This window comes from Pleurodeles waltl, chromosome 8 (assembly GCF_031143425.1).
Source record: "Pleurodeles waltl isolate 20211129_DDA chromosome 8, aPleWal1.hap1.20221129, whole genome shotgun sequence".
Taxonomy (NCBI): domain Eukaryota; kingdom Metazoa; phylum Chordata; class Amphibia; order Caudata; family Salamandridae; genus Pleurodeles; species Pleurodeles waltl.
The window spans coordinates 1,356,365,290-1,356,509,468 of NC_090447.1; the positions used below are offsets into that span (position 1 = coordinate 1,356,365,290).

At 43.4% G+C, this 144,179-nt stretch overlaps 1 protein-coding gene across 1 annotated transcript; it reads left to right on the plus strand.

Annotated features, from left to right (window-relative positions):
• The first annotated feature begins 62,020 nt into the window (after positions 1–62,020).
• LOC138249228 (matrix metalloproteinase-18-like) lies at positions 62,021–102,923 on the plus strand. Its single transcript, XM_069203204.1, has 10 exons — positions 62,021–62,206; positions 65,422–65,657; positions 67,566–67,714; positions 71,992–72,117; positions 74,357–74,518; positions 79,196–79,421; positions 88,016–88,146; positions 88,523–88,682; positions 94,883–94,980; positions 102,739–102,923. Exons 1-10 carry the CDS (start codon positions 62,054–62,056, stop codon positions 102,837–102,839), a joined length of 1,542 nt encoding a protein of 513 aa, XP_069059305.1. The 5' UTR covers positions 62,021–62,053; the 3' UTR covers positions 102,840–102,923.
• Positions 102,924–144,179: the final 41,256 nt, after the last annotated feature.

Sequence of the window (144,179 nt, forward strand, 5' to 3'; positions counted from 1 at the left end):
CCCAAGTGCTGGCATTCGTGTGTGGGGGCTTTGGTGAGGGTGGCTTGTGGGGGGGATGTGTATATGCATTGGGCATGCTTTGGTGATGGGTGTCCATGCTTAGTGGACGCATGCAGGCCTAGGTTTTGGGATGTGTGGGTTGTGATGGTGAGACATTGGCAGGGAATAGGTGTGCTGGGGGTGGGGGTGAGGATGGTGGTGGGGGTGAGGATGAGGGTGGGGGTGAGGATGGGGGTGGGGGTGAGGGTGGGGTTCGAGGATGGGGGTGAGGGTTGGGGTATGATTTGGCATGCAGGTGGGGGGGAAGCAGTAGTGAAGCTTCAACTTACCAGTGTCCATTCCTCCGCCGACTCCTGCGAGGCCGTCAGGATGCAGGATGTTCAAGACTTCCTCCTCCCATGTTGGAAATTGTGGGGGTTGAGGTGGGGGTCCTCCGCCAGTCTTCTGCACGGCGATGTTGTGCCGGGATACCATGGAACGCACCTTCCCCCGTAGGTCGTTCCATCGCTTCCTGATGTCTTCCCGATTTCTGGGGTGCTGTCCCACAGCGTTGACCCTGTCGACAATCCTCTGCCATAGCTCCGTCCTCCGGGCAATGCTGGTGTATTGGACCTGTGTGCCGAAGAGCTGGGGCTCTACCCGAACGATTTCCTCCACCATGACCCTGAGTTCTTCGTCTGAGAAGCGGGGCTGTCTTTGGGGTGCCATGGAGTGGTGTGTATGATGTGTGGGGTGGAGTATGTGTAGTTAAGTGTGTTGAGTGTGGTGGTGTGTGTTGTTTTGTGTGTGGATATTGTGTGGGTGATGGTGTAGTGTGCCTCTGTGTGATGGTATTCTGTGTTCGATGATGTGTCTCTCGGTGCTTCTTTCGGAATTTTTTGTCGTAGGGGTTTGTGGGTGATGTGGGTGTGTGTTTTATATTGTATTGTGTGTGTGGGAGTGGTGTGTGTATGTGTATCAGGTGTGTGGAATTCAAATCGGCCAATGTGGCTGAGTTTTGTTCGTTTGTGTGTATTCTGACCGCGGCGGTGTGTACCGCCAATGGAAAACCGCGTTTGAATGACCGCCGCGTGGATTCGTGGGTCGTAATGGCATGGGCGTATTTCTGTTGGCGTGACGGTGGAGGTTTGGTCACCTCCACTTTTCCGCCGACCGCTGGTCTGGCGGTCTGTTGTGGCTGTCGGATTTTCGGAGGTTTGGCTGCTGCGGGTCAGAATGACCGTGGCGGGTTACCGCGACCGCAGCGGAATTATGGAGGATTTCTGACCGGCGGTAGGCGCCTTTTACCGCCGAGGTCAGAATGACCACCTATGACAGTTGAATGAAAGAAATACGGGAGTAATAAAAGAAGGAAAGATAAATAGGTGATAGACACAAGGAACAAAAAAGGGTTCACAGTAAGAATTATTAGATATTAAAACCCATATTACACCCCATCTACAATTAAAGAGTTCAGAGTATGCTGCAAATTAAACATGATGAAGTTTTCTTTTTTCCTGGCAAAGTTTATTAAAAACCTATTCATAAAACTGAGTCCAAGAACGTTAATAGATGCAGCGGTAAAGATTTTTAGGGTGGGAAATCCTTAATGGGTTGCTGGAGTGGGCAGAAACTAATAACATCTTGAGTGATGTTGACTATGGCTTCAGGGCCAGAAGGTCCACCTCAGATCAATGTCTTAATTATCATCTGATTATTAATAAATACATGGTTGCCTGGTCTGAATCATTGCACTTAGTGTTCATGGACTTGACATCTACGTTCAACAGGGTTAATCGTGTTAAACTTTGGGCTTTATTGTCAAGTATGTGGGTGGATAGAAATATAGTGGCCTTGTTAGAAAATCTCCACTTAGATACCTCTGCTTCGGTGTGTTTCTCACAGAGTACTGCCCGCACCGGGCTTTTTTGTACCAGGAGTGTATCTTGGCTCCATTCCTGTTCACTCTGTAAGTGAACAAGTTGGAGTCTGCTCTTCTTTCAGCTCAGATGGGATGCCCAAGGGTAGGTGGCAGATCCCTCCCAGTTTTGTTATACGCAGATGGTGCAGTCCTTATGGCTCGCATGGCTTGGGGACTGGGCTGACGCTTAGCTAAGTTTGTCTCATTTAGAGAAGACTTGGACTTGACTGTTAATTTTTCAAAATCTTTTATCATGGTTGTGGGCCTGAAGACAACCAGTAAAAAGACCTTTAGCATGTCTAATCACACCTTGGGCAAAGTCTCGGCTTTCCCCTATCTGGAGGTCCTATTTAATGCTATGAAGAACTGGAAGCTGCTAATTGAGGGTAAAAGATCTGATTTTTTTTTTAAACTATGGGGTCGGTATTTAGTTTTGTGAGTAGGCTGGGGTCTTGGTCTCCGAGGGTCTTTTTAAAAATATATCAGGCCAAATGTGTATCCCAGTTACGATATGGAAGTGAAGTCTGGGGGTATGCCAATATAGCCATGATCCAAACTGCAGAGAATCAATTTCTACATTGAGTTGTGCAGGTTTCAGGATGTATTCCCGCATTCTCAGTGTACAGAGTTAGGTCTTGGTTATTTGATTAATACAGTGGCCTTAATCCTCCTCTTGTGCTGGATCAAGGTTTGAACTAAGAAGGATCAGAAGCTGAATCGGCTGATCCTTGCTGATTGTTTGGCTCTTGATCAGGCACATAAAATCCTTTGGATATCATATATAAAGGATGCTTTTGTTGCCATGTGGAGATCAGATATCTTTACTGACTCCAACTCACTATCCTCCTGTAAATTGAAATGTGTTAAAAGATTGTTTTTGGTCTGGGCCCGGTTGGAAATAGAACTGTGTGAGCTCCAGAAATCTTCCATACAGGGACACATGCTCCTACAGACTACTCAGGGCATGCAGCCATACCTAGCACAGGTTCGACATCAGGAAGACAGGTTTCTTTTGGCCAGGTTTAGGTTCAAAACACTCCATCATCTCTTGGCCTCCCTTAGCGGATGGACCTTGCCTAATTGTAGGTTGCCCTGCGGCTGTGATATTAGGTCCCCTCAGGACACCCTACATTTCGTTATGTTTTGTTGTTAATTTAGGAGGCCTAGGAAGCACTTTTTTGTTTGAAGTCTCTGAATTTTAACCATGTTCGGCCTGCCCTGATTTACTTACAGATGCTCCCAAATGAACTTTTTATGCTCACTGTTTTAAGTTTTCTATGAGCTGCACTGATGTCTAGGTGATCAAGACCTGACTAGTTTTCTTGATTTGGTTGGCCTGGGGCCCTTTTTTGTAAATTGATTGTATCCTGTGGAAATTTGTTATCATGATCATTTTATATTTATATGTTTTGTATTCTTTCATGGTTGTTTTTGTCAACTGAATAAAGATTTTATGATGATGAGTCTAAGAACGGAGTATGTTGCGATGTGAAATAGCAGCAGTCAAATAAAATAAAGACCACTTCCAAAGGAATTTACCTCATCTTTGGCAGGGGGCAGGAACTGGTAAAGCTAGAATATGCCTTGTGCTCCCATAAAGAGGTGGTAGAAAGCATCCTGCTTAACAAAGGCAACGCTAATAATAATAAAGTAAAAACAAAAACACTGATACTGAGAGGAGCTACCTTGTGTGCGGATTTGCTCATTGTGAAAGAGAAAAATTCAGTCACTCAAAGCGAAGTTAACCAGAGCTTGAGTTGGTTGACCTATTGCCCCATGCTGTATGCTGTAGTGGGCGGAATCAAAATGTGAATGACACAGCAACAGACAAATGGATTAAGAGATCTAGCTGAAAGCCCCTTTAAGTAAGTAGATTTGGTAAAATCAAAAGGTCTTGGCTAACACCAGACCTAAAACGGAGATAGTCTAAACCAACTTAATTCTACAAGTATCATGAGACTGAGTACCCTCATTGAGGGCTTAACGTCTGGCTTTTTAGTGAATTACACCCTTCTGCTGTCAGGGCGTTTCCATGGTCTCCAGACAGACGTATGACAGGAAGAAAAAAAAAACTCCATTTCCCATTGTGTACTATTACTGAATTTCCTAAGTGCTGCACATAAAGACGCACATCGTATTGCCTCATGTGTAAATGTGTTGCTATTTACCACTCAGAAACACTTAGTAAAACTGCATTTCTAAAAGCAACGGGAGGAACTACGTAGCTTTGCAGCAAGTAACTGATCACAGAGTAAACTAGAATAAATGAAATGATGATGGTAGTTTGAATGGAATCCATGTCAGGAATAAACATATCAAATATACTCCACTCCTTACGTGTGTTGCCTATAATGCTTAACATGCTAAATTCTCCCAAGTCAGCACACACTGCAAAACACAAAATAACCAAAAATAGAGCGAGCTAGATTCCTTTCACTGTTCTACTAACAAAAGGGTATTTATCATAGTAGAACTGCAAAAGTCCACACGAATTGAATGACAGTCACAATCAACCAATGACTAAGAACTTTGATTAATTAGGCTCACAAAAAGCGCTGTCTCTTGTGGCAGAAGGGCTGAATGCGATGCCCTCTTTACTTAACCTCTGCGAGACAGTTAAAGCTGTCTCTGCCAGACCCAAGCATGGATTGCGTTAACTCTGGTTGTCTGTTTCTGACATTCTGAGCATTTTAATAGAGCATAAAAGGTTGTGTTTATATTTTACACCATTTCCTGTAGACATCCATAATAGAGCATAATATGTTGTGTGTATATTTTGCTCCATTTGCTATAGACATCCACAGAAGGGGTGCCAACACCACAGAATATGCAATGATGTCTTAAAAAAACGACGCAAAATTAGCAGATTATTCAAAATATTATGCAACAAAAAGCAATGGTTGTGTGCACAACAGACGCAGAGAAACCCATTTTTTTTTTTTGCACTGTCCACAGTAACAGCTAGAATAAAATAATGCGTATAAAACATCCGATGTTGCATTCAACAGAAAAAAGCTGGATGCTCACGGGTATGGTACAGTTATTGTGCTTCTTCTATTTTTTGCATCCCAGATGTATTTTAAAACTGATCTTGATTTTCAGGTTTATTGATGTATGTCCCTGTGGGTCTCTGAACACACCCTCTTCAATTGGGAAACAATCCTGCAAGCCTACGTCTAATGCAAGTGTATCACCGGGAATCAGTTTAAGATTTAAAACACCAGGCTATACAAAGTGAGCCAAAATGTTTGGATTTTTCATAAAGTTACGGCCATGTTGCAAAAATGCTCTTTAGGGACAGTGTCATGATTTTCACTGTTTTTGATCTTCTGCAGACAAAAAATAATTTCAGTGCATCAGTTGAGACATTTATACTTTCTAGACAACATGTTCACTTCTTTTTGCACCCATTGAACAACTGTACATAGAAACCAAAAGATGGAAGGTCACCAACTAACTTTTTCTGTCTCCGCGAATGTGGTGTCCCACACGTTTATTTTGTAGCCTAATCTAATTAATACATGAAACAATGCATTTTTGATGAAATCTGCAGATTTTGATACAGGTGGTGGATTATATGACAAGTGCACTGAAACCATAATTACCTGGAAAGCACCGTGTTCAGAGAATAGCATAATTTTAGTAGTCATGACAGCAGTGTAGCAAGGATATCATGGGCCCTGATGCACGCAAGGACAATGGCCCCTTTGCCATCTGTTGGGGTAATAAAATGCAGCGATTTTTAGGTTCATTAGGCCCCTCCGAGCTCTGGTCGCCATTGCATTGCATCTGCCTCCCAATGCTAGCTTCGCCCCTGAGAGCAATGTGCGTTAAAATGGCAAAATAGTGTGATAATGACGCCACCGAATTTGCCAAATAATACCACATAACTAGCCCTTTTTTGTGACATACTTTTGCCAGCCCTGTTACATAATTTGTTGGTCGTCCATTGCTGAAATGTTTCCAGTGCTGTCCATTGGAAGGCCCTTCGCAAAAATTAACTGGTCGCCTTTTAATTGCCTATTTCTGCATTTGAGTGTTATACTGCAACTAATGAGGTAAAACCTTTGCCAAGATAGTGTTAACAGTGTGTAAAAAAGATAAAACAATGAAGTAATATTTTCACAAAATATGCCGCATTAATGTGCTTAACTTATCTTTTCTTCCCGCATGACTTAGTCACCCTTACCTATCATTTGGTCCGCACCTGTCGCATAAGTCAGACGGCGCTACTGATTCGCACATTTCTAATTGTCTGTGGTAATAAGGATGTTTGGCCCAAGCCACAGCGCATCGCCAGACGCCAAAGAATCGCTTTGGCGTGTGGGCTCAGTCTATTTCCACTGAACTCAAAACCAACCCGTCAGAAATATTTAACTCGTTGCCCCGAAACAAGCATTACTAATATCGGTCTTTTTTCTGTTAACTTTGAGTGGTCAATTATCGGTCTGATCTCTTGAGATTATCGACATTAACAGTGCTACTGAATCATTCTACAGAAAACCTCAAGGAGCTTACAGTTTTTAAAACAGACTTTCAATGAACAGTCTCCGCCCTCGCAAAACCGACCTCGGAAAAGGACGTAAGCATTTTACCTGCTGCACTTTAATGGGTGAATCAGATTTCAAGTGCGGCTATGAATAACCACTATGTCAGCAGGACTGGTGCTTTATCAGATGGGATATGTTTTCGCTGTTTGCTGTATTGCACCAAGTTTGCATTTCATTAGTAGCATTATATTTAGAATGAAATGATGGTAAGGAGGCAGGTGGGCCTTATAGTCAAACTTTCATCAAAGGTCCCTACCCAGCCCTGAACCTATTTGGTTCCTCCTTCACCCACATCTTTGATCCCATAGAGACCATGGGGTCAGTATGTTTTGCATATATGAGTCTGGTGAATGGCAGTTTCACAATTGAATGTACACAAAGAAGATACTAACAGAATCCTTGTGATTTCCAGACGAAAGTCAACTAACCCGGTGAAGCATTGGTGTGATGGCTGAAACATGCTGACCCAGGGATACAGAAGTTACTAATTTCTTTAGTGCATCCCCGCCTGTTTTTAACTCTGTCAGGGTGCTCTTTGAAAATAAAATTAACCCACAGGATACCCTATACTATTTTAAATCTGTGATCCCACACAATAACCAAAGAGCTCCCTTGGTGACCAGGGTTGAGCTTGTCCACCTACATTAGGTATCTGGACGAGGACTCTAAGATGAAGCATTCCACTTGGAAGCCCAGTGGATGAACATCCTTTAATACCATATGGTGATCCCCTTGGGCTCGTATTGAGAGATAGACTAAGCACTGTAAGGGTTCCCTCCAGTTGTTTTTGTATGCATATCTAGCACTCCTGAATCACCACCTCGTTTGTGTACCTCAGTTAAAGAGCCTAGTGCATCTCAACTCCCACATATTGTTCTTCAAGTCTTCCAAGTCTTTGATTTGCTGCTGAGCGAGAGCCTATATTTCCTTGAAATATACAACCCTTCCAATTTGACATAATTGGAAAGTATCATCAATTCACAGGAACTGCTTTCTTTCCCACAGAATCTCAGTTCCCAATTCTTGTCTGAAAAACATTGGTCCCTAATCTTATTGCTGATAAGATGTTCTTTGTGAAGAACAGAGTGTTGACTCCTTTGCTAGATATGAGTCAAGGCCTAATTGAAGTTTCCAAATGATTTTTTTCCTCTTTGTGCTTTTTGCCTTCTGTTCCACAAGTGCTTGTCCCAGCACATGCTAAATGGATTAGCTAATTTGTAGGGTTTCCCCTTTCCCAGGTTACTAAATTGCTGAATTAGGATTGATAAATCATTAACAGGATTAGAAGCGTTTGTTTCCTACTTTTCAAATTTTCTTATTGCTTTGTGTGTAGCTATTATTGAGTGTCTTGTATTCTTGGTATTAATTCACTTGAACTTCTTTAGGAGGTTTGGGCAACCTATAATGGTTTTGTATCTTTACAGTCTTATTATGGGAATTATCTCTGTCACTCTGAGCATTAATCTGTAATGAACACCTTTGGACTTTATTTCAGCTTGGAGTATTCTTGGTGTGGCTAAATGTGTCATACTGTTATTTTATTTTATTTAAATGATTGTTGGAGTTGTGATGCCCTCGTCTCTTCTCCCTCATGCTGGGTGAAAAGATCCATCAACCCCGTCCAAGAATAATCCAAAGAAGGAATCTGCTACAGCAAATCTGGCAGCAGTGGTCTGGTTTCTTCCTCGAGGGGGAAGACACCAGGGTTAGGCATAATGTTAGAGAGGTAGGATTATTGCCATGCGACCTGCCCATTCAAAATTTGCCCACCCCAAATTCTGTCCCATGGTCTGTTCCGAAGATTGGTGAAGTACCAAGGCCGTTCCTCGCAGAAGTGGATGGCTAAGTATTAGTAGGGTTTCTGCATGCAGTGCCTTAGGCCTAAAGACTGCGCTAAAGTGTGATGTTATGAAGTGTTTTGTGGAGTTTCTGCAATTGTGTGGTTGTGGCACTTGTTGCTAAAAAACGTCTGCAGTTGTTGACAGGTTTGTCTTTGTCTTAGATACCAGGATGACACACAAGTGTAAGAGACACTTGGTGAATTTATTTTCTGCACTGAGGTGCTTTTTATGAGACATCATCGACAGTGCCAATAGTTTCCTTGAGTGAGTGTGGGTTTGGTTGGTATTAAGTGAATATTAAGCGAATCCTGAGTGCACATCGAGGCTCTGCATCAACCAGAGTGAGATTTGCTGGTCAAGTTTAATTTGTTGTGTAATTATGAATGTCATAGTCGGAAAGAATATATCCGTACTACTTTGAAGTGTTTGGTTACCCTATCCAGTAGTAAGCAGATAGGCTGTTTTTTTTTGCTTGCAATATTTTGTATTAGTTTTGTGTGAAAGGTGACTGTGTGAGAGAAACTGTACAGGAGGGTGAATTTGTGCGAGGAGTGAATTTGATGTGATTGTGTGTTGTGCTGGTATTGGTCGCTTAGTGAAAAGCCATAGTGACAATTGGTGTACAGTGTTGTGTCGCTATTGGTTGAGAACATAAAAAAAGGATTGTGGGATTGAAGTTACTTCCTGATTCAAACAAAAAGTTACTGTGAACTAATTGAATTTGATTGAAAATTAAGTTCATTAGAGCACTGAAATGTCATTGAAAGGAGATGTATTTATTCCAGCAAGAGAGGGTATAGAGACTATACCCAAAGGTCCTCCAGGTCATTGTGTTGCATCAGAAAAAGGTTTTCATGTATGTTTGTGTTGCAAAATTACAGAGAAAGAAGGTGCATTAGTATTTACCAGATATGGAACTTTAATATAGGAATTTTTGAGAACCTGATGCGTAGACTTTACAAGATGAAACTGCCCCCGAGACCTGCACAATTTGAAGCAGTTTAGTTGGGAACACATAGCAGATCAGAAACTGAAAAACAAGTATGAGAACAGAATGCAGGGAGCATTAAAGACATTTGAAGAAGCAAGATGGGATGATCAGCAGAAAGCGTGGAGAACAGAGATTATTGAGGGAACTAGATTGTATCCAGCTATTTCTAGAGATGAAGGAGAGAGCATAAACGAAGAGGAAGACAGGGAAAACAGAACAGATGAAAGATACTGACAAGAAAAAGACAGAGACATACAAGAGTGATTCAATGAATTTATAAATCAGATATTGTTAAATCATCCACCTCCATATCATTCTGTAGAAGTAGGAGCCCCAAGTGAAGCTGCATGAGATGTAACCCCTAAGATGCCAACTGCTCCAGTTGCCCAAACCCGAATCAGACGGTGCCAGGTACACCTGTCAATTCAGTAGGACAAATTCCTAGTGTGAATCAACCAGTTCAGAGCTTTAGCACAGTTCAGCCGACCAAAGTTCCAATGTGAATCATATTGTACCAAATTTGAGCTTGAATCAGACAGTACAACTGCCTTATGTGAATCAGCCAGTACAAAATCTTGGCTCAAATCAGTCTGTGCAAAATATTGTCTAAGTCATCCTGTGCACACATTTAGTCCAGATCAGCCCAACCCAAATGCTTAACTGGCTCAAACAGGACAGAGTTCCAGTACTACCGTGTCAGGACTAAGTGTAGGAATAACAATTCCTCAGAACCAAACAAATTATATTGGCCCAGATGCATTAACAGTTCCTATAACCATAGGTCCACTTGTTCCTTTGTATGCTCCAGGTATGTCTGGGAGTAATGTATATTAATTAAATATCACAACTGATCCCGATACCTCAGTTACATCCCATGGTATGACACTAAACAATCTACAGAGATCAGTATATTCAAATAATTCAGCAATGGAGGGAATTCATTCTCTTCCGTAACCATTAACCACAACCCGGATATCAGATCCAGCTTCAATGACAAGTCATACAGGTTTTACTCCTGGTGCGTGGTTCCCTCTGAGATCCTCACCTTATTTTGTGCCCGGATCTGAGCAGATCCCACATGTTAATTGTAGTTCCCCATGAGGAAGAATACCTTTTAATCCACCAGAAAACATGTTTATTGTAAATACCCTGAATCAGCAAATAGCAGGACCATCAAGAGCAGAAGTATTGCAGAATAATCCCACACATTTGGGAGATTTCTCTGCACAACAATTAAATGATTGGCTAAATAATTTGACTCCTGGAGGTGTGACAGGTGTAACAAACTACGATGCGAGAACAGAAGATACCCCAGAGAGAGATAGATCACTGAATGTGTCCAGATTAAAATTGGAATTACATGAAATGATATTGGGAATTTTCGACACTGCCCAATTAGAGACTCACACAGAGGACAAACTGCGGTTTGTCTGCAAAGACATTACCTAACGTGCAGGACAGGCTTATGGATGGTTATCTGAAGTGGCCGAGAATAAAGATGTGGATTTGGGAAAATCAAAGCCCTTAGGATTTTAGTGACAAGGATATATTGAACAAGACCACCTGGAATGAGATTTCAAATTAGGGAATTAATCACGTACATTCATAAGTGGGGAACGATAGATAAGTGGGAAGGTAGATGGGTGAAAAAAAGAGATGAGAAGAAAACAAAACCAAATGTGCCCCCAGCAGGAGCAAATCAAGCTGAACCTAATGTGAAAATGGTTCCTATGAGAGAGATACCAAGTGGAGGGTATGTTCATATACCTTGGCTTAGGAGTGATATTTTGTCATTCACTAAAGATTACCTGAAATTGAGAGAGAATCCAGTGGAATGGTATAAGCAGACACAGAGGTTCACAAAACTTTCAAAATGTCTCTGGGAAGATTTGAATACTTTGTTTAATATTGTGGTTGCAAGTGACTTGTGGACTGAATGCAGGTTTTTGCTCAATGGCCTGAAAGTGAACCTTTAGGAGTTCTGGAAATAGGTGCACCATCCGTAGAGGTGATGAAAAAGTATTGCAAGGTAATTGGCTTTTTGACGACTTTCAAACATTACAGTGGCACTGAAACTATAGGAGCTAAAGATATGGATATTTTTTGTTCAAATTTGTGGAAGGATTGAAACCAGAGATAAGTGAAATGATTCAGCCACATTTGATTTGTTAACAGAACAAACTGGGAGATGGAATCCTGTATTACGCAAAGTATTTCAGTGATGTCTTGGAATGGAAGTAGAAAGGGCTGAAGGAGAAGGATATGCTTATGTAATTAAAAACTGCACAGAAAGCTAGTCAAAAGCGGCAGATGGTGGTGAACACTGGTGGTATGCAAAGAGTACAACAGCAGGGAACTAATGTCTTCCAACCTACAGGTCGAGGACGTGGTGTTAAGGTAGATCAATTTGGTTGTTGTTGACATCCACACTTTGAAGAGAATAAATCCGTGTCATGTGTGCCGAAATTTGGGACATTGGAAGCGAGAGTAATAATCAGATACAAAATAGAAATGGGATGCAGCCACACAGTAATATTCAGGTTAAAAAATAAAGAGTTCAGATGCAAAATGTAAATATTCTCCAAGGACAGCAGATACCCCAAGCTCCAATGGCTCAGCAGTAGACAGTTGTTTCCTGACAGAATTTAAATTAGGTTGCAAATGTAGATTCAAATTTGTTGACAACACAGTATCCCCTGATAAATTTGAGAGATGAGGATCGTTCAAAAAATATTCATTTGGATTGCTCAGCTGATGAAGATTGCATGTTAAATGCTTCCTTAGAAGTAGATCAGTGTGGTCCCTATGTAGATGCTGATGTAATCAGTCACCATGTGTCATTTCTGGGGCCACACACCCCACTGTCAGAACAGCAGAAGTACCGAAATTACCCCTTTCAGGAAGGAGAATTTAGGTTGTAGGAGTCGTAAATAAACAATTGTCCAACTCAGTAACAGAATCTGTCCCCGTAAAGATAGGTTCCTTTGAAGATGAGCATCAGGTCTTAGTGTGCAATTCAAGTCCTGTGAGCTTATTAGGTTGTGATCTGTTGTGTAAGCTAAACTGTTCCTTTAGTTTCACGAATTGCGATCCAGACAAATGATGAAGAAATACCATCTAAAATTGTGGAACAGTACCCAAGTCTCACATTGTACCTAATGTAGACATGGAATGGTTTGCCTGAGGATCTGATAGGCACTGTTTCACCTGAAGTTTGGGACTTCTCAGGAAAAGAGAGAGAACTCATTAAAGGAGTTGAGCCTGTAAAAATAACAGTGATGCCAAAGGCAGTGTATCACAAAATTCCCCCACATAACATGACACCCGAAACAATAGCAGAAATTACTCTCCTGATACATTTTAATTGAAGTGTTAGGAATTAGGTCCCTGGGTCCCAGAGGTACGCACCCTGTCGAAGCAGGAACCACAATCCTAGTCAGGGTAAGGCACAACACAAACTAAATTATCTTATGCTCACCCTCTGGTAGTTTGGGACAGAGCATGAAGGCTTAGCTTAAAAGGCCAGGTGTAAAGTATTGTGCAATAACTCATATAGTAACACAGTGAAAAGAACACAAAAACACACCTCACTAGTTTAGAAAAATAGATCTTTATCTGAAGCAAATAAGAACAAAACTATCAAGATCCAATGTACAAAAGTAGAGTTATCACCGTTAGGGAGATTCAAACAGTCTTATTCCACAGAAATATGTGAATGCGTTGGTTTTAGCACAAAGTACCCGGTGTGCTTCAAAAATTATGATGCAGAGGAAGAGGAGCATTGAAAAACAAAGTGATGTGTTGATGTTTCCAGTGTGGCAGAAGCAGTGCGTCGCTACTCTACACGCAGCCAGGTGGTGCGTTAATTCTTTCCAAGCTGCAAGATGATGCGTCACACAGCCATAGTCCTCACTGCAATGCGGGATTATTTTAATGCCCAGTGGAGGAAATCCAGATGCACTGTGTAGACGATGCAGGCGGTGCAGCAATTTTCCCGCCGCAAGACAGGCGCTGCATCTAATTTGGCAAGCGTTGCATCGATTTGCCGATGCTCAGGATTTCCTTGAAGAGTTGAAGTCTTTGCTAGCACTGAGACTTCAGAAACAAGAGGCAAGCTCAATCCACGCCCTTGGAGAGCACTTTAAGAGTAAGGCAGAGTCCTTCCAGGAGATTCAGGAGCAGCAGGCAGCAGTCCAACAAACAGGAAAGCAGTCCTTCAGAAAAGCAGTCCAGATGAGTCTTTGGGCAGCTGCGCAAAGCTTCCTGACAGAATCCAGTTGCAGGTCCAAAGGTGTCTGGTTTGGTGGGGTCGGAGACCCAGTATATATGCCGAAAGTGCCTTTGAAGTAGGGAAAACTTCAAAGAGTGGTTTTGAAGTGCACAAGTTCCCCTTTCAACCCAGCCCTGTCTGCCAGGAGCCCTATGAGGGGTTATCAGTCCTTTTTGTGAGGGCCAGCCACTGGCCTTTGAAGTGTAAGTGAGAGCCCCACTCCCCTTCCTGCACAGGGAAACCCATCAGTCTGCAGATGAATGTAGATGCAGCTGAGTGTCCTGTGATTATGGCTGTCTGGGTGGAATGCACAAGGGTAGCTGTCAACCAGCACAGACCAGAAGTGGATTGGACATAGGTTGTAAGGCACAGATGGCAGTAAATGCAGGGAAATACCTACTTTCTAAAAGTGGCATTTCTGAAGTAGTAATGTTAAATCCAACTTTACCAGTAAGTAGGATTTCTTACTACTATTCCAACCATATCAAATATGACAAGTCTACTCCACTCAGATCAGAATTTACCACTGAAAAGTATATAAGGGAATTTCCAATGCTGGATTATGAGATGAGCAGATTTCACATTAGTGAAAAACGACTTTGTATTTTTTTCAATAACAGGAAATGTAAAACTTCTAAGTACATGTTCTGCTTATTACCTACCTAGCACCCTGCCCTATGGATTACCAAGGGCCTACCTTATGCCTGGTTTATAGATAGGAAAAGGGGAATTTAAGGCTTGGCAAGTAGTTTGAAATGTCAAGTCAGATCGGCAGTAAAAATGCACACACAGGCCTTGCAATGGCAACCCTGAGACATGGTTAATGGGCCTCATATGTGGGTGGCACAATCAGTGCTACAGGCCCACTAGAAACATTTAAGTTAAAGGCCCTGGACACAACTAGTGCACTTTACTGGGAACGTATAGGTAAATTAAATATGCCAATTGGGTATGAGCCATTTTACCATGTTTAGGGGAGAGTGCACAAGAACTTTAGCACTGGTCAGCAGTGGTAAAGTACACAGAGTCCTAAAACCAGCAATAATGAGATAAAAAAATGGAGGGAGGCAGGCCAAAAGTTGGGGGAAGACCACCATCAGGCTGTCAGGACTAACAAACAGGTTATCCTTAATCTCCTAACCACTGCTCAGAGACAGCCCTCCTGGCAGCAACCGCCGACATCCAATTACTCCTAGACCATGGCCACACCACAGCACTCATACTCCTCAACCTCTCAGCAGCATTCAACACGGTCTCCCACAGCACTCTGTGCACCAGACTCCACGACACAGGAATCTGCAGAGGAGCCCTGGAATGGATCCACTCATTCCTCTCCGGTAGGACCCAGAGGGTCAGACTCCCACTCTACACTTCCAGACCCACATGAGTGAACTGCGGAGTCCTCCAAGGATCCTCACTGAGTCCCACACTGTTCAACATATATATATATGGCCACTCTTGCTGCCATCGTCAGAAGCCACAGTATGAGCATCATGTCATATGCCAATGTCACACAACTCATCATTTCCCTCACCGAAGATCCGGACACAGCCAAAAGGAACTTCCACTCAGGAATGGAAACGTAGCCACTTAGATGAGAGAAAACTGCCCCCAAGCTCAACTCTGCCAAGACTTAGTTCATTATCTTCCGAAACGCCACCTCAGCTTGTGCCGACTCCTGGTGGCCCACATCCCTCAGCGCCCTCCCCTGCACCAACTGAGCACGCACACAACTTAGGAATCATCATCGACTCCTCCCTATCCATGACCCGCCAGGTAAACTCTGTCGCCTCCTCCTGCTGGTGCACACTTCGCAAACTTTGGAAGATACCCAGATGGATCCCAGCAGACTGTCGCAGGACAGTCACCTACGCCGTAGTCACTAGCAGGTTCGACTATGACAATGCCCTCTACACCGGCACCTCAACTAGGAACATCAAATAACTTAAACTCATGCAGAACCCTGCTGCCAGACTCACTCTGGACCTCCCTTGCCGAGAATACATCTCCCAAAACCTGAGGACCCTCCGCTGGCTACCGGCCGAGAAGTGAATCACCTTCAAGCTTCTCACCCACATTTACAAGGCCATACACAACGCAGGACCAGCCTACCTGAACCACCGCGTCTCCTTCAACACCCCCGCCAGATCCCTCTACTCTGCCCAGATGGCCCTGGCCACCCGTCCCTCGCATCCACAAAACTACCACTGGAGGACGATCTTTCATCTACACTGCAGCAAAGAGCTTGAATAACCTCCCCTTGCACCTCAGACAAAGCCCGTCGCTCACCATCTTCAGGAAGAACCTCAAGATGTGGCTCTTCAGATGAGGCCCCTCAGCGCCTTGAGAACCTCACGGGTGAGTAGCTGCGCTTTACAAATATTGATTGATTATGGGACTAAGGAAGCTCAATGGAAAATACTGCATCTGAGGAAAGTTAACAAAATTGTTGTTTCTTCTTGTCCTGTGGGACTGAATCAGCAGTGATTTTATTTCAAATTCCATTTGAAGCAGAATGGTTCACCATGATTGAACTTTGCCAAACATTTTTCTCCCTTCCATTGCATGAGGAGAGCTAGTTTCTCTTCATGTTTCAGTTTGGAAGTCGTGTTTTGGCATGGTGTTGAGTTCCACAATGGTGTATTGAGAGCCCCTCATGTTTTTAACCAGATGTTGAAAAAGAATCTGGAGTCCCTTAAAATGCCCTATCATTGGGTCGTGGTCCAATATACTGACTAAACTATTTATAGCATCAAACACTCAAGAAGCCTGTAGACGAGACACAATTGCCCTTTTGAATCATTTAGGAGAGTATGGACATACCTTTTCCTTATCAAAATCACAATATTGAAAGAAAGAAGTTCTGTATCTAGGTCAGCACATTGAGAACGGTGCAAGGAAGGTGTTGCAAGAAAGAATCTCAGCAATTCTGAAATGACTCTCCCTATCACTTAGAAAGAAGAATATTCCTGGGAATGGTTGGCTACTGGCATCAGTGGATTCCAAACTTTTCCCTTTTGCCCAAGCCCTTACAGATGCTGACAAGCATAGTTTGCTATCCATTGGATGACAACTGCAAACATGCCTTCTCAAAGCTGAGAGAAATTCTCTGTTATGCCCCTACTCTGGGAATGCCTGATTATAACAAATGTTTTTCATTGTACTGCTGTGAGAGGGATGGATGGGCTCTCTAAGTTTCGACTCAGTTGCACAGCGGTGCAAACAACCATGTGGCTTATATTTCTGCCACTCTTGAATCTGTAGCTTCAGCTTTGCCTGGTGGTTTAAAGGCTGTTGCAACCATATGCATCAGCATTGAACAGTGCAAAGGCATTGTTATGGGTCACCTCCTGAACCTTTTTGTACCCTACTCCATGGAAATATTGTTAAGCCGAAGCAAGACCCAACATCTCACCAGTGCACGTTTTACACATTAGGAACAGGTTATCTTCACCCCTCCTAACATCTTGAGGAGATTTAGGCCCAAATTTAAGAAAAAGTGGTGCTATATTACATGCAGCACCACTTTTTTTGTGTCCATTAGCACCCCCCTAATGCCACCATGTGTGCGCCGTATTAAACATACAGCGCACCATGGCGCAGGTTAGGGACAATAGCGTCAAAATTGTTGATGCTATGTAGTACATTGCAGGATTAGCACCAAAAATGTCGGTGCTAATCCTGCAAGGTACATAGGGGCCATTTTAAATTTAAATAATGGTGTGCCCCCTTAAAGTGCCTGCTCTGTGCATGTGTTAAAAATAGCTACTTAAAATGGTGCATTGGAATCTCATAGATTCCACGTGCCATTTTTGAAGTCCCCCTAATGGGGGGACTCCCCTTTGCATACATTATGCCTGGCGCAGGCATAATGTGGTACAAGGGCTTACAAAGTGACGCAGTGCATGCATTGCGCTACTTTGTAAATCTGGTGCAGTGATTTTGGCCTCGTTCAGCCACATTTGCATCATAAAAAATGGCGCTAATGTGCCGCAAGAAGGCGCTAGGCCCTGTCAATTTTGGGCCTTACTGTATTAAATCCTGCAAACGTGTTACCTGCCCCTGTGAGATTAGGCATGGCTGTCTCGACGTTACTAAACTATGCACCAAGCCAAGACCTGACATTCAAGACATTCCTCTTACTGAAAAATTACTATATCATATTTGTTGATGGCTCCTGTTTAAGAGACAAAGATGGTACACTGAGAGCTGGCCATGCAGTTTGCAGAGTCTCAGGTGTGATGGAAGCTTCCCGGCTTTATAGAGTCTTTTCTGCCCAAGTAGCCAAACAAGTTGCTCTTATTACCATGCTGTGTTTCTGAACAGCTGAAAGTGACCATTTTCACTGATTGTCAATATGGCTTTGGTGTCGCTCATGACTTTGGGCAGTTGTGGTCCCAGATAGGCTTTATGACCTCTTCTTGCTCACCAGTTAGGAATGGGGATAAAGTCTATAATTTGGTGAATGGATTACAATTGCCGGAAAAACTGCTGTTGTGAAATGTGCTGCATACCGAAAGTCTACTGATTATGAAACTTTGGGAAATACGTAGGCAGATGAATTGGCAATATATTGCCCCCTACGCTTGACTTCTTTTAACGGATATTGGAACAATGAATCAAGTGATGAGACAAGTCAAAATTTCCTTTTAACTGCTGTTCATTTCATGAAGAAGTGACAGAAGAGGAACAGCAGAGTTGAGTTAGAGCAGGATGTCTCAAAAGCGATGAAGACAATATTTGGGTTTCAAGTAATGGAAGAGCTGTGTTGCCAAATAGTTTGTTACCACCCATGGCTAGACACTATCATGGACAGGCTCATTTAGCTCGTGAGGCAGTGATCAGAACATTTAGACAGACATGCTTTAACCCCAGATTCAGATTGATAGCAGATGAATATAGGGGAATGCACAGTAGTCACACAGAGTGGTCACACTGAGTCACATAGGCAAATTAAGAGGACACTTTAACAGAATGCAGTTAGACTTCACTGAGTTACCTGTGTGCTTTTTCTCTCATTGGGTTGAAGGTTACCCGACCAGAAGAAATTATAGGTGGTCATTTTGACTCTGGCGGTCTTTTGAACATCAGAGTACATGTGGCGGTCCCACCACCAACAGGCTTGCGGTGCAGACCGCCACATTATGACCCTCTGCCAACCCACCACATCTCCACTCATACTGCCACGGCTGTCGGAACCGCCTGGCCGGAGATGATCATCTCCGACCCAACGGTCCACATAAGACCGCCGGCAGTATTAGGAGCCAGCCTTCCATCATGGTTTCCGCGGTGGTAACACTGCCACAAAAACCATTGCGGAAAGGCTACTGGTGACAGGGAATTCCTTCCCTGTCACCAGTAGACGGCTCTCCCACCCCCCCAGGAAGCACTAGACCCCCTGACCCCCCACCCAATTCAGCCACATTGCCCCTCACCCCCCTCCCTGCATACATGCACACAGACACCCACACGCACCACGCTTACACCCATTCATGACACATGCATACATGCATCCACTCACACGCATCCATACACACATTCACAACTACATTCATACACACATTCACAACTATATTCACACACGCATTCAAGCACGCATACTCACACCCATCCAAACACACATACTCACATGAATACACACTTACATGCAGACACACACTCACTTCAACATTCAGACATGCATACAACCACACATTCACACATTCATGCACAAATGCAGACACCACACACTCATACACACACACAACAACCCCCATCCTCCCACCCCCCCTCCCCTGTCGGACGATCACATTACCTGTTCCGAGGAGAAGGTAGTCCAGCAGGGAACAGCAAGGGGTGCTTCTACCGCCAGCAGCTCCCCGCCAGCAGGACACCGCAAGGCCGTGTTATGGCCCATAATATGGCAGGTGGTGTCCTACTGGCAGGGCAGCACCTCTGCTCTCCAGCACGACTACTGCTGGATTTCTACCCAAAGTGTGGCAGAAATCCGGCACTGCCCATGGTATGGTGGGCAGGAGACCACCAGCACTGGCAGTCTCCTGGCACCCGCAGCTTTGTTGGTCTTCATGGAAGACCGCCAAAGTCGTAATCAGGGCCACAGACTTACAGTAGCAAAACTGTTACTCAGCTGATCCCTAGGTTCCGATTCCCAACTTCTCTAGAGTCAGACCGAGGGACACAGTTCAACAGAGTGGTCCTAAAACTACTATATGCTGCACTTCAAGTTGAGCAAAGATTACATTGCAGGTACAGACCTGAGATTCTGGATTGTTAAAGCAAGTTAACAGCACTCTGAAGTCCCGATTTGCAAAAGTATGTGCATCCACCACTTTTGAAAAGACCAGATGCATTGCCTTTTGTTCTGATGAGTATGCACAGCACGCCCGACAGAAAGACTAACTTGTCGCCTCATGAGATTATCATGGGGAGAGCCAGGAGTTTTCCGGCTGTGACTGCAAATTCACTTGTGAACATTACAGATGACCTGGTACTGGATTATTGCAAAGGCCTAGCTGATGTAGTTCATTCTGTGTCTCATCTGGTTTGAGAGGCAGAATCAGCTGGTTCCAGAAAGCTCAGCTGCTGATTGAGAAAAGCTGTACCAGGAGACAATTGGCTAAGTGAGCAAACTGTGCTAGAATTACAAGTCCCCCAACAATTGCTGAAGAAACTGAGGAGTCAAGTCAAAGTGACAGTGATGCTAAGGGTCAAATAACTCAGAGATCAAAATGAAGAAGTGTAACTTGTCAACAATAATCAGCACCTGAATGGACATACTTTGCAGCAAATTAATTGGAGAAGGAGTTTGCAACCTATTGCTTTAACAATTCAAATCCAGTTCAACATTCTTTAGTTTGTGATTGCAGTGGAGCTGAACTTTGAAATTTAATTACCTCTTGATGAGCAAATACACATTTTGGGAGTAATTATTAGTGATTACAAGCTTTACTTTTATTACAGACATTTGAACTTCTATTAGAAGCTTTTTCAACATTTACTCTTGGTTTACTTTCTGGAAGATCAAGGAACTTTTTGTGAATAATCAGAATTTTTGAAAAAGAAACTATTTTTGAAATTTGATTTGCTCAAAAATAAAAAAGGACTGAAAGAGGCAGTTGACATTCTACAGCCAGATTTGCATTTATCCATTGTTGTATTTTTGATTTTTGATTTATTGGTCTGAAATTAGAGAAGTCATGGAATGTAGTGGGAAAAAGAGTAAGCTTAGGTACATATGGAGAAGGTGATGAGATGCCCAGGGGTAGTGAGTGTAATACCAGGCTTCCCAAGGGATTAATTCCCATGTACACAGAGGGGGGTGAAATTTACAAATGGTTGAGTGCACTTGAGAGGGCCCTTGAGATGAGAGGTCCACTGTAAGTATTGTTTTTCACTACTGTGGGAACTGATTCCAATAGCTGGGAGGGATAGGCTCCTGACCCTAAAAGGGATAGCGCTAAATCTTACTCCCACATGAAAAAGATCAGTACAGGGTGAAGTTCAGGAACATTCAGAAGGTACCCACACAGTCCTGGGTGGACTTTGTAGACATCTCAGTGAGGCACTAGTGGACTGGCTTAAAGGTAACCAAGTGAATACTTATGAGGGGTTGTTTAACTTAATTCTTAAGAAGCACATCGTGACTCATTGTCAGCAATATTTAGTGGACTCAAAGTTGTCTGATCCCAGAGAACTTGGGGAGACAGCTGATGAGTGGGCAAGAACCCGGGTTTCTAATCAATACCAGAGAGGTGACCAATAGAAAGGATGGCAGGTACCCTCCCAGGGAAAAGCCAAGGGTAAAGAAGGTCAAAAACAGAAAGACTCCTCAAAAGACTTAAAAAAAACTCCACAAGAGGGAGGAACCCAGTGCCATGCCACTTTAAAAAACAAGGGACATTTGGGGAAGAGTTTTGATCCTGCAAAGGCAGGAATGTTTCATGACCTGATGAAGGCAGGTCTGTGTTTTGACTGTTATCAGCCAGGACTCAAGAGAGGAGATGTTGTCTGCTCAAAGGAGCCCCCCACTGGTGGGCAATCTAATTGCTACAGTAGGTTTGGTGGTGGAGATTGTCCAGAAATAGGGAAGGGATTAACAGAGGCAACCTAAGTGTCCCTGAGTGGGGGTGGAAATTGCAGCCCAGGCTCCCCTCCCTCCCTCCCAGCATGGAGAGGGACAGGCAGGGGCCTCAAACCAGTAGGACAGAGGTTGAAGCTCTGAGAGATACAGGAACCACTGTGACTATGGTGACAGAGAAGCTGGTTTCTCCCGAGCAGATAATACCTGGTGTGTACCATCAGGTAACCTACGCAGACAGCAGAACCAAACTCCATCCCATGGCAATGGTGAGTTTGGAATGGGGACGTATGACAGGCCGTAAGCAAGTAGCTGGGTCTCCTGCACTCCCAGTGGAGTGTCTAATGCGAAATTATCTTGAAGCTTCTGACTGGTCAGAGGTAGAGAGAACGGTCCATGCAAGGATGCTGGATCTCGCTGAGTGGGTTCGTGCAGTGACCAGATCACAGGCTGCTTAGCAGGGAAAGGCTAGACACTTGGAAACTGGAATAATGGGTCAAGCATCTGATGATAAGAGAAAGGGCACTGGGTCTGGTGAGCCAACCCAGAGATCTAGGCGCAGGAATAATCTAACCCTGAGGGTGAGGATCTGACCCGTGAGAGTGAAATTCCACACCTGCAAGGTCTATCTGACTTGGCAGAATTGACAGGAGCTGGTGAACCCATCAGAGAGGAGTTTTGCCGACGACAGAGAGAGTGTCTCACTCTTGAGGGTCTTAGGCAGACTCCCTCTAGACAAGAGGAGGGTGATGTTAGTGGATGTTAGTGGATTCCATAAAATTTAGTGGGATGATGGAGTCCTTTATACTGAGGCCAGGGAGCTCAAAGAGGGAGCCACCAGGAGGTAGGTGGCACCTTAAAAGTAAAGAAAATTCCTTCTCACCTGGGGCCCACGGCATGCCCTTGGCAGGTCACTTGGGTCAGAATAAGACCTAGAACCGGTGGTGAACAATATCTATTGGTCCAGCATGTCTGCCAAAGTGAAGGAGTTCTGTAGCTCCTGTGCAACCTGTCAAGCCAGTGGCAAAACAGGGGGAAAACCAAAGGCTCCCTTGATACCACTGCCAGTGATTGGGACTCCCTTTGACAGGGTGGGGACAGACATTGTTGGTCTCCTAGACCTATCAACCAAATCAGGGAACAGGTACTGTATATCTTGGTGGTAGTGAACCATGCCACAAGGTACCGTGAGGCAATTACCCTGAGAACAGTCACTGCACCTTCAGTGGCTGGGGCCCTACTTGGTGTGCTCACCAGAGTGGGTTTCCCAAAGGAAGTTGTTTCAGATTGTGGTACGAATTTTATGTCCAGCTATCTGAAGGCAGTGCAGGAAGAATGTGGTGTTATCTACAAGTTCATCACCCTATATCATCCCCAGACTAATGGTCTGGTGGAAAGGTTCAATAACCCTCTGCCAGACTCATCCTGGACATTCCCCACTGCAAACACATCTCCAGTCACCTAATAGACCTCCACTGGCTTCCTATCGAGAAAAGGATTAACTTAAAGCTCCTTGTACACACATAAAAGGCCCTCCATGACCTAGGACTCACCTAACTCAACCATTGCATCACCTTCTACTCCCCCACCAGATCTAGCCACCATATCCCGCACACGCAAGACCTCAGCTGGTGGAAGATCCTCACCTTCCTCACCGAAAAGAGCAGGAACACGGTGCCCCTTCACCTCAGGCATTCACCATCATTGCATCAGTTCAGGAAGGACCTTAAAACCTGGCTCTTCAACTGAATCTCAGAGGCCAAACCCCCTCAGCGTCTTGAGACCATTATGGGTAAGTAGCTGTGCTTTATAAACATTGATTTGATTTTGATTTGAATAAGACCCTGAATGGTATGATCAATGGTTTGCCTGACAAGCTCAAGAGGAGATAGAATGTTATCCTACCATGTTTCCTGTTTGCTTACAGGAAGGTGCCACAAAAAAGGGTTGGCTTTGGTCCTTTGAATTGTTGTTTGGGCACCCTGTAAGAGGCCTGTTGTGCCTGGTGAAAGAGTCTTGGGAAAAGCCTCTCAAGGAAGTCAAGGACAATGTGCTGGACTCTGTACTAAGTCTAAGATCTTGCATGGCAGAATGCATGTACAAAGCAAGCAGGAACTTGGAGACCAGCCAAGAACTCATGAAGCTCTGGTATGATCAGAAGACTACTATGTCTGAGTACCAACCAGGACCATTGGTGTGGGTGTTGGAGCTTCTGGCTCCTAGTCCCCCCCAGGACGTTTGAACTGGGCTCTATCCAGCCCTAGAGACAAAGGGTGAAGTTACCTATCTGGTTGACTTTAACCCCTCCAGGAACCTTCACAGGGTCCTGCATGTCAATAGGTTGAAACCCTACCAAGACAGGGCAGACTTGACCATGCTGATAGTCACAGATGAAGGAGGAGAAGAGGAAACTGAGCCACTGCCAGACCTCCTCTCTCACAATGTGCAAGCTGGGTTAGTGGAGGGAGTTGTACTCTCTCCCAAATTGACAGACCAACACCACAGAGACTGCAAGCAGGTGCTGGGGCAATTTACTGGTCTGTTCTCCCTGACCTCTGGACTCACCACTTTGTGTGTCCATGAAATTGCCTCTGTTGACAGTCTACCTACCAAATGTAAGCTGTACTGGCTGTCTGACCAGTAGCTAAGATGCTGGAATTGGGGGTAATTGAACCTTCTTACAGTCCATGGGGCAAATCCAGTGGTGCTGGTAACCCAAACCGAATCCCCAGAGAAAAAAGAAAGGGTTGTGGTTCTGTGTGGACTACTGTGGACTAAATGCAGTCACAAAGACCGATGCTCACCCTAAACTTAGAGCTGATGAGCTCATTGACAGGTTACGGACTACTAAGTAATTGAGTACATTTGATTTGACCCCAGCCTACTGCCAGATTTCACTCAGGGAAGGAGCCAAGGAGATATCAGCATTCTCCACACCAGAGGGACATTACCAATTGTAAGTAATGCTCTTTGACTTGAAGAATGCCCTTGTCATCTCTCAAAGGTTGGGAAACAGGGTCCTGTTCGGGCCGGAGCAGTTCTGTGCAGCTTATCTGGATGATATAGCTGTGTACAGTTCCACCTATGAAGATCTCCTAAACCACCTGAAGGAAGTGCTTCAGGCTCTTCAGCAGGCAGGCCTGACTATTAAGGCCAGTAAGTGTAAAATAGGGCAGAGTTCAGTTGTGTACCTGAGTCACCTTGTAGGTGAAGGCCACGTGCAACCTCTCCAGGCTAAAATCCAAACCATATTGTATTGGACTACTCCTATAACCCAGACACAGGTCAGGGCCTTCCTTGGGCTGACTGGAAATTATAAAAGATTTGCTATGGAACAATTGTGGTTCCCCTTACAGAACTCACTTCTAAAAAGAGGCCAAAAAGAGTCAGTCATGTGGACCCCAGACTGTCAGAAGGCCTTTGACACTCTGAAAGAAGCTATGTGTTCAGCACCAGTGTTACTGTCTCCTGACTATACAAAGGAATTTGTAGTTTAAACAGATGCTTCAGAGCATGGGCAGTGTTGGCACAGGTAAATGAAGAGGGCCTTGATCATTCAGTTTCCTTTATTAGCAGGCGACTATTCCCCAGAGAACAAAGATGGAGTGCCATTGAGAGGGAAGCCTTTGCTGTGGTTTGGTCCCTGAAAAAGCTGAGACCATATCTGTTTGGTACTCACTCTCATGTTCAAACTGATCACAGACCACTCAGATGGCTCATGCAATTGAGGGGGAGGAGATCCTCAATTGCTGATGTGGTCCATTTGCCTTCAGGTATGGACTTCACAGTGGAATATAGACCAGGGTTGGCCCATTATGATGCAGATGGACTTTCTTGGTTTTTCCACTTAGCTGATGAGGACTACCAGGGTGTAGGTTAGTTACCCATCACCTTTCGTTTGGGAGGGGGCAATTTGAGAAAGTCATCCTTTTAGCATGGTCACCCCATGCTTTCTGACTGATGCTGGTGGTAACTGACCCTTACTGTGCCCTTGGCTCTGCTAATCAAACCCAGGGCCAGTGCTCTGAATAAAAGGTTTGTGGTAAAGTAATACAATTATAATTGGCAATGACAGACCACCTATAAGTCCCTAGTATATAATAGGGCAGGGAAGTTTAGAGGCCCAGTAGATTTCTTGCCCTGGAGTGTGCACTTCTGTGTTGCCTACTGTCATTTTTAAAGGCAGCTATGTCTTGCAGACTGTCTTTGAAAAGTAAAATGTATGAAAATTTGACTTTGGAATTAAAAGTGCTTCCAAAGTGATAATCTACCTCTTTTTGACATATAAGCCACCCACATAAGCCAAGGTCTACCTTAGGGGACCCACGGGTGGGTTGCCATGTAACTATAAGCAGGGGTATTATAACATATGTTTTATGTGCTCTGGTGAGAGAAAAACTGCACCTTTCTTTTTTATTGAAGATTCTTTTTCCATAATCATAAGTATTGCTAGGAAGGAGCTAAATGTGTCATTAAAAGACTCAAAAAGATTGGTACTAATAAATCCACCAACTTGCTCAGCCTTAACAGGATTAGCCAGACTGCTTTGATAAGTTGATAAGTGGTCTGCACTGAGCAGAGGTTATCTGATGGGGGTAGGTCTGCAGCTGCAGAGACCAGGCCCGGAAGTGGGCTAGGTAAATCAAAGTGGGCTTTAAAGGAAGCAGGACAGAAAGGAATGCCAGACAGGCCTGCCCTCTCACTCTGTACCCCGCAGATAGATAGCAGGCACAGGAAAGGAATTTGTAGATGTCTAGAGAGGGAGTGTTGAAGGAAATGAGCCACACCAGGAGGTTGGTTTCACCAGGTCATACTCCTCTGGAGGAAAATCATACAGCTTGGATTTTAAAGTGCAATACTTTATGGGACAACAAACTGCCACACTTTGGAGGAAGCTGCCATGGTTTTGGGTGGCACCCTGTAGCTATTGGACAAGGATGCCCTGCTTGTCCTCCCTAGATGATTGAATAAAAGTGGCTGCCCTACTGGAACCCTGTACTGCAAGCCAGAGTACTGCACTATTAAGTACTGCTCCTGTTGCACACTGCAACAATAGCCCTAAAGGCTTTGGTGGTCATTTTGATATTGGAGGTAAAAACGCCTACCGCCATGGTGACGGCTACCAAAAATACCACCACCGCGGCTACCATCCGTCTGCCATACTATGAGCACTGCCAGTCTTCCACCACTAGAAGGGTTTAAATCCGGCAGAGTTCATGGTGGTGGACGATGGTAAGGCGGAGCTGCTACCACCAGCACCGCCACATCAGTAGAACGCCACCAGCGTATTATGACAAATAATACTGCCTGGTGGTGTTCTGCTGGCGGTAGCAGCGCCCCTTCCCGTTCCCCGCCGGAAGACCTCCTTGCTCAAGGTAAGTCAGGCTGTCAACAGGGGAGGGGGTGGAAGGGTGGGGGGTGTTGTGTATGTGTGTCTGAGTGTGTGCATGAATGTGTGAGTGAGTGTATGAATGTGTCTCTGTGTGTTGTGTTGTTTTCCTGGTTGTATGCGTGTGAGTGAATGTGTGTGAGCATGGTGAAGTGAGTGCGTGTCTGCATGTCAGTGTGATTGTGTGTAAGAATGTGTGCGAGCATGTCAGGAAGTATGCGTGTATGCCAGTGGGTGTGATTGGGTGTATGTGTGGTGCGTGTCTGCGGGTGTGTATGTGTATGGAGGGTGTGATGATCGGAGGGGGTGGGAGGTGTGTGTGAGTTTGGATCGGGGTGTATTTGAATGTCAAGGGGTGGGGGTGTGGGTGTATGGAGGGGTGGGGTTTTGGGTGGGGGAGGGGTGGTGGGAGTCAGGTGTGTGTTGGGGTGGTGGGGAAGCCACCTACTGGTGAGAGGGAAATAATTCCCTGTCACCGGTAGGGCCTACTGCCATGGTTTTCCAGGCATTGCTAACGCCACGAAACCCATGGTGGTAGGCAGGCTCATAATGCCGCCGGCGGGTCTGTGCCAGCCGGTGGGCTAAAGATTGACATCTCTGGCCCAGCGGCTGATACCGCCATAGCGGTATGAGTGGAGAAGTGGTGGGTTGGCTGCAGCCAACCTGACATTCTCATAATGTGGCGGTATGTACCGCCAGCCTGTTGGCGGTACTACCACCACATTAACACTCACTGCCAGGGTCATAATGGCCCCCTTTGTCTTGCTTCAAAACTGACTCAGAAGTGGACTCCCTGAAAGCAACAGGTTAGTAGAGCTTGCCTGCACCAACTATCACAAAAGACCCCAGTCTGGAGTGCGCCCAGTGGACTTTTAAGGATGTGGCCAGGTGCATTGTGGGAACTGTAGTCTTAAACTTCCAGGGCTCAGTGCTGCTAGACCCCTAGATTGGTGTTTTGGACACTTTGAACCCTTAAGAGGAACTTCAGGAAGAAGTTCCAGAAGATTGGAGAAGTTTGGAGCAACTTTTGGAAAAAGCTCCACAAGTGGACCAACTTGCATTGTGAGTCAAGCTGACTACTTTCAACTGCAACCTGGCCAGGACTTCAGGTTCATCCCACTGAAAGCTCCAAACTTCAAGGATTTGACCCTGTCCCCCATGGGAAGGCAGTCAAACAATGTTGCATCAAAATCGGCTTGCTGAGTAGGACCGCAAAACATCGAGAGAGAGAAACTTCTAAGTGTGAAGGTAAAATTTTGACTGAGGCCATCCGCCCAGTGTATCCAAGGAGGGCTCCATCACGGTCGGCCTCAAACTTTGGCTTTGTGCTGGTCAAGCATGACCAGATGTCCCCGGTTGGCGCTAATGATCTCTAAGCAATAGAAAGCACTTTTTAATGTAATCTTTGAAAAATCCTAACTCCGGTTCCCTATGCTGGATTTTTGTCATTTTGGTGTCATTTTAATTGGAGTGGGATTTTTATTGTGTTTTGTGTCTTACTTATTTTCTGTACTGGTATATTTAAACACTTTACATACCTGTCTCGTAAATTAAGCCTGCCTGCTCATTGCCAAGCTGCCAGGGGTTGAGCTAAGGGCTAATGTTTTTACCTTGACTGGAACTAGATTAGCTTGGGGCATTATTGCCAGTGTTATGTTTGTACTTACCTCAGCTAATAACCAGCCTCCAACAGCAGTTTGTAGAGAAAGCATGTGTATGTAGACCCAAATAAAAGACTGGGCCAGTTTTCATAGGGGCTAGTGAACATAGATATGTGTTTTTGTTTAAAGGTGCATGGACATTTATGTTAGCTGGACAAGACCCCACCATACCAGGTGTTTATTTCATTTGTGGGAAAAATGCCTATTACAATCTGCCCAAAGGCTGGTATGCTACATTTTATGTAGGAGGAGAATTTCAATGACCCTGTCCGGGAATAGAAGTCAAACACCAGAGTTAAAAGAAGTGCTAGTGCTTCAGAAGCAGTAGGTGATATTTGTGGTGCCATAATTCCATTAGTAGATGTGATTCTGAATGATCACAAGAAAAGGAAGTAATTGACTATTGTAGATAATCTTTCTACAGACACTGCAGGTGCAGTTTTGTAGTAGACACAGAAATGATTGCCATCAGATCAATAACTTTACAGCATCATCTTGCATTTTACTTTCTTCTTGCAAAAGAGGGCAGCGTTTGCAAAATGTTACAAGTTCGGCAGTGCGGCACCTATATTCCTGCTAATAGTAAGGAGCTGAGAACCTATGGCCCTCATTACGACCTTGGTGGTCTGAAGACCGCAAGGGTCGCGGTGGCAGTCTCACTGCTGACGAGTCCACAGTGAATTCTGCCAAATTTCAAGTTTGGAGGTTTGGCCAAAGCCAAACCGCCGATACTCTGCCCGTCCCACCTCTTTTCTGTGGTCTGCCGGGCTGGAGCACCTCCAGCATGGCGGACACCGTAATACCACTAGCGTTATTATGACACGGGAGACCACCAGCATTTGTCTGGCTCCTGCCCTAACACTGCAGACTGGGTTTGCAATTTTGAAAATGCCAATTTGACCTGCAACAACTAACTTTCTCCAGGGTCTAAACATTACTTTTTAACATATATGTCACCCCTTAGTTAGGCCCTAAGACCCTCATTATCACATTGGTGGTAAATCCCACTTACCTCCATGCTGACTGCTGCCAACATACCACCGCCGTGGGGGATATCCGCTTACCACATTATGACACACACATACCAATCCGTCACTATACAGCCACAGACACAACTCCGCCATACCAAAGGTCAGTGATAAACTGGTGGTATCCAAACCCACACCATTACACCAACAGACCAACACCCACAACATTATGACCCACGAATCACCATGGCGGACATTCAACGATGGTAAACCATTGGTGGTACATACTGCAGCGCTCAAAATACACACACTCAAACAAAAAAAAAAACACATGGACAATTCAAACTACACACACCTGACACCCATACACACACCACACCCACACACCCATACCACTATAAAACACACACCCACATTACCCACAACCCTTTCCAAATACAAACCATTTCCAACAGAGAGAGACAGCAAGAGCACCCACACATCAAGAGCCACATACCACCATCACCTATACATCACCCACGTGCCTCACAACACACACCCCAACATATCACCCTACACACCCTCACCCACAATACTCACACAACACCCATGGCACCACAACAACACCCCAGATTCTCTGAGGAGGAGCTGAAGCCCATGGTGAAGGACATCATCTGGGTAGAGCCACACATATTTGGATCACAAGTGCAGCAGATATCCATTGCTAGGAAGATGGAGTTTTGGCGGAGAATCGAGAACAGGGTCAACGCCGTGGGATAGTACTCCAGAACAAGGGATGACATCAGGAAGTGGTGGAACCACCTACAGACGAAGGTATGTTCGTGGCAGCAAGACACCAACTAGCTGTACAGAGGACTGGCGGCGGACCCCCACCTCCTCCCCCAAAACTAACAACATGGGAGGAGCAAGTCCTGGCAATCATGCATCCTGAGGGCCTGGCAGGAGTAGGAGGAGGACTGGACTCTGATAAGTCAACTCTCAACTATTTCTATCACCCCCTACACATACCCTCACCCTCACTCCCATCACTCCACCACCTCCCACACACCTCACCATCACATCTCACCCATCCCAATTCCAAGCCCTGCATGAACCACCAATGCAGGGACACCACTCACAAACCTGCATGGACACCTATCAATAAAGCATGCACACCAGAGGGAAACAGCTAGCCCACCAAATAACAACTCACACAAGGCAAAGCTGCCAGGGCAATAACAACCATAGAGGGCAACCCACCCATGCACAATATGTCACACACAGAAACAATAACACTGCATTTACATCCCCAGAGGTACCCCTGCCAATGTCACTGGAAAAGAGGTGCCAGCAACATCCAGTCCCGCCACAGAAGAGGCCCACAGTGATGACATCAACTCTGGTCGCCTGGATCTGGATGACCAACCTGGCCCATCAGGGACCTCCGGACAGTCGGTTACCCAAGCCCAGTCACACACCACCACAGAGCCTCCCCCCTCAGGAAACACCACCACAGCACCCACCAGCGGGCCCATACCTCTGTCCCCAGGACACGTCCATCAGCAGTGTGTCCAACTCTAAAGGGACCCCAGGGCACGCCACAAACCCAGGACAATCAGGGACCTGGGGTCAGTGGCAGTGGGCACACGGTTCAGGGGACAGAGGCACAGGACAACAGGCAATCTGGAAGGACTGCTGTGCGCCAGGGGGAGGACCGGCCCAGGGAACCAACTCTCCAGGAGGCACTAACTGCGATCCTGGGTGCATACCAACATTCCCAGGATACACTGGGCCAGATCATGGACAAGTTGCAGGAGAACATGTGGCTGCAGGAGGGACAGTACCTGGGGATCAGGGAGGACTTGAAGTCCATTAACACCATCCTGGTCTCCATTGCAGGGGTGCTGGCAACATTATGAGAGAGGCAGTGTCACATCAGCGGCCCCTGCCACTAGCCAGACTACTGAACAGCCCTCCACCTCCGCTTGTGGACAGGAGGCCCCGCCACAGGACCAACAGGCCACCAGAACCCCTCCCCCTGCAGAAGGAGAACCACCCCGCAAATGTTCCCTGCGATCCAGGCAGAAGCCAGAGACTATTGCCAAGACCCCCACCAGGAAATAAGACTCTCCTGAATGTCACCCTTGTGTCCCACTCTGTCACCCTGTCCACCTTGAAGTGCCATTGCTTCCCTTCCTATGCCCCCTTGGACAATGCACCTGTGCTACAAATAGACTGGACTCTACCCTGGACTTTCCTCCATCATCAAACCAGCCCATTGCACTTCCCACTTTTCTTCGGAGTACTGCAATAAACACACTTTGAAAAAATATGTATGGAGTATATCAAATGATTTGAGCATGTATTCGTTTAACAAGGTTTAAACATTGCAATTCAACTGTACAGTAATGTATACATAGTAAAGACCTGTAGTTGGCTGCAGTGAACACATAAGGAGCGATAGTGGGGCACCAATATCTGCAAATAGAGATGCCAAAGGGTACAGTGAGTGGCCATGGAAGTAGGAAGTCACAGCCTGCCAGTGACAATGTCAAACATTAAACTGTCAATTAAATGTGAAGCTACAATGTCTTACCTGTGTGTCAATGGAAGTATTGTCTAATCACTGCAGTTCTATTGTCCTCAGCCTCATCCTCACCCTTCTCATCTTCACCATCCACAGGGTCCAATGCTGCCACACGGCCAGCTCCAGCCTCCTCCTCCTGCAAAAAAGGCACATGGCGTCTCAAGGCAACGTTGTGCAACATACAGCATGCCATGATGATCTGGCAGACCTTCTTGGGTGAGTAGCACAGGGATCCACCTGTTAGATGGAGGCACCGAAACCTCGCCTTCAGGAGGCCAAATATACATTCAATTCTTGTTCGCCCATGTGCCTCATTATAACGTTCCTCTGCCCTTGTCCTGGCATTCCTCACAGGGGTCAGTAGCCATGAGAGGTTGGGGTAACCGGAGTCACCTGCAAATATCGAGGGACAACTGTTAGCCACACACTAACCCTTATGGCCCACACCATACCCATACACCAACATCCACTGGGTGGGAACCAAGGCTCACCTATTAGCCACACCCTGTGCCTCTGGAGTTGGGCCATCACATTTGGGATACTGCTATTCCTCAGGATAAAAGCATCATGCACCAACCCAGGATACTTAGCATTGACATGGGAGATGTACTGGTCCACCAAACACACCATCTGCACATTCATCGAGTGAAAACCTTTTCGATTTCTGAAGACCTATTCATTTCGTCGGGGGTGGACAAATGCTATATGTGTTTCATCAGTAGCCCCAATAATATTGGGGATATGTTCTATTGCATAGAAGTCAGCCTTCACTGTGGCCAAATCCTCCACCTGGGGGAAAAGGATGTAGCTCCACATGTGTTTAATCAGGGCAGAAAACACTGTGGTCAGCACGATTGAAAACATTGGCTGTGGCATTCCTGCTGCCAAGCGCACTGTCACTTGGAAAGAACCAGTTGCACAGATAGGACTTGCACAAGAGTGGTGATCCCAGTGGAGTGACGGCTAGCAGATATCAGGTCAGACTCTACTTGGGCACACAGCTCTGTGATTGTGGGCCTGTCAAGTCTGTAGGTGAGGATAATGGGCCTGTCCTCCTTTGTTGCCAAGTCCACCAGGGGTCTGTACACGGGGATGTGTCCATCTCCTATTCATCTGCAGCGGTTGCAATCTAGGGGGCAAAAGAGTGAGGAGCTGGTTATCATCTGTACATTGTAACCACTACAGTTCAATGCATGATGTGTTTTTTATAATTTATTAGTGGCATATGTCCTGAATGTACAATTGTGAACTGTGACGCATTTAGGATCCATGGCCTGCCCCCCCCTTAAATGGCGTCCACCTGTCCTGTATGGAGGGACAGGTGGAAGTGAGGTAATTCCTCTGATGTTGTGCGCCGTTGCGGGAGGCGGTCGGGAATTGCAGTGCAACTCCTCATTGGTTATCATTGGGCCTTATGCGGTACAGTGGCCAATGGTGACGTACGCCGGTGTTGACGGTATGCAGCGCCGCGGACGTCAACGCCATTTTATATCTGTACACTCACTTGCTACCTGACCTTCAACGGGAGAGGACCTACACTGCATGTGCTGCTGTGACCTGTGTCTGGAACCTACCATGGCTCGTGTAATTGGGGAAAAGGGCCCCAGCCTTCACCTCAGTGGAGTTGAAGAGACTGGTGGATGGGGTCCTACCCCAGTACGGACTGCTGTATGTGCCTCCAGACCACCACTGTAAGCATGATGCATGTGGCATGAATGCATGGGGTGCTGTGTGTGAAGACCTCGTGTTGGGGGGTTGGTGGATGGGCCCTGGACAGAGTCGGAAACGGTGGGAGGACCTGAGACACTGGGCACGGAAGACGGCGGAGGCCCAGCAGGGGATGGCCTCCCAACGAGGAAGGGGTTCGCGTCGAACCCTGACCCGCCTGATGGCCTGCATACTGGCGGTGGCCTGTCCGGAGCTGGATGGGTGCTTGGAGGCATCACAGTAGCCACAAGGGGGTGAGTACAGTGCCCATCATCACTTCTTACTCCTGGTGGGGTGGTATCGGGGTGGGGATGTGGGCGTGTGGGTGCCCCTAGGCCGAGCCTGACATTGCAGAGTAGGTTCCATGTTGGGCAGGGTTCTGATGTGAATTTCCTTCAACCAAGATAGTAGGCATCCACTACGGGCAGGGCTATGTGGGTCCCAGGTATGCTGCAGTTGGCTGTATGTGTCCCTCCCCATGCCATGGAGACTAGCATTACTCCTGATAGTGCATTGCCTAGTGCGTAGGGCTGTTCCCTGTGTGTGAGTGTGTTGTGTACGCCACGTGTATCCTTTGTCTATCCCCCCTTTTTGTTTTGTCACCCTGTCCTTATGTGCATTAGCATCATCTGGCGGAGGAGCACTGGCACCTGTGATGGAGGGAGGTGCATCCCACAGGACCCCGGAGGCAGAGTCCACCGACGCTGAGGGCACCAGTGGGACAGAGGGCGAGGGGAGCACCACGGCGGAGACTGGAGGGGACAGTTCGAACACAGATACCTCCTCCGATGGATGCTCCCTGGTGGTGGCAGACACCTCTGTGCCCACCCAAGCTACAGGTACAGCCGCCACCCCCCATACCAGCACCGCCCTCCCTGCAGCCCCTCAGCAAGTTACCCGTGCCCGCTCACCCAGGAGGGTGAGCCTCTCCTTCGTCCCAGACACCTCAGGCCCTGCCCCAGTGAGCCCAGCGGCCCTGAGTGAGGAGGCTATTGACCTTCTGTGATCCATCTCTGTTGGGCAGTCAACCATTGTGAATGCCATTCAGGGGCTGGCAGCAGATATGTAACAGGCAAATGCATTTCTGGAGGGCATTCACACTGGCTTGGCGGCTCAAAAGAGATCAATCCAGGCAATCCAGAGATCAATCCAGGCTCCACCCTCCCCCTCCAACTTCCTCTACCCAGTCCCATTCCCCTCAACCCCAACCTATCCCAAGCACACAGGCAGACATGATTGTCCACAGGACAACACACAAGAGTGGCACAGGCAAGCACAAGCACCACACATCATCCCATAGGCACTCAAACAAACACCATCCAGATGCAGACATACCAACATCCACTGCCTCCGCTGTGTCCCCCTCCTCCTCCTCTTCCTCCTCCGCCCTCACAGTTGCATCTACACTCACACCTGCATGCACTACACCATCATCTACTAACACCATCACCACCACACCTAGCAGAACACACACCTGACCTGCAGACACCACCCCAACAGCCATGCACACGTCCCCTGTGTCCTCTCCCACTGTGTCTGTGTCCCCCCTCTCAAGGTACACAACCGCAAGCACTCAGACACCCAACAGCCATCCACCTCACAACAGCATCCAGCCCTTGCACCTGCGCCCAAACACACCAGACAGACACCTCCTACAATGACTCCCTCTTCCTCCATTCCCAAACCTTCTCCCTCTTCTCACCCCAATGTCTCTAAGAAGCTTTTCATCCCCACCATTGACCTCTTCCCTACCCCTCCTCCCCCCCATCCTTCATGTCCAGCCAGGGTGTGTAAAACCCAGGCAAGCACCTCAGCCACCCAGTCCATGGGCCCAGTAGTGCACCTAGCAACTCCTGGTGGGAAAGGATCCCGAGCACCAGGCAGCCACACGGAAAGGGTGCCTGCCCCAAGTGCTGCCAAGAAGGGCAAGGTGCCACCCCCAGCTGCTGAAAGGAAGGGAAAGATGCCACCCCCAGCTGCTGAAAGGAAGGGAAAGGTGCCACCCCCATCTGCTGTAAGGAAGGGCAAGGAGGAATACCCAGCTGCTGCCAGGAGGGGGAAGGAGGAATGCCCAGCTACTGCCAGGAAGGGCAAGGGGCCTGCACCAACAGACAGAAAGGACAAGGGGCCTGGTGCTGGGACTCAGTCGGAGCCCACACCACCAACCAAGGTGGTGCAGCCATCCAAGGCTGCAGGGAATGGGCTGAAGCCTCCCCCCACCACCAGCTCCACCAGCAGCACCGCTACCAGCACCACCAGCAGCAGCAGCACCAGTGGGCAGCTGTCCGAGGCTCCAGGGTATGGGCAGGACCCTCCCACACTACCAGCTCCACCAGCAGCACCAGCACCACCAGCACCACCAGCAGCAGCAGCATCACCAGTGGGCAGCCCTCCGAGGCTGCAGGGGGATGGCCTGGAGCCTCCCCCCACTACTACCAGCAGCAGCACTACCACTGCCACACTGAGCAGCTGTCACCACCGGTGGACAGTGTACAGTCCTGTATCCATGGGCTCTTGTGTGGGCTGCCCCTGCAAATCTTGTGGGTATGACACCCAGCTGAGAGACTGTGACCTTGCACTCCCCAAGACCGGCATCACAGGGCACGATGCCCTCTCCAGAACCAGTGGAGAAGCCATCCACTCACCCCATCCTCCCAGGAAGAAGATCACAGGGCACGATACCCCCTCCAGAACAAGTGAAGAAGCCACCCACCAACCCCAGCATCCCCAGGATCAAGAGCACAGGGCATGTTGCTCCCTCCAGAGCATGTGGGCAAGTCACCCACTTGAGAGACTGTGGCCTTGCACTCCCCAGGACCAAGCACAGGGCAAGTTGCCCCCTCTGGGACCAGTGGATTTGTTTCATCTGCCGGCTGTGTTGCCCCCCATTCCCCGTCCCCCTGAGGTGCCTGCCAATTTTTGAACTAATGCCCCTGCAGTGTTCTCTCCGTGTTGTTGCAGGAGACAAGTGGGGCCTGGGACTTTGTAATGTGGCCCTGTGGCCCACGAACATTGAGGACTGGGCAGTGTCCCTTCATTTGTGAATATGTGTATAGTTTTGGATTTGGATGCATGTATTTCTACTATATTTATCTTATTACACTCACTTTGATCTATTGCAGTTGTCCTTGCATTATTCCTTAGGGGTATGGAGTAACTATGTTCTGTTACTGAATCTGCTAGTGTGTAGGGTGTTGGGGGTGGGGGGGGGTTGTGCGTGTGTCTGTCACTCTCTTTTTCCTCCCCCCTTCCCCTGTGTGCTAGGCAGCAGTACTCACTGTGGTCCTCTTCGCTGGCATTGATGTTCGCGGTGGAGCAAGACATAGAAGAGCATTCGGAAGATATCTAGCTTGGGCTCCATGGTGGCGTGGTTCTTCCTAGAGTCTCCACGGGTGAGCTGTTTCTCTTCTGTGCAGTGTTTCTGCCAGACTTTTGATGTCATTGGTACTGCCCCGGAAAAGGTGGCGGATTGATGTGTCATAATACAGTAGGCGGAACATTGACTTCCGCCTGGCTGTAGGCGGCTACCGCTGTGGTGCCTGTCGATTCCGCCCTGACAGTCGGTGTGTTAAAGCGGCTGTCTGTCTGAGCTCTTTCCACCATTGTCATAATTTGACGATATTTACTGCTAGCCTGTTGGCGGTATTACCGCTGCTTTATCACCGACCGCCAGGGTTGTAATGAGGGCCTAAATGTCCTTGGAGCCAGGTGCATGGTATTTAAAAAGTAGGACATATGGAATTTATGTTTCATTACGTCAATTATGTCCTGGCAGTGAAGGATTTCCAGTCTGTTTTTCACTGTGGCAAAGCTGGCCCTACTACAGAGAAGCACTGGGCTACATTATAACACATTAAAGAGTCTGACTTCAGTTTGTGAGACGATATAAACCTGATTCAATGACTCATTTTAATAGTAATTTAAAATCCAATTTAGGGCCAGATGTAGCAAAGGTTTTTACCCATTCTGTGTCTATGGGAAAAAGTGTTCGTACATATGGCCCTTATTAATGTGCAAGCCAGATTTTATATTACTGCTCTGAAAATTGCACTTTTATTTTCCTGCCTTAGCCAAATGTACCTTTCTGTCAGTGTTCAGTGTCACCTAACTGTTGATGGCTTCCGAGTGGTGAGATGTGGATTGCTCCCAGATGGTGGACAAATGGCTTGGGTGTGGGGAGATGTTTTTCCTCTATGTACAGGAAGTGCCAAGCCCGTTCATGAGCTTCACAGGATGCTTACTCTGTCACTGGCAGATGGAGCTCACACCAAGGCCTGCCTCCTCTTTGTCTTGATAGTCACCTTGCCTCCAAACTCAGTGGTAAGGGGAGCTACATCACAACTAGGTTTGGAATGCCCACAAGGGAGGGTTTGTCCATTTTCGTAGCAAGACCTTTTGTTGGGCACAAGGAACTCTGCACCAGGGAAGAAAGACTCTCCTGTGTTCGTTTTAGGTTGAGAAGGGTGCTGACGGACAGTTTACAGTAAACTACAGAGTAAAATCTGCAAAGGTGGGTAGCTTTTACCCCATTGGTTAGGGAGTGGCCAGGAGTTCCTTCCTCCCACAGGCTGGCACTAGGCATAAAAGTGGCACTCGCAGTACCCCCTTCAGAGTACTGCTGGACCAGTGGAAGAGGAAGTGCTACACCTGCTGTTGTCACCTCTGGAGAGAAGCCTAGGGGCTATACTGGCTGCCACTTGTACTGAGAATAAAGATGCAAGAAGCCCATTTTCCTGAAGAGCCCAGCTGGCGAGTTTCAACTGGATATGCTCTGGACCCTGCTAGTGGCTTTTGTCGGAGCCCTGGCCCCCAAGCAATGTTCCTGAGGCCCTGGAACTGTTGCCTGGTTTTAGAATTTACTTCTTCTGCCCACGCTTCAAAATGTGGAAAAACATTTCTGCTGAAGAACCGGCAGGAGACTGGGACCACCATTAAGTGAAGCTTTCAACATTGAATTGCAAGTACGATTTAAGTTGCTGGTCTGCCCCACTAGTTTTTAAGTCTAAACACAGAGGGCTTCGTAATGAGTGATGCCAAGCCGAAACCAATGGACGTTGATTCCTTCCTGTGCATTGATGCCAGATTTTGACCACTCGGGCTTTCCTGGCTTCGTCAATGACCACACAAGGACGCCGCTTTTTAACAACCCACGTCAAGCTCCGACTGGGATCCAGCTTGAAGCTTGCCCCGCCTAAGACTAATCTTCAGCCCCTTTTTTTGCAAAAACAAATTCTAAATCTCTATGCATATTATGCTCGGCCTCCAACCTTACCCCTCATCCGGTCTTACTCAACCAGTTGCCTGCAGTTGCAGCTTTGCTCTTTTTTAGAGCTATTTTTACTTAGGCTTTACAAATTCATATGTCCGATTTCCCTTATAGTATTTTTTGTTGTTTTCGCATGACGTTTTTCATTAAAAAATGTCTTTATTTGTATAAATTGGAATGGGATCAGTATTGTGTTGTATTTCCGACTTTTTTAAAAGTTTGGTACTTCTAAATGCTGTACACATTATCTGAAGTTAAGCCTGTCTGCTCTCTGCCATAGCTGCCAGGGTTTGAGCTTAGGTTTGAATTACTTGAAACCATTATTGGACCTGAACAGAATAGTGCATTTTTTACTTTTGGTGAACTACCATCCACCCCAACTAGTAATCTATTTTGTCAAACGATCACTCAGCACATATAAGCATAAGCAGAATTTACATTTTACAGAGTCCAGTTTTAGAATCAGGCGCACTTTATGTGCAGGTGGACAGCATTAACATTAAAAAAAAAGTATTCCCGATAAATCTAGACTACACAAACCTTTAAAATCAGGCTGGAGAGAAACGTGTAAAAGAGGGTTAAGAAATGATACGCTGGAAGTGAAACAAAGATAAGCACGTTTTGCAAATTAGATCATTGAAGTTAATTAAATCACTGTTACAGTTTCGATTTGAAAAGTGTACCATAATATTTTAGTTAAATATAAGCATTGGGTAGCCTCACCTTATCTCCATTTATCATCTTTGAATGCAATGTTTTGAGGAGATTTTCAGGTTTCTTAACTGGCCGGTTGCAAGAGGGTCCACTGAGCACTCAAAAAGACCCAGCTCTATGTACTAGATTTGTGCTGGAAAGATAACCACACTATGCCTCATTGACTCTTCTGGGAGATATGAGCAAGCAGTCATTACAGCTGGTGTAGGATGAGTTGAAGTTGTGGTACAGTACAAAACAATTATCACAGTTGCAATAAAAAATTAATGTCCAACCAGCGCAGCAGATAGACAAATGTTTATAATAACCCAAGAATGTATACTATATTTTCAGTTAAAATGGCAAGTCAAATCTTATCAAGTATACAATGCAGTATACAACACAGTGCACTATTAAAAAATGATATGAAACACCACAGCGGCAAACCAGGCCCCCTAACTATCCATAATATATCATCAGGGCCTCTAGAGTTATGTGTCAGTTGATACTCAAAATATGTGGTTAGGTCCACTAAATTATGTACTAAGGAAAGGTAAACAGTGTAGTATATTTCATATTTATTATGCACCTGTCTCACTAGGAGGTGCTGTAAGATTCAAGAAATGGGACAGCGTTATATTATATTTGTGATTCTTCTAAACTCTCAGTCCCTGTTTGAAACATCTGCACTTTTGAGTACACTGTCAGTGATGAGAAAATGAATATGATCTAATACCGAAATAAAAGTATGTCAAAGAAGTAATAGTTAGGTCCACACTTTAATCATTCAAGGTTTTAGATTCCTGCTGGAGCTCAAGAGCTAAATGATGGTCAGTGAATTTTGCAAAGGGTCTATCGGCTGGCTCACACTCTCGCTCTTCAAATAGGAGGATGCAAAGCAGTTGTGATTCTCCATAGACAGATGACTAAGTAAATCTTTAACATGGCTTTTCTTTTGCAAAACCTTGTGCAAATCCCTCCAGAATGCCCAGAAAAAAAAGAAGAGTGGAAGGATAATTTATCTTTAGAAGCAATGGCACCAGCCTTAGACTGTGCAGGGTGTGTCCGAAGGCTACCCCTTTGAGAATAACAGATGGATAGACCAATTACTCATCTCACTTCTCAGTGTAATCCTTAATGGTGGCCCTGAAGTGAAGCACCTTACTTTATGAGGGTATCCTCAGGAATAGAGTCCCACATACTTCTGAGAAAAATACAAAAGATAAGATCTTTCATAGCCAAGAGAAACAGTTGCAAAATGTGTCAGATGGCACGCTGTATGACCTCTAAGAGCCAAGAAAGCTGGCCTAGTAAACACAAAAATGTTTATGTGTTAATGAAACAGGAAAAGAAGGACTAAAACATATTGTGAACGTCGTTGTTCGTAAACTGACTGCATTAGGAGGCATTTCAGGTTGCTCTGGCACTGGATGGTATGAAATGGAAACTTTTTTTTGTTTTCAAGTACCGATTGTTAAATCTGATATTCTTGATGTGGTCCAAACATTTTGCCTTTACCCCTCCTGTTTGTTGGATTTGTTTTGTTGGCTTTAGTACTCTCCCCAAAGCATGGTAAAACTGTCCTCCACTTGATTGCCACATTTAATTTACTCATAGGTCCCTAGTTTATGGAACTACCTGTACCCAGAGCCTGTAATTTAGATGCTAACTAGTGGTCCTGCAGCATTCCTTGTGTCACCCACTTAAGTAGTACTTTAAAACATGTCTCAGTCTGCCATTGCAGCCTTTGCCCAGTTTTAAACTGCCATTTTGACCTGGTACAATAAACATTTTGTTAGGCCTAAACCTACCTCTTTAATAGATGTAGGTCACCATAAGGTAGATTCTAAATCCCCCAAGGGCAAGGTGCAATGTATTTAAAGAGTAGGTAATGTGTTCTTAATCATTGCATGTCCACATAGTGAAAAACTCCTACATTTGTTTTAACTACTGTGAGACCTATCTCTGCAAATTGGATATCAATAGGTTACGTTATTACATTTACAAGTGCTAACTTTTGATTTGAAGCTAGTAGGAAATATCATGTTTGTACTCAATGAATCGTGATTTAAAATCATTTTTAATGATGAAGTCAGATTCCAAATACAATTATGAAAGTGCCACTTTTACAAAGTTGTCATTTTCTTGTCCTAATCATTTAGTGTGTGCTATCAGTGTCCGAGTCACATGACTGTGAATAGCTCTGCTGTTGGGGTTTGAGTATTCCTGCTAGACAATGAGACAAAGGATACTGGATGTAGGCAGGATGGTCTTTCCTGCCAAGATGGTTGGAGTGAAGGTTTTCCCTGCCTCACTTACATTTCAAAGCTCTTGCCTGCAATCAAACACAAAGTAACTTGACACTAGTCTTTGTCACCCCAGGAGTCTTGAATCTTTGTAGGGAAGGGAAGAACTTTCCAGAACCAGGTGTGGAGGTAGCCAGGATCCCGCCCACTTCAAGTAGTGGCACCAGTTATAAATATTGGACTGCCAGAACAACTCTTCGGTACACTCCTGCATCTGTGGAAGGCTTCAGAAAGACTGCCTTGACCCCAGGGGACTGCCCTGCTGCTACCAAAGGACTACTTTGCTGCATGATGTCTGCCTTGCCCTCCTGCTTGAAGGCCTGATTTGCTACTTGAAGCAGAATCGGACAATCTACTTTAACCCAGGACCACCAGAAGTGATTCCAAAGTTTGGATGGATGGCCTCCTGTGTAAGCTACAGGAAAACAAAATGCTCCAGAGACCTTGAAACCTACACATGGCCTCTGCTGGAGTGAGTCCTAACCCCCAAGTGGTGCCCTCAAGTCTTAGAGCCTTGGAAGTGGTGTTAGGTGCTGCTCCTTTCTTACCCCAAAAGTTGAGATTTAGAAGAAATTTCAACAAAGCTTGCTAGAAGAAATTACAGAAGACCTTGACCAACCTGCCAGCTGATCCACCCAAGGTTCATCAGCAGTCAGCCTGCCTTCGCTATAAATTCCGCTAAGTTCTTCTCTGCAGCAGCAAATCCTGTTCAGTGGGACCTCTCAGCAACTCATACGGCCTTGTGAAGCCCTTTTCAGCTATGGCTTGCAGCTTGAAGCTTCATCCCTTGACGATCATGACGCCTCCTTGGACACAACCTGCTGCTTTGCCCTACTAAACTGTACCATCTTCTGGAATTTTATTCTGAATGTTTTCTAAGTCCAAAGGGAAGCCGAGACCAAGCCCAATCCACTCCTTGTATCCAACCCATGATTAATTGCAGTCTGCCTTCACTTAAGACTTTCTCTGGTCCCAGATGAACAGATACTCATGGTTGCCATTTTGACCTTTTAGGTGCAAGATTTCATTAAAAGCTTTAAAAATTAATAACTCCAGTTCTACTTATTGGATTTATTTAGTTTTGGTGTCATTTTATGTATTAAAATGTTCTCTATCGTTATAAAATGGTTGTACTGTGTTTCCACTTTATTAAGGTTTGTGTGCTGCATAAATACTTTACACATTACTTCTAAATTAAGCCTGACTGGCAGATGGTTTAGTAGAGGTTAATTTTGAGACTTTTTGTGGTTCACCTTGGCAACGATTGTGGTTGTTGCTTGAGTAGGGTTTTACTACCCTCAACCAATGGCCACATTTTTTACATGAATAAAGAATTAAAATTCAAAATAATATTAAGGAAAAATATTTCTATCATGTTTAGTTCAATCATGCTACTACATTGGTTTGGATTACTGTGCCAGGTGTGCAGCAGCAGCCACTAGTAATGTCTTCAATCTATGGCAGAAGCAAACGTCCAAATAATACTGAAGGAGCAGAGTTGCTGGTCAAAGGTTTTTAAGCAATACATTTGAAAAAGTAATATTATCTCTATCAGTATGAATTTCTTCATTGAAAAATGACTAATACAAAAATGTTCAGGTAGTTGCTCTCTTTTCTAGTGAATTCTCAAAAGGAATGTGTTATATACAGAGAGTGCTAACAGCTGGATCACTGTACTCTTGAGACCTGGGCAAGCCACAGAGGACATAAAGAAAGCACAGCTCTATATCTCTATTCAAGAAGGGTGAGGTAATCAGGTTTTCCTGGAACCAAAGCATGTATAAGTGACAATGACTGCAGTTGTCAGATTGGTATGTTGTTGTAAGAAAGTGACTAGTAAAGATTGGTGTGCAAGATCATTAAGTTTCTTTAGAAAGTGTTAGACCTGAAAGCCATAAGATGGTCTTTCCCCCAACCTTTTGCCTCCTTCACTTTTCTGACCTTCCGTCTGCTGGCTTTAGAACTCTCTGCACTTTACCACTGCTTATCAGTGGTAAAGTGCTTGTGCTCGCTCCCTTAAATGTAGTATCATTGGCTTATCCCCAATTGGCACATTTAATTTACTAATAAGTCCCCAGTAAAGTGCACCACCTGAACCCAGAACCTGTAAATGAAATGCTACTTGTTGGCCAGCAGCACTGATTGTGCCACTCATTTAAGAAGCCCTTTACCTATGTCCCAGGCCTGCCATTGCAGTCTGTGTGCCTGGGTCACAAAGAACCTTTGCACTTGTGACGGAGGCCCTGTAGTTGTGGCAGTGGGAACAGCACTCGTGGCAGGGCCTCTGCAATATGAAAATGCAATAAGGAGGTCCCGTCATGAGTGTGGGACCCCTGTTATGAGTGCTGGAGTGGGGCTGGCAGTAGTTCGGAGGCCCCTTGTGAATTAGGCCCTGTGTGTGCAGCTTTACACTGCCATGTCACCCTGGTAAAACAAATATTTTTCCAGCCCCAAACCTGGACAACCTAGAGGAAAGGGTGAAATATATTTAAAAGGCAAGACATGTACTTTTTAGTTTTTCATGTCCTGCCAGTGAAAAACTTCCAAACTTATTCTTCACTACAGCAAGACCTTTCCCTCCCTTAGGATAACATTGGGATTATCTTATTACATTGTATAAGTGTAATTTGCAATTGTAACAGATAAACCTTTTAAGTTTGGTGTCTCTGAAATCATAATTTAAAATCACAATTTATGGTGAAGTCGGATTTTATATTGTAGTTCTGAAAATGCGACATTTCGACAGTTGGCATTTTCGGAATTTAGCCATTTGATGCCTGCTGCCTGTCTCAGATTGCTTGTCTGGTGTGGGTGACAGCAGGGCTTTGTGTATTCCTTCTTGACAGACACACAAAAATGGAGTTTAGGTGTGACTTGATTGGCCATCCTAGGAGGAAGAGAGAGAGAAGCTGGGCACAACTTCACTTACCCCTGAAAAGGCTGTACCCTGTCCCCACACAAAGGACTGCATAACCCTGTGTAGTGAGTCTGGAGCCAGGTCAGGACCTCTGTGCACTTCAAAGGCCTGTCTTTGAAGATTCCCCCACTTCAAGGGCCCACCTGGGTATAAGTAATGGACTTCTGACACATCTGGACCTGTGATTCCTCTGCTAGAAAGGACTTCTGTGTTGCTAATGGACAGCCACTCTGCTGCTTTGTTGGACTCCTGTCTTGCTTAGTTGCCCTGCTGCTCGCCTGCATAGGTGAGAAGGACTTGACCTGCATCACCTGAACCCAGAGTGACTCCAAGGTCTAGCTGGCTGACCTCCTGATCTGAAGTCTTAGGGTTATAAAAGACTTCCAACCACCCTGCTACTGCACCTAGACTCTGCCATCTTCGAGCCTAGCCTGCCAAGTGGTGCCATCCCAGTCCTGGATCCTTGGAAGTGGGCCTAAGGTATTTGATCCAGTGGAACTGATGCATCCTCAGCTGCAAGAGCAGAATCAACACATTACCACTGTTGTGATAAACAGAAATTAAACATCACCTCTACTGCATGGGTCGAAACTGACGCAACCAGGCTTGCATCGCTGCTACACCTCATATCTTAGGACTGACACATCACCTTCAGAACCGCCACTTAGAAGTATTTCCTGATGCAAGGTCCTCCCATCCCCATCGATGGCAGCCTTAACAATGAAGCAGAAACTCCACATTGCAGCCTCTGACATTATCGGACCTGGCGCATTTCCTTGACTGCACAACTCATCCTTGACACTGGTCTTTACATCACAAGCCCCAGTGCCTGCATCCTCATTGCTTCGTCACGTCTCAGAACTGATGCATGATCATCGCTACCTGGAGCAGAGCCAACACATTGCCACAAACTGACACAATGCTTCACAACCAGGATTTAAGGTTCTTTGGTTCAGTGAGCCTAACTGGCTCCCTGTAGCTAGCCTGCGCTCCAGCACGGTGAGCTTGAACTTTTGTCTTTGTCCTGGTCTGGTGCAACCAGATCTCCCAGGTTGGTGCTTTTTGCTTCCACGTGCTTTTTCACACTGAAATATTACAAAATTCATAGCTCAAGTTCTACGTATTGGATTTTTGTTGTTTTGGTCTTGTTTTATTTATTAAAATCAAAGTTATTTTTCTAACCTGGTGTGTAATCTTTTTTGTGGGGTGTTTCTACTGTTTTACTGTTTGAAGTGTTGCACAAATATTTTAAACATTGCCTCTAAGTTAAGCATGACTGCTCTGTGCCAAGCTAGCAGAGGCGAGCATAAGTTAATTTCGAGCTTGTCTGACACTTACCCTGACTAAGATTGTGGTTGCTGCTTGACCAAGGCTCATACCCCAGTCAACCAACAGCCCACCTTCTAACAGAAACCATGGAGTATCAGCCTTAGTGGAGCAATGAGAGTGGGGAGATCATAGAAGGTTTCCTCAAGATGAACCGTACTGAGCATTTGTCTGGAAAAGCATGGGTGTTAGATATAAGAGAGACTTTCCTTAGGAAGGACCCTGAAGAGAAACAGAAAACCTTTTTAAAGAATTAACATGGCCCTGGGGGACCCAAAGTGTGAACAGCATGCCATAGAGCCTGGTCTGAGCCATTGGTGGACAGATGCCTCCTTATTTTTAGAAGTTAATGCTAATCTTAGCTCATCAGCACGGTTGGCTCTTGGTAGTCCGAGGGTCTTGCATGTTCCCTTTCTAGCCTGATCATTCTTTGTGCTACTACCCCGCAGTAGATGTAGGAAACCTCTGGGTCATGGACATCCAGGGAGAGAGGAGGTCTTCCTGCCTATGGTGATAATGAGACTCATTAATGTTACAGGTGAATGTGAGCCACAGTGGCAACATGCCAGTCACTTAATGAATTTATATTTCCTGAGTCATTGCCTGTGTAGGAGTTACACTCTGTATTTCCTGCTGTCACTAGAAAGTGTTTTGTATTATGGTACCAATACTAAAGTGTAGATGTTATCAATCCATCACTAGATGACTTGTGTACGTAGCATTTTCATGAAGAGTATAAAACATATTTCACTGGAATAAACATATCACTGTTACATAGAATGTAGGTTCACTTCTGTGTAGATTAGCCTTCAGATCTAGATATTCTGCCTGTGATATGTTTTCTAAATTATTCAAGAAGAAAGTGTTTGGTTTTTTGTGGCACTAAGGACTCATTCAGTATGACAATCTGAGGCAGAAAAACAGTTGACTGCAACTACCCCCCAACACATTCAGTAATACTTCAGTAAGGTGTGTTTTAGGTAATAATCAATCTATTAGGACATTACAGGCAAAATGTAGAGGTGCCCAAGTCATCTTTCATTAAGGAATACCACACTCAAGTACAATAGGAAACAAAACATATATTTTAAAGATTTATTTCTAAAATCAAAGTCCTATCCTAGTGCACAAAATATGAATTGTAACTACAATAAAGGCATAAAGAATGGTTGCTGCAAATTTGACTAAAAACATAGTCAACAGGAAAAACGTATTTTCTGTATGATTTTATAGTAACCCTAGCCTTATTCTTCTACTTTGATTCACTAAAGTTTTTTAACATAAAAGATCAAAGAAAGCCTATTTTGAGTGTTAAAGATGTTCACACCTGCATACCTGTTTGATCAATAAGGCTTATGTTCAATATAACGGCAACACCTGCTATTCTCACCGTGAAAGGCTAGCTGGGCTGGTAAGCTCAGCAGGAATAGGGTTGATGTCTCGCTGTTAGCCTTCCGTTTTTGAGGATGATGTGGTTCTACATGAGCCTTGTCATCTGGAATGTAGGTCCTTCTCTAACCCTTTACTCCCTATACCTGCTCTAATAAAATTATTTAGAATTTGTTGAACCTAGTAAGATAAACAGTTGACAGAAAATGGCACAATGACCTTTTACTTATTCTTATTCTTACTCTGCAAAACTGTGCATTTTTTAAATTATGGCAATTAGCAACACAGAGTTATTAATTTTCTATGAAACCCTGTTCAGACATCAGTAATAATTATTTATAACAGAACAGCACAGACAGCACATATTAAATACTGTGAATATATTCCAGTAGACTGCACTATCATGTTGCAAGGAAAAAGTAACATAAAGTAAACATGAATTCCATATCGGCCACGCACATTCACTTCTAAATGATTAACATGTGTCACATAAAAGAGGAATAGATAAAAGATAAAAGGCATGATAATCATAAATCCTCAGAAAGGAAACTAGGGCTTTACATAGTGGAGGTACTATATATATATCTATATATACACACATATATATATATATATATATATATATATATATATATATATATATATATATATATATATATATATATACATACTTATATATATATATATGTATATATATATATAGATAGATATATATACATATTGTTAGAAATAGGGTCTTTGGCTGGCAGTCAGGTTACCCCCTGTCCAAGCACGGACCCCCACTCTAGTCAGGGTAAAAGAGAATCACCCTCAGCTAACTCCCGCTCACCCCCTTGACAGCTTGGCACAAGCAGGAGGCTTAACTTTAGAGTGCTAGGTGTAAAGTATTTGTACCAACACACACAGTAACTTAATGAAACCACTACAAAATGTCACAACACAGGTTTAGAAAAATATAAATTATTTATCTAAACAAAGCAAGACCAAAATGACAAAAATCCACAATACACAAGTCAAGTTATCACAAAAAATGCAAAAAAGAGTCTTCATGTAATTTTAAACACAACACTAATGCTTTTATCATGAAAATGTACCTTGGGTGCATCAAAAATAACCCCGTTTGGGCGAGTGTGCGTCAAAAAGGGCTTGTGAGACGTCGATTTCACTCACGAGCATGAGCTTGCGTCATTTCTCCTTTAGTCGGGTCGGCCTGCCTTGTTTCTTCTCTCTGCAGGAGAGCGATGCGTTGATCCATTCAGCAGTCTCGGAGACGGGCAGACCTTCCGTTGTTTTTACACACCAAGCGGTGTTTGCGTCAGAAATACAGCTGCACAATGGTCCGAAAACCACACAGCGGGTTGCGATCTCACCAGCCTCCATCAGTGATGCTGCACATCGTTTCTCCAGCTGCAGGCATAGGTCTTCTGGTCGCGTTGCAGGCGAGTGTCCGTTTTCTGCCGAGAAGCCGGCGGCGCGTCAATTTTTCAGCCGCCGATCGGAGTCACATCGATCTTTTCCCCGCACAGCAGTCTGTGCGTGGATTTCTCACTCTTGGGCTGCCAGCTTCTCTTCTCAGGGTCCCAAGAACTGGATGGGCACCACTTGGCAGAGTAGGAGTTTCTCCAGAGGCTCCAGGTGCTGGCAGAGAGAAGTCTTTGCTGTCCCTGAGACTTCAAATAAGAGGAGGCAAGCTCTAAATCAAGCCCTTGGAGATCTTCACAAGAAGGAAGGCAACACAAAGTCCAGTCTTTGTCCTCTAGCACAGGCAGAAGCAGCAACTGCAGGATAGCTCCACAAAGCACAGTCACAGGCAGGGCAGCTCTTCTTCCTCAGCTCTTCAACTCTTCTCCAGGCAGAAGTTCTTCTTGGTTTCCAAAAGTGTTCTAAAGTCTGTGGTTTTGGGTGCACTTCTTATACCCATTTTGCCCTTTGAAGTAGGCTTACTTCAACGGAAAGTCTCTCTTGATTGTGAAATCCTGCCTTGCCCAGGCCAGGCCCCAGACACTCACCAGGGGGTTGGAGACTGCATTGTGTAAGGGCATGCACAGCCCTTTCAAGTGTGAGGGACCACTCCTCCCCCCTAGCACAGATGGCTCATCAGGAAATGCAGACTACACCGCAGCTCCCTTTGTGTCACTGTCTAGTGAGAGGTGCAACCAGCCCAACTGTCAAACTGACCCAGACAGGGAATCCACAAACAGGCAGAGTCACAGGAATGGTTTAAGCAAGACAATGCTCACGTTCTAGAAGTGGCATTTTCAAACACACATTCTTAAAATCAACTTTACTAAAAGAGGTATTTTTAAATCGTGAGCTCAGAGACCCCAAACTTCACATATCTATCCGCTCCCAAAGGGAATCTACACTTTTAATCATATTTAAAGGTTGCCCACATGTTAACCTATGATAGGGACAGTCCTTGCAACAGTGAAAAATGAATATAGCAGTATTTCACGGTCAGGACATATAAAACACATTACTATATGTCCTTCCTTAACCATACACTACCTAGGGCCTACCTTAGGGGTGCCTTACATGTAAGAAAAGGGAAGGCTTAGCAAGTTGGTACATTTGTCAAGTCGAATTTACAGTTAAAAACTGCACACACAGACACTGCAGTGGCAGGTCTGAGACATGATTACAGAGCTACTTAGGTGGGTGGCACAACCAGTGCTGCAGGCCCACTAGTAGCATTTTTGGTTTACAGGCCCTGGGCACCTCTAGTGCACTTTACAAGGGACTTACTAGTAAATCAAATATGCCAATCATGGATCAACCGATTACATACACATTTTGTATAGGAACATTTACACTTTAGCACTGGTTAGCAGTGGTAAAGTACCCAGAGTAACAAAAACAGCAAAAACAGAGTCCCACACACATCAACAACCTGGGAAACAGAAGCAAAACGTTAAGGGAGACCACACCAAGGATGAAAAGTCTAACATATATATATATATATGTATATATATATATATACTTGTGCCAAGTTGTTAATTAAGCAAACAGCAAAAACTTTGGAGTTTTTGCTGTTTGCTTAACTAAAAACTGGGGGCCAGATGTAGGAAACTGTTTGCGACTCGCAAATGGCAAAAATTGCCGTTTGTGAGTCGCAAACCGGAGTTTCCTATGCATAAATGCATTCTGCGAGTCGGGACCGACTCGCAAAATGCATTTCCGAATCGCAAATAGGAAGGGGTGTTCCCTTCCTATTTGCGATTCGCAGTCGTATGCAATTCCATTTGCGACCGCGTATGCAGTCGCAAATGGAGTCGCAATTACCATCCACTTGAAGTGGATGGTAACCCACTCGCAAATTGGAAGGGGTCCCCATGGGACCCCTTCCCCTTTGTGAATGGACCACAAAATATTTTTTCAGGGCAGGTAGTGGTCCAAGGGACCACTACATGCCCTGAAAAAATTCCGAAACTAAAGGTTTCGTTTTTTTTTTTAAGTGCAGCTCGTTTTCCTTTAAGGCTCTGCAGGCACCCACTGCTGGAAAAGATGGGAGGACCTGCGCCGCTGGACCAAGAAGACGGCGGAGGCCCAGCTGGGGATGGCCTCCCAACGTGGAAGGGGTGCCTGTCGCACCATGACCCCCCTGATGTACCGGATCCTAGCGGTGGCATATCCTGAGTTGGATGGGCGCTTGAGGGCATCACAGCAGCCACAAGGGGGTGAGTACACTATCATTCAGCTGACTCTGTGCGCTTGACGAGGTGTCTGGGTGGGGGAAGTGGGCTGTGGGTTCACTTAGGCCAGGGCAGACGCGCAAAGGTAGATCCATTGATTTGCAGGCTCTGTCCCACTCCAACCTCAAAGGTGGTATTTGTCCTCTACACCTAGTCAGGCTCCTATGGGTTCCAGCTGTGCATGAAATGGGTCTAGACAGAGTCACCCATGGGCATGTGCTTTTCCCCTGCACTGTTAGTGCATGGCTTAGTGCATAGGGCTGCTCCCTGTGTGTTGTGTCTGCCAACGGTAGTGGTGTTGCAGGCATTGACCATGTGTCTCCTCTGTCATTCCCCCCCTTTTTGTTTTGTCACCCTGTCCTTGTGTGCATTAGCATCATCTGGTGGAGGAGCATTGGCAGCAGAGCAGGAGGGAGCTGCAACCCATATGGCCCTGGAGGGTGAATTTACGGAGTCAGAAGGCACCAGTGGGACGGAGGGCGAGGGGAGCTCCACGACAGGGACAGGAGCAGACACCAGCGACAGCGACTCCTCCTCTGATGGGAGCTCCCTTGCGGTGGCGGACACCTCTGTGCCCACCGCAACAACAGGTACAGCCGCCACCCCCCCTACCAGCACCACCCTCCCAGCAGTCCCTCATTGAGTTTCACGTGCCCGCTCACCCAGGAGGGTGGGCATCTCCTTCACCCCAGGCACCTCAGGCCCTGCCCCAGTCAGCCCTGCTGCCCTCAATGAGGAGGCTATTGACGTCCTGAGATCCCTCACTGTTGGGCAATCAACCATTTTGAATGCCATACAGGGTGTCGAGAGGCATTTGCAGCAATCAAGTGCATTCCTGGAGGGCATTCATTCTGGCGTGGTGGCCCAACAGAGAGCATTTCAGGCTCTGCCCTCAGCACTGATGGCAGCCATTGTCCCTGTGTCCAGCCTACCCCCTCCAACTTCCTCTACCCAGACCCAATCCCCTGTACCTCAGCCTATCCCAAACACACCATCAGACCAGCATGCACACTCATCAACACACAAGAGTGGACATGGCAAACATAAGCAAAACACATCCCACAGGCACTCACGCAAGCACCATCCCCATGCAGACACACCAACATCCACTGCCTCCACTGTGTCCTCCTCCTCCACGTCCTCCTCCTCCCTTCCTGTCTCGTCTCCACTCACACCTGCATGCACTACATCTTCATCCACCACCTCCACCACCAGCACGCCCATCACCACACACCGCTCACGTGCAATCACCACCCCCACTACCATTCACACCTCCCCTGTGTCCTCTCCCAGTGTGTCTGTGAGCCCTCCTACCAAAGTACCCAAATGCAGGCACACAGCCACCCAACAGCCATCCACCTCACAACAGCCTCCGGCCCATGCACCTTCACCCAAATTCAGTAGACGTACACCTCCTACAACCACTACCTCTTCCTCCACTCCCAAACCCCCACCATCTTCCTGTCCCAGTGTGTCTAAGAGACTCTTCCTGGCTAACATTGACCTCTTCCTTTCACCTCCCCCTGTCCTTTCCCTGGGGCCAGGATATCCGGGTCCCATCCCAGCACCTCACCCACCAAATCCTCCAGCACTGTGGTCTCAGCAAGTCCTGTCACATCGCGGGCAGCACCCATCAGGGCTGCCAGTGTGCCACCTAGCGAGGCCAAGGATCAGCCCATTCCGCCACCTGCCAAGGTGAAGAAGTTGCCCACATGCTGTAGGGAGAAGCCACACCAACCACCCAGCAAGGGCTCCTCCAAGCCAAAAGGGGACAGTGCCAAGGGACCAGCACTGGGGAAGGGACACAAGGCGAAGGGCAAGTCAGGACAGGGCACAAAGCCTCCGGATGAGGGACCAGAGTCACCCCTTCTGGCAACCAGAACAGCAACCTGTATGGCAGTGGACACCGCCACCTGCACCACCACCTGCACTGCCACTTGCACTACCACCTGCACCGCCACCTGCACCGCCACCTGCACCGCCATCTACATGTCTACTGCCTCAGCAACAGTCCCCAGGATCATCCCCAGTGGGCAGCCGTCCAAGGCTGCCGGAGACGTCCTGCTGTGTCCCTCCACATGTGCTGACACATTCACCACTGCCAGTATCTCTGCCACAGACACCGCCGCTACCACCGCCACCAGCCGCGCGACGTGCTCAGACAAGGCCACCACAGCTGACATGGCTATCATCCCCAGTGGGCAGCCGTCCGAGGCTGCAGGAGATGTCCTGGACCCTGCACAGCGTACATGAAGCACAACACCCAGCACTGTTTGTACCTGCAGGTGGCAGGCAAAGTCGCAGCAGGATGGAGTGTGTCTCTGCCTCCATGAAGTATCATGCTGCATGTTCCCAGGCAATCTCATGGCACACACACCCAGGTGAGGGAATGGGACCTGCCACACTGCATGTGAAGCACTCTGGGCACAATGCCCCCTCAAGAACCAGTGGAGAAAAGCATCCACTCACCCTATCCTTGGCACGATGAAGCACTCTGGGCACAATGCCCCCTCCAGAACCAGTGGAGAAAACCATCCACTCACCCTATCCTTGGCAGGATAAAGCACTCTGGGCACAATGCCCCCTCCAGAACCAGTGGAGACTGACATCCACTTGAGAGACTGTGGCTTTGCACTCCCCAGGATAAAGCAGTGGGCAAACCACCCACTTGTGAGACTTGAGAGACTGTAGCTTTGCACTCCCCAGGATAAAGCAGTGGGCAAACCACCCACTTGTGAGACTTGAGAGACTGTGGCTTTGCACTCCCCAGGATAAAGCAGTGGGCAAACGACCCACTGGAGAGACTTGAGAGACTGTGGCTTTGCACTCCCCAGGACCAAACTGTGGGCATGGAGCCCCCTTGTGGAGCAGTGGCGTTGTCCGTTCATCCGGCTGAGGTGCCCTCCCTCCCCCCAGCGATGCCTGTTTATTTTTGATCTGATGCCCCAGCAGTGCTCTCTCCGTTTCGAGTCAGGTATCATGTGTGGGCTTCGCCCATGCATTTTGGGACCACTGGACCACTGGTCCACGGACAATGATTTCATTACTATCCGGACTTGTGTAGTTGGTGTACATATTTGTATATACTGATGATTTTAAATTTGGCCTATCTAATTTTTCAATGATTACACTTGTTACAATAATTTCATTTGGTCCTTGCTTTATTCCAGGGGGTGACGGGGTGTAAATGTAATGTTGATGCATGTATTTGTGTGTATGGTGTTGTGGGTGTGGGTGGGGGTGGGGCTGTTGTGTGTTGCGTGTGTGTGTCACTCTCTTATCCCTCCTCCCCTGTGTGCTAGGTGCAGTACTCACCGTGGTCGTCGCCGGCGTCTTTGCTGCTCCTGATAGAAGAGGAGGTAAACCAACATGGGCAGGTCCTGTAACTCGGGCTCCATGGCGTCCTGGTTCCTCGTTGGGTGTTGAGAGGTGAATGGTTTCCGTTCCACAGACTGTTTCCGCTGTGCTTTTGATGGCGTTGGTACCGCCCCGGAAAAGCTGACGGATTGATGCCTTGTAATACGGTGGGTGGTACATTGTGTTCTGCCTGTCTGTTGGCGGGTACTGCCGCGGTGTTTGTTTTTACCGCCGTTACGGTCAGAGTGTTAAAGTGGCTGTCTATGTTGGCGGTTTTTGCCATGGTCATGATTCCATTTTTTTTCCCCAGGCTCTGCACTCCCTTGGCGATGGCACGCCACATACCCTTCTTTTGGTGGGCGCTGACCTAGAGGAATAGTGAAGTAAAAAAGGATGTTACTCCCCTGTACAGTTTTTCTCACACATTGGCCACAAACCTCCCACCCTGTCCCAGAAAAACATACACTCACCATCCTCACATGCTGGCCTGCCCCCGTCTCTTCCATCCATGACACTCCATACAATCATGTCCCATCCACCATGCACATGGTTCACTCACCTGTTTGTCTGGAGGACCATAGAGTAGCGTGTACTGGGGGAGGACCCCATCCACCAGTTTCTCCAACTTCTCTGCAGTGAAGGCAGGGGCCCTTGCCACAGACACTGTAGCCATTGTCGCTTCCAGACGCAGGTCACAGCAGCACTTGCAGTGTAGGTCCTCTCCTGTTGAAGGTCAGGTATCAAGTGAGGGAACAGATAGAAAATGGTGGTCACGTCCACGGCAGTGTGTACCGTCACCGCTGGCGTACATCGTCATTGGCTCCTGGAACCCATAGGGCCCAATGATAACCAATGCTGAATTGCGCAGCGGTCTTCGACTGCATACTGCGACGCTGTACAGTGCCAGCGCAGTTACCTCATTTCCCCTTGTCCCTCCTTAAAGGTCAGGCAGCCGCCATTTCAGGGGGCCACATGGCAGGCCAACTAACTGCGTCACAGCTATTTTGGACAGGAATACAGACAGACAAAGGCACACAGAGATAATTTCACGATTGTTCTAAACAGCCTTGTGAAACCTATGTGGTGTATGACCCTCTGCTCACCCTTCTCCTCCATAGGGCACGTCCGCTGGGGCAGGTGATGAGATGGCGGCATCCTCCAGTGTACAGACCCCTGGTGGACCTGTCGACAATGGAAGACAGACACATCATTATCACTTACAGACTTGATCGTGCCACAATCCAGGAGCTGTGTACCCAGTTGGAGCGAGACCTGATGTCAGCTATCCGCCATCCCACAGGAATCCCCCCTCTAGTGCAGGTCCTGTCAGTGCTCCATTTCCTGGCAAGTGGGTCTTTTCAAACAACAGTCGCCATGGCATCAGGGATGTCACAGCCAATGTTCTCTAACGTGTTGTCCAGAGTGTTATCTGCCCTGCTGAAACACATGCGCAGCTACATCGTTTTCCCTCAGGTGTAGGATCTGCCCACAGCGAAAGGTGACTTTTATGCCTTGGGACATATCCCCAACATCATTGGTGCCATTGATGGTACACATATGGCATTTGTCCCTCCCGCAGGAATGAACAGGTGTACAGAAACCGGAAAAGCTACCATTCTCTGAATGTCCAGATGGTGTGTTTGGCAGACCAGTACATCTCCCATGTGAATGCCAAGTATTCTGGCTCAGTGCATGATGCTTACATTTTGAGGTATAGCCACATCCCTTATGTGATGGGGCAACTCCAGAGGCACCGTGTGTGGCTAATAGGTGAGCCCGAGGTCCCCACACAGTTTAAATAGGTGTCTGGGTATGGGAGATTCCATACTGTTTGGAGGATGGAGTTGTCCCTCGATATTTGCAGGTGACTCTGGTTACCCCAACCTGTCATGGCTACTGACCCCAGTAAGGAATCCCAGGACAAGGGTAGAGGAACGCTACAATGAGGCACATGGGTGAACTAGGAGGATAATAGAGCGCACCTTCGGCCTCCTGAAGGCCAGGTTTAGGTGCCTCCATATGACTGGTGGTTCCCTATACTAATCCCCGAAGAAGGTGTGCCAGATAATCGTGGCATGCTGTATGTTGCACAACCTGACTATGTGACGCCAGGTGCCTTTTCGCCAGGAGGATGGGCCTGATGCTGGTCTTGTGGCAGCTGTGGAGCCTGCGGACAGTGAAGAAGAGGAGGCAGAAGAAGATATAGACAACCGAAACAACATCATCATGCAATTCTTCCAGTGGGACACAGGTAAGAGGATGGCACTGCTTCACACATCTCATACTACTGTAGGACATAGCATAAATCTGTCTTTTTACCTCTGTGTATGGACCCTGACATGTCACTTTGCCTTTCCATTTCACAGATCTGGGACCCACTTTGTGCCCTCTGCTATGTTTACTGCTGTCCAACAACTGTGTAACATTGGTATGTGAACATGAACATTGACATTGCTATATTTCAGAGAGGTTGCAATTACACATTTGTGAAAGTACAGACTGACTCCAGATTGTTTGGTGATTCAAGGGTGTTTATTTCTGTGCTAATAAGTGATGGGGGGGGGGGTGCAATGGGCTGGGGTGATGGTGGAGGAATGTCCATGGTAGAGTTCAGTTTCTTGGTCTCACAGGTGCATTGTCCATGGGGGCATAGGAAGTGGAGCAATGGCAGTTTAAGGTGGACAGGGTGACAAAGTGGGACAGAAGGGTGACAATCAGGAGGGTCTTATTTCCTGGCAGGGGTCTTGGCAATGTTCTCTGTCTTGTTCCTGGATCTCAGGGACCGTTTGCGGGGTGTTTCTCCTTCTGCAGGGGGTGGGGTGCTGGTGGCCTGTTGTTCCTGTGGTGGTGCCTCCTGTCCACTAGCGCCGGCGGAGGTGGAGTGCTGTTCATCATCCTGGCTAGTGTCAGGGGCCCGTTTGTGTCCCACTGTGTCCCTCATGGTGTTGGCCAGGTCTGCCAGCACCCCTGCAATGGTGACCAGGGTGGTGTTAATGGACTTCAAGTCCTGCCTGATCCCAAGGTAGTGTTCCTCCTGCACCCGCTGGGTCTCCTGAAACTTGGCCAGTACCGTGCCTCCTGGGAATGGTGGTATGCTCCCATGATGTTGGAGAGTGCCTCGTGGAGAGTGGGTTCCCTGGGCCTGTCCTCCCCCTGTTGCACAGCAGTCCTCCCAGCTTCCCTGTTGTCCTGTGCCTCTGTCCCCTGAACAGTGTGCCCACTGCCACTGACCCCAGGTCCCTGATTGTCTTGGGTTGGTGGGTTTGCCTGGGATCCCTGTAGTGGTGGACACACTGTTGATTGACGTGTCCTGGGGACAGCGGCATGGGCCCGCTGGGTGGGTGCTGTGGTGGTGTTTCCTGAGGGGGGAGGGTCTGTGGTGGCTTGTGACTGTGGCAGGGGAACCGACTGTCCAGAAGTCCCTGATGGGCCGGGCTGGTGATCTTGATCCAGGCGTGCAGAGCTGCTGTCATCACTGTGGGCCTCTTCTGTGGGGGGACTGGATATGTCTGGCACCTCCTGTCCAGTGACGCTGGGTATGGGTCCTGTTGGGATGTAAATGCAGAGTTTTTGTATCTGTGTGTGCCATCTTGTGCATTATGTGAGTTACCCTCTACTCCTGTGCTTGCATTATTGTGCTTGCCCTTGTGTGATTAGTGTTTTGGGGTCTGTGTGGGTATCTGTACTGGACATGCTTTGATAATGGGTGACCATGCTTTGGTGTTGCATGCAGGTCTTGGTATTGGGATGTGTGGGTTGTGATAGTGGGGCATATGTGAGGTGTTGGAGTGATGGGGTGAGGGGGTGGGTGGGGGTATGTGTATGCATGCAGGTAGGGTGTGGGGGATATAGTAGTAAAGAATTGACTTACCAGAGTCCAGTCCTCCTGCTACTCCTGCGAGGCCCTCACGATGCAGTATTGCCAGGATTTGCTCCTCTCATGTTGTTAGTTGTGGGGGAGGAGGTGGGGGTCCACCGCCAGTCCTCTGTACAGCAATCTGGTGTCTGGATACCACTGAACGCACCTTCCCCCGTAGGTCGTTCCACCTCTTCCTGATGTCATCCCGTGTTCTTGGATGCTGTCCCACTGCGTTGACCCTGTCGACAATTCTCCGCCATAGCTTCATCTTCCTAGCAATGGAGGTGTGCTGCACCTGTGATCCGAATAGCTGTGGCTCGAACCGGATGATTTCCTCCACCATGACCCTGAGCTCCTCCTCAGAAAACCTGAGGTGTCTTTGAGGTGCCATAGTGTGGTGTGGGTGATGTGTGAGGTGATGTTTGTTGTGCTGTGTGATGTGTTGTGTTGGGGTGTGTTGTCTGAGGTGCGTGGATGTTGTATGAGTGATGTTGTGGTGTGCCTGTGGATGCTGGTGTTGTGTTTGCTATTCTCTCTCTCTCTGCTTTTTTAAAAAAAATTAGTTGTAAGGGGTGTGTGTAATGTGGGTGTGTGTTTTATAGTGGTGTGAGTGTGTGGGTGTGGTGTGTGTATGTGTATCAGGTGTGTGTATTTCGAATTGTCCAATGTAGTTGTGTTTTGTAAGTGTGTGTGTATTTTGAGCACGGCGGTGTGTACAGCCAATGGATTACCGTGGTTGAAAGAACACTACGTTGATTAGTGGGTCGTGATAGTGTGGGCATATTCTTGTTGGCGTGACGGTGTAGGTTTTGGTATCGCCAGTTTATCACTGACCTTTGGTGTGGCGGACTTGTGTGGGTGTCTGTATTGTGGCGGATTCCGAGATGTGGGTCGTAATACCTGTAGCGGATTTCCGCCACGGCATGTTGGCGGCCTTCAGCACGGCGGTAAGCGGGATTTACCGCCAGGGTTGTAATGAGGGCCTTAGTCATTCATTCATTATACATTAAAAACAAGTAATACTTGCCACCCAAGGCATTCTTGTAGGTTTGGGAACCTCAAACAATCGAAACCGTCACACTTATAGCAGTGTGATTGTTAGTAGTTTTGTAGGTAGCGTCATCTGCAGCACTGTGGTGCCTACAGGGGGTGCAAGCTACAGTGGCCTCCTGAAGGGGGTCCTGGCAGTTATATTGTTTGCAAATTAGGCACTGTTCAGGAGATGCTGCTACAGAGTGCCTTCATAGCTGGGACAATGGATCAATATTGATCCCAGATCTCACAGTCTCATGGGAGAACATAAACAGCGAGACTCACAAACAAGCTGGCCAGGTTAGTGATGCACCAGTTAATGGAACTCTATAAGGAGGTACTGCTACTCAGGTGGGAGAACATGCCAATTCAGTGCCAAGTTGTTTACCCCATTAATGTCTTTGGAGAAGGACTGATGGAATTCTCCAGCCAAGCCATCAAACACTAGCAGGTTTATGAAAAGGGAAGCGAAAGAGTGTGGCATAGTAAATAGTAAAAGAGACATGAGACTTGAAAGCGTTGTTGAAAAGATGGAGCAGAACAAATTACAGAATCTGATAGCTGGGCCAGTCTACCTATTCTGCACAGTATACACATGTAAGTGTTGAACAAAAAGGTGTTGATAATAAGACTGAGTCTCAGCTGTCCCATTGTGGTATAGTCTGAAAGTTCACTCATGAATGGCACTTGGCACCAAGCAACAACTCTTCCCAGTCCTGAGAACTTTGAGCAGAAATGTTTACACTTAAGATATGTTCTGATTTAACTCAACTTGAGCCTTCTTTTTTATCCACTAATATGCTTGGAAACCTTTGGACCTTGGTCAAGAGGAAAGTGGACAGCTTAGGTGCTGAGTGATTCAAGGGTAGTTGCAGATGCCTGTGCGGAGTATATGATGTGTATAATTTAGAATGTGCGAGTCTGTGAATGATATTTAGTTGACAGCAGATAGGTACCATTGTTCTTGTGTTACAGTGGAATCTGTTGTATAGCTACTGTTGACCAGATGTGGCATTCTAGCTTACCGGTTCAGATGATCTGTAAGAAGCAAACCGCATTTTTTTTTTACAATTCATTATAATTTTTCCCTATAACAACTGTTTCTAATGCCGCAATAACGTTCACACACCAGAGCAGATCAAGAGGTGTGGCGATCCCACAACCTTTATCATGCTTATGGCATCTATGTCTTTTTCCAGGTGTTTCACATTCCTTGTAGTAGTTCCCTGTGTTTACGTCACTTCCGATTGATTGTTAAAGGCTCCCTCCCCGAGTTATTGGCATGAGCTACATACAAGGCCTTATAACGAGGGAGAGGGACTTTAATGACTAGGGTAGCCTTAGGTGCAAGGGCTATAATGCTATTAGACCATTCTACTCATTTGGTCTTTCGCGGTCACAAAGCAATTCTGCATCGCGGTGCGAGTTGCAAATAGGAAGGGAAAACCCCTTCCTATTTGCGAGTCGCATTCCCATTTTGCGAGTCGGTACCGACTCGTAAAATGGGAATGTGCATCGCGATGACAGTTTTGCATGGCGCAAACTGCAATTTTCGCAATTTGCGCCATGCAAAATGGTTCGTACATCTGGCCCTTAGTCATTTAACTGTGAAAAGAGGATACGGATTGTGAATTACTCCAGAGGAGATAAAAAATAACACTTTATGAACGTCTACATGTGACGAATTTTCATTACCAACTAAAGCAGAAAAAAACGCAATACACTCAAAATATTTTATTAGAAAACAAATAAATCGGTTAGATATCCAGAATATTCCAAAGTAGGAGAATTCCACAATGTTCAAAAATAGTATTGGGTCGCTTTAAATACAACATACCTGATTTCGGACACAATGTACTGAATAATAAGATTTCGCTGGCCGTTTTTGCATATTGGGCCGTAAGAGCGGGCTGCAAACAAAAATAATCTTGGGCAAAAAAAATAAAACTACCCCATACTGCAAGAGACAGCAACGAGACATGGAAGAACCTCGTTGTCCTGCAAAGATTGTATATTCTCCTCTCATTACATAGTTCCTAGAAAGCAGATAAATGACCTCTGAATCATCAGGGGATGGATGTGCTAGACACGTCTACTGGAGTAATCCATAAAATCTTCAAAACAACCTCAATAATTGACATGATTGTTCGTGGTGGGTGAATTCAAGAAAAACACATACTTAAATAAAATTAGCATAACCACATGCTGGGTGGTTTTGTGGGTATAAAAGATGCACCTACTGACAAGCAAGAATAGCTTCGGAAAAAGCAAAGCTGTGTAAGAGTAACCAAGTGGGATGCGCGGAGGAGATATTTCAGCCATGGAGACGCTCTTTCGTGCTTTTATGCTTATCTTCCTTAGCTTTGTACTGGTGTCCTGGTCTGCCCCAGTGCCTGATGGGAAAGAAATACCCCTTTCAGAGACAGAAACTGAAGAACAACTAGCCAAGGTGTGTATTTTATCTGAAGTACTAAATGTTCTACCTTATAAAAAATGTCATGTTATGTTTAAATGTGATGCTTAGGCCTTCATTCGAATACAGGTGGGAATCCCTACTTGGAGCAAAACTCCGATTCGTGCTGCCATCTGAAGCACGGTACTGGGATTTTAGTCCAATAATATTTTTGCTATGTATAACTTTGCACATACTGTGCTGTCTAACAGGACACGTCTTGAGTCTGTGTATCTCAGAATGGAAAAAAAGCAAGATATCCACCATTCTAATGTGTGTAAATCAGAACGGGGTGCAAATCGCAACCCCAGTAAATACTGAAGTCTGCACTAGCAGTAATTACCGACTTCACACCTGCTTCCGGGATTCCTCATAACAGAGAATTAGGACACAAACCTTTGCTACACTTACTGATATTTCATAACTCTTTGTAAGTAGCAAATCCACGTGCTCGGTTTGTTCCTATAAAATCTCTATACCTCATTTCATATTAAGTATTTGTTCGCAGTTAAAAATGCCATGTGCACAGAGGTAAACACGCCTTATTCTCGTCACCGGAATCTTGTCCTGCTTGAAATGCATCTATCTGTGGGTTGGAGGACGCTTCAGAGGCAGAATGACAAAACTCAGGCAATGCATTTAAACCTAGCACATTGCTTGAGAAATGCAACATTTAGGCTTCGCTTATAGCTATTATTTTTACTTGATTAAAAGAACATGTTATGCTCTCTTGCACCTATGAAACTTAAAAAAGCCATAGCTCGCAAAATGCACAAATTTCTTTCTACTTGAATTTTGCACCTTTGTGTGACTTTGTCGGTGCGAAATTTCTTGGCTTCCACACACCAGAGACTGATTCTAGAATTTTTTTTCCTGTGAACAGTAAAACCTCAGATGAAAAAAGTTCCCCTCAACCAGTTTGCTACTAGTATCTAGTGTCATTTTTCAACGAGATGTGCCTTCCTTCACCTTTCATGTAAGATACCGACATTTTACAAAATTGTGCATTCAACACGCCTACTAGTGGCTAATTTTCTGACCTGGCGAATTTGAGACCTCTGTTTTAATTCTGAGTACAGTGCTTAACCAATGAATCATGTGAGTATATAAAATAACGTTTCCTCCGTATGTATTGTATTATGCAATGATTCTATTGTCCCAAACTCTCCATGCTACATATTACAGTCCCCACGTGTGCCCCTGACCACCTCCACCAGCCCGATCTCAACTTGAACCCAAAAGCCATGTCTTTCGATGTAAAGTACCTCATGTTTGAAATGGCCCACCAACAATAAAACTGTTGTCTCGAAAATATTATCATGCTCCCTGGTGCTACATATTTAATATTTCACACCCTTTCAACTAAGTGCTGCCTGCACCGTTGTCTCCCATGGATGCTAGATCCCTTCGCCACCTCCTTGAAGGGTGAGGAAGCAGTCCCTGGCCAACAACAGAATGCAGTCTTTAAGAGCATGGACAAGTTCTCATCTGCAGCCGAGTCTCAAGTCATGGGACAAATTCACCCAATGGGACTGTATGTCAAAATATTAAGGAACAAATATCATGGGACCAAATAAGAGAGACCTAATATTTGAGAAACAACATATAATTAAGGGAAATACATACAGCTAAGTATAGATTTACGTTTCTTAACTCCTCATTTAGGTATGTGAAATTAATTATAACAAGCCTATCCTTACCTATACATACTGAACACGTTCTCAAACTTTAGGCCTCAATAATTTGGCCCTATTATAATATTTCTTCGATATGAGGTGGAAAACCCCCAGTGGCACCAGCTCTCACCTATTTTTGGACTCTCGGCTGAAGACCGTCTAATTACCCATTGCTTCCAGGCTGCCTTGCTCCAGTATTCCTGGACAGCTAAAGTCAGCCAAGTCTTTCCTCGCCTACCCAATTAGCTTCAAGCAGAAGATGCTACTGAAAGACTCTCCACTCGTTATGTCATTGGAGCCCAGCGGGTATATAGCACATCAAAATCATGGGTATCGCTTCTCAACACAATGCTGCTAATAGTTTGCTACAAAGACAATATTTTTGATCACTAATGTGTTAAAGGGAAGAGCTGCAGGGCAGGTATCCTTCCTCATCGGTAGCTAGCTCTCCTTTCTTACTCTTACTTTCAATGGACTCTTGACTCACAGGCACCAACTGTTGATTATCCTCTTCTGTGGATCAAGCAATACCCTTTCAGGCATAGCGTGCCACATAAATTATGCAAAAAATGAAGCAGTGAAACCTGGGTAGTTCCCAGGTTTCAGGAGGAGAGCCCTCCCACTCATTTCCTCTCTGATGAGCTCTAATAAGAGCAAAACACATGTGTCAGGAGTTACATTTATTCATTAAAGGTTAGCTTGGATGGTATTTTACCAACCTAAGGCTGTATTACTGTGTCTGTGCCTGGTGTGTTAAGAGGATTTTGCCATTTTTTCAGGCTGGTATGGATGGCATTAGCTAATTATGCACAAATGCTTTACTGCATACATGACAAACAGCTTTGTTTCTACACTCAGCGTCAATTGCACCGTACTAAACCTGGCCTTACAAAAACTCTGCTTGAAAAATAGAACATTTGAGGTGAGCAATTTCCGAGTGTCAACGGTGTTGTACAGTGCTCGATAAGAAGGAGATTCTCTCTCCCTAAAACTTAGGGACTACCCAGGGTTCCCTGCTTTCTTTTCACCCCCGTCTATTGACCACATGAACTAGTACAAAACGATTTTTCCAAGAGGTAAAACAAAGAAGAATGCACAATGCAAATAAAATGTTATTTGGGGAGCTCAAGTATTTCGACTGTTTGAAACATATGGCATCCAATTCACAAAGGCACGCACAGAGTACTGCTGTACCCATCTTTTAGGATGTGTACACTCATTTCTGAATTAATCCCAAAACATCTTAAATTAGAATAAATGGGAGTATTCATTGATTATTCATGTACAATTTTTAAAAATAAAGAGGACTGTGCCCTATCTACATATATACTAATAAGGAGAAAGACATTTTGGGGACAATTCACCTAGGCATTCAATAGTGCCTAAAGGGGCACTGCTGTGGTAGCCTTTTACATACACAGAAATGCCTTTTTGGATTGGCCCACTAAGCAATCAAAGGACTTCTATTGAACTGCTTTTTTGTAAGTGTATGTATTCTGATCAACACCGACTGTTTTTTCTTTTTGTTTTAACTAGAAATATCTCAAAGCATTTTACAACATGTCATCGCGCAGCATCGGTCGAAATGCAAATAGTGCATTCACCGAAAAAATTAAGGAGATGCAGAAGTTCTTTGGGCTCAATGTCACCGGCACTCTGGACAACAAAACGCTGGCAGTAATGAAAAGTTCCAGATGTGGGGTTCCAGATGTTGGAAATTATAACATAATGGACACCAATTCAAAATGGGAAAATAGTGTTATAACTTACAGGTAAATTCCATACCTCAGTGAATGGCTTGTGACTTGGTCTCATAGGTGAGCTTATTAGTATGGCAGTTCTAGTTATGTTCTCTGTATGATGCAAAACAATGGCTGAAAGGGAACACTCACTGTGTGTGTTTTGGCAGAAACTCGCTGCAAAGTAACTTCACTAGAAGTGGACTTAGAGGAGGATTATGTGATCTATGTGGTTCTAAGTCCTCAGTGACAAGGGCCCTGATTTTTCCAAGCCCTGCACCAACCCCTGTTTGCAAAGGGATTGGAAAATAAATGATGCAGAGATTACCGCTCCCATTAATTAACAGGACATGCTGATTTAGGCAGAGGTGCAGTTCGATCAGCAAGATTCGGGGTGGGGTGTGAACCTCACATTTCCCAACAATCAAGCAGGGCAAGAGAGGGGCTTAAGGGGCAGTGTATATTGTTAGAGATAATAGTTTTCAAACTAACCAGCGTTTATAAGACCTTCGAAATAAACAAGAGAGCCAGTGTGTGTGTGTTTGTCTAGGTGAATGTAAAAAATCCCAAGTGAAATCTGACCAGCACCTCACCAAAGTACTTGTACCCAACTATTTACAACAGAATACATTTTTAGGAGGGTGTAACACAGCAAACAAAGCAAAGCTATTCCCCTGGATCTAGGTGCAGAAAGCACTACAATCTGAATGCAGTTCCCTGTTTCGGGAAAGAGGAAATTCAATTCAGGAGATAATAATTGCACCCTAAAAAATTTGAAACCTGATGGTACTGGATTTTACCTGGTGTAATTCTTTCTGCATATCCTTCTGATTGGCGCACAGCCAGAGCCTAAGAAATAGAACATGGCTAGGTTGTTGTCATGCAATGATGCGTGAAATTTAGAGAGCCTTCACAAGTCAAAATGTAATGTGATTTTTGCTATGTTAAGTGCTCTGTTTGTAGCAGTAATTACTTGAACCGTCGGTACTGTTCTTACAGCAACTAAAATCATTCCTTGCAGTTGGTGGATTTGGCCTATAAGTGCCATGTTTTAAAATGGGAGTGGCTGAGACACTGAAAAACCTCAAGCCCTCTGGTCACAACCTATGGATGGAGTTGCAGCCCTTTGGTCGAACCCATTCCACTCACAGGGTAAAACTACATCATTATGAGTTTTTCAGCTCAGAAATAAAGGAAACATGCATTATTGCCACACTTTCTCATTTCTAACAAGTCTGAATCATAGTGATACAGTAATACTACAGTGGGAGAAAACTGGACCTCTTAGAATCAGTAGTTCCCCACGCAGTGTTACCACATCGTATTACTTGTGGCACTGGAGATGAACTCCTTAAGCATTTCAAACCCAGTGGTTAACAGGACTGATGACTGGTCCACGGAAGACTGTCTGTGGTTCGGAGACAAGCTCAGTAGGTTACTCAGAACTAGCTTTTCTGGCCTGTTCACACTCAGGCAGCCAAATTTGTGTGCATCGAGAACTTCAGAACGGACTTTCTCCCTGTGTGCTTGTATGTGTGTAATATTTCTGTAGCATGAACCTAGCTAGCTGGTAGTGGTATGTTGTGCACTGTGTGGCTCCCCGCATGCCCCATCCTCTGCTATTGGAGGGATCTGCTTAGAGTTGATTCTCATTGCTAGTTTCTATAGTTTGTGAAGTTGTTCCTAGACATTAAAAGCCACACTTTTAACCTGCATTGAAATGTTAACATTACAATAAAACAGCAGGAAGACACGAAATAATGAACACACATTAAAGCACTAAATGAAATGTTAGATTTTAGTTCATAAACAGAGCATGCATATAGTCAAGGTATAGGAACGTTTTTATTTTATTCTGAAGAAGCTGTTTTTTTAGTTTAATGTGAAAAATATTTATCTACATTAGCTAATGAAGGTAAAAAATATGTTTCTGTGCTTTAGACTGGTGAATTATACCCCAGACCTGCCATCTGCTGAAGTTGACAAGGCTATAGCAAATGCCTTTGGTGTTTGGAGCAGTGCAAGTTCTCTTAAATTCAGCAAAATCGACTCTGGAATTGCAGATATCATGATTTCTTTTGCGTCTGGTGGTGAGTTGTTCCAGGAGGGATCGCAATAAATGGTTTACAGAAAAAATATAATTATTTTCTTGTTAACTACTAGTCATCCTACAGATTTAAAAAAAGTTTTTTTTTTTTAATCAATGATGATGAGGGGCCGATTCACAAATACATTTTTTTTACGTTAATCGTATATTTACAGTAAAAAATTGCTGGATCTATTCCTAGTCTGTTTCCCCAGTGGGTTCGTAGCAGGCAAACATGCATTTCCTATTACGTACAACATGACCGTGTACAATTTTGCAGTAGTTAATTAAACGCCAGTGAATTTGTGAGCATTTCTCAAACCCCTTTCCCCTCTCTGGAAATGGCCGAAGATATATGTCCTTGCAAAGGGCTGAAGTAAATCCCCTTCCGGGGCCGGAAGGGGAACACAACACCTTCAAGCTTCACGGGGGTGTAGGACAAATGGTTATTCCACGGGGAAAAATGTTGACCTGCTGGAGCAAAAACAAAGAGGAAAAACGTGTGCAGCTGTATAGTACACCTGTCTTTTTCAGTGTGGAATTGCACAGTGTGTACTATTCCTCACTGGGGAAACAGCAACGTGTCGAAATGTCTAATGACATTGCCACTAGTGACTGGCACAGCTTTCCATGTGTACTATTAATGTTTGTAATTTGTATATTTTTGAATTTCAAACAGCACAATTTGCACCCGTATGTACGTTATTAATTTTAATGCAACCCATTGCCTATTTCTCATTTCCTATTTTATGTGCTTTTACTCCTTTAAGAACATGAACACATCTAATTTGGCTATTCCGAAGCATTTTCCCAGGTGTAAGCACGAAATAAACCTAAATAAACTGTAATGTGTTGTTCTGTTTGTGTAATACCTAGAGGAGCACGGAGAGTCCATAGTGCATTCTACCTCTGCATGAAGCGATCAAGGTTTGAGTACATTACACTAATGTAATATCCACATGCAGATGCAAAAGTTTTCATTTCCCCAAGTGAGGGTCAGAGCAGAAGCCCAAGATGAGCAATATAAACACCAACAAATAATAAAATGTTGGGCATGAACTGTACTTTGGACACACAGTTGGCATACGCACAGATAACGTGCAGTAGAATATTTCTGGTGTAAATTGCACGCAGTGTGCTCTTAAATTGACCAATAGATGCAGTTGCACAAGATGGGCCCAATTCACAGAGCCATTTGCTTACTTGATCACAATTTACTTGTCAAACAATATGATTACTATGCATTCACATTTGGAATTTCGAAAATGTGACTTTACAACTTTAATTTGATTTACTTGTACATAGGTGCTCATTGAGAGCAGCCCGATAAAGGGTGTGACACTTATTCTGAAACTGAATTCCTTCAGTGCCATAAATACCACCCATTACAATTTTTGGGGAAAGACCTGAAGATTTTTGTGCTTCCTGCACCAGAAACTGCATTTTCTGGTAAATACTGGTGCAGGGTTCTATTACTCCTGGTGCTCAAGTTGTGTGAGTATTTCTCTCACTGGTGCTTTCGCCTCATGTTTAATGGGGTATTGTGGTTAAGGTTGTGGTGTAATTGGTATCATACGGCAGGGGGGAGTCTTCATCCCATCGCACATGATTGCGATGCAGCACTGGGACCCTTATTTATGGGGCTTTATTGCAGGGCGTCACCGCAAGTCATCTTGCTGTGCTACTCTACTCCAAAGTGAAAGGGCAGGAATGCACCTGTCTTCTTATTCCTGCTCTGGTCATGTTCTGGTAACCTAGTGCCAACTAAGGCATACTTGCACCATGGTGCAAGGGTGCCAGCATTGCAAGTAGGATTTCAGAATTCAGTACACATGGAATGAGGGAAAAACAAGAAGAAATACAAATATTTCTCCTCGTTACACCTCATCCTGGGAGGCATAAGGTTTGGGTGTTTCCCCATGTTTGCGTGATTAAGTAAATCTGAGACAGCATCAAAATTCATGGGTGTGGCGTAGGAAAACCCATCGCAATGCCCATGCTCTGCTTTGCCTTACACCATGCCTATGGGGCCAATCAAAGCCATGAGAAGTGGGTTTGCGTGACCTCATAGTATGGTTGAGAGGTTTGCAGTACCAGAGCATCACAAAAAGTGACGCTCCAATGGTGCAAGCCTCTCATAAATAAGCACCTAGATATGTTTCCAGCGGTAAATATTTGCATGTCTGACTTGCCCTGCCCAGGGAAACAGAGAGGAAACACTCAACAAAATAGTGAAGGTATGGGGAAATGGGCTTTGCCTCGTGAAAAAAATGTTTCCCAGTGCAGAAAAAACAGAAAAGCATGTGCAAGTACACCTATGTAAAGTACTGACACAAGTAAACGTACAGCATATGTAACTGCTTACTAGTCTGAGTATTCCGGGAAAGCTGTCACTGTTGCTGTTTCCCAAGAAACATCTTGGCTTTTTGGGAGATTACATCAAAAATGTAAATTTACCTCAAACGTTGGCTTAAATGAGGGGCAGTTGCTTAGAACGCTAAGGAATTTGTGGGAAACATCATAAAGAAGGAAACAGTTTTCAAGGGAAAATAGAATGCATATTCTACATTTTTTTACAAGATTTTTGCTCTACCTGAATACAGGATGCAAATGTAAATTTAATAACGTATTGGTGTCACCAACGAATAGAAAGAAAATTCATCGTGTGTAAGTTATTATATTTATAGTTTCGAAATGGTATAGAAGTGTATGTCACTACTCAAAGTGTTATACGCTGTGTGTATGCTCTAACACATTACCTATCAAGTAACTTATATTTCTAGAGCTCATATTTATAGGTCTATCTCTGCCTCTACCGTTCAATGCAGGCAAGATGAAACTAGCTTGTGCTAAAGTGGAGTTTTGTGACCAGTGTGGAAATCTGTGGTTTGTGGAGATTTCTGACCTTTTGTCGGATTCCTTGGATCACTGTGTTTGACAGCAGTGCATGGACACCGCAATAAAGGGCATTAAAAGGTCCAACAGTTTCCCTCTTTCCACTGTGATCTTTTTCGTTTTTCTCTTCCTCCGTCTTTCCAATATGCGTCTTTTGCTTGCAGTAAATGCTTGAGGCAGAAGATTAAGCGCCGGCCCTGAAAAATAAGTGTGAGTGCTCAGCACCGGAAACCACAAGCACAAATTAAGCACTGATAGATACCCTCAAATCAATTTTTTTAAGAGCTGTGACACACCAGGGGTGGCAATATCGACTCACCTTTTTATTTCCATAATATCCAATGTGTGTAGTATTCGGCACTCTCCTTTCCTGTTGCATTTCCTTTTGTCTTCGTATCTAGACTCTTTAGTTCAAACCCACTCTCCCTTTCTTTCTGTAGCTGGCCATCATGCTGATGACCTCCTATCATCTTTTTTGTGAAACTCCCAGTCCTGAAACTTGACATTCAACAAGGTTTCTTAGTTCGGACACTACTGGGCTCATTTAAAGTGTTGCCGGTTACCTGCCAGCCTGTCAGATCAGCAGAGACTCCCTGGTGTAAGATTGAGCACTATATGTACATATCACATATGTCTGTTGGGGATCTTTAAGCCGTTTGTGCATCCAGTGGTACACAGAATGCACTACAGGCGCAGAAGAATGCCAAGTAGGCGCCATGTTTGTTTCACTCGCCCTGCTGTACGTTTTTTGTTTTTCTGAAACAAACCCCCAAACTCCCAAAGCTGAAGTAAAAAAAAAAAGTACATTGACGCAAAGGGAGCTTTCTCCCTGTACTTCAGGGCTTCTGTTAGTTTTCACTCACTTTGCTCACCCTCACAACTCCTGTGCTTTCCGTGACGGGACATTAGCACCACCAATTTATGTCTCAAAATGAGGCCCAGTACCTCTTCTTGCAAGAATCTCCCACATTCCCCCAGAAAGATATTTTCTAACCTTGACGTGATAATACATAACATTCAGCTACGCCATATACAGTGGCTTCACCTAATTTCTATGTTGTATGAGACAATAAATAGTCTCAACCTTTTTAGGTTGATGATTTGAAAAACCGTAATATTGCCTGTTATTTTCGAGTTAGACACAAGAAAGATAGGGATATTCACTAAAGCATCACCAGCTAAAACACACACACATATTTTCATTTATGTTTTTCAAACAATCATGGCTGAATTGTGTTACACTTATCACATACAAACTTAAGGCCAAAGCAAGATCTTCTAATCCTAAAACGAGTCGTATCATCTGCATGCTCAGAGGTGTTATGAGATATTTGGAAATAATCCTAACAGGCTTTTAATGACAATAACTTTAATTTTTATCAAAAGATCACCAAGATCCTTATCCATTTGATGGCCCTGGTAAAACACTGGCACATGCATATTATCCAGGAAGTGGAATTGGAGGAGACGCCCACTTTGATGAAGATGAGACCTGGTCAACAAATGCAAAAGGTAAAAAGTATTGCCCTGAAATCTAAACATGTTTGAGTATTGCATGCACCATACATCTACATTTTGATAAAGTAAACAGTGCTGCATATTTGACATCTTTTCAGCAATTTTTACTTGCTCATTCTCACATCTCACAAATGAGTATTGCAAGAAATCCTGGTCACAGGTTCCCCAAATGTGGCAATATAGGTCTTTCACTTCTAGTGTCCTCAGCCCCCTCAATCACTCCGAACCATCAGACTGGGCACAAATTACCCCTGGTAGCACTTGCCTCCTAGGTAGTGAGGTCGAGCAGTTCAAGACTTCCTGAGCGAGGTGCTGTGGCAACACAAATAATAGCACTCTGTAAATCAATGTCCAGGGAATACTTTTTCTTTAAAAGGGAAAAGTATGTTAATATCTGGAAAACTAATTATTTTATACAAAAATAGTATTATGAACAATATTGGAAACGAAAAAAGCAATGGGCACACCAAAGGGCCTTGCAAACTACTGCAATTGCACTGCAAAGAAAGGTCAAAGAATATAGCTAACCCCTTAATTACAGATCTTGCATGCAGCAGACCTTAACCCCTAACGCCACAATACACACATATGTGCTACAACAAAATATGTGGTGAGTATATTTAAAAAGTCAACCCTACTGGGTTAATAGCAGGATGCTCACCAAACATTCAATAATGAATGATTATGGGTCTTCCAATCTCAACAAAAGTTGTAAGACGTTCTGAGCACTTTCTGCCTTCCACCATTAGAAAGCCATTCTCTGTGTCCTAAGCTGTCTCTCAGTCAAAAATAATGCAAAATAGTGTTTATCACACTGATAACCAAATTATATTTCTACTGTTGAATGAACCTGCATACCAACTCCTTAGGATCACTAATTTAATAAATCTCCTAAACACCCAAAAAAGATCATCCCCAATGGCATGGGAGGTAGCCCAAAACCTTTTAGAGGATTATTGATCCTCCACCTGGGAAACATTGTGTGGCAACCCTTTCTTAAACTGAGGGGAACAGCATTAAATAAGAACATTAGTTCTAGGCCAACTATATTTTTTGCAATGTATTACTTGGAAGTGAGGTTGGTGTCCACGGTGAATCCAAGTGACTTGACATTTGGTGAAAGCTGGAGTTTGAAACCATCATTTCATTAAACCAGTTGTGCACTGTTTCTTATGTTTTGTTCTAGAAGAGTAAAAGAAATGCTGTCTAAATTAGGTTAAGCTTCAGGTAGGTGCTGGACATCCAAATTCTGATGATGTGCATGGAGTGTTAGAGGCATTGGATGTCTTAAGCATGATATATGTTCAAGGAGAGTTATATATCATCGGCACATTGTTTACTCTTGATGCTCACATCTGTGAGTAGAGCACCAAGCAGCTCCATGTAGAGATTGAAGGTGACAGGAGATAGTATGGAACTCTGGGGGCTCCACTAGTGACAGGGATTTTTTAGGACCTGGAGGTGCACATGTGAGCAAGCTGGGTTTGGTTAGAAAGGTACGAGGACAACCAGTAAAAGACCTTGCCAGTGAATCCTATTTGAGACTTAACGATGTGCATGATGGTGGCATGGCCAACGGTGTCAAAGCATCTGAGATGTCCAGCAATATCAGGATGCAGGGATCTTCTTTTTCTGACGTTAGGACTGCATTGTCTACAATCTGTAAGGTAGTGGTCTCCATGCTGCAGCATAATCTGATAGTCATTTAGGAAATTTTTATCATTGATGTGATCTTGGAGTTGAACAAAGACTGCTTTTTTAATGATCTTGCAGATGAATGATAGATGAGTGATGGGTCAGTAGTTGGTGAGGTCATCAGAGTCTAGTGTAGGTTTCTTTAGGAGCAGGAAGATTTGGCCTGTTTGTGAACTTCGGAGAAGATGCCTCACGTGAGGGAGACATTGACAATGGGGAGTAGGGGTGGGAGAACACCCCCAGAGAGTGCATGGATGAGCATACACCATGGCCTCCCAGGTTGTCTATGTGGCTGAGATCCTCGCCTCCTCCCACCCTGCAAGGAACAACTTGTCATATTTAGAGGTCCCTGCCGACACAGAATAAGAAAATCATGAATGGTCCACTAAAGTTTGCTACTTTGGTCTTTATAAAGCTTCAAAGCACAAGAATTGTTTAAAGATAAAAAGAAAGGCTTGTATGTAAACACATAAATTGTATATGTTATTGTAATACAAAGCACATGTCACCACTCTAAATATGTCTTATTTTATTCCAGCAATCAACCTGTTTCTTGTTGCGGCACATGAATTTGGTCATTCATTAGGACTATCTCATTCAAGTGATCCCAGTGCCTTGATGTACCCAACCTATCATTATGCAGATACAGCTAATTACAAGCTTCCAGAGGATGATATGAAAGGAGTACAGGCACTTTATGGTGAGGACATTATGCAGATGTTTGATGTGTTGTATTGCACTTTCACTAAAGTATGAATGCGGGTGAAGAACAAAATTAGTATAACAAGCCCTTATTTATTTAACGAGGCATAACTTACAGTTTGAAAAATATATGCCTTGGTGTTAGAAATTATATTCCTGGTTGGCTGAGGTATGCACCCATGCAAGGCAGGAACCACCACTCTATTCAAGGTAAACTAGGTACACACTACAAGATCATCTGTGCTCACCTTCTGGTAGCTTGGCACAAAGCAGTCAGGCAAAGAGACAGCGTGGAAAGTATTTGTGCAACACACACAGAAAAACAATGACAAAAACACAAAAGACTCAACTCATATTTAAAAAATAGAGATTATTAACACAATAAGACCAAAATGACAAAAATCCAATCAGTGGAAGTCAAGATATGAACTTTTAGAGAATAAAGCAAAAAAAGTGCTTGGAAGTCAGTAGCAGCCAGAAAGTTTCTTGAGGTCGCGAGGAACATCCATTGTTCATGTGACCATGATGGAGGGTTGGCTAGCTACAGATCCCATGCAGGGTCCCCTGAGAAAGTATGTTGTATGGAACAAAGTGTCAACTTTGAGAACCCAACGCATTGTCGTCAAGCCAAGCAAAGGGGGTCCTACGTCATTATTGAGACCCGTTGAAGTGAATAAGATGGCTCGTCATCGAGCGGTGCTGGCTGTGAATCTGCTGTCATCAACTAGCCTCTGTGTTCGCATTGAAGGGCAATGCATCGGAATTTCTCCCACAGTTGATGAAATACTTACGTTTTTGCAGAAATCAGATGCAGAACCCACTTCTGAGGCCCAGAGCTTTGAAGGGACACCTCAGGAAAGGGTAAGACTCACAGAAGGCAGAGTCCAGCATCACCAGCAGGAATGAAGGAAGTATTTTGTGTCCTCAAGACTTCAGACAGCAGGAGGCAAGCCAGTAGGCCTTTGGAGATCACTTAGAGGGAAGGCAGAGTCCTTCCAGCAGAGTCAGGGAGCAGCAGGCAGCAAGCAGTCCTTCCAGAAAAGCAATGCAGTTGTGTCCTTTAAGCAGCTCAGCAGTCCTTCTGACAGAGGTTCATTTCAAGATACAGAAGTGTCTGATTAGATGGGGTCAGAGACCAAATACGTATACCCAAAAGTGCTTTTGATGTGGGGTGACTTCAATGGAGACCTCTGAAGTGCACATAGATCCCTTTCAACCAAATCCTATCTGTCAGTCTAGCTATGGGATGTAAATCAGCCCTTTGTGTGGGGGCAGGACACTACCTATTCAAGTGAAGCGTGAGCCCCTTCCATTCTTTCTGCCCAGGAAGACCCATCAGTATGCAGATGAATACAGATACAGTTGAGTGTCCTGTGTTGTGGATGTCTAGAGGGAATGCACAAAGGTAGCTGTCACCCAGCCCAGCCCAGACGTGTACTGGAGGCAGGCTGTCAGGCTTCCAAAGCAGTAGTGCAGAGAAATGCCCACTTTCTAAAAATGGCATTTCTTAAGCAGTAATGTTAACTCCAGCTTCACCAGTAAGGAAGATTTATCATTACCATTCCAAGCATATCAAACATGAAAAAATGACTCCTCTCTGATCTGGAATTACACCTTAAAAGTATATTAAGGAATTCACAATACTAGCCTATGAGAGGAGTAGGCCTCACAGTAGTGAAAAACAAAATAGTCTGTTTGTCACTACCAGGACATGTAAAACCTAGGAGTACATGTCCTACCTTTTACTTACATAGCACCGTGCCTTTAAGGTTACTTAGGACCAAGCTTAGTGGTGACCTACATGTAGCAAAAGTAGTTTTTAAGGCTTGGCAAATGGTTTTAGATGTCAAGTCAAAGTGGCAGTGCACTGCAGACAAAGGCACTTCAGTGACAGGCTGGAGACAGGATTGAAATGCTACTTCTGTGGGTGGCACAATCAGTGCTGAAGGCCCACTAGTAACATTTAATTTACAGGTCCTGGGTGTATGGTATACCACTCTACAAGGGACTTACAAGTAAATTGAATATGCCAAACAGGTGTACACCAATTACACATATGTTTAGAGTAGAGAGCAAATGCACTTTATCACTGGTTAGCAATGGTAAAGTGCTCAGTGTCCTAAAGCCAGCAAAAACAGGGCCAGAAAAAGAGGAAGAGGAAGACAAAACATCTGGGGAAGCCCTTCCAAGAGGGCCAGTTTCCAACACTTGGTCTGTTCTTTAGTTACACCTGTTGGCATAGCCAGCACTCCCTTCCTGATAAAATGTAGAATGCAACTGTCTTAGACAGCAGTCCTATGTGAATTAATTTCTATGAAGATATGCTGACTGTTTCCTTAGCTCTAGTTTCCATATTGTCAAATATGCATAAAATTTGCTAGTTTATGATTAGCAATGTGTGCACACGTTTAATTTAGCTTTGAAAAGCCTTCCTTCTATCATGTTTAAATATTTTCATGAGACACTAGAAAACTTAAAAGTGCACAGTTTAAGCACTTGTAAATAAATTACACAATCCAATTTCACTGACTTACACCAGTTTTTTTTAAATGTTGTAACTACGGTGTAACTTACTCAATTTAAGTTACTTCGATCATCAGGCCTACGTTAGTAGTAATTCTGAAACTTCTTTATAAGTCAGGCCCATAATGCCTGCAATCTTTACACTTTACACGTTATTCAACCACGTTTTTTTCGAATTCTATATTTTACTTTCACTGTACGTCCTTTGGGTACTATATTTCAATTTTGTTGTAGCTTTCGTATGTCTTGTCTATCTGTGTTGTGTTTTTTCTTATAGTAGCTTGTTGGGGGTTTTATGGGTAAGCTATGTAATGGAATCAGAAGGAAACTTCGTCAAAATGTTACTTTTTACTTGTAAAGTCATGATTTTGGTTAATTTTCTCTCCTTTGCTGCTGTGATATAGTTTTTATTGCTACAAGTTCATCACTTAATGGTTTGTATTTTTATCATTAACTGTTAAATCGGCTTTATTTAAATAAACACATTTGGCACCCATGAACGTGCATTAAAATGTCAAATTTCATGCCATAGAGGTCTAAGCAAATTAAGGCTCTCAAGTGCTAAAGCTTTGAACACATTATCTAGAGAAAGAACTGTTGTTGGTAGTAACCTTGGGGCTGTGGTTCATTTCCTAGTGCAGAGTTTGTTAAAGGCAGTGCTTAATTTGAGCCAGTCGTTTCCGGTGCGGGGCACTGGGACTTATGTTTGAAGGCTGGCACTTATTTTTCTGCCGCAAGCATTTACTGTGAGCAAAAGACACATGGGAAAGACAGAAGAAGAGAAAAATGAAAAAGCATCACAAAGGGAGAAAGTGGAAAGCTGCAAGAGTGAACTGAAAGGGCAGGGAGGGGCTGTAAATGGATTTAAGAAGCCCAAGGTGGTTTATGGATTACGCTGCCTCAGTATTCTGTGCTCGCACATTTAATTGCAGCGGCCGCATCTTTAAGAGGGGAGCTTTGGGCACCGGCACGCTTTTATTACAAATTAAGCACTGGTTAAAGGCTCTTTGATCCAGCATGTCAATGTGTATCTTTTTTATACCAACCCTTCTTGAGTGCTTATTACTTTGTAGCCCCAAAGGGCATCACTGAGTATGATTTGAACAGTGCAAACAAGATCCTAGAATGTGAGTCTCACAGTACAAAAGAGGATCTATTTTTTTCTCAAGTGGATTTGATCACTATGGAAAGTGTATATATTTTAGTAAAATACAGGGCGAGTTTAGCGATTACGTAGAAGCCCCAGACTGTACAGACAGGTGTTACTGTGTTACAGTCCAACATGTTTGTTACTTTATGTTACTGGATACAGCTCTTTGCCACCTGGACAGAGAGTGCTGCCTAGTACAATTGGGATTTAGATAAAAAATATAAACCCTGGAAAAATATTGGTGAATTGCTGTTTTGGAAAAGGACGAGAGAATCAGCCCATAACCGTTTTGATCAAAAGGATCACACCATCGACTAACATCTGTTGGAGAAAGAGAGGATATGAGGGGAGGAACAACCGTATAGAGAAAATTGGAAAATTAACAAGAAGGGTAGATATTTTTATGAAATGCAAGGACTTCAGCTACCTCACCTCCAATAAATCATAAGAAATGGGCATCCATCAATAATCATTGAATAGTTATAATAATAATATAGGAATATCTTATAGTTCTTCTTTAGCTTTGTAAACATAAGACCTTAGTATCACTTTCTAAATGGATGTTTGTAGCTAGGTAATTGGTGTCTTCTACTATATGTGTAAGAGCCTTGCTTGCATATGTATATGTTTTTTTAGCTGGGTAAAAATAAGTCTCCCGGTTGTTTGCCACTTCTCTTGGTAGATAACCTTACTCCTAAAACGTTGGCTATAATGTGGCTTTGCTGTGAATGAAATTCTGAGAAGTGAGGGGAATCAAAGCAGAAATCTAACCACCAACAAGTTAAAGCTAGTTTTTGTGATATTTGAAAATTACTAACTTTTGTATGGCTTATCACATAATCCTTAGATTGCTCATTGACTTCAACTTTCATTGTGTGGAACAACCCTAATAGTAGAGGCCAGTCCCAAACAAATGCCTTACATCACTGATTTGCAGAAGCTCTTGTAACTGAGCCATTTGAGATTTTAGTAAATGATGCATTGTTAATCTTTGAAATTCAGGATTACCAACAGACGCAACAACAAAAGGGACCACTGCAGCATCGACTACAACAGTCCAGACAAAAACCACTACAAAAGGAAACCAACCATCTCAGACACAAACTACAACAGCCACAAGTACAAGAGCCCCAGCGAAAACAACAAAGGCAAATGAGGCATGCAGGGACAACATGAGTATTGATGCAGCCTTCGTCTTTGGAGACCAGATATACCTGATTACAAATGGGTAATCTCTATTTCTATTTATGCCTCTTCTCTTCCCTTGAGAACTATTCATGGGCAGATTTAGCTATCTATATTTATTTAGATAAATGTGTCTTTCTTTGAGTGTACACTAGGCCAATTCAGTAGAGACGAGCGACAGTCCATCATTAGCAAACTGATGCCAACACTTCAATATGGGAATGTATTATACATGTCGATCACATATGAGAGATAGACCTTAAACAATTGGTCAAATGTTCTAACTTGACATAGAACTGCATAGACACCAATAAACTTAAACACACAAAACGAAATCTTCCCAGGAGGCAAATGAATTATCTAGTCGGTGACCTTTTAATACATGTGGACTGTAAAAGCATTTCAGAAAAAAATAAACAATTGGTAAATATGTTTAACTTACGGCGAAGAGTTTGCATAAGTGCATGTTGACATACATATCATTATGAATTGTGATATTTATTCCAAATACTATAGTGTGCTTAGAATGAAGATTTGCAATGTGCCAATAGTGTCATTTTGAGTTCTGTGTGTTTGAGGTCTGTGTAATAGCTAAACGATTTCTCCTCATGCCTCTCTTAACTTGCGTTCCTATGCACACCAAAGCATTACAATCTGATATATTCACAAACTATTTACTAACAAATGCTGATATTGTAATCAGATAAAGAAATATCCCAAATTCATACTCTCATGTGACTTATCTTACCTGGAGGAATACACATACCTCCTAAGAATAACACAATTCAAAGTCAGCCAGCATTATATAACACTTTCTCCTATCCAACAAGCACTAAAAGAGTTATTAATTGTTGTAAATTGTTAATAAAAACTAATAAAATAGCAACATCATACAACCACACTCCATGCATTCTACATCGAGAGAAACATAAAATTGCCCATAGTTAAGACACACACTATCGCAGATCTGATGGACATCTCCACCATACAAAAGGTGATTATTTTTAAACATCGTTTCCACTATTATTAACATGTCATCCTTCTTAGAAGAAGCACTGAAGGTCCTCCTTACTAACTTATTCAGAGTTCCTCGGTGAGTGACAAATTGGAAGCAAATGATGTTTGCAACCACTATCACACTCGGAATCAGGCGCGATTGCCCTGGTGGTTTCCGCCACACATCTCCCTGCAGGTATGCCATAGAGGAATTAACATGGGAAAATAGGTCAGAAACAGGAAACGTGAGATTTAAATGTTCAGAAACTGAAACCTCAAGTTATTTCCTGTACGATATAGAGAAAATCATCCCGGGTAATGCTATAAATCATGCTGTGACGGTAATCGATCCTACCAGTCTCTTTCATGAAGGAGCCCAGTAGCGCATCCAATGCATAACATCAGCAATGCGTATCCTCTGACACACTGAAAAGAGAAAGATTCTCCTGCGCCAGAGAAGTCACCCTGAACCCAGACAACCCGTCTGATTACAGACCCATCGCACACCTTTCATTCTTTGACAACATATTGGATTAAGCAGTGATCAAATCATGAATATCCATTTTATTGAAAGTCCAGGTTGAGGTCACACCCAAGTCTCAGAACCTCTCAGTTGGCAGCATACTCTAAGGTTGAACCTTCACCTCCTAGTTGCCTCACGCAGCATAAACGGCATTAATACTCATTCAACAGTAACTTTTTTCTGAAAAGGTAATTACTTAATGACATTTATCATACTGAAGAATGCCTCATCGCGCTTGCAAACATGAATATCAACTGACTTCCTTAAGCTCAATGTAACAAAACCAGAATTCATAACTCAATAGCACGAGAAACCCACATTTATATTAAGCACCTAGTCATCTTTTTTCCGATAGGGTTTCTTCAATACTCACCTTAGCAACACAATCTATCGAGTACTGTACCAGCTATAATTGTGATTTTAAATAAAACCCTTTTAAATGAAAACAGACTTTAAAATCTCATCCCTATTTTTCTCATGCTAAGATGGCAAACAGTGCCAGCATCCATAATCTCCTTAATCATGGTCCCACTAAAGGAGCATCCAACGGGGACTCTTCTGGCAATCGCAATGGGTCAATCTCTTTGAAAGACACGCTGCCTCACAAAGCCATAATGCACCGCCATATCCAGCAGAAAAAACGTACTGTCTCAGGAGCTTTCCATATTGCTAGCCACGATATTGTCAGAAGAAGTGGAGGAACGCTGCACCTCCGTTTCCAGGGACTGTATTCATATCTCATCTTACTAGTACCTTGCTCCTGCACTACAGAAAGCACCAAATACTGAGATGCATTCTTGGCTTGTGGCTCCACGAAATAGTCAAAACCCCTCAGGTGTTTAAGCAGACTAAGAAATATGCGCATCATCTGTAGTGAATAGACTCAGCACCTCCAGCCATATAACTCTTACCTAGAATTAAACCCAAACAACCCTTTACAAGCCTTACTACTCTTCTGTACTAGACCTAGAATCATTCCCCTACTTTCTTCTGTACTAGACCAGGAATCATTCCCCTAGACTATACAGCACTGATTTGTTTCCAGGGTTGGGTTCACTTTTTATATAAATATGCATACACACCACGGCTGTTTCTAAGTTGCCATGCATCAATATAAATGGCATGTCAATGATCTGAACCATGTAGCATCAACAGCATCTGGAGGATGGAAGATACTGTTACACCAAGACCTGTCAGCTTCCTCAGTGGTGAAGATGGGTGCATTTAATAATGTGGGTCAGGGTGTATGCCATCAATTTGACATTAGGGACGGTATGGGTACTGACATTGGTGTGCCAGAACCATATGGTGCGTTGCTAGACACGGGCACAGTAAGACTCCTTTTCCCCAGAAGTGTCTGATAAAGTCACCCAAGTGAACTCGGCAGAATACATTCAGAATTGTATCCACCTTTAATCTTCGTTGTGCTGGGGTGGATACACTCATGTTAAAAGTGCCCACTGTGCCCACTGTGACCGCTCAGCCCTCCACAGGGCTTGGTCGCCCCACTCACTGCTGCCGCTCCTGCCTGCCTTTGCCGCCTCCTGCCTGCTCCTCCCTCCCGGCTCCTTACATATGACGCCCCCAGAGCGACCGCGCAGCGGGAGCACCGACTGAGCGCCGAAGGTGCGCCAAAGGTAAGCCCGTCTGCGCCCGTCCGCGCCTGGACCGCGCCCAGCGCCAGACCCCCTGGTCCTCGCCCTCGCCAGCACACCCTGCACATCTACGATGCCAAAACCCTCCACGCACTCAACGCCGGCCGAAACACCGCCTGCTACCGAGCCACCCCGAGACGCACCCACGGACCCTTCACCTGCCTGACCTGCCGCTTCACCAGCCTCCGACCCAACACTGCACCTACTAAACCGAGCCCCAGCAACAAACACCTGATGTGCATCCTGCTCAACACCCGCTCCGTTCACAGGCATGCCGTCGAACTCTGGAACCTCCTCGACTCGACAGCACCAGACATCGCCTTCCTGACGGAAACCTGGATGAACGCCTCCTCAGCGCCCGACGTCGCCATCGCCGTCCCAGAAGGCTACAAAATCACCAGGAGGGACCGCGTCAACCAGACAGGAGGAGGCATCGCCATCATCCATAAGAACACCATCCGCATCACGACCAACTCCAATGACACCTTCACCTCCGCCGAACACCTCCACTCCAGATACACACCGACCCCAAGACCACGCTCAGAGGCACCCTCATCTACAGACCACCGGGACCACGCACACAGTTCAGCGAAGACATCACAGACTTCGTCAGCCCCCACGCCATCAATTCCACCAACTACATCCTCCTGGGGGACCTCAACTTCCACCTGGAGGACGACAATGACCGCAACACCACTGCTCTGCTGGACAACCTGGCCAACCTCGGACTCAAGCAACTGGTAACCACCCCCACCCACCACGCCGGCCACACGCTTGACCCAGTCTTCTCATCCAGCAAATACGTCACCTTCAGCCACTCCACCAATCTCCAGTGGACTGACCACAGCTGCATCCACTTCAGCTTCAGTAAAACGACGACCCACCACCACCCTCAACAAGCCCCCCGCAGGAGCTGGAACAAGATCACCGGCGACCAGCTCACCACCTTCCTCAGCCAGAACCCCCCCACCAGCTCAACGGACCCCAACGAAGCCGCCAACAACCTCACACAGTGGATCACCAACTGCGCAGACGCCCTCGCACCACTGAAGAAGAACCCCCCCAGCAGACGCAGCAGCAAGAAAGCCTCCTGGTTCACCGACGAGCTCATCACCTCCAAGAAGAACTGCCGCTCCCTGGAGAACACCTGGCGCACCAACCAGACCACAGACAACATGACGGCCCTCAAACACGCCACCCGCAAACACCACCAACTGATCCGCGCCACAAAGAAGACAGCCTTCAAGGAACGACTGGACTACAACACCCACAACAGCAAGGAACTCTTCAGCATCGTCAAAGAGCTCTCCAACCCCGACGCCGGAAACAATTACATCACTCCCTCGCAAGACCTCTGCGACTCCCACACATCATCGCACCCCACCTCCGCGACATCGTCAACGCCTCCTTCAACACCGCCACCTTCCCGGAGTGCTGGAAACACGCCGAGATCAGTGCCCTGCTGAAGAAACCAACTGCAGACCCCTCCGACCTCAAGAACTACCGCCCCATCTCGCTCCTCCCGTTTCCTGCCAAAGTCATCGAGAAGACCATCAACAGACAGCTAGCCGCCTTCCTCGAGACCAACGGATCCCTCGACCACTCGCAATCCGGCTTCCGAGCCAACCACAGCACGGAGACCGCCCTCATCGCAGCCACAGACGACATCAGATCCCTAATGGACAATGGGGAAACTGCGGCCCTCATCCGCCTGGACCTCTCCGCAGCGTTCAACACTGTCTGCCACCGCACCCTGGTACAGCGCCTGAACAACACCGGCATCCAGGAGAAGGCCCTGGAGTGGTTCACCTCATTCCTCGCCGGAAGAACCCAGAGAGTCCGCCTCCCCCCGTTCCGGTCAGCGGCCACCGAAGTCATCTGCGGCGTTCCACAAGGGTCATCGCTCAGCCCCACCCTCTTCAACGTCTACATGAGCCCCCTCGCAACCATCGCACGTCAACAACACCTCAAGATCATCACCTACGCCGACGACACCCAGCTGATCCTCTCCCTCACCAGCGACCCGGACGCCGCCAGAGCCAGCCTACACGAAGGGATGAAAGACGTCGCCGAATGGATGAAGAACAGCCGCCTGAAACTGAACTCAGACAAGACGGAGGTCCTCATCCTGGGATCATCACCCTCCGCCTGGGACGACTCCTGGTGGCCCCCCGCCCTGGGAGCTACCCCCAAGCCAACGGACCACGCACGCAACCTAGGCTTCATCCTGGACTCCTCCCTCTCGATGACCAGACAAGTCAACGCCGTCTCGTCTTCATGCTTCAACACCCTGCGCATGCTTCGAAAGATCTTCCAGTGGATCCCCACCGAGACCAGGAAGACGGTCACCCAGGCCCTCGTCACCAGTCGGCTGGACTACGGGAACGCCCTCTACGCCGGCACCGCCGCCAAACTCCAGAAGAAACTCCAACGGATCCAGAACGCCTCAGCACGACTCATCCTGGACATCCCCGACATAGCCACATCTCCAGACACCTGAGAGACCTGCACTGGCTCCCCATCAACAAAAGAATCACGTTCCCACTCCTCACCCACGCACACAAGGCCCTCCACGACCTGGGCCCCAAGTTCCTCAACAGCCGCCTGACCTTCCACAAGCCCACCCGCCAGTTCCGCTCCGCCAGCCTCGCTCTCGCCACCGTCCCCCGCATCCGCAGAGCCACCGCCGGAGGAAGATCCTTCTCCTACCTGGCAGCCAAGACATGGAACTCCCTCCCCATCCACCTCCGGACAACGCAAGACCATCTCGCCTTCAGGAAGCAACTCAAGACCTGGCTGTTCGAGCAGTAGCGTTCCCCCCCCCCCAGCACCTTGAGACCCTCCGGGTGAGCAGTGCGCTATACAAATGCCTTTGATTGATTGATTGATTGATTGACTAAACCTTCCTGTTATCATAAATACCTTACAATGGCAAACATGATCTTTGCAATGAGGAAATTCTTTTTTCTAATGAGGGCTTTAAAAGAAATATAACAGCCCATTTCACATGATTACAAATGTGAAATTACGCATGAGGAACATGTTGTGGCAAGTCTATGTGTTTTGATGGATATTTTATGAAGGGGAAGTTGTAAAATGTTGGTTCTTGGATATCTTGCATGAAGAGAGGGAATTGCCACCACTGGACACAGAAGCTTTTCCAGAGGGCAAAAGAAGAATTGATTCCAATGCTTCCCCAAGCAATTGCCAGTGGTTGGAAGTATTACAAGCATTCATAACATCACCTTTTGTGGGTTTGCTGTACCACTCTAATTGGCAAGGGTGTACACAGACAGATGTCCTGTGCATACTGTGCCACTGGAACCAATCTACGCCTGACTGACAAGCCCCAATCAGGGCAAAACTGGTTTTGGGCTGGTTGTGTTCCAGATCTGGGATGCCCTTGCTTCGCAAATCAGGATGGACTTTTTCTATTGGAGCAGGGTCAGTATGATTTGCATAAGGTTGGGTCCAATCTGAGGTGGCATGGTGGGCAAAAGAATAATGGTTTGGAATGCAACCCCAAGTAGTTGCAAGTGGATGGACGTATTGGAAGCATTCCTTCTATCACCTATTGTGTGTCCTGATCACACATTACCATTTAATATTCTCTGCCACCATACATTGATTGTATTTCTCTCTACTCTAGTTCATTCAGTGACAATTTTGGAATGGCTTTGGAATGGTGCCTTGAGACCCGATGGGTAATTAGCTGCGCTCTACACATCCTTGATTGATTGATTGATTGATTGAATGGCTTTCATATTTACACATTTGTTTTAAAATATCTTTCAAAATGCCTTTGAAGATGACAACTACAAGTACCTCATCCTACATGCATCCACATTGCAACCACAAATACATAATCCCTCAGTAGATCCACATATTCAACCACATACATTTAGGCCATCATTCTGAGTAGTGATATTGCTATTGTCATGGTATATAAAAGTGTAGTCACAAATAGTAAATGTGCACTTAGATATATTTCTTTGACAATGTTGTGATAGCTGATATTCTGAGGCTAATATGTTTGCAGCAGGATATCAAAACCTCATTATTGTCAGTCCACATCCGAACTGTGTGTGCGTATGTGTGCATGTGTGTGTGTGGACATGCACAAATGAGCATTTATCTGCGTGTTCATTTGTGAACAAAGAAAAATAACTTGGTTTGTGTGCATGAAAAACTTTAAGGGTATGATTTGGAGTGCCTGGAGGCATAGTAGGAATTAATCACATTTGATAAATCTGACACCCAGGGGTTTGAAAATTGCCTGGTGTGGTGAATTTCACCTGACTTTTTGAGGGAATCACATGTAGATTCATGATCTGTCACACCTAAATCTGCATGTCTCAATAAATGGTAGGCCCTTTTACCTTTTAAAGGTTTGACCTGTGGAAAATGTACAATGAATGCAAATTTCAACGCAATGTCAGGCCCCATATCTGTTGTAGTGTGGCTGCATGAAAGCCTTCAGGTGCTGCAAGGCCTGCATGTAACCAATCATCTGTGCATGTGTTTTTGAAATCATGCTTGTATGTTATGGATCTTTCGTGAGTAGGAGCAGCAGTCTTGAATACTATTGCTTTGGTAGTGTTAGATCATGATAACATGGTTGATAACATGTTTGTGTCAATAAACGTATGTGATCGAGAGGTTTCACCGCTAGCCGAATACTATGGAGCAATTCATGTTGAGTGCACATTGAACAATCATACCTCTCCTGTCCCCCAGTTTTTTCATTGGCTTCAATAAACTAAGATCATCTAATGTGAGACCCTTTGTACAGTGAACACATAACGTCATTATGAATTCTCCTCTATGATCAGAGTGAGAAATACTGGCACCAGTGCTTAATTTGTAAATAAAAACGTGCCAGTGCCCAAAGCTCTCTTCCGAAACAGGGCTGTTGCATTTAAATGTGCGATCACAGAATACTGAGGCAGCGTAATACTAAAGCCATCTCGGGCCTCTTTAATCCATTTACTGCCTCTCCCTGCCCCTTCAGCTCACTCTTGCAGCTTTCTCCCTTTGTGACACTTTTCCGTCTTTCTTCCCTCCGCCTTTCCCATGTGTGTCGTTTGCTCGCAGTAATTGCCTGATGCAGAAAAATAGGTCCCGACGTTCAAAAATAAGTGCTGGTGCCCCACCACCAGAAGCCACCGGCTCAAATTAAGCACTGGCTGGCACATTATTCACTGGCCAGGCAACCACCCATTGAAATTCCCACCCAATAGACATCTGGGCTAGTGAAACCCTGCTGACCTTGTGGAAAAGTTGAAATTTTGACACTGAAAAAACATTCTTGAAATGTAATATATCAGGAGCTTTGCAAGGGAACGACTTGTAAAGAGCAGAGATGCACATTGCCAGCCTTAATTCAACAGTACGAGTATATTTACAAAAACGAATAATATTTGCTTATGAAACGCATTTATTGCGTTTTTCCCTTGATTTCAGCACCGTCTGGGTAAAACAGCCATCCAAAGCTGTTGTAAAGTCTTCCGTACAAACCCTCTGGAAAAATATGCCAACTCCCATAGATGCAGCATATGCTCTTCCTGCTCAGAATTTGGTGGTTTTATTCAAAGGTAAGTATTTAATTCAAGCTATGGGTGCAGTGATTTTAAACACATTTGGCTCATCAGTAATCAGCAAATGCCAGTTGGTATAATCCACTGTTTATAACACAATATGGTTACTTTGATCTTTATTAAAATTCGTCATTTCGCACCCAATTCCAGCTATCACTTGCATAATAAAAGTCCACATTTACGTTCCATTAGTTTTTGAGCCTTCAAAAGTAAAATATTTTCATGCACCACAGATAATAATTGTACGGTAAAAACATATTTTATATTTTAATCAATGTTTTAATTGAAGTATTTTGTTGATTTTCTTTTAAAGTAGCTGCGGGCTTTAAAATATTCTTTACGTTTTTGAATTTATATATGTTTCTTTTTGCAGGTAGCCAATATTGGGCTTTCCAGGGAAATGCTCTCCGTTATGGTTTTCCTAAAGACATTTCCAATTACAGACTGCCAAGCTCTGTCAAGAAAATTGATGCAGTTGCTAGTTTTCAAGAAACCAGAACCATACAGTTTTTTGTAGAAGATAAATATTACAGGTATTGTTCATCCACATGAGGGTGTTTGTTAGTGAAAGATGGCATGTTTTGCAGATGGTGGGCTGCAAAGCGTGTAAAGTTTCACTTCCAGCCTTCTAATTTCGGCAAGTTTAAAGTTTTTTTTATATCTGCCTACGCTGGTTTTGAAAGAAAAAAATAATTTCCCAGATGCCTATTTTGGAGTAATTGAAATCTTCCCACTTGGTAAGCTGACTTGTGTTCTAATTAGTGTGTATCATCACTTCTCAGAAGGGCGAACGCAAAATTTAGACTTTGTGCCCATCTACTTCATGTCTCTTTACTGAAAATACCCACTGCAGTAAGCAGAAGTACAAAAGAAACTAAGCATTGAGTCAGTAGAGCTGGTCTGCGATTTGCATCCTGAATCAAACACTTTAAATGCCTGATGCAGAGAAAATGGAAAACAAAAAAGATTAGTAGGTATACACTGTATTTCTGAGAAGTAGAATTTAATTTGTTAAAAAACACTTCTGCATTACAACGCAAGCACTCTGTAGAAAGAGAACTGATACACCAAACAGACAATAGCATGAGTTGAGAGAAAAAATCTCATGTGAGAGGATCCAAAGTCCACTTTATTTACATTTTAAAGTCCACTTTATGTATATTTTAAAGTGTAGGGTACCATAGATGTTTGTGGAGAGCTTGCAAGACTGATGTAAAAAACACACCTCTAACAGTATTGTTTCCATTAACTGAACAGGGCATTCTATTCCATAAAGCCCTTCTAAAAGGTACTGCAAAGTAGTAGCTTCCACAGCATTTACAACACTCTCTAGGCTTTTTAATTTTTAAAACAAAGCTGAGTCATAAATGCAAGCAAAGGCAAATCAAAAATCCATAGCAGATTCTCACAGCATTTCTGGACAGAGCCATTCATCAGATTTTTATGTAACCCTCCCTAGGCCTTTCTCTTGTGAACTATTATGTTGATGTCCTATGTTTTCCATATTTGATATACTGCTTACATGTTGGTCTCTTTGCTCTTACTTGATGACAATCACACACTTCACCTGAGAGGCCCTCATTTAGAATACAGAATAATTTCCACAAAATCTGAACTTGCAAGCTTTAATAGAACACCAGGACTCTCGATTTCCAGAAAATACCTCACGGCTAAAAGCTGGAAAAATGTGTAGATTAAATAAGGCCTAGTAATATGGATAAACCTGTAAAATCAGTAAAGAAACAACAATTATAGCTTTTATTCCCCACTTCTGATTTAAAACCTCAAAACGGCCTGCAGTTTCTTCAAACAAGAAGTAACAATAGCAGGTGCTTGATGGGTCCAATATAATCAAAGTTTGGTGTATGAAGTATAGTACGTTGAACTCATTTGAAAAGCCACTGATAAACAATAATGCACCCAGCATGCAGGTCAGATATGTTTATGACATTTTATTTATCCTGACATCCCTAATGACAACAAGCCCATTATGTAACATAAAACAAGTACTTCATTCAGGAGTCAGTGAAACAAATCACAGATATGAGTGCATAAGTGCAATACAGTTATACTCCATAAAAAGTTTGAGAATGCCAACAATCATAGCAAATGTACTCCTTACTCAGGTCCCTAATCCTACATACACTGTAGCTCTATCTCCACTGTCTACTTAGGAATGCTTCCTTTGGTCCTTAAACATTTGCCAACTACTGTGCTACAACAGCCTTCTTAGGTGATCTAAAATGTAACTCTTTTTTGTCTCCAATCTTTTTTTCTGTACTAATTATAACAGTGATAGCCTTGTTCTCCTAGGACAGCATCCTTTTCTTTCCTAATGAGCATTTCGTTTGCCTGCTTATTTTCCCTGACTTCTATGCCACATTTAAACTCTATCATGCATGACACAGTTTTATGGCTTAACCGCTCTATTTATTTTATATATTATTTAAAAAAGCACCATAAATGGTAGGCATGGGTTTCCAGATATTGAATAGATGCTTGCAGAACTCTGGAAGCTATGCATGACTTTTAAGATAAGCATGTTATGGAGTGAATGAAAGAGAGGCTAAGGTTAGCAGCATTTGCATTTCAGTATTAGATTTTCAAAAACAGAGCACATGTTTAAGAAATTGGGGTATTAGTTGAGGGGATGCAGCAACGACATGTAATAAATTGTATTTATCTTTACTTAGACTGAATGCTCATGGATCTAGGAGGTGTGACCACCATGATCCTGCTGTGCCTGCCTGTGATCTTAGATAGGTATACCATTCTTCCTTCATAGCCTGCCATTCTGAATCCGGTGTCAGATCCAAGGCCTTGTCATGGTTAACTTCTTTTCATACTCAACTTTCCCAAGCTTCGATTATCTCCCCCAGTCTTATTTCCTCTCTTTATCTTGTGAAGTTCCATAAGGCACGAACCTTAGTTCTATTCAACTGGTTGTATATCAGAATATTGACTACATGAACACCACAACATACAAATATTGGGTTAAAAAATCAAGATAAAAAATATTGAATTTAGATATTTGTAATATTAATTGCATATATATGGAATACAAAAATATTCACAGTAGACATATATTAATTAGAAAAACATAGACTGCTTAAATATAGATTACAAAAATGTAAAATTTCTATAAACAAGGGAGTAGATTAAACCACAATATCAATTAGAAAAATATAGTGTATAAAATACGGAAACATTTTTAATGAAACAAAATTACTATTTAAACAATATATATATATATTTAACTAAGTGGTATAGTGTTACAAATATTTTTAAAATGTAAAACTACTGATCCAATCAAGCCAAAAACTATTTCTCTCTCTAAATGTATAACACTTTCTAAACATGTATATATTATGTATTATTTATTTATTAACAAAAAATGTTATGCTTTAAAATACAGTTTAACAATGTTAAATATTTTTAAAAGAAACTTTACTTTTGATTATAATATGATTTATTTCACTCTTTCCATTAACTATTTAATCTAATTAGATAAAATATGTACACAATATATTTTTAACCACTGAAAATGAAATTAATAATGCAAACAAGAATTCTTTTATAATTAATCTGAGATCTTAAATTAAAATGTATAATTCCGAATATATATGCATTATTCACCAACAAATTAAAAGTGATCATAAAAAAATTGTATCTAAAAGACAAACATTTTAAAACTGTTTTACAAATATAACAAGCCTTTTTATAAATATAAAAGTCTAAAATGAAATCAAAAAGGAGAAAAAATAAAAAAATTAAGAACTGATAATTTCATATATTAATAATGATTCTACATATATTCAAGAAAATGCATCAGTTATGGGAATTCAAATTTACTATTCCAACTCCAGGCCTACTAAGTATTGGAATAAACATAATTTTGGAGGATGTTATTTATTACTCTAACTCCACTCCCACAATCAGTGGGTAAAGCATATATAAACACCTCTAAATTACCTTTCCAACTCCAGTCCCAAAACATTGGAGAAAATGCATAAATAAATAGGGTCATGTTTACTAGTCTAGCCCAAATCCCACAGGTGAAAGTGCATATCCTTGGGGGTGGTAGGGAGTCAGGTTCGCTTTTCTAATTCCATCACCACAATCACTAGGGAATGTATATGTATGTTATGAGGGTCAAATCTGTAATTTGAATCCAACAAATACTGTGGAAAGTGCATATATTGGAGAGCCTGATTTACTATTCTAACTGTTGCCCAACAATCACTGGGGGAAGCGCAAGTACTAAGGTGAGATTAGATTTACTATTCTAATGCCACTCCAACAATCATTGAAGAAAGTACATCAATTTGTGGGCTGCTTTACTATTCTAAATCTAATTTCACAAATATTGGGAAATATTATGAAGAGTGCAAATATTGGGGTTATGTGGCTTAGATATACTATTCTGACTCCAATCGAACAAACATTGAAAAAAACAAGTTTGGATTCTTTAAACATTCTTAACCACTGGCCCATTGCCTTACTCTTGGTTTAGCTAACATTCTAGAATCCCATGCACCCAAGCAGTTGAATTCCTAGGATCCTATGAGATTTAGGATGATACTCATGCTGGCTTCCATTTTAATCACAAAAAAGAAGATATCTTTCATCTGGCGGCTGCTGTTGATAGTGTATATGTCTTGCTTTTATTTGATTTATCAGCAGCCTTGGACACTGTCGACCACCAACCTATATTAAATACATTTTAGGCAGCACTGAACTGGCTCATTTTGTTTCTCTCCGATAGATACCAACAAGAGGTTTTAAGAGCCTTCTCCTCTGCTGCCAAACTTCCCTCTTTAAATTAAGCGACCAGACTACCACAGTTATTTGATAAAATGTTCCTTGGCCATCAGAGAATGAATGGATGCCCAACGCCTGAAGCTAAACACCAAAAAAAAAAGGAAAATGCAATCTTTGACACCATTCTTCCTGTCTAACTGAATCCTACTCCTGCCTTCAACCTAAAGACTTACAAATAGTCTCCGAATCAAATTAAATTCCTATTTTTTGATGAAGAGTCAGATTGTTTCACTAATGTCACATTTCATCTTTCTTTTGGGTACACTTCACCCACTGATGTCTTTCTTTCTGGTGAGAACCATCATTCTATGGTAATGACACCTATCCCCTTATTTAAAAGTATATATAAATGGGAGAGTTCAATATAGCATTCTAACTCCACTCCAATAGACATTTTGGCAAATGTCTAACTGGCGGCCAGGTTTATCTAATTTGCTACTCTTACGCAAATCCCACAGTCATTGGGACAAATCATATTTTAGGGGGGTGAGGGTATTTTACTACTTTAACTCCAATCTAAGAAACATTGGGGAAAGAGTCATTCAATGTTGTATCAGAATAAATAGTTTAATTCCACCAGGCAAAGTGCAGATATATTTGGATGCTGTGGTTGAATATACTATTCTAACCCCGAGTTCACAAATATTATTATTATTCAAATCATTATTCTTGCTATCATTATTATTAGCATTATTATTATTATTAATGCTAAAGAGGCTGGTGCTCTCATTCAAACCAACTTTAGAAAACATGTTGCTCAAAGATGTGGTGATCTACCAAGCTAAGGCCCAGATTTATACTTTTTGATGCAAAACTGGCTTTGCGCAGTTTTGCGTCAAAATGTATAGCACCGGCTTGGTCCACTCCAGGGCACCAGCCGGGTGCCAAATTAATGGAATGGTGCAATCTGGTGCAAAGGGTGGGCTAACATCATGGAGAATGACATTAGCCGGGTTGGAGTAGCGGTATGGGAGAAAGATGTTTTGCACCAAAAAATGACATTAGGCTGGTTAGAGTAAAAAAAGATGACTCTAACAAGCCTAGTGTCATTTCTTGATGCAAAACCTTCCATACAACATGACTCCTGTCTTGTAAAAGACAGGAGTCATGCCAACCACCCCAATGGCCAGCACAGGGGACAAGGGTCCCCGGTGCATGGCCATTGCAACAGTGCCATGTTTGGGGGCCCATTTCAGGGCTCCCAATGGCACTTTAAAAAAAAGTAAAATACTTACCTCTTCTTACCTATACTTACCTGGGATGGGGTCTCCCATCCAGTGGTGTCCCTCTGGTGTGGGTGGGGGTGTTCCGGGGGCTTGGGGTGGACACCTGTAGGCTCCTTTCATGGTGTTTGGCCATGGAAATGGGTCCACAGGTCCCCTAAGGCATGCCTTTACCTAGGTGTTAAATAATGGCACTAAGCGGGCTCAGAGCCATTATTTAGGCCCGCCTCCCTCCCATGTACCATTTTTGCACATGAGTATAAATAAGGCACTTGGGTCTTAGAATCATTTTTTGGAAAGGGAATGCCTATCTTACATCTCATTGACGCAAGGTAGGTTCACGCACCCAAAAAATGACTTTAACTTCAATAATTTTGGAGGTAGACTTTTCTAGTGCTAAAATATAAATATGGAGTTAAGTTTGCACTGAATTAGCATAAAAAACTGATGCTAATTCAGAGCAAACATGGTATAAGTCTGAGCCTAAGAAACTTAGATGAGTAAGAAAGGAAGGTTAGTGAGAGCTGGAGTAAGTACATATTCAAGAAGGTGAGTGAATGCCCCTGGACATGGTTTTCATGTTAAATTAGGACACAAATTGATAAAGACTAAAGATTGATATATAGTTTAGCTGTAGAATTTTTTTTATTTCCGTGTTTCTCACAAGATACTGACATTTTCTGTTTTAGATTTAATGACATTAGCTACACTATTGATAGAACCGGTCCAATTGCAGAAAGATACCCTGAACTTGGGAAAAAGGTGGATGCTGCCTTCCAATTAAATGGTAAGTTAATCCTGTCTTTTTCAGTAGCATGTTATACAGATCTACAGGTTGATGTTTGTAAAATGCTTCTGGCTGCACAGTGGTAACACACGACAACATGCTTCTTCAACACCAACTCAAGGAGGCTACCAAGAGACAAACTAAATATTTCCTTAATGTGTTCATGTCTCACCTTTAGTTTGTATTAATAGTGGAAACTCTTATGATGGGGGAACTGCAACTTAAATGGAAGTAATTAATGGGCTTTTAACAAGTTTTGCGGTCAGACTAGTCAACGGCCAAACTCGCGGGGAAGACGCCACCGTCATACTGGTGGCACCCCCCCCCCCCAAGCGTATTACAATGTTCCCGCTGGGCAAACTGATGGGAGCATTGCATTATGCGTTCCCGCTGGGCTGACTGGTGGGAACAGTGCTATGGTATTGGTCTCGAGCCAAAACCAACCCTGTAGCACACCAGCACCATCGGAAGCACACTATCTGCAAAGCACATTCTGATGGTGCTGGGCAGGGGGGCTGCACTGCCCATGCTGGCACAGGCTTTTCACCAGCTGTACCATGGCAGGGTGACCGCCATGGAAAGGCTGTCGGAAAGCTGAGTTGTAATCAGCATGGTGGCGCTGAGTTCAGCACCGCCATGGCTGAGTACATCTCAGACCGCTGTCAGCTCGTCGGGAACAATGTTACTGGCGGTGATGGTGGTCCCCTTGTAGGGCTGCCTGCCAGGGTTGTAATGTGGTGGTCGGACAGCATGGAGTGCGGTGGTCCAACCATCACAGCAAGTGTGTTTGTCCTCGGACAACCACACACGTAATGAGGCCCTAAATCATGAATGTAGGTCCCATCCAAGTTTACAGAATGTAAATATATATTAGGTAATCACCACAAATACATGAAGATCATTGATTAAGGGGGACTGAATATCATTGAAAATTAATGAGCATCACTGTTAACATGGACGCCTCTTTGAATCAATCAATGTTATTTTATACCTACCAGTTAAAAAGTAAGAAAAAGATGTTCATATGAGTGGCATTGCAGCATTACCTAATTTCTGCTTCAGATGTCTGATGGCTGGTGTGAGTAATCTGGGTCTGATGGCCCGAGGATGGTCAGAGGATAATTGTGACAACAGTGGTAATTTGCTTCTGATGTCCTGGGATGCTCTTACTGTAGACCCCCAAATTGAGACTCAAGCTCCCCTTTTCGAGCTTGACTCTCATGGTAGTGAGTCAGAGCATTCTAAGAGTTTCTCGGGATGGTGCTGTGGGCTCAGAATTCAGCAACACAAAGAATACACTTAAATGTCCAGTTAGTGATTTTCTTTTAAAAAGGGAAAAACCATTAACATTTATTTTCTTAATTAAATACTGAGCACACACTTACAAATATATACAAAATTGTGGGTGAAAAACCCAAGGTGAACATCCTCAAGAGGGCCTCATAAACTACAGGGCTGTGCAATATAGGAAAGGTCACAGGAGTTAACTAACCTCATAACTGCAGAATAGATGCCATATGTCTGAGGCAGCTTTGACAGTTTGGCTACCAGCCGACTAAAACCCATAAAAGCCACGTACTTCCACATACCCCATAGCAAACCTTGTGGTATAGGCTTAACATCATGCCTACTCAATTTGTCACTACATACTCACCATCCATCTATCACAAAATAGTCATTCCACTATGCTTAAAAATGTCAAGACTATTGTAAAATATGAACTTGGTTTGTTTTTCTCCATTGTAAAGCCGCACCTGTTGGTTTTGATATACGTGGATCTTTGCAAAACAACAAACATTCAAATGAAACATTATGTTTATACTATACAGTTTACCTAATAATTTTTAAGGGCCAAGAACTCAGTTGATCTATGCACTCCCACGGCCCACCAAAAGAGCTACCCTTTGTAGACTTATCTGGAGCCTACACTTCTCCCACTGTCAATAAAGCAAAAATGGTGCATCTTTTTTGCCTTTTTTATTTCCTGAACTGCTTGATGCACTCTAATTATCATCATTATTAAGGGTCACCCATATGCTGGCCTCATTCTTACCGGGTCAAATAGGATTTACTTTTGCCTCCTGCCTAGTAAAGGGGTGTACCATGCAGCAGCTCTCCTGAGATGTGCAGGCCTGTCAATGCAGTCACTGTTCCACTCTCTGACATAGCAATGCTAGTTCCCAAAGGGTAAATGTGTGGACACTGACCACTTATTAAGACTTGGAGGGCTCCCCCGAGGCCGAGAAAGCAATTTTCTTCCCAAGCAGGGTGATTTGATTATGAAATGTGTCCCCCCAACTCTATCTGGTCACCAGCTAAGAAACAGCATGCCCCCAATCTTTGTCCCCTGGAGACCGAACACATAGATGATGTCCTGATCCCAGCTTGGGTCCAGGCCTCAGGGCACCCTCTGCTGGCTCTTCAGTGCAGTACGTGAGCAGATGCTTTTTTTAATCATAATTCCAGACCCGTTGGACCAACTGACATGGAGTTTTCCATTAGGTTGCATGCTTTTTTTGGCCTATTGGAGAGCCAAAACTTCTAAATTTTGAGTGTCATTTCTTAATGACTGTACACAGTTAATGAGTCTATTTCTTTATCTACTGCAACAGTCGCTGACTGGCCCTTGTGTCAAGCCTTTGGTAGTCAAGAGCACCCCATGATCCTTGAGGCAGATTGCCCTTCTTGCCTGTGCTCCCCTCACACTGATGATCCTTCAACAACCAAAAGGCCTTCATCAACCATGCAGGGTGACAGGGAGCCAGTGCCACTAGTTTTGGAGTCACAATGCGACAAAAGTGCAGAAGTGCAAGTATAGACTATCCACCCACTCCGGATAGGAGTTTATCCACGGTGTGTGTGTCCATTGTTCCCTCTCTGTTGCTCATCTTCTTCTCATCCATGCTCCCTGTGCCAGGGTTTAAAATGATGGTGGATAGTTCTAGACGATGGAGTGCTTTGCCCACTCCAGAGCTGCTACATAAGCCCTCCAACCCTAATTGGCAGCCCATTGATGGACCAACCCCCTTCACAACAATCTGAGAAGAATCTAAATGAAAGATTAAAAGGACATTGTGAAAGATACTTTTCTCCAAGTCAAGCTCTGCCCTCCAAGGTCTGATCTTCTCCCTGGCAGACCTCTCCTGCCCCATGGTGACTGGTGAACGTGGTATAAGTACTGTCACTTTGTCCCATGTGGGCACAAACTGCAATTTATTGTCTGGAAGATCCAGCTATCTTCGAATGGACATTTCACCCATACCACCTTCCTCTGCCAGGAGAAGGCTACTCTTCTAAGATGGGTCTGTTGTTCCGGAGAGAGCTTTGAACTGGCAGGTGAGTGATTAACTGGCCCAGCAGAGTAGCTGTAACAATAATAACATGTATTAGGACTGGATCAGGTAAATATGTCTAGTTTGAAACAGATAAACAAATGCTGGTAGATTAATAATAACTCTGGATATGTGTTCATGACACAGAAATTGATAGACACTTCAATGACCTTCCAACCTCATGTACATTAAAAGATAAATTTTAGGAATTTTCACTTCAGACAAAAGAAAAGAGACATTTCATCTTGGATTCAAAGTTGAATTCTAGGGCCTTAGCAGGCCATGACCAATTTGACCTGAGTACATCTGCTATACTGCTACTTGTGTTCAGATACCAGGCAAAAGTCTTTCTTGCTAAGCCTGCATACCTGTGCATACATGTCTATAAATGTGTATGCTTAGCCTGAGCAGAGCCTCTTTCCTCAGCTGCACAGAAACTGGCCCTATTTGCAAAAGATGGGCATTGAAGGTTACAACTCAGATCCGTTGTGCCTATTAGGGAGACTCTCTTTCAGAGGTTGGAGACCAATAACAATTTTGGGATTTTCATTGGTCAGATTCTGCTTCCCTACTTCTGGTCATTTTATAACCAAGATCAATACAACACCAATAGAGTCGGTGCCAAATATCTCTCCTTCATCTCCTTAACAGCCAGACACAGAACACAGGGTTAGTAGACTTTTGATTTGAAGGAGGTAGCTCCAAACATGATTTTCTCGTCTTTAATATCCACACAGACAAATAGACTCTTGAAATCACTACAGGAGGCAGTCAGGAAAGCAATATCGTGCAGAGCTTTCTCTTTACTTCTCCGATGGGGAAATTGCGGAAAGAGTTTCTCCATTCTGGGAAAGCAAGTTCATTTCTTGAGAAGCACTGGTTCCAGGAAGAACAGCTCATGTCTGATTTACTTTTTGGTCCAGGGAGGTACACAATGTGCCTGGATCCAAAGCTGCAATGGAGTCAGCCTTTTAGAGGAAACAATTATACCGGTGTGGTGCCATTTTTAATCTTTACAGGCAGGATCAGCTGTTTTTCAAAAAGCTAACCTCATCTTCTGCATCTACTGTAAAAAACTGGATGTATAACCAGGGCAACAGGTTTCCAACTTGATGTGAGCTGTGGGTGAGCATGCACAAAATTAAACAATCTAGCACCGAAAAGTAAACACATGGTTCTGTGAAAAATCCTGGGGTTATCCTTGGTTTATTGGCACAAGCAGACAGTCCTACCACAAATGAAACACGTGTTATTTTTAACATCACTAAAATAGTGAAGTCAAAGAATATGTCAGATAAAATTTCCAAATGGTTTTAATGAAAAAATAATATATTTAATAATTAAAAAAGACCTCAAATGGAAAAAGACTGGTCAAAGGGATGAGGAGTTATGAATTCTTAAGCGAATGCTAAAACGTCTACCGAAAATAATAGTAAACCTCATCATGTCTGTTATCCTAACTGGCATGATAGAGTGTGACGCAGGAACCTATTATGGCTGATCTTAATAGAGCTATAGTAGGTAAGAGTGTCGTCATCAACCCCCCCCCCCCCCCCTTTAGCAACTACAGCGGAGGTGGGGGTTTTGATGAGCCTCTTCATAATTAACGCAAAAGGGTGAGAAGGTGAGTGAAAAGATGGATGGATGGTTGGATGGATGTCTGAGTGAAATGGTGGAAGAGTGGGTTAGTGAATGGGTGGATGTATATATGTGTAGATGAATGTATGAATAGATTCAATGTAAGGATGGATGAATGAAATGGAGGAAGGATGGCTGAATGCATGTGTAAAAAGGATGGATGGACAGATGATGAGAGAAACAATGGGTGGATACGTGAGTGAAAGGATTGTTGATGAACAAAAGGGTAGACGGATGGATGGAGTAAAAGGCTGGATGGAGGAACGGTGTGAAAGGATGGATGAGTGAAAGGATGAGTGAAAGAATGGATGACTGAACAAAAGGGAGGATAAATGGAAGGCTAAATAAAAGGGATGAGACAGATTGAGTGAAAGGATGAAGGGATAAATTATTAGTGAGTTAAATGATGGATGATGAGTGAAAAGGTTAATGGATGGATGGATGATTTTGTGAGTGAAATTGTGGGTGGATGGGTGAGCGAAAAGGTGGACATATGTATGGATGAATGAGTGACAAGATGGATGTGAGGATTGATGACTGAAAGGAGGAAGGGTGGATGGGTAGATTAATGTTTAAGTGAAAGGCTGAATGGATGAGTGAAAGTGTGATTGGATGGACGAAGCGAGACGGTGGATGGATGAGTGGGTGAAAGGATGGATGAATGAGTTAAGGATGGATGTATGGACGGATGAGTGAAAGCATGGATGGGTAAGTCAAAGGAATGGTAGATGAATATTGGGATGAAAGGATGGATGAATGGATGAAAGGAGATGGATTAGTGAAAGGATGGATTACTGAGTGAAAGGATGGATAAGTTTGCTCAATAGGTTTGAAGATAGATGGATAGGTTTGGGTATGGATGGACGGAGAAAGGGACAGAAGGGTTACAGACTGAATGTTGGGTGAAAGACTAAGGGGGTTATTACAACTTTGGAGGAGGATTATATCCTATGGAACTCGTAATACGGCTGGTGGTATATCCGTCATTTTACCGTCACTTTTGGGACGGATTAACACCTCCTCCAAAGTTGTAATAACCCCCTAAATGGATGTCAGAATGTAAATGTGAAATGGTGGATATCAGCAGGTGGAGGTAAGGATGAAAAGCTGAATAGATAGATGCTTGGATGGAACAGACAAGCAAGCTCTTCTGGGAAGGGTCACAATGACTTGTTTTGCTTGCTTACAGCCATAAGAGCTTTGGTTCAAAGGGAGGGGGGTATTTTAACTTTCTGACTACTTCCTTGGTAGGTAACAGTGGCAACTGGGCCCAGTCAGCAGTTTCAAACATGTCAGCACTGCATACTCCATTCCTTGGAACATCTCTCCTTGACATCATATGGAGAAATGGTCCCCTGCAATAAACCCTTCTGGACCCTGATACCCCATTTATCTTCAGGGGGTTAGCAAGAAGACTAGGTGCTCCAAATTCTTAGAACTATTTGAAGCAGAGATTCATGGCATGGATTATAACCCAGACCTCTTCCAGGAAGTCAAGAACCCTTTAACATTCTATTTCTGATTTTCCCTAGACCTCTGACAAGAGAATTCCCATGCAATTTATGACTGTCTTTTTCAGCACTTCATGCACTCTATGACAACGTTAATCTCACAAGGAACTATTTATTTGTTGTCCAAGATGGCTGCAGAGTGCCTTGGAGTGGATACTCCTTTTGGGCTCCCTAGTTCCACATGCAAATCCGCCAACGGCAGCCTTTGCTAACTCACTATTGTTTAAAGGTGGATTGTCATTATATTCAGCGACTGCCGCTGCAAATGTCAAATGGGTGTTGGGAAAACAAGGATGGGGGAAAAAAAAAAAACTTACCTTTTTTGCCATTCCCGCTGACTCCTGCCAGCTCCTGCAGCTTGCTCCTCTTCTGGTCCCAGCGTTCACTGGGACACCAGCACAGGCACCCTAGCAATCCTGGTACTGCTTTCATGCAAAACATATCATGAAAGTAGCATCAGGATTGGTCTGAGCAGCAGTGACTGCCGCTCAGACACAACCGTGGGATCTGTGCAGTTACATAGCCGGGCTGAAGAAACCTAAGTGCCCATGTGTGTTTGGGTGGCACATGCGCACTTACTGCACTCTCTACTCCTCCACTGTCCCCCCTTCCATGGCCCGCCCCTCCCTGTACTGCTGGCTGAGCCAGCAGATGAAAAATAAAACAATAGTGTAACTATCGTTTTAGTTTTCATCTCCTGCCTCTTGGCCAGGGGGCAACGCTCCTGATTATATCTCCAATGGTTCCCTCTTTCAGAAAGATTTCCTGCAGAGATTGTCATTTTTTTACTTACAGTAAAAGAAGGCAGGATATCTCTTTCTGTTGGTGGACTGCCAAAATTATCCCCCTTCATTTGTCAAATATTTGATAATCATAGGATGAGCTGAACTTTCAGTCCCCTCTATGTCCTTAGATACCATGGACACAGAAGAAGTCCTGTGAATCAGAGGGCATTTGTTTTTGTGAAACTCTTGAGTATGCTTGAAATTCATGCCTAATCCAGCTTCTCTTGGCTGGAGGGAAACCGCTGAAAGTTCCCTGCAGGATTCCACCGACAGCCACACTGAGCAAAGTGGGAGATGTTGTATCATCTTGAGAAGGGCTAGTGAAGGGAAGCCTCCTCTATTTACATTCATGGGAATGCCTCTATCTGGTTATCTATGATGATTATTTCAAGTTGCTTTCTTTTAAAAATAGATTGTTGTATACTGAGTCTATTATGGGTATGTTTAAGTTCAACAGATCTAACCTTCAGCATTTTGTTTTTATATTTGTAGGGTTTCTTTTTGTTGCCAGTGGTGCTAATTTATTCAAATATGACTACCAGAAAAATAAAGTGGTTGAGAATTGGAACATCAAGGCATGGCTTGGCTGCTGAGACACATTTTCTGTGATTTGTTTACAACAAGAATGTATCAATACTAACATTTGCTCATGCAAATAAAAAACTTGTAATAATCGATTTCTTAACCACTGTTGTGTTATTACAAATATATTAAAACTCACATATCTGATCAAATTGCATTAGTTGGACACCATTGGCTTGAACCTATTTTCTGGCAGATATCAGGTATTGGTGAGTGCAATACTTTATACCCTCGTTTTGCTTTTTTCTGTACCTGTTCACTTTGTTTCTATACAGAATAGTTGTTGAGTAGTGTCAGTAACGAACATCTGAAAGGTTAAAAATGTTAAACTAGCTAATCAGGGAATTATGGTTCTGGTCCAATTGTCATTAGAGAGGATACCTGTTACTGCAGCTTTCAAAGTCTCATCAGACTTTTTTCTTCAACCGGCATTGCATTTATTATTCAGGAGGTAAACTGTTTTTTAAAATAGCTTTTTAGTCAAAACATGGAAAACAAAAAACCAAACAGGGTGTGTACATCGCGTCTTTCTGAGGTATACTGAGACAACTATTACCATTTTCATTGTGTTAAGGGAGCATAATGTGAAACTATGCAGGCATGCACAAATGTTCTTTGCATGTGTTGGCACCCTAAGGCCAAAGATATTGGGTTTGCAAAAGTTTGCCTATACTTGTTTCAAATGTAGGAAGGGCAGTAATACAGATAGTATTGTAAATGTACCAACCTAGTATTTGTACATACAAGGACGTGCAAATACCGTATTACTCTCTCCCAGAAGTACACGCTGCCTCTTCAAGGTTCTAACATACTTTTCCTTCACGATTAAAATTGCATTTATTTGAAATTCATTAGTTTATCACGTAATCAATGAATCAGGATTTGTAACTTGCGGCTAAGCGCCGACAGGGTATCCACGTGCTTGCAGGTGCCAGAGGCTTATCCCAACAGCCATATCTTGAGGGCCCTTTGGAATTCCGAAAGTGAGGCGATGGTTCGGAGTAGGTGGGGATCCTGCACAGAAAATGGAGCAAGAAGCAAGGAGCAAGAAGTTAAAAGAAAGGTAAAAGCAAGGAAAGGCACACAAAAAATGGGGAGAAAAGCAAGGAGAAAACAGTGAAAACAAGGGTAAAACAAAGAGAATGAACACAAAAAACAGAGGGGAACACAGGAAGAAAACAATAAGAACGAGAACAAAGCAAGGAGAAGGCACTCAAAAAACGGGGGGAAAAAGCAAGAAGAACAGGAGCAAGAGTGATGCAACACCACGGAGAGAGCTGGACCAGGGACTTGCCAATGAATATTTAACTTTGCTTCCTTAAAAGGTCAGTAAATTACGTACCAAAAATGAGTAACTATTAAGGTTAATAACTAAGGGGGTCATTATGACCCTGGCGGAAGGCGGAGAACCGGCGGTAAGACCGCCAACAGGCTGGCGGTCTTACTTTGTGGAATTATGACCATGGCGGTTACCGCTATGGTCATCCGCAGGCACCACCAACACACATACACGCACACACACGACATACATGCAAACATCCACACACACAGTCAGACACGCGCACCCACATTCACACATACACGCACACATCCATACAGACATACCTACAAACATACACGCACCCCTTCCCAAAAACACAACACCCCTGCAAGCATACACGCACTCACACACCCCCTCTACATACACACACGCACTCCCCCATGCACGTACACAACACACAACACCCCCCACCCCCTCCCCTCACGGACGATCAACTTACCTGGTCGGACGATCCTCCGGGAGGGGACGGGAGCCATGGGGGCTGCTCTGCCGACACCACACCACCAACCGAACACCACCATGCCGAATCACGGGACGTGATTCGCTGGGTGTAGTTCTGCTGGCGTGGCGGTGGAGCAACCTCCAATTTCCCGCCGCCCGCCAGTATGGCTGTTGGCGGCTCTCCGTCCGTAAAAGGATGGAGAGCTGCCAACGGTCATAATAGGCCGAGCGGCAAACCGCCACCACTGGCGGTCTTCCGCACGGCAGCCCCTCGGCGGTCTTGGAAAAAGACAGCTGAGGTCAAAATAACCCCCTAAGAGTGCTTACTTCCACAGTCAGTAAAATAAGTAGCAATAATGAGTACCTATTAAGGTTATTTACTAACAGTGTTTACAAATAGGAATAATGCAGCATCATCTGAAGCTTGAGTATAAATGCATTCCTTTAGACCATAGGACACTCATTACGATTTATGGGCTAACTTCTGATCTCTGCACAACACCTGTTTGCACAGGGATCGGAATTACAAGTTGTGTGATAATTATCACACACTCCATAAATTCTGACAGCTCAAACCTTCCGAAATGTATCAAAAAGACCCTGAAAAAAAGGCAAAATGTGTGGAAAGGTGGAATAGTGTATGTTAAAAACCATTCCACATGTTATGCCCCATTTTCCTTTTACAATCTCGGAACAGGAGCTAAATTCCTCACCCTGGGGTAACCATATCCTGACAAAAGTGTAATGAGTGCCATAGTGTGCTTTATTTTCAATACTCCAAAACATATTAAATTAGATCTCAGGCTTGCTGTGCTCAAAGATTGCAGAAGTGTTTAATGTAGTGCTGTATAAAAATTAAAAAACAATCAACTGTTACTATTGAGATCATAAGAAGAGGAAAAGAGGACACGGAACAGGGATCAGAATAATGGCAGAATGATGGCTCATTGTTGCTTATTCTAATACATGTGCAAATGCATGAAGGAACATCAGCGCATGTCTTTTCCTACACAGAAGTTAAAACACCGCCAATATTAAAAGGTGCAACCATAAGCTGATTAACTTGTCTCTGCACAAGTCTAGCAATGTTAACTAACTAATTCCAAACCAAATATATAAAATAACCTGTAATGGTGAGAGAATAAATTGTTTTTGAATTTTCCAAAATGTATGCCAAGCAACCAGATGCTAAGGTCCCCTTCAAAAACTTTCTTTCACCACTGTCACTGTATTTGCAGATATATTGGGGAATATAATTTTACTTGATTACTGTCCTTTGGCAATATATTTCAAGCATCAGCTAAAGATATTGTGTTCATAAATGTTTGCCTCCATCTGAAAGCCTTGTTTCTGCCCTTCTCTGGGGAATGTGACCAAACGAGTGCACTCCTTCAACGCCCTTGTCTCAGCATAGAATGAACCCACACATTTGTCCAAAGAAAGTCCTGGTCATTTGGACGGGGTGTGTTTTGGGCTTACCTTCCAAATACTGAATCAGTACTATGTGTATCAGTGGGATGACACTATAATTCTAATTGCAAACCACTGATAAATTACTTAATCTACAGTTGGAGGCGGTAACTCATTCACAAAGTGAAGGGCCCTCTTCAGACACCTTCCCTTTTGGGATTCAAGGTGACCTCAGGGAGTCCGGGGGGCCACTGCCAACCCTCACTAAAGTTCTTCAAAATTGAGAACTTTCTCATTTAAAAGCAGCTCTGTTTCCTTTAAGAAATTAGGCTGCTTTAAAATAAATGTTCTTAATTTTGAAATGCAGTCTCAGGGACGGTGGTCTGCTGTCCCTTGGAGGCCACAGTAGCTTATCAGAGGGAGTTGCAAATTGCAACATGCCTAATAAATATACAAATGTGCAAAGAGTTGCAAATGGGATTGAAATAGCTGGGCTATAAACTGTTTTCTGTTGGCCTACAAAGACGACCCCCTACTTTATGCCATAGACCACAAGATAAAACTTTCCTCAGTTAGAGAAATTGTAAGATCTGGCAGGCTATTACGGTACTGATAAATTGGACCAAATCCCTTGTTTTCCCCCTGGTTGAGGCCACACCACAGTGTATTTTTTTCCTGCAAGGGAAATCCACACAAAAAGAGAGATGTGAGAGTGTATTGGCTGAACCGCTAAGATGGCTGTTAAGAGTGCTCCGAACCGCACCTTAAATAGCATCCACTACGTCTTATCATTGGAGCTAAAGTGAACTAAAGTGAAAAAAGAGAGGGGCGCTGCATCCTCCTGTGAGTCATCTCTGATGCTTCAACTGCTGAAATAAAGGTGGATGATGAGCAAGGGATGCCTGCAGTCCTCGGCGTGTGACCTAGGCTGCACACCAGAGGAGCGGACAGAGATTAAAAAACTGAAGAGGAGAAGAAGGCCAGAGTGTGGCGCAGAAGAAATCTACTGCCCAAGGCTCAATGCCAGTCAGTCAAAATTAGCTTATTTGGACTTTAGTCTATGAAACAAACCAACAAGTACAATATCCAAATATATATGCTTACATATTAAAAGTACCACTATAAAATCTATACAAGTAATGTTGCTAAATATTTACTAAAACTGTTTATTAATAGCAATTAACAATTTACATCCAAATATGGCATCTTAAAAAAGCTGCTTGCTGTATAATGAATTCTAATTCTATAGATTAGAAAATGAGTCAGGGTAAGTCACAAACACACTCTAAATAAACCTTGGCTCATCCCCTTGGTGGAGTGGCACTGAGCAGTCAGGCTTAATTTAGGAGGTAATGTATAAAGTATGCGTGGAACACTTCAAGCAGTAAAACAGTGAAAACACAACACAAAATAATCAACATCAGATTAGGAAAATAGAGCATCTTTTAATGAACCAAACCAGACCAAAACAACAAAAACTGAAATGCAATATAGTGCTAATAAGCATAAAGCTCCAACCGGGGATACCTGGTCACGATAGACCAGGTTAAATCCAAAGGTTCAGGCCAACCGCAATGTAGCACATGTTGGATACAATCCTGGATAAGTCCCTCTTAAGTTTTACCTTCTCAAGAATTGGACCAAGAGTCCCATTCGTGGGGAAGGAATTCGCCGGGAGCAAGGAAATCATCTCTGTCGGTGGTCGGCAGGCATTGTGGATGACAGGGCTTGAAGCCTCGCAGTTGCGAGCAGCAATACGTCCTGTCCAAAGAGACAAACTTGCAGTGGCTCACACTGATTCTTCAAGCGAGTGGCGTGGTTCCGATGCAAATGAGTCCATTTACAGTCACAAAGAGCCCAAAATCTTAATTTTAGGAGCCATAAACCACTTCCAAGGTCCTAGCATCTGAAAGGTGCCTCTTTGGGGTCAGTAGCTTGCTGAAGACAGGTCTAAGAGCTGTAGGGAGCCTGGTATGTCCCTGACACTCAGACCAGGAGGCCACAGAGTAGCCCATGAAGTCACTCTGGGGTCCTGGGTTCAAGATGGAGGTTTCTGGTTAGTTCTTCTTCTGCAGGTAAGAGGGCAGCAGGAAGCAGGAAAGCACAGAAGGTCAGCAGTTCCTTGAAGAGCAGTAGTCCGGCAAAGTGGCAGTCCTTGTAGCAGCACAGCAGTCTGCTTCTTCCTGGCAGAGTATCCAGAGGTCCAGAAATGTACTAAGTTGGTGGTGTCAGAGGTCCAGTACATATATCCAGTTTGACTTTTGAAGAGAGGGAGACTTCAAAGAGAGGCCTTTGAAGTGCGCAGAGGTTTTGACCTTCCTGCCTTTTTTCGTGGATAGGACATAGCATGTTGAGGGTTCAGTGTGATGCTGTGCCAAATTCCTTCCTCCCATCCTGCCCAGGATGGCCCATCAGGATGTGGATGGCCCATCAGGTCAGACTCAAGAGCCCATTGGATGTGGCAGTCTAGGAGGAATACACAAAGCCCAGCTGTCACCCCACCTCAGATGTGAAAAGACACAGGCAGCAGGCACCAAATGGTAAGGAAAGAGCAACTTTCTAAAAGTGGTATTTAAAGAATTACAATTTAAAATCAGCCTTCACCATAAGTTGTGATTTTAAATTGTGATTCCAGAGACACAAAATTTGAAAAACGTATCTCTTTCAGATTGTGATTTACACTTATACGACATAATAAGGTAATCCCAATGCTATACTATGGGGGAGATAGGCCTTGCTGTAGTAAAAAACGACTTTGGGAGATTTTCAATATCAGGGCCTGTGAAACTTAAAATTACATGTCCTGCCTTTTAAATACAGTTCACCCTGCCCTCTGGGTTGTCCAGGGCATACCTTAGGGGTGACTTACATGTATAAAAAGTGAAGGTTTGGGCATGGCAAAACGTTTATTTTGCCAGGCTGACATGGCGGTGTAACACTGCCCAGACAGGTTCTGCAATGGCTAGATGGTGAGAAGGTAGGCTACGTAAGTGGATGGCACCAGAGCAGAAGCACTTTGCACTGGATAGAAGTGGTAGAGTGCACAGATTCCTAAAGCCAGCAAAAATAAGGTCAGACAAGTGGAGGTAGTAGGCAAAAGGTTGGAAGTATGGCCACCCGAAGGCGGTCAGGTCTAACACATACTTAGATAAAACAGGTTTTAAGGTTCTTGCTCTTAACTGTTTTAAAGACGCACAATTCAACACATATAAAAAGCAAACTATAAACCATTTCCCTAACATTTTCCAAATCAGGATTACCACTTTTGGGTACACAGAAAAGGGTTACAACTTACAACCTATTAAAAATTTTAACGTCATCACTCTCATTTTCAATCTAGGTAAAACAACTAGTTGGGGTAACTCAAGTGATTCTCCCAGGAATCCACAAAGCACTCAATTGAATGTTTGTTACCCACATATCTCATTTCACCTTTACTTGCTTCTAGATTTGTTTGGATCCACCAAACCGGGATTGCTTCTAAGAGATGTCCTTATTAGGCTAAATAGAATGAATGGCAAGCGCTCCATCAGGACCAGTGCTCTCAAAACATACACAAAGAGTTCTGTAGGAATCAAGCAACCCATCTTCTACCGCCCTTCTGGCACAAGAATTGATACTTGACACTTATTCAAGTGCAGTTGAAAAGAAAAGGGAATATATTAACTGAGCCATGACCACTCTCATGATCATTGCTTCACTTGCTTTACACATGTAATGGTTTTAAAACAGAAAATGGATCAAAACATATTTGTAAAGACCCAGGCTTCAATTGCAGAATTAAATTAGCTTTATCCTAAGAATTAGGTAATTTCTAAGTCATGGGTTGGTGATATGGCTAGACACACTCCTTCAAAGCCAAAATCCATTGTGTGTTTTATTTTTGTTTTAAAATGAATATTTTGCTATCCATGCATCTTGAGGTCAATCCAATCAGAAGACTCAATTAGCATGATTGCAAAACACATATTGTGGGCTTCCCAAGAACATAGAAGGGTTTGCAGCCCACCAGTAGCTTACCTTGGTTGGCTTTATTGTCAATTTCATTTGCCTGCTTCTTATTCAATGGCTTGATTGTCCATTTTCTGTCTGTCCCTCTCCTGGAGCGTGCCAGTTTACTTGAGTCCTTCTTCTGCTAACATTTAGGGAACTACTATTTTCTTTTTCTCTAAATCAATTTCTAGCTGTATTCCTAGAAAGAAGGGAAGAAAGATAGAAAGAAAGAGCTATAGAGAGAAAGAAAGAAAAAAGAAAATATGTAAAAGAGGGAAAGAAAGACTAACAAAAGGAAGAAAGAAAGGAAAATGGACCAAAAGAAAGAAGGAATGATGAAAAAAGAAGGATGAAAATAAAAAAAGAATGGAAGGAGGAAAGAAACGAGGAAACAAAAGGAAAAAGAATGGAAATTTAATAATCAAAAAAGCAGGGAATGAAAGAAAGAAGATAAAGCAACTAATAAGGAAAGAAAGAAGGAAATAGGAAAACTAAGAAAGAAAGAAAGTGTTACAAGTGTTGTAAATTACACACAATTAAGGTTGATTTTCTTACTTCGAACATTATTAAAGAACCATAGGTGAAATTGAGACCAGAGAAAAAGTGTTTTATTGTCCACTTATGAATTCACATGTATAATACTGAAGCTTTCAGCTTGCGCACTGGGCCATGTAAAAAGTGAATATCTTAACAGAGAAAAGTTTCAAATGGGCGCAGTTTGTTATGCTGAAATACCAGAAGTCACATAAACATAGGACACTTCAAAAGGATTTTATTACAACGTAGTTGAGTAGAACTGACAAAGTGTGGTATGCGGCCTGTGCTCACATCTGGTAGAAAGGTCCTGCTTCTCCTCTGGCTCTAAACACAAATGCAACACTAAAGTAAATATAAAGTAAAAACAAAAACACTGGCACTGAAGGGAAATACCATGTGTGTGGATGTGCTCTTTGTGAAAGAGCAAAATGCAGTCACTCAACATGAAGTTAACCAGTGGTTGAAGTAGATTTACTAATTGCCCCATGCTGTATACTGTAGTGGGCAGAAGCAAAATGTTAATGAAAAAACAACAGAACAATGGATAACGAGGTTGTCTGAAAGCCCTTTAAGTAAGTATATTATATGTCTAATTTTAGTAAAATCAAAAGATCTTGGCTCATCCCCTTCCTAATAAAACACCAAAAGTATCTGACACAGTGGCAGCTTCTCCGTAATGGTTGAGGAGCATCGCCCCCCACCAGCAGTAGTAGCAGGAAAACTTTTACTAGAAAATGATAATAAACTAGGTTTATTATCATTTTGTAGTAAAAGGGGCGGGGCATTGGGGATGACAGCCATGGAGTGGAGTGCAAAGAGCACTCCCCTCAGGGTGCATGTATGTTTGGCTGGCAGTCTCATGCTGGGCAAACACACATGCGCACTGTGCTCTCTCCAGCCCCACACTGTGTTGCCGGGCTGGAGAGAGCAGACACAGGCTCCCAGGCTGCCTGGGAGCACCCTGACTTGATGCTCCTAGCCATTCCTAACACTACTCTGAGCAGCATCAGGATTGGCCACAGGGCAGGCTGGGAGTCTGTGCCTGCCTGCTGAGGAGACGGAGGAGCGGTGGCTCAGCAGAGTGGAGGTAAGTTTTTTTTATTTATTTTTAAAATTTTATTAAGGTATTATTATTCCCACCCCAACACTCCCCCCCCCAAGCCGCCACCCCACCCCCTGAAACACCGGCGAGCCATGACTGATCTGACAGACTGTTGCATCCTGAGAACTGCAGCAGTTCAGAGTTTATCTTCAACTGCTAGGGCTCCACTAACCCATTTCTCCTGAGAACAGGTCCAGGATACTCTTTCATTGTTATGGACATTTTAACCCTAGAACAGTGGATAACAGCATAAATGTGGCCACGTAGAGAGAGGGAAGAGAGCAAGAAAAACAATGCACTCCCCGTGGAACGATGACAGATAAAATAAATAGTCCCCTTAGTGGTGGAAGAGTTCAAGTTTCCAGTAAGAAAGAATTTAAAGAACTGCCCCAGAAGAGGGCCATCCAAAAGAATAGCAAAGTAAGCCATCAAATAAGGGGCATAAAACTGAGCCGGACAAGAAAGCCCTCAAATAGTGGGCAAGGGACTGGCCCAAATCCCACTCTATATTTACAACAGTTGACAGCTTTCTGCATGCAAAACCTAAAAAGGAATTCTAGGGTAAAGGGACTCACAGACATGTGCACAAAAATGCTGACCTACAATGTTAAGAAAACAAACATCCCTTTAGAGTGATTAAAAAACAGAAATATAATTATATGTTACAATATTATGAGAACTGTCCCCAATTTTGCAGTTTCTATGTTGCCACAATTTTAGGTTACCTGGATATGAGTGTCCAGTCCTAAGAGAGGGCATAAGAAGGGGTTATCTGCGCCCCTGCTGATAAGTGAAGGTCTATGATGGCAGTGGGCCCATGTTCCTGAAGTTTGACTAGTCCTACAGGAAACTGCTGACACAAGACAGAATTCCATCTGCAAGAGATGGTAAGAAGATTGTTCTGTCTGACTTTCTTAATTTGGAAATACTAAACAAAAACACAGGTTTCATAAAAACAGCAAGGGCCTCATTACGAGGCTGGTGGTGAGGACTGCCGCTGCTGCAGCAGTACGACCTCCACATTACGACCGCCAGGCTTCCGCCATCTCCAACCTGGATCGGTTATCCCGACAGGATGATGGTGGGCAGAGATTGTAATCTGCCAGGGCAGCGCTGCCCTGCAGATTACGACCTCATTCTCCTCCAGCCTTTTCATGGAGGTTTTACCACCATGAAAAGGCTGGCGGACAACAGGTGCAGGAGGACAAAGGAGGGCCCCTGCACTGCCTATGAACTTGGCATGGGCAGTTCAGGTGTTCCCCTGCCCAGCCCCCTCGAAATATTCACTGTCTGCTATGCAGACAGTGAACATTGCGAGGGTGCTGGTGTAACCCGCAGACAACAGCAGACGACAGCACGGCTCAATTACGAGCTGGAGACAATGCTGCTGCCTGTTTCCCATTGGCTGACAGGCGGAAACCAAGGTTTCCACCCATCTGTCTTGAGGAAACACCCAATAGGTCCAGCGGGGTTGCCGTCACGAAGGCAGTGGCCACCCTGTCTGGAGTTTGACAGACAGGCTTTCCCGTCTGTCAAACTCATAATCGGGCCCCAAATGTCTTGGAATACCTTCTCAAAGTCTCTTTCGGTTTACAGGTCATAACAGCAAATATTTGTTCTGGATGCACAATTTAGGAGGGTGTTGTGAAACAACAGGCGAGACATCACAATGGAATTTATACATAAAGTACCCGTTCTACGAGTCAGGGTAAGTCACACACTATCCAAATTATCCTGTGCCCACCCTCTGGTAGCTTTGCACTGAGCAGTCAGGCTTAACTTAGAAGGCAATGTGTAAAGTGTTTGTACAATAAATCATACAATAGCACAATATAACACCACAAAAATACACCACACAGTGTTTAGAAAAATATATAATATTCATCTGGATAAATGCAGGTCAAAACAATTAAAGATGAAATAAGCAAATGTAGGGATATCACTGAAAGTGATATCAAGTGTCTTTAGAGTTAAAAGATAACTGTAAAAGCAATAAAGAGTGTCTTAAGAACTCCTAGAAACAACAAGTGTCTCCTGCAGGGCAAAGTACCTGGCTTGCTTTGAAAAATCCTTGCAAGGGACCACAGAGGAGGAGATGCGTGGAAAACGGTGAGTGTGCATCAGTTTCACCTCTTCGCAATGCTCCCATCAGCCAGGAGCACACTTTGATCTGTTTCCCACCGCTCATTCAAGCACAACGCATCCTCAATGCAGAACCTTGTGTTGCAGCCCTGCATCACTGCTGCAAAATGTATCCTTGGAACCTTTCAACGCTCCGCAACCTGGATTTAATCTGTTTTGTTCAGCGGGCCAAACCTGGTCCCAGTAGCCAACCGGCATGTCATTGCGGTCTGTCTGACCTTGTGACTTTGTCCGGGTCTGGCCCAATCAGATAACCACAGTTGGTACTTTGTGCTTCTAAGCAGTATTTTAATAACAATATTTTAAAAAAGCATGTGTGGTTCTACGAATTGGATTTTTGTCGTTTTGGTGTCAATAATTCCTTGAACTTTCCTCTATTTTTCTAAATTTGTATGGGTTTTTCTGGGGTTGTGTTTTCACTTAATTATTATTTGTGTGCTGCATAAATATTTTAAACATTGCCTCTAAGATAAGCCTGACTGCTTTTGGGTCAAGCTACCAGAGGGTTAAGCACAGGCTGATTTGGGGATTCCTTATGCTTCACACTGATAAGAATTGTGATTGCGGCTTGCGTATGGTTTCACCCTTCTCAACCAGTAACCCAATTTCCTACAGAGCAAAACTGAGTCTTAGTGAGTGAGAAAGTATGAGTGAATCAGATTAAGAATGAATGAGTGTGAATGAGTAAGTGTAAGGGTGACTACAAGAAAGTGAGTGAGAATTAATGAGTGTAAGTGAGTGAGAATGGCTGAGTAAATAAAAATGAGTGTGAGCGAGTGAATGTCAGTGTGAGTAAGAATGTGGTGATATGTTTGTCTGCCAATAGGCCTGGCATATTGAAGGTGTTAGACCTGACAGCCTTAGGATGGTCACCCCTAACTTTTTGCCTGCCTCCCTCCACTTTTGAAATACTGTTTTTGCTGGTTTTTAGACTCTGCACACTTTACCACTGCTAACCAGTGCTAAAGTGCACACGACCTCGCCCTTAAAAAATGGTGACATTGATTCATACCCAATTGGCTTATTTAATCTACTTGTAAGACCCCAGTAAAGTGCACTACATGTGCCCAGGGCCTGTAGATGAAATGCTACTAGTGGGCTCTGATATTGCCACCCACATAAGTAGCCCCTTAACCATGCCTCAGCCCTGCCATTGCAAGGCCTGTGTGTTTATATCCACTGCCAATTCGACTTGGCATTTAAAGGTACTTGCCAATCCTTAAACTCCCCTTTTTCTACATATAAGCCACATCTAAGGTAGGCCCTAGGTAACCCATAGGGCAGGGTGCTATGTAGATAAAACTCTGTATGGAGAGTCAAAACACAAAAAACTACCCACTGTCAACTGGGAGGACGGGGTGGGATAACAAGTTCATCACTTGTCAATCACAGACCCATAAGACACTCACACACCCAGTCCCAGTCCCACAAATACACTCACACACTCATTCACAGACCCATGCAGGCACTCTCACACCCACTCACAGACCTAGTCAGACACTCACACACCCACACACAGAATGACTTACACACTCACATAGCCATTCACACACCCACACAGACTCTCTCATGCGCACTCACAGACCCACTAGCAGACACACACCTCCACACATACCCACACAGATACTCCCACACTCGCTCACAGGCCCACACAGAGAGTCAGACATTCACTAACAGACCCACACAGACACTCACACACCTGCTCACAGACCCACACATTACCAAATTTCAGTCATTACATTTTTAAAACCTGTAAAAAATTATGCTATTTAAAAATATATTTTTCAATTAAAAAACAACTACATTTACACAGCAGAAATAAATGCTATTAAACTTTTTTAATAGCAAATAATGTCAAATATTTTCTAAACAAAACATACATTACATAGATATAGAGTATTATTGTAAATTGAATTTATAGTAACACATGCATACATACTTTATAGTTTCTAAAAAATTCCAAAAACTTTGAAATTCACTGGAAAAAAAGGATTTATGGGACATTCTAGTTAGGAAATCTAAATATATAAAAAAAGAAATTATCTGAAAAAAACAAAGGTTACAGGACTGTTACAGTTAGGAAAATATGATAAAAAAACCTTAGAAACTCAGTAAAAAACAAAGATTATAGGGACATTTGAATTACGCTCACATTTTGAATGTGCAAAACCATAGAAATCCAGCAGTTATAGTTATGTCACCTAACTATAACTTATGTCCCCGCAACGCACTGCTTATGACCTCACATTTTGCATCACTCAGGACATGGTCAGTGACATTAATTATGACATCACTAATGACTAATTACCATTGATGTAGCCTCATTGTACACTTGCATAGAACACAAACTGAAAATCCAAGCATGCAGGCATTTTTTTAGAGACAGAGCTATTGACCTGTACGACCACTCAATGATGTTGATGGAAATGTAAAATGTCTGCCTTGAGAACAACTTTTTCCTTTTCAATGAGGTATGGTATAGACAGATGGTCCAGACTGAGATGGGCAGTTGTTTTGTCCCAAGTTATGCTGGACTCTTCATGGGCTGGTTTCAGGAACATCATGTATGGAAGGATCAAAATGAAAGGTGGTCCAAGCATGTTGCATTTTGGACTAGTTACATTGATGACTTTTTCATCATTTGGGATGGCCCCAAAAACCTTTTGCATGATTGTTTGACACACATTTCAAAGAATGAGCTTAATTTGGCCTTCACACACAAGGTCTGCGATAGGGAAATGGATTTCCATGACTTATATGTAAAAATTCAAGATGGATCTGTACACATACCCTTCTTCCACAAGAAAACTGAGAGTAACAGCATTCTACATGCCCATGGTTGACACTCAACAAAACTCAAATGGAGTATCCCCTTTGGGGAATTCCTAGGAGCAAAACACAATGGCAGCAATGTACATATTTACCAGGCAGAAAAGAAAAGGGTGGGAAGGAGATTCAGGGCCAGAGGCTACCCCAGAAAGGCCTTAAGACAGCAACTGAGAAAGCCAATAAAATGTCCAGGGATGATCTCCTAGTTAAGAAGAACAATACAAGTGAGGACTACCACAAAGTCAGACTCATTACCACCTATAATGCGGAGTCAGCTAAGATTAAAATCATGATTGTCAAACACTGGCATTTGGTAAGATCAGATCCTGTCATAGGCTAGAAGGTGCCACATTATCTTCTACTAACATAACGCAAGTCTAGAGCTGTGAATGATATTTTGGTGCATAGCTACATGAGTGTATAATTGAGGCAGGTAAGTTGTTTGAAAGAGCAGCCTGGGTTTTACAGATGTGGGAAGTGTAAAGCCTGTATGGAGAGTCAAAACACAAAAAACTACCCACTGTCAACTGGGAGGACGGGGTGGGATAACAAGTTCATCACTTGTAGCAGTGATTACTGCTTATATGCATTGCTATGTACCTATGATCTCCTTTATATAGGCAGCACCATATTTTCTGTGAAAAAGAGGATTCTAGAACACCTCAGAGCCATTAGGAACTGTGAGCAGAATTATCTGGTGGCTAGACATTGGTCCAAAGAACATGATCAGAAACCTGACACCTTGGGCCCGATTCACAAGGGTAAACTAAGACCAAAAGTCTAACTTTACTAGTAGTCAAGTTAGACTTTTGATTTAAGTTTAGACTTTTTGTCTAAACTTAGACTTTTTGGTCTACGTTTACCTTTGTGAATCTGGGCCAGCGTCTTTTTATGGAATTGAAAGGGTTGTCTTGAAGGCACGAGGTGGTGACAGAGAAAAGAAATTGAGGATCCTCAAATCAGAACATTATCCGGCTTAACACCAGGACACCAAGAGACTTGAACCTGGATGAAGCATTTTTTGTTCATATCCGATGTACTGTGTTTGAAGACTGTAAACTTTGAACTTTGAAATTAAGTTATTTTCCTTTTACTTGATCAGTACGACTATGAATTTCGATGTTACCTTTAATTCCTTGTTTGAGTTTTGTGCTTCATTTTTGTCTTGTCATCTATAGTGTCCTCCATCAAACACAGCTATACATGCGCACCTATATATGTGCTCATGGTTTTAGGGGTCCCATGGTATACAGGAATATTTTTCGTACTTACGGTTTGGAAACATACGGCTACATTTTGTTGTTTAATAATTATGGCATTGTTTTCAAGTCCTATGTGGGAAAGGGGATCTGACTTTACATGTACCATGAGCAATGGCCATTTGGCCTGATGTTCTTTAATTATGAGCTCCTTGTCCTGGTTTGTTAGTTTTATGCAAAGCATTGTAACAAAGTGTCCAATTAGACATGTGGTTTGACACACACTCTAAATGAGCCCTTTTGGGTTACTAATGCTGCTATTGCACTTAATTGAGGTTTTATGTTCCTTTCACTGCTGGTGTTTATATTGTGAGAAAGAGTTAATATCACTGATATGACAAATGGATAAAATGCAAATATTTTAATTATATCAGCAGTAATGAAGAACGTTTGGAATTTCTTCAAGATTATGTAAGGCATATCGCATATATTGGGCTTTTATGTGCTAATTATGTTTCATCACATGTATTGACAGGCTCACAATTTGTAGTAACTTAATTTGACTGCTTTATGTATTGCATGGTTCGAAGTATTTTTTTCTCAAGTGGGGTTACCAGCACAATGTAAGTTTTTTCACAGTTTCTTTTTGTTTGTTTGAGGCTTTCTAGGGGAAATGGTGCACACACCTGTTTGTATTGGGCAGCGAGGAATGTCTTTTCAGACCGAAACGCGCAGCCAAGAATAAACTTGCTTTAAACTCTGCTTATTTTGTGCTGGCCAGTTATCCATATCTTACAATCATTTAATTTGTATTTAATATTATTTTTTGGTAGCCATAAGAATGCCATACCTTTAACTTGTCAATGAGGAGAGAGTTGTTATTTCTGCAAAGACACACTTTTGAGTCGAGGGGACGTGATTCATTCTCCTTTGACTTTACTTACTCTTATCACAGAGTATCTTGCAGATTTTGGTCATGTGTGAAATGCAGTCTGACAATTGAAATTAATCAGTGCGTTTTATTTTTACTAGTTTGTTGTTAACAATCCGCACATTATGCATTGACACAGAGTAATTTTAAATATTTTATTTAATATGCGGTCTTTTTTCCAATAGCATGTTTAAGCTGGATTTCAAAGTCTGTTTACCACTACTTTTGTTTTTGTGTATTGCACGCTTTTTAAGAGAAATTGTGCTCATTGAGTATAATAGGCCGTGAGGAAGGTCTTGTTAAGATCGAAACACGTTACCATTACACTGCACTTGGTTTCTAATGTTCCCTCAATATTTATTCAGATTTTATAATCGTTGTCATGAGCGCTGTAATATCTGCGGAATTAGAAGTGCATGATGAGGGGGCAAATTATAGTCACCTTAGTCCGCAAGTTATAGTTACTTGAAATAACTCTAACTGCTGAATTTCTCTAGTTTTGTGCGAGTAAATTCAGAACCTAGCTATAACATCCCTGTAACATTTGTTTTTTAAGTGAATTTCTAAGGTTTTTGTAATTATATTTCCGAACTACAACATCCTTGTAACCATTTTTTTTTCAGTGAATTTCTATAGTTTTTTTGGCATAAATTAATTTTCATTTCTATACATCAATTCAACCACTGCTGCGCACAGCCAGGGGTTTGCTGCAGGGCCTGGCCAGCAGCCAGGCCCTGAAGCCAACCCCTTTAACCACTCAACTTTCTGCACACTCAAAAGGCTATGGGCAGCTGGGGTTGGCCACAGGCCCTGGCCTGCAGCCATTTCCTGTGACCAACCCTCCCCAACTACCCAACCTAGGCATGGCCATGCACAGCAGGAGTTGGACATAGGGCCTATCTCTCTGGGTTTGAGAATAGGTGTGAAAGGGTGTCTCTGGGTGTGAAAGTGGCTGTTAGTGTGTCAGTCTGGGTGTGAAAGTGGGTGCGAGAGGGTCTATGTGGGTGTGAGAGTGGGTGTGGGAGTGTCAGATTGCTCTCCAACAGGTGAAGGATGCATTCAGCTCCACAAAGGATTTCAGATCGTTTATCAATATATATGGGTTTGAGGAGTAAACACACTTGCTGTCATTGTACCAGCTGTGAGCAGGGCTAGTCATGTCTTCGTCATGCCTTATTCCCCCTCTTATGAGTGATATCAGAGGTTTTGTTATTTTCTTTTCATCGCAGTACCAGTTTGAATCATGTTATGCCTTTGAAACCTTGTGTAACTTGGCAACTCTATTATTAACATAATGGCAAAGTTTAAAGCAGACCCAGACCAATGCTTGTTGTCAAGATAGCTTCTGAATACCTGGGCATGTCCCAGGCAATCCAGGAAGCACAGGTTAACTATCAACAACTGCTGATTATTTAATTGGTCCTCCTAATGGAAAAAGGACAGCTCAGAAACATGTGCAATTATAATAATGACTAACAAGTTCCTCTGTTTACCACATGTGTTTCCTTTCACCTGGTTCAGACGGCTATAAAAGCCGATGTTTCAGACTAAATCCTGCTAAGCCTCGTCGAACTTGGAAGCAATGCTTACCAGTATTAACTCTTCGGCAGCCTTCCCTTGGCAGCAGCAGTCCTCTCTTCACAGTGGCATTCATACCTTCACAGTGACAGGCTTCTCCTCGCAGTGATGTGCTTCCTGAGTTCCCACCTAGTACTTCACATTTTCTCCACAGTACCCACAGTACCAGTGAAAGGGAGACTGCTTGCAATTCATCTCTGAGATCGCGCTTTCTTGTGCTGGCAAAAAGACACGAATAAGGTAACACAAGTTTTTCTGTTTAATTTGGGATCTTGAACAGCGCTAATTAATCAAACTTATCTAAAGCCAGCAATAATATTCGAATCAAACTCATGACTGAAAAGACATTAGAGAAAAGTTGTATTTCTTGTAACAGCTGAGCCTTCCCAGATCTTGTGCTCATTGTTGGTTTTCAATTCATGTGTTCGCAATCAGTATCTGATGTTGGTGTTCTAAAGACGTTTCGGACAATTGAGAATTATAATCTGATTGCCATTGCATATTTACATATGAACTTTGAACTCTTGAGACTCTTGAACTACTGAAGAACGTGAAGTAGTTTTGTTGTGATTAAACCAATTTTCTCTTAGTGAAATCCTTGTACATGATAATTTCAGTTCATGATAATTGCTTTATAATTCTTGAATCACAATGGGGAAAGTTTCTAGTGTGAGTTATTAGTATTTTGTTTTGACATTAGTTAATACCAAAGATCTGTTTAGTTTTTCCTGTTTTAAAGTGTGGTTTAACTACAGGGAAATCCGGGTCCAGACACTTTTATCTGAATAATCATGATTGCCAGTATCATGAATCCAAAACCAGAATCCAGATATACTTGAGCTCAGCAGTGCCCAAGGTAGATAAATCTGAATATGCAGAACCCCTGGTATTTCTCTCTTTCTCTCTTATCCTAACCCCCTTTTCCCCTTGGAAACTCCTAGGGTTGCAGTGTGTCTTTCATTGCTGCCCTGTTAGTTCTCTTGTCGCCCCATCGGAAACACCTAAAGTTCATGTGAGTGGCTCACAACAGAAGGCTAAGCCACAAAAATGGTGTTCCCTTTGGGCGATGGCATCACAATGGACATTTTACTCCAAGCCTTAGCAGAGACCCCTTGTGAGACTACCTAGATAACTGATGTAATGCACACATTTCAGATAGAAGAGCAACACCTCAAAGAAGAGAATGCAAGTTTCAGGGAGGAATTAACCAGAAGCAAAACTGAATTCACACAGTGGAGGGATACTTCACAGAAAGAGAATTACCCAGTCTTAAGCCCATCTATGTTTGGTAATACTTACAAAACTTCTGTAGCACCACCCCCCCTTTCTCGTCCAGACCAAAACTTACATATTACAGTCCTGTTCCTTTGGCTAACCCAGAAAGATTTAGTGGAGATAGCGCACGATTCCCCCGAGCCCCAGAGACCACCACCTCCCTGGGGTAATGCTCATTGGAAGGGGCCCCCTTGAGGATCCAATAATGGCCTTGGCGAATGCCACCCCCTCTAGGGCCGGCTCCTGGTATGTCCCGGGGATCCCACTCCGGGACGTAGCTGTGTGTATTTGCTTGGTGAAAGGTTACAGCTCCCACCAAGCAAAAGCAAACAAAGTCCGCTTTCTGACAGCGAGAGCTTTCAACAGCTCCCACTTTCAGAAAGCGAAGTTTTCATCTGTTTACCTGCACACAAATATACATGCATGGAAAGAGATGAAAACATTGCTCCCATAAGCTTTTTAAAGCAGCTTCTTGCTTGTAGGAGCAATGCTAGCTCCCACAGGACATGTGGAGCTGGCTAGTACTTCAGGTACCTTTTGGATCTCCCATGGTCCTGTCACTCTCCCTCCCATAAAACAGTGGGATGGAAGAGAGAGAGATTGTCATCGCAGTGGTCTCTCCACACAATGACTTCAAAGAGTAAGACTAGCAAGAATTTTTGGTATGAATTTTATAGTTATGTTTGGATGCAGAGCAGAACAGAGTCACTTCTGGCCTTATGGTCAGAGTCTTTTGCTGTCACTCAATAGGCTGAAGGTTTAAATCCTAGTATACTTGGCAGTGTGTTTATTTATTTACTAGTGTTTTGTCTGTTAAACATTCCTAGTGATGGAACATTCACATTTCTTTTGTTGACTGCCATAGGTATGTCTGGAAGCATCACAATGATGAGTCAACTATGTTGTAAAGGTTACAGTCACAGACTCCCACACTGAAAGTTGAGGGTTCTACTCTAGGTATGTCCATGGTCATTCTCCTCCTTTACATTCTTTTAAACTTTAAAAGTGTAAGGTGAATACCCAAAGGTGATCTCGCTCTGTTTAACTGACAGAAACATTTTCTTTTTAGTTTATCTAGAAACATCTCATTCTAAGTATATCATTCGTCAAAGCCTAAATTGCTCCCTCTCTCAATCTCTCACTCTCTCTCTTTCAGGGTTGGGTGGTTAGGGGGGCTGGCCACAGGGACTGGCCCCAGAACAGGCCTTGCGGCCAACCATACCGTGGACGGGCATAGGGTTTGCCCACAGGGCCTGGCGCCCAAAGTGGCCTTGTCATGCACTGCTAATTAGCACACAAATTACTGCACTGATGGCATCTTTGATAGCATCATTCATAATGTCAATGTAATATTTGCAGTTAAATCTTTGATAAAAAACTATGCATGGCGGGGGCGCTAGTTATAGTTATCTTTGGGCACGAGTTATAGTTACTTATATATATGTGTGTGTGTGTGTGTGTGTGTATGTGTGTACATACATTATGCAAAAAAGAAGAGAGAACTCTGGGTAGTTTCCAAGTTTAGGTGGAGAGCAGCTCCAATAAGGAGCACCCTGCAACACCAGCAAAACTCTAGACTTGCTCACCTCAAATGTCTGTATTTCAGCAACGTTTTTAAGCATAGGATTAGCACAGTCCTATCTAAGCAAAGCTAGAGAGGGAAAAAGACTTTTGCCATTTATACAGAAATATTCACTGAAAAACAAAACAACGGTTTCAGGGACATTATAGTTAGTAAAATTCCTTCAGTGGACCAGCACATCGCAAAGTACAAGTACTTTATTTAAAAAACTTTAACAAAACAAGAGACGAGTTTCAGCTATGCGCCGTTGTCAGTGGCATTTTAGAAGAAGGCACAACTTTTAAAGGAACAAAAAAATATCTTTTTATTGCTTAGTCATTACAAATAATAGATAACAGACTGCATAAAAGCCACTGAGTTATTCCTATGAAGTAGACGCTTGAAATATTATGAACACAACAGGATATTGTTACAGTCTGTAGAATTCTGCCTCACAAATAACATATTCTTATTTACTGTTTGCAAGCCAGTATTATAGACCAGTACATGGGACAGTGATTGGTTCACTCTTCATCCCCAGCTACACAAATGTTTTTGTGGCTGGTAAGAGAAGCCGGTAGCCTGGTCTGATGAGAAAGACCACTGGTTGGAAAGGGCCATAATGTGGGTCCGATATATAGATGACCTCTTCATTATTTGGAGGGAAACTAAAGAGACAGCATAGGAGTACATCTCAACTTTAAATTCCAACACTGTAAACCTAAGATCCACAACTGAGATTAGCTCAATGAAAGTAACATTTTAGGATTCACAAGTATTTATAGCGGTTAAGAAAATGTGCACATCACTACACACAAAGCCCACTGCAGGAAATTCCTTACTGCATACAAAGAGCAATCACCCTAAAAAAATTAAATGGAGCATTACCTTCGGGGACCTCCTCCGTACCAAAAGAAGTAGTAGTTGGGAACAAGAATATGACCTAACTGCAAGAGATATAATTAATGGGTTTGAAGCCCGGGGTACCCCGAAAAGGTTCTGAGGACAGCTAAAGAGAAGGTAGACACAATTAAAAGAGAGGATCTTTTGAAAGGGCAACCACAGGAAGAAGAGGGGTTTGAAATGAGATTTATAACATATTTTCCAGAAGGAAGGTGTGAGTTTCACAAGATAATTCATAGGACCTGGCATATTCCACAGGCTGACTTGACGTTAAGTCCTGATCTACATAATCATCTGTCGGCAACACTATCATGAGACCTTATGGAAGCAGGAGAGAGGGCATTTTCACATGTACAAAGTGCAAAGCATGCAAATATAGTTAAAAAAAGAATACATAGGAAATACCATGTGTGAGAACTCCCAAAAAGATCACATACCTGATGAATTGCAACACAGAATACAGGCTTGATCTGCCCATGCAACAAAACAATATGTACAGAATACAAAACATCCTGCCAAAAAAGCATGTTTTGGAACACATGAGGGCCATAACAAACAAAGATCCCTATTACCGAGTAGCTAGGCATATTGAGTTATTTCACAACAGTAACCGTACGTTGTCAAGATATTTCTGCTTTAACCATGTACCTCTACGGAAAAGAGGAGGAGACAGGGTCTCGAAATTATGAAGGCTAGAATCAAGATATGTAACTGAGCTCCAAACTAAGGGCCTCATTATGAGGACCACCAGTCTCTCGTGACAGTTGGTCCGCCACAACTGTGGCGGTCCGACTGCCACATTACAACCCGACGGCAGCTGGAGTTGTACTCAGCCATTGTGGCACTGAACTCCGCTGCCATGCTGATTACAACCCCACTTTCCACCAGCCTTTCCATGGCAGTCAGCCCGCCATGGAAAGGTTGGCGGAAAGCCAGTGCCGGAGCCTCAGGGAGGCCCCTGCACTACCCATGCCCATGGCATGGCATATTTTTCCATATTCAGGTTGTCGGTCTTTACTCTGACTGTATTATGATTATTTTTCTATTTTTGTTTTTATTTGCTGACTTTCAATGTTTCTTTTTTATTTTTGGTGGGTTTTACAATTCATCATAGTGAGTTGTGTTCTATTTCTAGCCTACTACTGCATTATTTTCTTTTTTTGGTAAACATCTTTTCCCGGGTACCATTACAGTTTATTTTGGAGTCTAGTGAGCTGTGGGGGTGCCAATTTAAATTTGCATTTCTTTCCTCCTACATGTCTTTCTTTTCCTGTTAATGGGTGTGACTCATGTGTTTTTTTGACTTTTTCAGATTTTTAAGGTCTGTTGTTTTATTTTGAACTGCTGGTTTCCTTGAGCTGTTTTCTGTTTCTTAATTTTTTGTGTTTTTATGGATGGTTATTTGGATTTTTTCTATATGGATTACCATAGAGTTACATCGGTAGGATGTTAAAATAAAAAAAGAAGACTGCTCTGGGTAGGAAAATTGTATAATACATTAAAGTGCCCAATTGTAATTATGTGATTTTTAAGACAGAAAAGTAAAGTTCTATTTTAGTTTTTTATTATTTACTGTTAGTTTTTGTTTTTTTCTGTTAGTAGTGTAGAATGAAGGCAATGTTTTTCAAGTAATCTGTACCACTAAATATTCCAAATTGTGAAACCTTTGAAAGGAGACACTTATTCATTTATTTTTATTAATTTTTTCTACTAATTATTTAATGTAGACAACTTGGAAACGATTGTCCCTCTATCGTTCCTAAAAACATTACTTCCTTTCAAAATGTCCAGAAAACCGTAGAAATTCACTAGAAAAAGTGTTATGCCAACCATTTAGAGCAGAGCTCCCCTAACGAGTAGCACAGGAGCTGCTTGTAGCTTACCAATACCCTTGAAGTAACTTTCAGAGGTGAAGCCAAGCCCAGCACCTCATTGTGGAAGCTTCTGCATATTAAATAAGGCAGCATTGCTCATCTCAAAACACTTTAGAGTGATATCCAGCCACACCAATAACAGAGCGTCATAAAAAAGATCAACACATTGTGAGTCAGCCTGTGGGGTCTGCCGCATGACCATCTATCTCAATCTAGCTAAGTCACAAGCAAATTGACCATGACATAGGCCCTATCAGTCGCACCATGTGTGTGAACAACGGGTCAAAGAGGAGTACCAGCAGTAGCCTGAGAGCTAACTAGTGCTGACGCACCAAAGTGAAGTACTGCAGAAAATGGAGTGAAAATGTGTTTGTTGGGTGCATGATCAGCCCAAAAACTGAGGAGAGCAGAATATGGATCTAGACATGAGACAATTGAGAGCCTCAGGTGCATTCATCTGTGTGTGTGTGTGTGTGTGTGTGTGCACGCACAAATGCACACATGTATGTGTGTGTATGTGTGTGATATTGTCTTCCTCACTAATAAACTGTGTCTGTCACTGGAAGCTACGCCCTATGTCAAGCACCACCAAATGTATATGCTACTTCCTGTCATTAGGGGGTCATGTCTGGCTTAGTTGTGTTCGTTCATGACATAGTACTAGTCGTATATTATTAGTCACACTTAGCTATTTTCAGCATTATTGGTCTAATTGTGTCATAAAGACAGCCACCATTGACATATTAAGAGCATGACTTGACTATCTCCAGCTATATCTGACATAATGGTGGCCGCCCCTCCTATAATAATGAACATTACTGATATATGGTGAGCACCCCAACTATTATGGTACACAGCGGTGGCAGTATGGTGCTAATGGAAAATGGTGGCTATTATTGGCATATTACAGGCATCCTTTACATTTTGGTGAGCAGCCATGCCCTATGATTATAATACATGGGTATTTGAAGCAAAATGTGTCCATGCACAGCATTTGTACATGTAAGTACTTGATGAAAATAATGTGCACAAATTTGTGGACTGTATTTCTTAAAATTCAAAACTGACATTTTGAAGGCAAAAATTATAATTTTACAGAAAACGTTTTATCTTCTATACAATTGAGTTTATTTGAACAAAATGGAAAATTGTACTTTACAGAAAAATATGTTGCTTTTCAGAAACTGTTATGATGATGAAGGGAAAGGTTGCAATTCCAAAACATGTTTATAATTGATAGTTGAATGTTAATACAAGCTGAGCTAGTATGTACATTGCACAAGAGAGCACGTGATGCTTTGGATATTATTTAATTAGTCAGGTGGAGGCACTTACTACTGATAAGCTTTTTCCTGTCATTCCTGCTGATAACTTCATCTGAAATGTGTGGGTAGTCACTATCAATATACCTGTTCAGGGTATTCATAATGTAATAATAACAAATGGGGTCACTAATTTAAAATACTAAAATCTGCTTGCGGCCCTGGATCACTTTCTTTAAGAAGAAGTAGCTATCACTACAGAAAAGGTTGGAGAACCCTGCTCTTGAGGATTATTAGTCATTGCACCTCTTCAATGCATGTCAGTTAATAGTTCCACAACTAAATCTGGAAGTTTGCAATCCTTTTGTGACCTTACATGATTGTGTTGTAACTGTGAAAAAATCATCTACATGTGCAAGAGAGGCCAAAGTGAAGTCACTTAGGGGCATATTTATGACAGCTTTTCATCCAGCTTGCACCACGCAATGCGGTACATGTGTGGTGCAAATCTCTGAGTCAGATTTTTGAAGCCCCACAAACCCACTTTGTGTGGTTTTGAATGGCTCCAAAATCTGAAGTACTGCAATGCAGAACAAATAGCTGCTTTGCATTACTTTGTGCAAGGGAGGTGTTCCATGAGCGTTGCAGTGGTGTCCCCATGCAACTCCCATGGTTTTGTAGTCATTCCCCGATTTACCAAACCTGGCAAACCTGGGATTGTAATAAAAAGATATGCCTTTCAAGGGGAGTATTAACGAGGAGAAATATCTTTATTTTTCCTTGTTACTTTCTCCTTCTATCTGGGCTGCATTCTGTAGCACACATGGATAGAGGAATATGCCACTAAGGATTGTTTTTGTGCGGGATGGTGTTCCTTCCTGCATGAAAACAAACCTGCATGAAATGCAGGCACCATGGCAGAATAGGGTTAAAGGACAGGAATGAGCTGCATGCCTTAAATATGGGGCATTTCTTCCCTTTCACAGTGATGCGGGGCAAAGTGCAGGAGGGTGACCTTCTGTGCTGCACTGTGTCAATTTGCCATAAATGTGTCCCTTAGTTTTTTTTTTATTTCAGAAAAGTATTCAGCTGCTAAGAATGTTTTTGGTAATTTTTCTGAATATCCTGCATAAATATCTTGGAAATGTATTTTAGGGGGCAATTTATTAATCACAGAAATCGTCGCTAAAATATTTTTTTATTTTCTGGGAACCTTTATTTTTTGCTTTTTCCTAAACAAGTGATAGCAATTCATTATACCTAGTTGAGGGCTTATCTGGTAGTAATGCATATAACAGTGGCATTGTGTTATTAAATATGTCACTGTGAACATGTATATTTGGACAGAAGTATGTGCATTAATTTAAAAGTTTCATTATTCATCCAAATTACACTGTTCTCAAGAGTTATCACGTTATAGAGAGTACCAAAGATTTTCATTTTTTAAAGGGTTTTGATTATCAAAATTGAGGAAGGGTTCATATTTATATGCTTCAATCAGTGCTTGAGGGATGTCAATGTCACAATTTTACTTGCCTGTCTTTTTCTTCTTTTGAACCTTGTTATGGTAGGCATATGTCCAGCAACATGAATAGGGATTTTTTTATACCTCCCTAAGTATTGCACCACAGAACTCAATGGATGAGGTAGCTAGAGATATTAGTTGATGTAAATCGTCTCTAACCCTTATCTCAGTTTCAGATACAGAGAGATTACACACTGAGGTACACTCATTATATATCCCAAGACTAAAAGCTCTGACTCTTCAATGAGTAGAAACAGAATTTACAGATTTCCAATGGACCTGCGTTTAGTATGTCTGTTCTTCAAGTAAGGGTACCCTACATTTCGTGGAAAACATATTTTTGTTTTTATTGACTTTTCAAAACTTAAGTCAATGGTCCAAGAGGTGTTTTTCATTTTTTTTGTGTTAACTTTGTGGGTTATAATTAATCATCTGAAAGGTAAAACAAATTGAAATATTTATGAAATAATTCCTGAGCACTCTTAAAATATTATTTGATCGTTTTAGTTTACCTTCTGGCTTTGCTAAAAAAGGAAACTTGTTAGTTGTTTTCCATTTGATTTTAAAGTATTTCATGACTTCGATTTACTTACAAACATTTTATTGATTTATCTTTTATTTGTGGCAGCCGTTTGTTTTGAGACAACTGTTTGGAATTCCTAGTGGTGTTTGGTATTATCAACTCTATATGTTTATCTGTTTTTTTTTTTTTTATCAATCTTTGCATTTCTGTATTTACATTTGCACATAAATAGGTTTAGACCAGGGGTCTCCAACCTTTTTTGTGTGAGAGCTACTTAAGATCAATGAAAATCATCCTGAGCTATTAATATCATTAGTGTTCTATTAGTGATTACATCAGACAAGATTATGTTAGTTGCCACCCTAAGCTATATTACCCGTAGTGATCAAATCTGCATCAGGTAGGGTAGCCAGCACTAAAAAAAGCGTCTATGTCAATTTGGAATGCTTTAATATGGGTAATAGATTATAGCTATAGCTTATCTGTCCCTGGCACCAAGGTAATATTAATAGTAATAAATCATGGGGCGTTGGGCAGTTTATCAATCACATATCAGCTTTAAATATATTTTGGAAATTCAACCATCGGCTTAGTTCTGCAAACACACACATTCTCATTTTGAATACAGTTTTCAATTGTGGGATACATACATTATTTCAGTTAATCAAAAGGTTCTATTTTAGTAGACTAGACACAGGAGAGCTACTTCTAGGCAGTTGGAGAGCTACCAGGCGCTCAGGAGCTACTTGTTGGAGAAGCCTGGATTAGAGGTAGACAGCTCTGTTCTGAGCTTGAACTCCGTAGTACCACATCATCTCCACTGAAAAGTCACCTGAGAAGTGGTGATCAAATAGTGGCTGGTCACTTTATATGTGTAGTGATGTGTTCTCATTCTTTATTGCATTGTATATTTTTTATTGAGATCGATTTCTGACTGAAACATTTATTTTTCAAATTGATTTGTGAAATATTCATGTCGACCTTCAAATGTGTCAAAAAAATGAGCACCATCATGATTGGGGCAAAACATGAATATATCTTTGTTAAAAAAAACACTTTGTACACTACAGCGTGATAAGAGTATTTTATTACAGTGGTAACATCTGTTGAGGTAAAAAAAACTGTGCAGTAAACTACCACGTTGTACAAGCTTGCGTTGTAACGACTGATAGTCATTAAGCTCACCTCACAGGCTTGGGGTGACAGGAAGCTCACCTCACAAGCATGGGGTAACGCCAGTTCACATAATGTGCTCACCTCACCAGTTTGAGATGGAAGGGCGATCACTTCACAGGGTTGGGGTGACAGGGAACTCATCCCGCCGGCCTGGGGTGACACCAGCTGTCATAGTGAGCTCACCTCGCAGTATTTTTCTGACAGGCAGCTCACTTCACAGGCCTGGAGTGACAACAGCTCTCACACTGATCTCACCTCGCAACATTTAGGTATCGGGCAGCTTACCTCACAGGTCCGAAGTGGCACCGACTAGGAGCTTAGGTTACAGCGCCTGGGTGACAAGATTTCTAACAGGAAACTACCTTCTTCTATATATCTTTTCTTTCTATACTATCAAACCACATACCAATTTGACCAATGTTACCACATAATTATAAAACTTTACATTGCTACATATTAGCACTTTAAAGCCACCGGATTTATGTCATCGCCAATGCCTGTTTATAATTCAGTTTGACAACACTCACTGATCACAAAATCTCCAAATCGAACTGGTGCAAAGACACCTCAAATGCAATGCTAATGTAGTCTTAAATTACACTATAGTTTTCTTTCCGTAACCACGAGACGAGTATCTGGTAAACATAGCTATGTTGGTCTTAGTTTGTGTCACTCTCAAACTATGCAAATTGTGAAAGACCGTCAATAGGTTCACTGTATTGACCGGAAATCAACCACGTGGTTTTGCAAATATTAACAAACCAAAAACAATGATGGTGTGTTGCAATTTATGGATTTCTGGACAGGAACTGACTGTTATCCCTAAACTATAAAGGACCTATTATTATTTTCAGACATTGCAATGTGGCAATGGTAACATGATCTTTTCGAAGCACTGTAACTTTAGTCCAGTACACATTTTTACGACGAACGGTTGAACGGTACACACGCGTTTCAATTATAATTTAAGAATCTAGATTTAATGGTGTCTAAAATTAGATTTTTGTGCGCAAGTACAAGTTCTTAATGCATTCAGGTAGGTGGGTAAAAAAGCAATTAAGTGCATGATCTTTCAACGCTCAAATGTACTATTTACGAGAGATTCATGCCACAAAAAGACGAAAGCTTAATACAGGACCACTGGGACGATGTGGTTCCGCTGCCGCAGCGTTTGCCCCATAACTATGGTTTTGCCTCATTTGCCATATAATCCAACAACTGCTGCATAGTCTTCAGATTTTATCAACAAAATGAGGTTGATAAATGTTAATAAAGGCTAGAATGTTAATAATGAGGTGAAACCTTTGCCCAGACAGATGTTATAATGAGTAAAGATGACAACATCATGTAGTAATACAATTACAAAATGTGCAGCATTATACCACATTATTTGCCCTTTCTTGCCTCATACTTTAGTCTACCCTGCTGCATGATTTGGTCCTACCCTGCCGCATAATTTCAGTGGGCCTTTTTTAAGGTTTTAGAGCAAAGTGCTTTGCAAAAAAAAAAACTAGCAGTGACCCTGTTTTAAGTCCATTAGCAATTACAATGTGGAATCCCAGAATTAGTAATACCTGTAGTATCAGAAATTTTGGGCACAAAGTTTTTGAAACCACTTGTATCAACAATTTTGAAATGCCGACTTACCGTATGATCATGGGTGTCTTCTGGCTATTGTGTGATTACCTGTAAATTGATTGTTAGTGAATTAATTTTCACAAATAATTCCCAAATGCCCATCCATTTTTTTTAACACATTTCTCTAGGTTTGACCGGGCACATGTGTCTCCAGAAACAAATAAGATACATCTGGTTGCAGTAATACTCCATGTGAAATTCCTGATAGAAATCAGAAAACCTTGTTTCTACCCAAATGGAAATCCCGAGAAAACTCCGGATGTGGGCCATGGATGTTCAACATAATTCAGGACTATTAAACTACTGAAATCTTCTCGTAAGGTGATGATATCAGACATGTGTAAATAAAGAACACAGCAGTATTTTCCATTGTCAGATTATTGATGGGAAATACCTGAGTAGCATTCCAAAACACCCAGAGAATATTAGCAGAACAACTGTGTTTTTCTTTCATACATAAGATACATTCAGGAAGAGGCAGTAATTGAGACTGTTGTAAGAGCATAGGCTTGTTCTAAATAGGTGGAAAACCCTAAAGCCCAGATTTACAAAGATATTGCGTCAGGTTCAGTGACATTTAGACAGAGTTTGGCCTCTACTAGTCAGGTGATTTCTGTTGAATTTATTTCTCAGATCTGGTCTTGCAAATTTTCTATATCTCTAGTTCTCAACAACCCAACTAATGTCAAACTGAATGTAAATCAATAAAAATGTTTTAGACCAGGCTTTTCCAATGAGTAGCTTGTGAGCTACTGGTAGCTTTCCAGCTACCTGAGGGTAGCTCGCCAATGTATAGCCCAGCCTACTATATTAACGTAGTTGAAATAATGTAAACCAAAATTCTAAAGTGTCTTTTGTAGATGAAAATGATGGCATTTGCAAATCGCAGAAGCTGATGTTTGATGAAAGTGGTTTAACAGCATTGGATTCTAATCATCTCTGCCTGTGCACTGTGTGGCACATTTTTTTCCCAAAGGGTGTAGACATCCCTCTACTTACACCAATTTTTGTCTGTCCGGTAATGTCATGCCCTTCTGTTTTAAACTCTTTTCCAAATAAGAGTATATGTCCATTTTTATATTTTACAGCCTTGAAAAAGTCACTTTGTGATGAAACAAAATCAGTCCTTTTATCACATCTAACTATAACATCACTTTAATCTTTGTTTTTTTCAGTGAATTTCTATGATTTTTAACGTAAAGTAATATTATATACCATACATTAAGCCAACCCACAGCTCCCAACCCCTCACAGGAAACCAAGCCCACATCTTTCAAGGCCTGGGTACAATTGTTCACAAGGCCTGGCCCGTGGTCATTCCTTGTGAAAGACCATATGTGGGCAGCCAACCCCAGCAATGCATGGTGCTATTGTCAACAACCCGGAGGCAGCCAGCTCTCTGCCAGGGAAGGGGGTGAATGAGTTTGAAGTGCCCAAGCCACTATTGGTAATGAGGACCCATCCCTTGGGGCCAAAGACATTTATATTAGGAGAGGGGGAGCACACTTTCCCCTACTGCAAGCCCAAATGAGCCCCTGATACCCCAGGGCCAAAAATCATTATTTTAGGAGAAGGGCATGTTGTCCCCCTCGCCAAAGCCCAGTGGGCCACAGGGATCTCCCTGAGGCCAAAGAATAATAACAATGGTGAGGGGCATGTGCCCCCCCACGAGTCCTATTAGGTCTTGGTGCAAGATTTCTTAAAAAAGGAGAGGGCAGTGTGCAGTCAACTCCGTAAGCCTCCTTGGGTCCCAGGGACCCTATCTCACAGGAAGACAGATGGGTACTCTTTTTTGCATGATCCCTCCATCAAGGAGCATCAGTGTGGGTAGGGAAATAGAAGCCTGCTCCCACCCAGAGTACTGGAGCTGGCCCCTGGGAATGGGGCCTCTGGGACATTTTAAGGTTCAGGGTGGTGGGTCATATGCCAAACTCTCCTTTTTTATTTAAGAAATCAGATGGTGTTCACTGACCTATAAAGGCTTGAGGAACTGCCCCAGCTAGTCAAACAATAAAGTGCAGGGTCCCTGGCCTCATAGGGAGAGAGATTCAGGGAAAAGTACAATAAGTAGAAAGTATATCTCTCTCCTGTAAATATGAAGAGACAACTAAATCTAACACAAAAAGACCTTAAATGATACATAAAGTGTTTTTATCTTTTTATTTTTTTAATGATCAAACCATAAATAAATATACATAAATCTTCTAATTCATACAAAATATTGAATTTGGAACTGCCCCAACTCACATCCCTCCCCAAATATTTAAAAAATGGAAGTCTTTCACTTTAGTTTTTATTTCTAGTTTTTGCCACAATCCTATGGGATTCCTGTGGTATCAGAGCTAAAATTGGCAATTTTTGGTCTTTATTTTGGCCCAGGGGGGGTCCTCTGGGTACCCTCACGGGGCCAAGGGGAACATCGTATCCCAACCCTGCCCACTTATATCTTTTTTACTTTTAAACTTCACGACGGAGCTGCCAGTAACACTTTTCTTCATGTTCCTGGTAGCCAATCAGATAGCTCACTTCTGTGGGAGTCTGACTTCTGCAGGAGCAAATTGACCCAACAAAAAAAGGTTGCTGGGCCGATCACAATGCTCTTTTTTAAGGTTGAAGGGACTCTCACAAGAGCCCCTCGAACCCTACAGTCCAGATATACAAATGTTTTTCTACCTTAATTTCTTAGAAACTACTGAATGGATTTACATCAAATCACAAAAGGTATGTTTTGTCAATTAAGATCTACGTTCCTGCAAAATGTGGTGTAATTCCGTTTATCAGTTTTTGCAGTGGTGCTGTCTAACAAATCTATAGAAAATGTATGGGAATTTTGTGTTTTGGAACACCTTTTTTTTCTCAGACCCCACTTGATGGATCACCTGAAACTTTCCAGAAATAAGCTGAGGTGAATTAATGTTTTTTGCAAAGTATCATGAAGAAACAGTGCAAAAGTTTTCGGCAAACCAAAAAATTATCTATGGAAAAGCAAACCTAAGTATAGCTACCCATTGACACTGCCGAAATATATATTTTTTCAAAGTCTGCAATCCCGCAGGAGCACCCACTCAAGAGCACATGTAGCCTAGGGGTATGGGATTCCTAGGGCCAATAAAGGCTTGGGGGGGGGGCGGGCTATGCTTCCCCTCCCCTTTTTAAAGAAAGAAGGTTCTGGGAATGGTGTCTGTGAGGGCCATAGAAGCTTGACCCGTGGTCCGCCTTCCCTCAATCAACAAGCATTGGCAAAGAGGATAGGTTTCTCCTATTCAAATTCTATTGGCTAGGTCAATTTGTTTTTAACATATGGCACTTTTATTTAACATATTGCATTGGCAAAACCAATAGTTTGTGCTTTTGAGGTGTATCAGCATTGCCAATGGTTTGTAGTGGTGATGTATACAACAGTACAGAAAGGCTTGTGTCATTCACCATCTTGCGGCCTAGTACCTATGAAGCGCTAAGAAGCTGAATTTTCTGGTTTACTCAAAGCGCTACATTAAAAATCTGAATTTACCTCTATACATTCAGTCCTTCACTTTCATAGTTGTATGTATAGTGGATCCGTGTTGTGGCCCGTTGGTAAAGGTGGACATTAAAGAATGTGTCAGTAAAGGGACAAAAATCAACCAGTGTTTCTTGTGTGTGTGGAAATTAAGGTAAGTAGGCTCAGTAAACCTAATCTAAATGGTATCCTTTGTGACATTGAAGCACAACATTAAGAGCTTAAGCGTATTCAGGTCAGGACCTTTTAATTTGTCGTTTACTACTCGCGTTTTCGAACATACACCTTTTTTACATGCTTCCGCCCCCTTCTACTTTCAGAAACTGGGAATGCGTTTCTTTCAGTTACAAGAGACATGTACACTGGAAAGCCTTCAGTTGCTTCCGCAGTTTGATGTTTTGTTTAGGTTTGTTCCTGTAATACCTTTATTGTATCCTAGAAACTGTGTCAGAATCCTTGTCTTGCGTCCATGCTCAAAGATAACAGAAGCACTGCAGCTCTGCGCTACACAAGCCCCATAAAGAAGGTGTGGTCTAATATAAGCCCCTGTTCCCTGGTATGCTGTGATGAGGCCAGGCCTGAATTAAACATGAGTAGAGGGTTGGGGAAATCCGTGAACAAACTGAAATAGGAGGCAGGTAGGGGCACAGGAGACAATGGACAGCGCTGGGGGTGGGCGGGGTGCAAATGTAGAAGTAAAAACACACTGAGAATGCAGATGGAGTGGCCATCCGTACATTTTTAAAAAGTACCTTCACAGTGAATTAGCCAATGGAAGAACACTGGCCAGTAACCAATGGCCAGTGACTGGAAGGAGTACTTGGTCCAGGCTCCATACGACGGCCTGGACGACAGGAAGGCAAAGTAGCAGAGAGCAGGAAGTGAAAGCAGACAACGTGCTGGCCAATCAGAAGCATGTAAATTAGAGTGACATTGGACTAAGCCAATAGAAAGTTCAGGTGAGTAAGGGGCAGGATCTAAGCCTTCTTTTAAGATTTTTTTTATTCACAGAAGATTTTGCAAGCACAGCATGGCAGCGCGTACATGCAGGTGAAACCTAAAAAGGGAGGTCCTGGGTATGGGTCCCTTGGGCCCATAGGTCTACACCCCCTCCATCTACTAAAACTTCAACCAGGAAGTTTTGGTAGCCATCAAGGAAAGGAGGCAGTGTAGGAATACCATGAATCCCCAGGCACGGTGGTGGGGTCCCACAGAGACCACGTCTGGGCAAAAAAAAAAAAAAATGATGTCTTTTTTTTAAAAGAAGAGCAGTCTCCACTCCTGTTTTTTAATGTGCCTCCTGGTTGAGCACGATCCTCAATGGGAAGCACTTACAAATAAGAAATTAGCAAGTGCCCACTTGAAGCTCCGTTTCCACGTAGGACAAATTCTCCCAACTTCTTGACTTATCCATGGCAAAACAAGTGTGTTTCCTCTGCAATTCCACAGTGAAACACCACCTCAAAACTTGATGGAAGTGAATACATACCTGATGTGACTGTGATGAGTGGGATCTTTCCTGCCATCTCCTGGTGAGAGCAGAGTCCCTCTTTTATTCCTTTTGTTACTATGAGCATTCAAATCTGTAAAATGACCTCAAAGCATGGCCCGTTGGGCCCCGACCCATATACATTAGTGATATGCCACTGTCTTCCTGCCTTTTTCCAGCTTGATTTCCAGCTTACCAAAAGGCCCCCTGAGTGTTCACGATGCAGAACTATATGAGCACATATCCATCAAACAAAGAAGCACCAAACAAAGAAGTACTCTTGTTTGATGGAGATTCTGCTTCTTGGACTGTGTCGGCATCTTCTACATACGAGGAATCATGTTGGCACAGATTTCTACACAAAGAACAATCACATTGCCAATAATTACACAACACAAGGTGACTGGAGACATTAACTTGTGGTCCTTTATGCAGCTGTAGTGTAGAATGAGCACTATACATTTACCCAACAAGGTAGCACTTGCTAATTAATCAGTAGAATGTACTTCGGTGGGTAGACGTTTTGAGCAAAACTGTGGACTCTTCTTGGATAAATAAGCAGGTGAGGATCCATTCTTGAACCGATGTGCAATTCACAGAAATTAAACCTCAACAGGAAGCAGTCACAAATATAAACATAGCAGGTGCTCCAGTTGAAGCTCCACTTCTTTAAGGGCCAAATCCTTCCAACTTCTTGAACATACCCAAGGCAAGGCAGGAGGATTTCTCTGCTATTACACATTGAAAAACCATCGGAAAAACTCAATGAAGGTGAATGCATTATTGTTCTATTGGAGCGCAATCTCTTCTGTAGTGATTGTGACGAGTGGTAACTTTTCTGTCGTCTCCTGGTGAGAGCAAAGTCCATTCCTCATTATTATGTGTATGAAAATGTGCAACAAGACCTTGAAGCATCACTGGTTTGGCCCCACCCTGTATACACTAGTGGTATTCACAGTCCTCTTGACTTTTTCCAGCTTCATTTCTACCTTACCAAAAAGCCCCCCAAGCTTTTGTGATGCAGCGGAACAAGAGTACATCTCCCTCAAACAAAGAAGCACTTATTTCCCATAATTAAAAGGAAGTACCCTTGCTTAGTGGAGATTCAACTCCTTGTAGTCTCATCATCTTCTGTATACAAGGAATCATGTTGCCACAGATTTCAGTGTGAAAATACTTGAGGAACAATCACATTGCCAAAATTATACCACATAAGGGTATTGGAGACATTACCTTGTGGTCCTTTATGCAGCCGTAGTAGAATATGCACTATACATTTACCCAACTCGGTAGCACTTACTAATTAGCCAGTGGAAAGTACTCCAGATGGGAAGACATTTTTCGCAAGACTGTGGACTTTTCTAGGATAAATAAGGAGGTGAGGATCTATTCTGTAACCGATGCACATTTCACATAAATTAAACCTCAAGGAAGCACTTACAAATATGAACTAAGCAAGTGCCTCACTCCCCCTTCACAATAAGGCTGGGCCCTAGGAGATGGGGTCCCCGGAGTGGAAATATGGCCCCAAGGAGGGGGCCACATACCCCTTTCCAGGGTTGGAATCAGCCCAGGAAGGAGGGCTTCATGCCCCCCTCCAAGGTTAGCTGCCTTTGGAGAGTTTGTCACAGAGCTGATCTCACGTCCTTATGTAACTATAACTCGCGCCCTCGCCATGCACTGCTAATTATCCCACATATTGCAAAACTCAAAACCTATTCTATGACATAATTGTCATCATAGATAATATCTCAACAACATTTTCTGTAAAAGTATTGATGAGAAAACTGTGCATGGCAGAGGTGCCGATTAAAGTTACCTTAGCATATGAACTGTAGTTACTTGAGATAACTCTCACTATACATGCTGAGTTCTCATGTTTTTGAGTGTGTAAAATGTGTTCCTAACTATAAAGTTACCGTAACCTTTGTTTTTCTATGAAATTTCAAAAAAATTTGCACCCTTGTTTTGTCGAGTTCTATTATCACAATGCCTGCCGTCCAAACCAGCCGCCAAGGTGAAAGGCAGGTCAGGTCATGAAGCATAATTAAAGCAGTCATTTAAAGCAATACATGCAACATTGCTTTACTTTCTTCTGCTCTATTTTAATATATCACAAAGACAAGCATGTTTATTTTTTGCCCTTTTTAGATAGATCAAAGCTAGAATCTTTCTAAATATTTTGACACGTTCTGAGCAACTGCAGCTTTTTTTGCTTCTAATATCTTTTTGCAGCAAATATTTAACAGGCTTTTGATGTGTTTAATTTTGCACTAGAGTTTTTTTTATCCCTAATGTTCCCAAACATGCTTGCTCTTTCATGTGAAAGAGCTATGCACCAAGGTTTTAAGTAGCTGTGGCAAAGGTTAGGGTGTGACCATGTATTCTATGGGATAATGTACCCCCTGGCCTACATGATAAGGATATTGCAAGTCACCTCAGACTCTGAATTCCATAATCGTTTAAAATAAGTCAGCCTTATTCCTCTATATAGTTAGTGATATATAGTATAGGGTACTTTATATGTGTGTGTGTGCATATATATATTTATATTTGTATATATATATATATATATATATATGTGCATATATATATATATATATATATACAAATATAAATATATATATGCACACACACACATATAAAGTACCCTATACTATATGCATATATATATATATATATATATATACAAATATAAATATATATATGCACACACACACATATAAAGTACCCTATACTATATATTATATATTTATATATATATATATATATATATATATATATATATATATATATATATATATATTCATTAACAAAACCAAAGGTTACAGGGATATTATAGTTAGGTTCTGAATTTACTCGTACAAAACCGTAGAAATTCAGCACCAGTTAGAATTATATCAGGTAACTATAACGCACACCCTAAGATAACTATAACTAGCACCCTCACCATGCAGTTTTCTCATCAATAATTTTATTGCAAATGTTGCAGTGATAATATCAAAGATGCCATAGAAAGTGTAATCAATTATATAATATGTGGAGTAAGTAGCTCTGCATGGTGAAGGCGCGAGATATATTTACCTTAAGGGTCCCACCAAATCAAAGCAAACATTCTGCCTACAGCAGCCGAGAGTTCTCAAAGTGCTCCCACGTGCTGGAAGCAGAGGTTTCATCTCTTTCCCTGCCCACAGAGATTTGGGCAGGGAACCAGAGCAAACGAGTGCTTTTGCAGAGTGAGAGCTGTATGTTTAGCAGCTCTCTGTGTGCAAAATCAATGCCGTCTCCTGCTGGAGATGGGGAGTTGTCTGGTACCGCAGGGGCCTTGAGGCTCCCCGTGGTCCCATTATACACTGGGTGCCCTTAGGGGCACCCAGGACAGATGGCCTGGCCCCAAGGGATGGGGTCTCCAGGGCCAAAATCGGCCTGGGGGGGCATGCGGGCCCCCTCCTCTATTTAGTGAAGGCTGGGCCTTGGCGCATGGGTGTTTATAGCGGCTTGGTTGCAGAACCTGGCCACAGGCCACCACGCATGTCCTTTGGCCATGCACAGCACCAGGTTGAGTGGTTATAGGGCTTGGCTGCAGGACAGCCCCTGTGGCCAGCCACACAGCACCAAGGGCGGTGCACTGTGCAGGGTTGGTTGGCTGGTTGTAGGAGCTTGGCTGCAAAGCCTGTGGCCAAACCCTGCAGTGCATGGCTGAAAGCAATGCGTCACACAGGGTTGGGTGGTTATAGGGGCGTGGCCACAGAACCTGGAAAAAGGCCAACCCCTGTGGCCCACCCCTGCTGCATATGGCGGAAGGATGTTCCAGCAGTGGTTGGATTAATGGATAGTAATTAAAATTAAAATTTAAAAAACTTAGACAATTACTGAAGAAAACAAAGATCACAGGGATGTTATAGTTAGAAAATAGAATTAAAAAACATAGAAATTCACTGAAAAAAACAAAGGTTATAGGGACGTTATAGTTAGGTTCTGAGATTACTGGCACAAAGCAATAGAAATTCAGCAGGTAGTTAGAGTTATTTCAAGTAACTTTAACTTGCACCCTAAAGTAATTAAAACTTGCACTCTTGCCATGCACTGCTAATTACCACAGATATTACAGTAGTCATGACAACTTCAATAAAGTTATTAAAATTATAATGAAGCACTAGCAGTCAAATTAATGAAGAACAACTTCATGGCAGAAGGAACAATCAGTCTCCACCAAGAGTCCTTGCAAGGAAATAAGTGAGTCGAAACACTGCACGCTTGGCAAAAACAATTAATTACGCAAGTTGGCTGGCTTGAATGTACGCCTCTAATACGCTGTGTTCTTCTACCTGCCAGCAGAGAGTCCTTAATAGTATATTGGAATCCTGGGACTTGTAATTCACTGTAACTTCGTGAACATATGAATCAGAAAAATCATGACAACTGCATGTTTTTCATGACTTCTTTACAGCAACAAGAACGCCCCACTCGGTGGCACATGGAAATCATCGCCGTGTACTGTGACAGTTCCTGAAAGCTCCTAGGGGGTTCTAATTCCTGACATGTGAAAAGTGAGAATGTTAGCACTCTAGCTGGTATCTAAAACCCTCTGAGAGACTGCAATAGAACACAAGGGAATAAACTGACAGGCTTTTCCTATACAAACTACATGTTTTACTAAGAATGTCAGACTTCATCCTCATTTGGCTGAGAAAGATAGTGTGAATTTACGTTCTCATTTTAGCTTCTGAAGCAACTCTCCATAACCTCTATAGGAAAATCATTAGAAAACAGTTTTCTCTCAAACATGATTCATGAGATCCCAGCAGAAGGCTTTTTCACAAGGTAAAATCACTCTACAACACAACACAATTCATACAATGAATATGGTACCATCAACAAATGATTTATATTGTAACTGACATCTGTTACCACCCTTTATACATTCTCCTTTTTATGACCCGCAAAACCTGCCTTTCCCTACAATGCATTTCAATGGGCTGCTATTATGTAGATTGGTCCCAAATTGGCTGCCTGCAATTTTTTGGTTCAAGTGCTGCCAGCCAATCAGATCTTACCATGAACCATCTAGATATAAAAAATTATTTTTCCTTTAATAACTCAAAATCACCTGAACAGATTTACACCAAATAACAAAAAGCACGCTTTCTGGACCAAAAGCCACCTTTCTGCCAAATCTGGTGTAATTCTCCCCAATGGTTCGGGCTGTAGTCATTTCTAAAAAACCCTATGGAAATTGCACTGAGAAAGAGCGTTTTGGGCCCTCCCCTTTTCTCAGCCCGCGCTTGACAAATCACCCTGAAACTCTCAGGACAGCAACTGAAGTGAGTGGCAAACTAGTTTTGAAAGGTTTGTGAAGATTCATCAAACTGCATCAAAGTTATTGGTAAAACAAAAAAAGCTCTTTCTATGGAAACTAGGTCCTAACTATAACTTTCCACTGATGGTGGAGAAATTTAAGGCCCAAAAATATGATATATAGGGAGGTAGATCCTCCGTGGATCCACCGTGGGACAATCAGCGGATCCACTCACCACAGGAAGAATCTGATTGGCTGCCCACGACCTGAGAGAAATATTGTGGCTGCCATTTTCTTTTTTCAGTAAGCGGTCCCCGAGGCTGAAAGGTGAGGGGCAATTGAGTTGATGGGGTCAGGATACAGGTTCCCTGACCACATGGGAATGATATAGTTGTGGTGATGGGATAAATAATGCTTTTGAAATGCAGAAAAATTTATTTTTTTTGTTGGCAATTTCGAGATCTGCGGATCCATCTGTGGGGCCCAGCTCAGGCCTGGTGTGAATCCATGGTTGGATCCACGGAGCTTGGAAAATGTAAAAAATATTACATTCTAATAGAGACACTGTCACATTCAGTATTACACACAGACACTCTCACACCCAGTCTGACATGCAGGCAGACACTATGACAGCCACACTCACACCTACAGAGATGCTGTTACAGCCACTGTCACATATACACAGACACTCTCATACTGACTCTCACAGTCAGAGAGACACTCTCACACCCACCCTCGCATCCAGGCAGACAATTTCACACTCCCTCTCACACTCAGACAGAGACTCTCACGATCAGTCTCACACTAATATAGAGACATACTTGTAGTATCAAACCGAGAGACACTCTGACACCCACCCTCATACTTAGACACCTACTATTACACTCAGTATGATGACTAGGCAGACACAGTTTCAACACTCTCACAACTGTCACATATACACAGACACTCTCACACTCACTCTCACACTCAGGGAGACACTCTCACACCCACCCTTACATCCAGGCAGACACTGTCATACTCCCTCTCACTCTCACTCCCAGACACAGACTCTCACGCTCTGTGTCACACTAACATAGAGATTCTCACATGTAATGGCAAACCCAGAGTGGCACTCTGACACTCATCCTCTCACCCAGCTTGGTACTATCATACCTAGTCTGACATCCAGGCAGACACTATGACAGCCACTCTGACACCTACAGAGATGATCCTAAATTCACTGTCACATGTGCACAGACACTTTCACAGTCACTGTCACACTCAGAGAGATACTCCCACATCCACCCTCACATCCAGGCAGACTCTGTCACACTCCCTCTCACACTCAGACAGAGACTGTTATGCTCAGTTTCACACTAACATAGAGACCCTCACATGTAGTGTCAAACCCAGAGGCACAGTCTGACACTTACCCTCACACCCAAGCAGCTACTCCCACACTCAATCTGACATCCATGCAGACACTGTTACAAACACTCTCACACCTACACAGGAAGTCTCACACTCACTGTCACACTTAGAGAGACACTCTCACACCAACCCTCGCATCAAAAAAAGTGTTTTTTTACTTTTACGAGATCCGCTGAGCCATTCGCAGATCCAAGCAAGATTTTAAAAAAAGGAAGTATATAAATAGAAATATACATGTATATGGGTAATTGATTGGCTCTGAAAAGAGCCTCTGGCGGTCATTATGACATTGGCAGTGACAGTTAAAGTGGCAGTAATACCGCCAACAGGCTGGTGATAATAACTGCCAAATTAAGGCCAACCACCGCCAACTGCACCCCTCCTGGGACCCACTAAACCCTGTCTGACATGGAATGCAACCTAGATAGGTT

What these genes read in the sequence shown, in the direction of transcription:
- LOC138249228 (XM_069203204.1), top strand. Translation starts at nt 62,054, where the DNA reads ATGCGCGGAGGAGATATTTCAGCCATGGAGACGCTCTTTCGTGCTTTT. An exon ending in CTGGTCAACAAATGCAAAAG is followed by an intron (nt 72,118 to 74,356) that starts GTAAAAAGTATT and finishes ATTTTATTCCAG; the next exon opens with CAATCAACCTGTTTCTTGTT. An exon ending in ATATACCTGATTACAAATGG is followed by an intron (nt 79,422 to 88,015) that starts GTAATCTCTATT and finishes CCTTGATTTCAG; the next exon opens with CACCGTCTGGGTAAAACAGC.